This window comes from Hetaerina americana, unplaced genomic scaffold (assembly GCF_022747635.1).
Source record: "Hetaerina americana unplaced genomic scaffold, ioHetAmer1.1.p SCAF_1, whole genome shotgun sequence".
Classification (NCBI taxonomy): domain Eukaryota; kingdom Metazoa; phylum Arthropoda; class Insecta; order Odonata; family Calopterygidae; genus Hetaerina; species Hetaerina americana.
The window spans coordinates 4,714,426-4,816,230 of record NW_027286069.1 but is presented as its reverse complement, the minus strand read 5'-3'; the positions used below and the strand labels follow the sequence as shown (position 1 = coordinate 4,816,230).

General features: G+C 36.4%; 1 protein-coding gene across 3 annotated transcripts; it reads right to left on the bottom strand.

Moving 5' to 3' along the window:
- Window positions 1-42,038: 42,038 nt before the first annotated feature.
- mxt (Eukaryotic translation initiation factor mextil) lies at window positions 42,039-101,476 on the bottom strand. 3 transcript variants are annotated; one of them, XM_071584959.1, is made up of 16 exons: window positions 101,388-101,476; window positions 101,098-101,242; window positions 100,858-100,998; window positions 99,953-100,116; window positions 96,526-96,766; window positions 91,438-91,509; window positions 87,560-87,620; window positions 85,776-85,939; window positions 85,176-85,306; window positions 80,847-80,917; window positions 72,398-72,608; window positions 70,791-70,961; window positions 67,414-67,528; window positions 62,047-62,267; window positions 52,781-52,823; window positions 42,390-42,502 (listed from the first exon to the last, which is right to left on the bottom strand). In XM_071584959.1, exons 1-15 carry the CDS (start codon window positions 101,388-101,390, stop codon window positions 52,797-52,799), a joined length of 1,938 nt encoding a protein of 645 aa, XP_071441060.1. In that variant the 5' UTR covers window positions 101,391-101,476; the 3' UTR covers window positions 42,390-42,502; window positions 52,781-52,796. The 3 variants fall into 3 exon arrangements, with proteins under 3 accessions (XP_071441044.1, XP_071441053.1, XP_071441060.1); XM_071584943.1 differs by lacking the exon at window positions 52,781-52,823 and having other exon boundaries at window positions 42,039-42,502; XM_071584952.1 differs by lacking the exons at window positions 52,781-52,823; window positions 70,791-70,961 and having other exon boundaries at window positions 42,039-42,502; window positions 61,936-62,267.
- Window positions 101,477-101,805: the final 329 nt, after the last annotated feature.

The window sequence follows — 101,805 nt, the reverse complement described above, 5'->3', positions numbered from 1 at the left end:
CACGCCCCCTCCCCCCCCCCCCACTCCGCCCGCCCCAGGCACGCGATGGATGGCCTACCACGTCAGAGCGACGACGCCCTCCCGCCTTCCCCTCCCTCACCCCACCCACACCAAGCTACGCCCCTCCCTCCCTCGCTCACCCACCGCCGCCGCTCGCGAGCTACGACCTTAAGCCGCATCGAAATTACGGGTTTCCCCCAAAATCACCACGACACCGACGAAAAATTGCTCGGTTCATTTTTTTTTCAGTTTGATCCCCCCCTGACATTTTTACGACGGTGAGCTTCTGAGCGAAGCACCCCGGAATATAAAAATAAAAAGTTTTCCGAATGGAACTAGGAATTAAACTGACATTCCACAGATTTTCTGATATCGTCATTTCGGCGGTTGCGAATGTCAAGTGCGCCATGACGCCATTTTGCTTGAAATCCGTCTTATTGAAGAAGTACTAAAGACGTTTGAATCGCAATCGGATTGATGGCTTGTATCGTAATGTCAAATATAAAGAATTTTGAAAGGTGACATTGAAACGGGAACCCTGTTTCCGGATTTTTGAGCGGTTTGAATGGGAAGTGATATTTACATGTGCACCTGTACGTGATCAAGGTATCAAAGGAGTGCCGGTGCCCTGCACAGCACCTCTCCCCAAAACGAGGCGATCAAAGATATAAAGGTCGCAATAATACACACAAAAAGTGACCTTGCGGCCGCGCAGTGACCTTATTCCTCGGTCAAATTGGCTCTCACGTTTTGTATACTTTCACTCGAGGGCATTACGTTGTTCGCACAATTTTTCCTCAGCCTAAAGAGTCCAAACCCTGCAGTTAAAAACGGTCGTGTTCAGAATGGTCAAAAAGTCAAATATTTTGAAAGCCCATGTCCACTTGGTACGCCAGCCAAATTTTACGATTTAAATATGGACAAATAACAAATTATTTAGCAAGAATGAGCAGAGTTACATTTCTTAACATTTCAATGATGCCTCTATAAATTATTAGACTCGAAATCCTATAAGCCAGGTCGTATTCAAATAAAAAATGTTCTGACGTTTTTCGTTCATTCTTATTTCCACGATGAAGAAATCCCACCACCTAACGGCAGGTGTGATTTTCTACGGATAATATCATTACGAAACTTTTTATTTACACGAGCATATTTTGTTTAAGACATTAATTAGTGAAGTTATCATTTAAATTTCCGGAGACCAATTATTTGCCATCCATTGAGAGGGAGAAAAAACAGTAGCACTTCAAATTGAGTAGTGTTATTCCAATTTAGTTGTTTTGCGACCCTACCTTGAATTACGCGTACATTCTTTAAATATTCTTTGGATACGTCTCGGAAGATACACTAAACTATATGTTTTTAATCTTGCAGTGTTCAAAGCGCGCCTATCAGACTTCTGTACTATTCGATGTACACACCAAGTTCTATAGTCATAGACTTTTCTTCAGAATCAGCTGTCCTAAGCGTTCAGCACCGCAACTGCAATAAAAAATATCAGAAAATACACCGAAAAAAAAATCAACTTTGCTACGCTCGCCCTATATCGTTCTTAAATCGTTTCTGCTGATACAGAGGCCAGCCACTTTGAACTAATTTTCCTCTTATTTCCGTTTTCTTACCATTTGAAATACAGAAACAGCCACAATATCACATAGCCATACAGCTAATACTTTCCGTATTCCAGTCTATGACATCACTGGCACTTATGCATAACCCTTAACTGTAGTGTTTCACAGTTCTTTGTTTACCCTATAAATGCCAAAGAAGAAAAGGCATTCCGTTTCCGAAGCGAATTCAAAAATTAAAGTCGTGTATACGACTTTAATTTTTGTGAGCTTTTTGTTCGTAAGAATTACTGACAAATTAATGTTCCTGTAACGTTACTATCGGCAACATTTCACGACAATAGCTGCATACGTAATACTATACTCGGTGGAGGCCCTGAGAATACTCGCATCGCTTTTGTATTCGAACACAAGATGTATTATTACAGGAGTTATTTCCAACATATATTTTTATTTCATACGCACGAATCTATAAAATCTATTCCATTTAAATTGATAACAACACAAGCCGAGTAACTATCGTGTATACGACAGTTCCCCCTTAGATAGGTACCGGGCCCGATCCTCGCTTCGGGAATAGCTGAGGTTTAAACTCGCTGTGGTTCGGCCGCTGGGAAACATGATGTCAAACGAAGGCTTGGCGGAATACGAGAGCTTGACGTTTCGTCAGCAGAGGCTTCCGCACAAAAAACTGTATTTGGCCCATAAAATCTTTCTCGCCCTTCTTCAATGCGCATGGGGTAGTTCGCCAAGAGTGGACGCAGCAATTTCATTACCTAAATTCATAATTTAATTTTTTGACAAGAAGATTTGTTATTCAACCTTCGAATAAACACCAGATAGCCCAAAAGGAAAATAACCGTCCAGTTAAGTGCATGCACGCCCAAATGAAAGCAAAACGGAGTGCTCATGTGCAATGGTGAGGGAACCTCGTGGGATCCATCGATAAGATGATCTGCGACAATCCAGCCTGTTGGGCTGATATAAAAGTGTGGGCTAGAGGAAACTAAGTCAACGAAACGAAAATATCTCATCGCTTCGTCTAAAAAGCAGGGAGTTTACGAAACGATATTATTCAATATTGAATGGCCACATACTGCGATTTTACGCGTTTTAAGTTAATTGAGCACAAATATTTTTTTAACATGGCAAGTAAAAACTTCTGATCATTGCGTTTTTAACACGCCAATGATTATTTCAATGACAAAGATGACCTCTATCTTTGGCTAAGAGTTAACACATGCGCCGCTAATTAAAAAAAGGGCAAGGAAAATATTCAAAAAACACCGCGGGATTGGCGTGACAACACCAGCTGGAACCATTTAAACGGTGGATTTCGGAACAGAGGGGAAATAGATAGCATTTTGCGTGAACCGCAGCGAAAGCGGAAGAGAAAATAATTTCGGTTATATCCCTTCAAACCATCTGCGGGAGGCAGCCCTGACAATTATGGCGTTCGAAACGAAACGGAAACACGGCGGGAGAAGACCATAATACCATGGCAATGGAGTACATTTCAAAATCTCAGAAACTCCTAATCACGAAAACTGTTATCTACTCATTTAACATACAGCCGAAAATATCCTGTAGTTATAACAATATCATAGTTTCAATTACGACGGCCAAAAATACCTGTCACCATCTCCCCGTCATTTCTTTACCATATTTTAACTTTTTTTTAAATTTCAAGTAAATAATTTTGGTGGAGTGAAGGCAAAGAATACGAGCGACTTCAAAACCAAATGATAGAAAGGCGCTTTGAAAACATTAGCTAGTCCCAAAATTAAACAGTTTACGACAATTACACCATTAAAATAAAAACCTTATATATTCAACGGTCAAAGAGCAACGCAAGATATTCGGTCAACCTAATCAATGTCTTAACTAAGCGAAATGAAATCCATTTACTGAGCAATTAAATCTTACATTTACTTTCCAGTCAATTTTTGTCATAAATGTAAGTCTAAAAATATGTTTTCACGTAAATCCCAACGTTATACGATTCGAATTTTATTGCATTGATTCTCTCGAATTTAGATGGGCTATTTTTAGACTGAGGCGGCAACATAAAAATAACGGTGATCGTGCTGCTACCTCGGAATAGAGTGAGTGAGGGGAGGGAATAATGTGAACCTCGACGTGACCACTTTCCAGAGATGACGCTCATGAATTATTCTGAACTAGTGTAAGCGATCGCTAAAACGTGGGGAGTGGGAAGGTCACACACGCGCAAAAGAAAGACTAATTGTATCGCTCTCATCAAATTAAGTACCATACTCAAATGTAAGGCATATTAAACCATCGAATACATGTTCACACATTTCAATATTCCATGTTCATTATTTAAGAGGTCGAAATATTTTTTCCCGATCACGTCACTCACTTTCATTTTCTACTCTAGACCAATAATTTTATAAATATCAGTTAACTATGAAAAAACTGAATTATTATCCGAATTATCGGTATATTCTGGAAACATCTTCATTCAAAGTATACGACTTGATTTAAATATTTATTGACATATTCCTAAAAACATTTATAATTTAATTACATTTAATCATGAGAAATATAGCCATAAAGTTTTAAAACTCTGATGAAAAAGCGTTAAATGTGAATTTCGACAAGTGATTTCGCTAAGTATAAATAAGAAACTTTCATACATATACGCGATATTATCAGAGTGCAAAAGTTATTCGCCCTGAACAGTATGGAAATCGTGTGGACCGAGCGAATGAGCGTTACCCTGTGGGATTTTCGCATTTGTGCGCGCAAAAGCGGGTGACTCCACCTAAGTATTGTTGGGGCATTTCCCAGCTTCTTCAGTATTAATACTATAACTGTCGCATTGTTGTTCCTAACTTTAACTGTCGCATTATTTGTAGTGCATTATAAAATAATAGCATTATCGTTCTAGGCTTTACTTTTAGTTTAATGCTGTAATTCTAATAATTCAACTGGATACACTTATCGTGTATCCTTTTCAATAAAATACTTTGGAAGATTTAATTAGTGAAATTAGTAGAGTTGTAAGCAATAACAAAACAACATTCGCTCGTTTTAAAATAAAATAATATTCAATATAATAATATATATGTGCATAATAAACCACCAAATCAGAATAACTGAATTGGTCGCATAAAATATATACTTAAAGGCATATTGTGGAATTAAAAGGTCCTCCAGTAGAGCAATAAATAAAAAAGCAGCACAAATTACGTGAAAACGGTCGTATTAACCAAATGGGTGAAAGCAATAAGACTCCACATTCGTGTACGCTTTTTAATTTTAAACGTTTTCATTAAGAGGACCTGGAAAAATCACTTTCTCCAATTAAAATGTGCACAATCAATTGCGCATAAGAATTTAGAAAACGCCACTATTTAACAGCGAAGAAATACCAATTAATGAAAGCGAGCCATTGTTGAATTGATCTTCAGTCAGAATGTACTCGATTTCTTCATAAATCATCGCATTTTATCGTAGGCCCCAGAGTTGAAATAAGGTAACATTATTAGAGATACACAAAAATGTCATAGGATTTGCATTTTTTTACTTTTAACGTCTATAATTTAGCGTATTTTTTCTACTTGGCACTATCTGCTCTATGCACCCGATTCAGATGCCTTATACAAGCCGCGAGTATCCATATGTTTCAGTTGTAGTCAACATAAGGCAGAAAGGATATGAATATTGGCCGCTACATTTTGAACAGTGAAAATAAAAGAAGTTAAGAAGAAGGTGCCACCAGAAAGACCTATGATGGAGACGCCTATTCCTAGGAAGAAGCGAGAGGTACTCAACACGTAAGCCAAAATGGCCAAAAAAAAGTATAGCAGCTGTTATAGCAAGGGGCAGCACAACTGTCAATTAAATATTACCACGGAATAAATTTTCAACCAGCATGGATTTTTCTAATTCGAATCCCTTCAATTACGAAAGGAACCATATTGTAGTTATTTTTTTACTATTTGGGTGATAGAAATTGGGAGATACCGTTTAACCATATTAATCGGTTAACTTTCGAAAAAAACCTATAACAAATAAAAATTTAACAATGTTTATGTATATTGGACAAGGTGACGATAAAGGCGAATGATTTTTTGCAGCGAAGATCTCGTCTTTGGGCGTGCATTATTCTGTAAGAGCTCTTCAGTTCCTTCCACGATATTTCCCAAATTTTTCAAGGAATATGTAAAATTAATCTATTAACAATATCCGAGTGTTATCTACTCAATTAAATCATTTTAATGAGACTAATGCCTAAACGGATTAAATGTGGGTTACCAATTGAAGCAATGCTGTTAAATTGCTACCATATCTTTGATAACAGGAATATTCTTAAGGAATCTGTTGATTATAAAATTAACTACATCACATCGCATACAAAGATTTACATAAATTATCCAATTTGCCATCCAATAATATTTTATGGAGTTGTGCTTGTCTTTTTCCTTCGAGAGCTCGGACATGTTTTAGTATGTTATTAGAAGTTATTAGGCGAGTCCACGTTTTAAGTTCATGCTGTGATCCACATTATTTTCCCTTGGAACGGCATGTGCCGTCAATAAAAATCGTAAGTTTAAACGCCTGTGAGTTGCGAACGAGACTAGCATTAACGATCTAACATAAAAAACGAACTGCAGTAATCAACCCGAAGGTTGGTTTCATGGGTGAGGATAGAACTCGGACACGATATGTAACCCAACGGATCGTGAAACTATCACATCATGGAAGGATGGTCAGTTCCTTTGCCTCTGCCTTCTGTGGTCCCACGCCCCGGAAGATCTTGCTGTTATCATTATTATTATTAAAAGTAGTCTACCGGGTTAGGGTTGGTTTCTGGTGGATGATGGCACTACACACAACTGTAATCCTATGCCCTAACTGGCATGACATAAATACTCTTAAACACCATATCTAATATTACAAAAAGTCATTATTTATTTCTGCATGCTTTCTACACCCCTTAGGCCACTCGAAAAATCACACAGCTACGGTGAAGTTTTAGAGTGCCTAGAGGCGTCACCCGGTATTAAACCCTGGTCCTTCACTTCGATTAGAACAGTGCTCTGCTCAATGGACCACCACATCCCTCGACCTAACTAAAGGTACTTAAAAAATTCATATTTTAATGTTTTAGCTACTGAATTATTATTACGGGACCAATGCGTATATGAATTTCAATGATTGACTGCACAATTTCTGCATTTTGAATTCTTCGGGCACAGAATGCACATACGAATACCTTTATGCAGGCGCATATCGCGTGTTGAAATGCATATTAAAATGAATGAAGCCAATGAAACGAGTTTTATCATTAACGCGGGAGTTATACACTGAACTTAAACAAAGCTATCGTGTTTACTAACTCATTAATAATTTTAGCCCACGTCGCCACTAAACTCCACATACAATTCCTTAATTATGCTCTTCGGGAAAATTCAGATCATACATGCACTAAGTAAAGTAGCTTAAGTTAACGAAGAGGTTCTACAAATATAAAGAGATAAGAAAAGTTTGATGAACTAATGAAAAACTTATCGGGTATATTTCGGGACAAGATGGCCTCATTGAGACGGCCGCCGATACAAAGTGAACGACGAGAGGAATGACCAAAAAGAAGAGAGCACGGAAGAAACAATAACAGGCGAAGAAGGCAATTTATGCAGCCACGAAGATGTCTATCAAGAAAAAAAATGAGTGGTGACCTGCGTTCGGAATATCAAACCATTAAATAGCACAAATTTTCCACACGCGGACGGTTCTCACGTGATGTATCTGCATTTAAAGCCCATTTCACCTACAAGATATGTTTTTAAGCAGATGAGTATTGAAGCGTGAGAAAATTTGGATGCAGAAGGAGTAGAGGAACAAGATATGCTACATTATTCTCGCACTCATTGCAGAGAACAGGATACAAAAACTTCAACCTTCAATGACCTGACATGGACATGAATGGAGAAGATGAAAAAAACACAACCCCAGGAGAAATGAGATAAAAAACTAAGAGAATATATATTCGAAGAATAGATGATAACCTGAACGTAAGACCCATAAAAGATAAACGGGGACAAGAGGAAGCGTTTTGCTATTTAGACAGCAGGATTACTCGCGATGGAAAACGCAGAAGCAAATACCTACACTAAGCAGAATAGGAAAGGCGTTCTATAAGAAAAAACAACTACTAACGGTATATAGACCCGGCATAAGCGTTACACGGCCATTAATTAAAAGTTACGTACATGTGGAGCCTAACGCGTGGATGATAAGCGGCAGCAGAGAAATCTAACGCGAACAAAGCTATACTCGTATCTACCGAAATCCAGCGCTATCACAATTATTACTATGACAATGAAATGGATATATAAAGGGGTGTATGAAGAAGTACTTCGACGTGGGTGAAGAGAGAATCTCACAGAGGACAAGAAGAGAGACACCAATTGGACACATCCTGAGGCATGATGGTTCACTGAAGACCATGACTGAAAGAAACAGGGAAGAATTACAAGTTACACGAAGACGGAAATGGAATATGCCCGCGGAAAGAGCTGTGAGGGGATGAAGATATTGGCAAGTAACAGTATGTACAGCATGGAGAGCTGCTATAGAAATCCTGGAATTGATAAGCCATAATGATGAACCACTCAACTAATTAGTGGTATTTCATAATGCTACTTTTACCTGAGAATTATACTCAAGGGGGAGCGGATTTGTTCATCGTAATTACAGTTACTCATTGAAAGATACTATTACAACAGGTACAACAAGTGAAAGGATTTTTCTTAGTACCAAATCTAGCAGTCAAATTGAATAAAGTTTTCTTGCATTTCCTGTACATATCGCTCGATGCTCGACAATTATTACACCACACTGGCGCCAAGTCCAGTGGGGAATATCAATACGGAGACTAACGAGTCCTAAGGAGAACCTCCTCCTAGGAGGCTAAAAGAAAGCAATTCCACAGGGCCCCTCCATCCGGGAAGCCGATACGTTTAACAGAATGAGGCGCCGACGAAAACGATCGCGGCTGCCGTCACGCAATTGTTAGGTGATCACGAAGAGCGCGGTGTTAGAATAGCACGCGGAAGCAAAGGCCAAAATCAAATAAGATAAGTATACGTAGATATACCCTATAATGAAACAGTAATGCCATAAATCTACACGAACTGACCGAAATTGATTAATTAAAACAAGGAATCGACTTGCCGAGTATTTATTTGGGCAATCTGTGTTTTAACTGGGAAAAATGTAAAGAATATTTGATTAACAATGAAAATTGTTTTCTGGTTTTATATTTTTCAAAAGATTGAACGTACAAATTTTACAGAGTTATAAAACAGTACAGAATACAGTATAACTAAAATAGTTTTCGAAGAACAAAAATATGATTTTCAATTGCTCTTAAATTATGTTGATATATTAAACCAACATTAATTTTGCGCCAGAATATGACATGCTACAAAGAAGCGTGCTACAATGAGTTGGTCTTGTTGAGAGAATGGATGGGAGTGGAATCACCGAATAGATGTTACGATGAACGGAGAAGCGCATCAAAACTATTAGACAATCTAGATTGGGATTCACCCTCGGGGCGAAGGTTAAATTACAGATTAAATCTCTTGCATAAATTGTAAGGATGTCCCTTTAGCAGTGATGTCGTAAATGTATTATTACCCCCATCGTAATATGGTAGGTGAGATCATGCCAGTAAAATTAGAGAGCTTAAGAGTAGAACAGATATTTAAGATGTCATTTTTTCCATGATCGATAGGGACATAAGATCGATATAAGAACATTGTCCGATAGCGGTTGGGGTAAAAATATTCAGGTCAAAATTAGTCTGAAGTGTATCTACCCCCTGTCACACACCCTAGCGGTGGCCTACAGGGTAATGCAAATACCCTGTAATATAAATACGAGATAATAATAAAATATACGAGATCAGAGTAACTGGTTCGAGAGGAAGTTCTCGACAAAGACACGACTTAATGTGGTCGATACAGAACAAGGATATTTATACGTATCAGGAATGAGCATGTATGAAACAATATGTGAATATGTAAGGTATAACGTGTACTGAAGCAATTTGCAGAAGGGAGCAAGTTTTCTATGCCAGGCTAAACTGAGGCTTTTCGACTTCGCGTAGACAGTAAGGGACCGGCACAATGGGCCCTATTTATATAATTTCTTACTATTTTCAAAAGTGGAACAGTAAGAGCTCCCCGGAGTATTATTTTCGCATATAGTTTAATCCCGTTATTCACTTGAAATTTTAAATTATATGTATATACGTAAAAGCCTACATTATTCGGCCTCTTCGTCCATCCCGCGGCTATCTCTAGTGAAGTTCCCCGGCACTTTGTAGGACAGGCTAATCACACCTGCCTGGTCCATGTATTCATCTCTCGTGCACATCCATAAGCACACCGAACGGCTACAGTGACAATAAACGCCACTGTTGCTCACGACAATTTAATTCGACTAGTCACTCAAGGTCGTGTTCACTCTTACTCTTTGACTTGCTATTTTCTTAAATTGCTTTCAAAGCATTCGGCAACTTCTAATTAATTCCATTTTCTCTCAAATATAACTCTCCGCGAGCAAGAACAGGCGAGTTAACCTCACCAACCTTAAGCAATGCCCCGTACTACGACACGTTTGTGTCTAGATCGAGTGCATGCCTCCAAAGTCGCCGTCTGGACGCAGTCTCTTAAATCAACTACGCGGTCTACCGACACAGCTCTCACTATCAGTTTCGCTCCAGCTTCCGTGCAGGCACCTAGTACGGCTGGTGAGCTAACTACCCCACCACACACCCTGGCGGCGGCTTGCGGGGTATTATGTAGATCTAATGTCGAGAGCGTTTTCGCTACAGTCGATTTTCAGCTTGTGGGAAACTTTAACTCGAACACTATGGCAACCCGTCTTGGGACGAAGGACGAAACAAAAAAAGCAGATAACGATAAACGAACACCCTGAATTGTGGTATACGTTATCAGAAGATTACAAACATAAAATAAAAACCAATTGCTGCAGCAAAATAAACTTTGCATCAGATTCAGAAATTAATTCTACAGAAGTGTCAAGGGAAATGCGTACGAGATAACAACAATAAATTGTCTTAACTGAGGAAAGGTTCAGGAGTGCATGGCACCGGAAAAACTCTTTTCAACAGCACTCGAGAGTTAATCGATGCATTCCAGTTCATGATTTCTTTCTCAAAACGACAGGAAACCCAGACCAATTACGTTAAATCTGTGGATGCATTAAAAATATACTTCATATTTACGGTTTGACGACAAATTGTCGGTCGACAGAGTCGATAAATTAATGTAAACGCAGAAGCTAAAGGACCCCATGTAGAAACGCATGCTTGCATTGTCATCTTACGCGCATAGTGTCTTCTTAAGTATGGGTTCAAACTGACGATCTAAGCGATTCAGTCTCTTCTCTGTCCACCTGCAGCTAGCCAATGCATCAAGTTCACAATGGTAGTTCCACGAATAAGAAACAATGGCTGCTCTCGACAACTACCATGATGATATTTCAATCTGCGTATCTGTCAAATATACCTGGACGTGTTCATAAACATGGGAATTCTTGGTATGAAGAAAAATATGTAAAGCTCATTATCAGTGGTGAAAGGAGCAGTTTCCTCTGAATTATTCACGACACAGTTCTATAACGTCTTCTCTTTTTTACCAACGTGCAACCGCGATATTCGCAGCCAGCGCACGTCCGCCCCTCACTATTGCTCCACTCCCAATCAGATGAACACACTATCGCGGAGACAATCGGTAGACTGCTCAAGCGACATTCGTCAAAACTAGTGTAGAACACAGATCTAAACATTGAAAAAATGTAGCACGTGTAGATTATAGAGACAAACGTCAACACTCGGTGCCGTCATGTAGATACGGCTACACCTGCCTCACTATTTTCGTCCATCGCACCCGAAAACTACTCAATCACACCATAGTCTTTGAAAAACCTTTAATGACTTTCTTCCTTAACCCCGTCGCACGCCTTCACCATCACAACGAACTTTCTTTGGCCTCTCCAAGTATTTCTGGATTACTCGCAGAAAGGGCCAGTACATCCATTGCATGGCATTAAACTATATTGTACTCCCAGTGACTTATCCGATGTCACCGTACTATTTCAATCCTTCAAACTTCTCATGACTGTTTTAGCTTGGTACACAAAATTCGAATTCCCTGCAGGCATTTGCACCATCGAATGTAATTTTCTTACTTTCGTACTGCACACCTTTGCTAAACAAATCCTCCAAATGCTCTCTCCAACATCTCTCACTTCCAATACTACTATATCATACCATGGAGTCTAACGACACCTATAACTTTTTCAAATGCAACGAAACATCGGAATATCGATTCCCCATTTCTATTTTTCTTCAAGAGGATTTCGATCAGTCTTTTTTTCCGATTGGGCATACGCATTCTTACCGTAGGAACTAGTATGAGGCCAAGCAAACTCCCATGTTACATTTCGATATTACAATACAATAGGTGAGAAATTGGATATGGACGGGGTTTTTAACTTTAATTTTTCGAAAAATAATCTCATAGTTATTCTTTTTCAAACACACACACACACACACACACACACACATATATATATATATATATATATATATATATATATATAACACATATGTATATATATAACACATATGTATATACTACCTTGATCAAAAATTTCCCGGAATTTATTCAGAAAATTAAAAATACAAGTTTATTCATCTAAATCTATATTGTCCCCTTCAAAGTAATCCCCATCGACTGCAACACACTTATGCCAGCGCTTGATCCAATCCTCGAAACATTTTTTATATTCGGTTTTCGGTATGTCCATCAGTGCTTCCTGCGATTTTTCCATTACTTCCTCTCGGCTGCTAAAACGCGTTCCCCGTAATGGTTTTTTAACTCGATTGAACAGAAAGAAGTCACAGGGAGCCAAATCAGGTGAATTCGGTGGCTGTTGGATGGTATTTGTTGCATTTTTCGTCAAAAAATTACGAATAATGATAGCACTGTGCGACGGTGCGTTATCATGGTGCAAAATCCACGAGTTTTCTGCCCACATTTCTGGTCTCTTTCGGCGAATTGCTTCACGCAAACGTCTCATAACGCCCAAATAATACTCTTTGTTTACTGTCTGGCCTTCTGGCAAAAATTCATGATGCACTACACCGTTGTAATCCATGAAAACCGTCAGCATTGCCTTCTTTTTTGACTGAAAACGACGTGGTTTTTTTGGTCTCGGCTCATTTGGTGAACGCCATTCACTTGCCTGATGTCTGGATTGCGTGTCGTACTCATAAACCCACGTCTCGTCTCCAGTAATGATCCTTTTGATGAATGTGGGATCGGATTCAGCCTCGCAAATCATGTCTTTTGCGACGTCAACACGGTCTCTTTTTTGCATGAAATTGAGGTCTTTTGGCACCAACTTTGCTGCTACACGACGGAAACCCAAATCATTAACCACAATGTCTTGGGCGGATCCATAGGCAATGTTCAAGTCCTCCGCTATTTCTCTGATGGTTAATTTGCGGTTATTGACCAACATTTCTTTTACTTTATCAATTTTTTCATCGACTTTCGATGTCGATGGTCTGCCACTGCGTTCATCATCTTCGATTGACTCACGACCACTTCTGAACCGCTCGTGCCACTGGTAAACGACCGTTTTTTTTAGAGAATCGTTGCCGAAACACTTTTCCAACATTTCCAACGTCCGTGCGCCACTAAATCCGTTTTTTACGCAAAATTTAATACAAGTTCGTTGTTGCAAATTTAAATCCATTTCTGAAATTGTAAAAAATCGCCAACACACACAGAGATAGATGTACTCTTGGCTACGTAACTTTTGCAAATGTCAAGTTATGACACTAAGATTTAAAGGGAATATCAACAACAGATGTACCAATTTAACAAAAAAAACAGAACTCAAATCGGAACGATGGGAGCGCCACACGGTGGTTATTCCGGGAACTTTTTGTTCAAGGTAGTATGTACCTTGGATGATGTTTTGTAAACGAACCCCAGGTGCAGTTGAACGTACCAAACAGGGTTCTGGTGGAGAGGGCACTGCCCCTCTCTCTGCGTCAAAGGCTCTTGCTAGTAGTAGCAGTAGTTATGAGGTTAGGCGACCGACAGCCGAGGTCATTTCCACCAGTAGGGATGGACAGGAAAGGATGAAGGGTGGAGAGAAACCCGGCGTCGGGATTATCCTACTCTTTACGAAGGGCGCCAAGGGATCCGCCGCTTAACGTCCCATCGGACAGACGGCGTACTCACTCAAAGTGCCCTTTACAAAACAAACACCTCAGTCAGGGATCGAGATACTACTGGAAAATATTCAACACCGCCGGTATTTGAACCCGGGCCCTCTGGGTGGGAGAGCTCTTGTTTCTATTCGACGTGGATTATAATATGCTTTTAATTATAGTTACTTAATACCGCTTCTTCTAATTTAATCTCCGCTAATGCTTCTTCAATATTTGTTTTATACTTATCTGTTCGATTTTTTTATCGGATGTTGTCCCTAGCCTATTCGTAAGCCAAGCTCCGGGAAGTGTTTACCTTCCGGGCGGTGGGACGAAATATTTCGTTTGGAAGTGGTTTTGGACTGTGGCAAGGGTGTGCGCGATTGGTTTGATACAGCTTAGTGAAACAGTTATTGTTCTGCGAGTTATACTTCCTATTATATTGGGGGAAGAGTAAGGCCGTCGATGCGTGTGAGCGATGGCTCGCGATATTTCACCGTCCGCTTCCTATCCACGGCGCCCTCATTTCAAGGTGGGGCGCCTTTTTAAGGTCAGGCGCCCCCGTTTCTGAGCCCGGGCCCACCCGATTAATGGAATCGGGGGGGAAAGAATGCGTCGACGGGAAATTCCCGCTCCCTTCGCAACCCCTCCCGCCCCCAATCTCCTCTCTCTCCGTGGACTCCCGCGTGGTTTGCTCCCTGTAATTTGGTCGACGCTGCACTAGGATAGTAGGTAGCCAATATTGCTGTGTAGTTCTAGGAAGTGCCTCCGAAAAAATGTTGATAAATTGCTATGAGGAATGTCCGCCGACGCAAATACTGGTCCGAAAATCATTCGACATTTTTTGATGAGGCTGGATGTGTGTCAATTATTGTTCGGCGTCATGTTTTCTGATTGAATGAAAATATGTTCGCTACTTTTCATGTATTGTGCTTTACTAGCGGAAAGAATTCTATATTTAGTAGCGAATGGTTAAATATTTTAAATGGACAGTTTAAATATCCAGCGAAAATTTTAGCTTAAGGCGTTTATTAATGATCCTGCAGTAAAACATTTCTAAGACATTTCATAAAATGAAATAGTCTTCTTATTTAGAGTAAATCAAATGAAATGACTCTTTTCGGTAGTAGGCAATAGACCTATTTATTATCGGGGGTTCGATGTTTGCGCGATGAATTTGAATTGGTGAAATATAAAATTCTAGTGGTGAGAGCATGGTAAAAATTTGGTCGGAAATTACAGGAGAAATGAAGGAGCTAATTGGAAGTCAAGAGGCTGAAATACTGTAGGTTTTCTTTATTTTTTTATTGATGTTCGCCTCTTGTAACCCCGGTTCGAAACACATGCAACTATATGTAAATAGATGAACGGTGCGCAATCCCGATTCGTACATACGAGTAAATTTGGTTAATAACTGTGATAAATTATTATGCGTGTGAATGTGGATAGGTGAAATGGATATGCCATTTCCGATCGAAACCCGCAGCCTTTGTGTTTGTTTACGATTTCGCCATAAATCTTACTCCTGGGTATGCTTATTGAATGGGGCAGTAGTGAAAGATACCATTTTCATTCATTTTGACTCATGCGAAACGAATTGCAAGGTATTTTCGAAGATGAGTGTTGGTCTTTCATGCGTTTCGTGCCCACCTCTTATCCGTAGCTTTCCTTTTCTTTCGATGGATATTTATCTTATTCTGTTCGGCGAAATGAGTATTGAGGAATAAAAAGGATTTGACGAAGTGCGGTGCGGTGAAAGTGAATATGGGTCTTAGTGACGCCCTCCTGAGAATAGCATCGTAGTCGAGTCTTCGTCGTCTTGCAAGTGTGTTATGGTGTTTTCATGTCAGTGCGGCTGCAAGCCGTAGTCTAGTTTACTCAAGATAGCCCCAGTCACCAATCCTCGCTCCTCGCCTGAGTTTCACGCCGCCGCCTTGTTTACTCCGGTGTAGTCATTGCCCTTTCGTGATCTTTGTCATGGCAGCGAGTGATGGTTGCAATTTCCGGTCGGCCCGGGCTTAAAGAGATTTTTGATGGCTTCTAAAAATAGTAGCGTGACATCTTCTATCCAAACACTCAGCATAATGACACTAATAGGCCGTTGCTGGACTTGATCGGGGCGAAAAACGTGCATGTAGTGACGCCAAGTATTTAGCGATGTTGTCTTGTTGTCAACTCTTTCTTTCCCCAGTATCTGCCTCCTCGGTTCATTGCTTTAACCTTTACTTTCCTTCGGTCAGTGACGTAGTTTTGCAGATCTCATAATTGGCTGGCGTTACTCATCTTCCGCCCAACTTCTTAGTTTCAGTTACGGTGATTATACGGAAGGATGTCTTTTACAAATGAATGAATCTACAGTAGAGATAAATATTCTACAAAATAAACCGATAAATTACTGACCAATTCGCCATCACCTGTTACGACCGCTTTTCGGAAGACTATTTTGAGTCATTCAGTGCCTTCAATCTCAATTGTAAATGGGACTGAGGCATGAAAGGAAAACGTTGCATTATGATACCAGCATTTTGTTGACTAAATAATGGCTAATATTAATGTGCAAATTTATTTGAATTTATCATTCTGTCGATAGGTATTGCTAAATTTGTCACCGATGTAACCATCATTCAGTGGTTAATTCAGTACTAATTAGAATGAGCCCAATAAAAAATACTTAACCTAATTCATTCGTTTGAATCGCTTCTGGTTTAGATCTCAATGTTCAGGCCATGAGCTAGGATTTTATCATACAACGTGAGATGCTGTTATTTTTTTTATTAATTACTGTCCGAAACTGTATGAATATAAACCACAGGCTGGCCAGGTCAATTGAATTCCCTCCTCCCTCTGCGTTCGCCCCCCCCCCCCGCCAGAGGACGTCACTTCCGAAAGTGCGGAATGGAGTGAGTAGTGCGATCCGTGAGATTGTGTTAAAAGGAGCGAATTCGTGTGAGATGTTTGTTGGCTTAGTTCCTTTGTCGCTGCGGTTTATTTGTTTGCTACTGACTGAGTGTCCATGACTTGTGACGGCTCTCCAAAGGCCGTCGCATGCTGGAAACATGATGGATTCATTTTTCATAGCAAATTCGTCGCGGGCAGCGCTATGTGAGACGCAGTCAGGAAATTTTGCGTTGCTGTATTTCAATGGAGTATTTTTTCCGAGATTTAAATCTAAAAGCCTCCATGCAATTCGAATTATTCCCCTTTTTTAAGACGACAATTTAAGGTGCTGTAGACAGAATATGGCATGCAGACCGAAAGAAATGATGAGAAACCATTCAGCGTCATGTCCATGCCTTGGGCAATTTGAATGCGTTTTAGATGAAAGATCTTAAGACCTTCAGAAACGAAATATTTTCTGATTCAGAACTGCATTTGTTCGCTTACACATTGATATATTTGAATAGAATAACAAATGCTTCGCTTTATGTCGTTAGGTACATTGTTTTTCAGTTTTACCGCGCCGCAGCGTCTCTCTGGCCACGGATGCTTTGGGAAAATGTGTATTGTCAAAAAAGGGGATCTTTTTCGTATTTCTTATTCGGGTTTTGCTGGTCGATGTTTGAGGAAGTGCTAGAGCTACGCGATCCACTAATTTTTGCAAAAACTGGATATTTACTCTTATCCGCCTGGAACTGAAGGCTTTTGCTACAGTCTGCGAAGCTCATGATAGTTTTACGAGCTTAAGAGACCGTTGGCATAGAGGCACCGTATCTCTAGTCGGTCGTTTTCTCTGCATCGAGCAGCCCTGCATGGGTCTCTTGAAAGCATTCCACTTAAGGGTCACCTCTTGCCCAAATTCACTCAAAGCCACCACGTGAATCATTGGACTCATGTGTATTCACTTGCAGCCAACGTGGGGTACAAATTTCCGTAAAATTGTATTTTTTAATGGAATTTACCCTGTGGGTGATGGTGTGGTCTACAGATTAATCCACACAAGTTCAGAGTTCTCTGAGGAAACCGCTGAGCCCAATAGGCATATAGCCGAATTTGTCGCGTGCAGTTAACTAGCGAATTGACTGTTTTTAATGCGGCACTGCCTCCAATTTGCAATCTACTATATGTTTTCACTTAAGTTTTCAGATTCAACCACCAAAAAAAACAAGATGACTATTTGCGGAACAGCTGCCTGGGTATCCTGAAAATCACCGATAGGTACGTGTCACGGGAAGCATCGTTGGGTTTTAGGTATTGAATTATGAGTTTGATCTTAATATCACATTTTTTGTTGAAGAAATGTGCATTTCAATGCAACAATTTCAGAGTGCAAAAATCATTCTCTTTGACTGGGATTCGAACCCAGATCCCTCAATATCCGGTCGAGTGCTTTAGCCACTTAAGCTACCGAGGCTTTGAAGAAATGTGATGGTGATAGACCGTTTGTGCTGGCAATGGCCTTCTCTTATTACATGTCCAAAATCCGACCAGTATTTTAAAGTTTAATTTGAAATAATTGAGTGAACTTAGGGAACGAACCTCCTTTCTTTATAAAATTTGTTGTCTCAGGCATAACTTTATGGAATTCGCATAAAATATTGAAATGAAACAATTTACTTTTAATTCCACACACTTTATTTAAAAAAAAACACGACCCAGGTTTCGACGTTGAACGTCATCATCAGGTGATGATAGCGTTATCATCACCTGATGATGACGTTCAGCGTCGAAACCTGGGTCGTGTTTTTAAAATGAAGTGTGTGGAATTACAAAGTAAATTATTTCATTTCAATATCTCTTCTTTATGTTTTTATATTTAATTAACTTCTAGAGTTTTATCTTATTTTCTATTAGGATTCTCGACCCTGCCATGAAAGCTTAGAGGTGTCATTCTATAGCAACTGAACCTCCCTGTCGAGTCGTACCAGCAGTCACTAATGAAGCGTTATACGGCCGAATTCCGCGCCTAAATGGAATCTCACTGGAGTGATAACACGGTTCTGTGCTGTAATAACTGTGGCATTTAGTATCTTTTTATGACAAATACACTTGTCAGAATATTATCAGATTTTGAACCAAAATTAAGGGTTGACACCGAGACAAGCGAAGAAGGAGTAGGAATAGAATAGGAATGATGTACGTTATGAAGGGCGGAAGAAAGTGTGCGGAATTGAAGAATGGTTTATTATAGTGCCGGTTGTCAGGTTATACGTATGTGTTGGGAGAGGTAAGGAAATGTGTCGTTGTGCCGTTTTGCCTAGTGCGGCTACATAACTTCCTTTTTTATAAGCAAACCCCCTTTAAAAAGGAAGTTATGTTGCCTCACCCTGTATAATCTGTGTCCATCCAAAACCTACTTTAACCGGTAGAATACCTAAAATAATAATGTTAAAATTAGTTTCACTCAGTCTTGCACCAAAGATAAGTCCATCCTGACGTGAGACGTGCTAATTCCGCCTCCGTTTTTTGCACTCATAAGTATAAAAATATCAAAGCCCTTCTGTTGGTGAACCAATTGAAATAGTCCGCGGTTTAAACGAAATCATTAAAATGTTACCTCACGAGAGCATCCGTTCCTTTCGCGCGACTCGAACCACCGACCTTCTGGTGAATAGGCGAACTTATTGTTCGCCCGTTCTCTTGGCACGGGCGAATATGTAGGGGACGGGAAAAAGGCATCCAATACCTTGATTTTCAAGTTGCGTTGTATTCTTGTCTCATCTCCCCATTAAATAGTCATTCACTTCTGGACGATGCCATTCCTATTCGTGTAGTTATCGAGTTTATTATTAATTCGTGAAAGTAGCGTTGCCGCCGCCGCCGCCGTCGCTCTTCTGTTGCCGCCCACTCGCTTTTCGTCCATTCCATTTCCTCCCCGATCCCCTTCTGCTCCCCCGAAGACGCGCCCTTTCCCCCCTCCCTGGGTGCCCAACTCTGCCGTTCCGAGAGGGGGGCACGATGACGTTGTTGGGCCGACCCTTTAACCCGCCCGTCTTTTCTCCTTCGACATTCAGTTTCCCTTTCCGCAGTTCCGCTTCACAGAATTAACGATAGTCTCTTAATCAGTCATGGACCCTGGCACATCTAATCTTTAATATTCACTTTATATGAGGATTTAGTGTATATCTAGAGAAGTTCCATCAGTGAGTCATTTAATTTGTTTCATCGAATGTATTTGCTCGCACGGATTTTGCGTGTTTCAATGTTTCTAGTTACAATATTTTTAGTTTCAATGTAAGGATTTAGGTGAGGATTTAAAAGTCGCCTTTATAAGTATTTGATAGAATATTTTGAATAAATACTTAATAGTTTAATTCCCTATAATTATATGCGCTACTGTCATAATTTTATATAACGTTCTCAACTTGTACATCTGAGTCGTAACTTTTAGGCACATCAGTGGGTGTATTCAAAATCATCAAAATTGCTTCTGTTAAAAATTCATTGCATGACTATCTATCATGTAATATCTTAAAGAGTTGCCAACCATGTGGAATTAAGAGGTAATCTCTAACTTTCCATCCCCCCAAGTTTAAATATGTCATGGAACACCAACGTGCTCACCCGAATCTTGTGCCCTATTCTGTTTGTTTCTTATGGCACCTTTCTTATGAAACAAAAACAGAAGGACGGCACAATATTAAAGGGGATAGAAAGAATAGAACGTCGTTCTTGCCGTCGTCCCGGAGGTTCAATCCGCAATTGTAGAAAAAGTGGTAGAGGAACAGTATTTGTGAATTTCAATATATTACACTGAATGTCTGAATTTTGGATGGAAAAACTTTGGAGTGTACCAGATAAATCACTTTGGAAATTCCAGCTATCGAGCACTCGGAGGGCAGCGTTTAAATGATTCGGATCAAAGATTTTTATGGAATATTTTTGCATTATATTGTTAATTGATATTTCCTGGTGTCTTACCGTGAAGAATTCATTCGCTTGCTTAAGCGTGTGTTGCTGCGGAGGCGAGAATGCAATTCCACGGTCCGTGTTCTCAGATCATCTCTGCGAGAGTTTTTTTCTTCGACTGGGCGTGTTTCTTTTGAGGACACCGCGCTCTCCGTGTTATTCCGCAACCAGTCAACCGTTGCCTTATTCGGACCCGTGGCGGTGGAAAGCTTTCATTTTTTGATTTACTAGAACCAACTCTGAGAAAACTACGCTCCCGTGTGCCTTTGAGCAGGGAGATTACGTATATTGACAGAATTATATACATTAGCAGTATGCACTTGAGAATGTGAACAAAATCACTCAAAATAATTTGCGGATGATTAATTTGCAATAGAATCAGAAAGGTACCATTTGTCGTTCTTTTTCTAGCTTGTTTTATATGCGAAGCAACATTGAATGATTATTCTGTGTTCACATATAGAAAGCTAGTCCTTCGCTCGACAGGTTAAATCATATTTTGATGAAATATGGGAATGTTACTAAATGATTAAGAAAGAAAAGCTCTTAGTGATTGCCAGAGGAAACTTTTCCATTTTCAGCCCATAAACCAATTTATTTACACCAGGCGGCAATTCACCTCGATTACTAGGAATGAAAAACTAAGCTTGGAGCACAAAGGCGTGGCTTAGAGGTACTACGGTTGACTAAATTTTATTTCGGAATGAAGTTTCAAGCTTCATGAATAAATAACTCCAAAAATATTTCTAACAAATTCTGTGGTAAGTCGAAGGGTTGATGAGGTTCATATTGATGACAACATTGAAGAATAGTCCCGTTTAATCGTTTAATTTCGGGTAATTTTGGCATCGTATTTTTAGGTAACGAGTAATTTTGAACTAAAGTCATTACAGTTGGTCATCGAAAACTTACCGCCAATTGGGATATCGAAAACCCCTCTTGCGTTGTGTGGGCCCGATGAATTCTTTGACTAAACTATTTTTATTGTATTCTGCAGAATGTTTAAATAGGTATTAGAGCAAATTGAATGCATCCACACACTCACGATAATGGGCTGTGTCCCGCATGTAATGTATTAGTCATTCTCAGAAAACGGTTGAAGACCCCATAAGCCATCCATTCACCTGTCTAGCATTGCGTTGGAGAATTTTATCTAAGCAAAAAATGAAGCAGCAGTGTTCAGACTGAGTGCTTTAAGTTTTTCAAATCGGTACGCATTAAGCGTTTGGAGGTATTTTTTTCGCTAACTATAATAAAAAGTCGGCGCCTTCATTGTTCATCCTTTTTAGCAACTCTTACACTACCTGGTCCTCTATTGATTGACTCGTAGGCTAGCATTACGCCGTATTCATAAGCCAGTTAGGTTTCATTGAGCCTAAGGACGCAGGCCCTGCGAGCTTAAAGTATTAAGCTTCGCTTAATATTAGCGATATTTTTTTATTCTATCACATTCAAGCTGTTTTTAATTAGAATATATCCGTATCGATAGCATCTCGTTTTTTATTGTGCGTGATGATGCTATAATTTATGGAGGGATTGATTGTGGATATATGTGTTACGTTGCTATTTTTATTACAATTGGCATTCCATTCCGTGTGTTTTTTATTCCCTGAAAATATCACCTTTGATTTTTGTTACCTTACCGCAGTGCGGCAGCGCAGTTGATGGACATTTTTAATGCGATTTTCATCTCTCTTAGTCGTCCCTTTCCCGCTCTATGAATTAAACATTTGTTGCAGAAATTTAAGTTGGTAGATTATAAATGACAGCCCTGAGTGTATTTTTGCTGATAAATTGTAGTCAATCGTCTAGATGAAATTATCCCGTTGAAATGACGGCATTGAAGCGTTAGTTGGGTTTGATAAATTGGTTTATAGTTTAATGGGTGGGAAGTTAGCACATATTATATTCTGAAAAGATACATGCATTATTTTATATTCTTATGCTATGTTGGTATTATAGAAAGGTATAATGATATCCTATTTGTTAATCCATATTCAGCTTTTCTGTGATTAGTGATTTAACTAGCGGTCATCGCAATATACAAGAGGTGTAATTACGGTAGAATATTAATTCAACCAAAACCAAGATGTACTGCATTTAGAAACATTCGTCAAGTAATCTATGTGTGTGTGTACATATATATATATATATATATATATATATATATTAAATCCTAACACTGCCCGTTTCCCACCCGCACCTGAGCAGTCTGAGACATGTACAGGTTGCGGATTAGCCTCCTTTCCCTCCAATCTATACCAATGTTGGGCAAAAGAGGAAAGGGAAGGAACAGGATAGGGATGTTGGACGGGATGAAGGGAGGAAGAAAGTACTCGGAGATGAAGAGGGACCTGATATAGAGTAGGATGATGGATTTTGTGTTTTTTTAGGAGTAATAAAATATTTGTTTGGTAGTTGTGTCCATCCAAAAACCTACCTTAACCGGTAGATTACCTTAGAAAAAATATATTAAATCTGATGACGACGGTCGAGCCGTCGAAACGTCAAAATTACATTTGTGAGTGTCCTTCCTTTGTTTCTATGTTTTAAAAACCTACACCTGTGTTATATACTACCTTGATCAAAAAGTTCCCGGAATAACCACCGTGTGGCGCTCCCATCGTTCCGATTTGAGTTCTGTTTTTTTTGTTAAATTGGTACATCTGTTGTTGATATTCCCTTTAAATCTTAGTGTCATAACTTGACATTTGCAAAAGTTACGTTGCCAAGAGTACATCTATCTCTGTGTGTGTTGGCGATTTTTTACAATTTCAGAAATGGATTTAAATTTGCAACAACGAACTTGTATTAAATTTTGCGTAAAAAACGGATTTAGTGGCGCACGGACGTTGGAAATGTTGGAAAAGTGTTTCGGCAACGATTCTCTAAAAAAAACGGTCGTTTACCAGTGGCACGAGCGGTTCAGAAGTGGTCGTGAGTCAATCGAAGATGATGAACGCAGTGGCAGACCATCGACATCGAAAGTCGGTGAAAAAATTGATAAAGTAAAAGAAATGTTGGTCAATAACCGCAAATTAACCATCAGAGAAATAGCGGAGGACTTGAACATTGCCTATGGATCCGCCCAAGACATTGTGGTTAATGATTTGGGTTTCCGTCGTGTAGCAGCAAAGTTGGTGCCAAAAGACCTCAATTTCATGCAAAAAAGAGACCGTGTTGACGTCGCAAAAGACATGATTTGCGAGGCTGAATCCGATCCCACATTCATCAAAAGGATCATTACTGGAGACGAGACGTGGGTTTATGAGTACGACACGCAATCCAGACATCAGGCAAGTGAATGGCGTTCACCAAATGAGCCGAGACCAAAAAAACCACGTCGTTTTCAGTCAAAAAAGAAGGCAATGCTGACGGTTTTCATGGATTACAACGGTGTAGTGCATCATGAATTTTTGCCAGAAGGCCAGATAGTAAACAAAGAGTATTATTTGGGCGTTATGAGACGTTTGCGTGAAGCAATTCGCCGAAAGAGACCAGAAATGTGGGCAGAAAACTCGTGGATTTTGCACCATGATAACGCACCGTCGCACAGTGCTATCATTATTCGTAATTTTTTGACGAAAAATGCAACAAACACCATCCAACAGCCACCGAATTCACCTGATTTGGCTCCCTGTGACTTCTTTCTGTTCAATCGAGTTAAAAAACCATTACGGGGAACGCGTTTTAGCAGCCGAGAGGAAGTAATGGAAAAATCGCAGGAAGCACTGATGGACATACCGAAAACCGACCGTAACTTTTGCAAATGTCAAGTTATGACACTAAGATTTAAAGGGAATATCAACAACAGTATCGTAGGTCGCTCCCATTCCAATGCAACCTATCGGCAATACACAAAAATTCAAGAGGAGGTTCAAATTGGAAGGATCGGACTGGTTTTCACGAGAAATGACTTTTGAGAATTATGATGCCCCGACAGTTCTGTTCTCGATATATATCTTCTTTCGATTTTTTTGCTTGAGACTTCGATATTTACTATATTTCTTCTTGGGAATCATTGTAAAATACCGTGTACGAGAATATTTGACGATAATTGCTGTTCGCTATTTTTTTCATAAAGTACCAATTGGAGGTACTTGGCACAAGAGTGAACTTTTTCATTGAAGAGAATAAGAAAATCAAATTAAAATCTAAATTTTTCACTTCTTACTGTCCCATTATTTCATTGCAACTACTCGCCCTTTCAATGAAAATAAAAATCAGACAAATCACAGAGAAAAATTTGTTGTCTATGAATTCAAGCACGTTGAATAGAATTTTAAATTTTAATTTGAATATTTTCTTACACAAAAATGCTTAACTCCAAAGCGAAAAATATAGAAAAATATACTCGACGAGAAGAAATTGACGAAATCAGTATTTAAGATTAATTCCATAACGAGACGATGCAAACTGCAAAAGAGAAATACTTTCATACGTCTCAGAGCTCAGCAAAATTAATACACCGCAGGCGGATATCACTTTGTGTGATGTTCAATACATATAACACTTTCTTGCTCATAATTAGATGCGCGATACATAATTTATAAAATGAATACCAATGCCAAATTTATTTTGTTCAGCATTCCTCCCATTCCAAGTTTCCATTAAAAGAGAAAGAATTGAAGAAAATGAATGGAAAACAAATAAATACACGACAATTACACATAATGCTTCATTTACGGCACGAAACACAGGATAAATTATTCAGTATCGAACAAAATTAAGCGCATAGCCAACCGAAATTTAATATTTTGAGAAAACAGGCGATTTACAGGTCACGAAAGGTTTTCCAAATTTAACGGGGAGGACAAGTCAAAAGAGACTTTTAAGCCGATGATTTCTTATGACTTCCCATCTTAGATTTAGGGTAAATTACAATGTATTTTTTTAAATGAGCACTACCGTAAAGCACTGCCTGATCATACACCTTGTGTTCAATGAGTTCACTTATTCAACTAAGTAAAAGAACCGCACAAAAATTAATGTCAGAAGTAATGACAGACTCTCTGACACCTGATAAAAAAATGTCAGTATTACTACAAGTTCCCCGTTAGTGGAGAGTAGTCAAACGATAGTTAACGAACTCATTTTTGCAATATTTGACTTTGAGTGGCATCTATCACTCACATCAGGCGCTTGGAAAGCACAAGTTTCTTCTACTTTGAAGAGAACCCGAATCCTGCTTGGAGAAAGATAATCAACTACAGAGGTATCTCAGAAGTCAGGGATTACGAGAGATATTTTCTTTACATGAACGGGTTGACCACCAAATTGGTTGGAGACAGGTGCCCCTTCAAAATCACTACACCACCCTAAGAGATGAATCCGCACCTTTTTAGGAGATTAATTGGAGTAGACCAAACATGGGATTCAAAAAAAGGTAACAGCAATGGAAATTAAGGCTTGAAACGATGTCCGTCCTGTAAGTAGTCCTATAAGAAAATTATTAAGATTATATGGAAGGATCAATGCTCTAACGAAAAAAATCCACGAAAGGAGGACAAATTAAAACGGCAAATAATTATAAAAATAAAAACTCATGAGAAAAATTATCCTATTAACTATTCTGTATGAAAGCTTTCCGAAGAAATTGTTGAAAGCAAAATGAACGGGAATACAAGAACAGGGAAAGACTCCACTTATGATGTACGAAACAGGTATTTGAGTACATGAAGACAGAAAAACTTTTCCGTTTGAAACTAAAAAGGATAAAATTTAAAAGCGTATGATTTTGTGAAAAGCTTCATGGAGATTGATTGCCAAAAAGTGGAAACATTCCACTGACCCTTTCACCAGTTGAACTAACGTTATGAATCCCAAGCCCGTTTACTCCTATTACAAATCCTCCCTATTCCCTTTCAACTAACATTCTTTCCTCCTTTCTTTCATCGAAACAGCTTAGAAAATTCTCAATACAGGCACTTATATCGTGTCTTAGTCTTTCTTTCCTTTCTGCCGCTAAAAAAGGCGGCAGCTCCACCGAAAATTTCCATTTGCGTGTGAGAGTTCCTTTTTCGGGTTCAGCGACCATTTCAAAATTAGGAGAGCCTAAAAGAAAACATAGGGCAATAAACTCATACGCTATTTCACATTTTCGGTGGAAATTTTATTTTCAGCGGAAGGGAGAAAAGGACTATATTTACCAGCATATAAGAGTTAGAAACTGGTGCAATTGGACTCATGAATTTCTGAAACCTGACAAGAGTGCGCATTTTTTAATATAATTGTGATTCAGCAAAAAATCTTTTTTTTATTTTGCATAATGCAACATTTTCTTTGTTTGCCGAATAACTTTAGAATATTTGTTTTCAATTGTTTCACTCAATATAAGCGAATTTATATTTAAATCTTAATTGAGTTAACTTCTTAACCATTCGTGAAGAACATAAATTAAAATTCCTCCAAACATTAGGTAAAATTCTTCTGAAAATAGCGAATGTGAGGGTGGTACAGAAATTATCATGAAGCAAAAAAATATTTTTTCCATATTCTTTCCTTGAAAACTAAATATTTTAATCAGGAAACCATAAAAATGTGGTGTTTTTCATTTCTCTCTTTCTTGGATTAGTTTTTTCATATACTTCAAATAACCGCATATAGCCCAAAATGTCATCATCTAAGCGATAATGCACAGCTAGAGGCAGTTCTAAATGAACGGCATAATTTATAATTGTGATTCTCATAGTGATGCCAATATACTATTAGACAAATGAATTCAGGGAACAGACCAGAATTTGAAAATTCCCCCAAGGAAGTGAAACAGATGCTGTTACCAACAAATTCTAAATTTCTAACCTACTGTGAAAGGGGGTTAGAAACATGAAGTCTACGAGCAGGGCATGCTTTGCCCACTTTGCCCACGCTGATACATGCGAGCATGTTACAGAAAAGATATATTTCAAGGCTTATGACAGAATTAGTCGTCTTCGCTTGGGCGCTAATCGCCTCACTCCACCACCATCTCAATGTCTCAAGCACTCTTCAAGGCGACGAAGACCACGAGAGTCGAAGGGCTAGCAAATCACTGAGGACCTAGGGGGACCCCAAGAAGTGGCAGGGGCCCCAGGGTTCCACAGTGCTTTATCATCCACGACCGATCCTATAGAGACCGCTAACAGACGGTGAAATCGAGGCGAGACGACGCTAGCTCTGACCTGAAGCTTCGTGATGAAAAGATAGGGCAGGAATCACTGGGGAGGAGCAGGAAAGTGGAGGAAGGAGTGTAAAGGGCGTTAGTGGGCGAAGGGGGAATAAGACGACGGAGTGGATTATACCTATATATACAAGGAGAAGTGGCTCGCTCACTCAGTCGATCGATTCGATTACGTCCGGAGGAAAGAAGTCGCCGGTGCGGAACAATAAGGGGCCGCAAGGGTCCTCACCACCTCTTCCCCCCGCCACCCACGCCCCGCCCCAAGAAGCGAATACGAAAAATCACGACCCGAGAGGCACGGCCCAAAAGTCGAAAACAGGAGCGTTGGTGTTGGATCAAGGGGCGATGAAGGGGCGGACGTCGGCCCTCCGAGGGAGGAGGATCAGTCTAAATGGTCGGGGTGCACGCGAACTACGGGCAGGGGGAGAGAGGGGAAGGGGTGGAGTTGGAAGGAACGGGGTCGGACGAGGGCTAAAGCTCGGGGAGAGAGGATTAAAAGGAAAATGGGTCGCCGGGAGATCGTGGAACGGCGATACTCCAGTGGACTACGGACGATTAGAGTCATCGCTAGGAAAGGGAAGTTGGAAGCCATTCCGAAAGCAAAAGATTTGCATACCTGCATTAAACTTGCAGGTATTCAAATGGAAAGCCAGTCCGTCCTAATTGACAGTTTCGCAATATCTTTCTGGGTCCCCACCATAGTCCATGGCTATATTTAATCCTTTGGACATTTTTATTAATTGCCCCCCGTCTACAGGAAAAATGTCATCTCTAGAACATCAGTGATCTATCTAAATTAATGATCTGAAGGGCCATCGCATAATCTCGTCTTGAAAACTACATTTGGCGCCCAGTTCCCCTTGCCAAATGAGTTATGTGCTTAAGAGATAGTTCTTTTTAAAATACGTACACCGATCGCATACTCGAGATACTCTTCAAACGAGTTATGAAATTCGCCACTTACAGGGGCCCAGATGTACCACATCAATTTTTCATTCAAAGCTAATGACAGAAAATGACACTTCATTACAAAAGGTCTCAATTTCCATCTCCTATACCATTTGAGATCTATAAATAGGAACTATTTTGGGTGGGAATACTACTAAAAGAAAACTGACAATCACTGCAACAAATATGTAAACATAAATAAAACTGTCTACGAATAAATTACAGGTGCTAAACATTTTTAAATTATGAGCCTCCTTATAATTAATGGTTTCTGGCGTAACTTTATGGAACCGATTCATTATAAATAAATGAAAGGACTAACTTTGTAGTTCCCACTACAAAGTTAGTCCTTTCATTTATTTATAATGAGCCTCCTTTTCAATTGCTTTATTTTCCCATGAAAGTTATTGACTGCTCGAGCAGAAAAAATCCGGACAATGACAGAGTAAATAAATTATTTGGCGGTCTGCCGTTTAAGGTAGATTTTGAATTAACACCAACTTAACATCCCTGCAGTTCTTAGCATCGCCTAACAAGACACAACCTGGTAACCCATAGTTCAATATACTGAGCTTCAATTCCACAAACTTCCTTCCTCACTGCATTCCGCCCAGCATGCCTCCCTACCCTATTTCACTCATCCCTCCACACCCACTTCTTAGAGGTGTCCAATCTACGCCGGTCCTTTTCTATCTACGTTTTCATTAGTCTTTACTTAGGTTAGTAGTCCCTTCCTACCACCTCTTTGTGAACGCTTCTTTGCCTAAAGCAATTATTCATTTATTGTCCTTACTATTCCGCCCACCCTCCTCCAGAGTACATCCTCAACTGTTTTAACTGCTCTTCTCTGCCCCCCCCCCCAACTTTAATGTTTAACTTAGCTTTCCTATTTCTCAAAAATTTCATTATCTCGTATATACAGGCCTGTAGGCCGCGGTAGTCCATGGGTAGAGTGTTGGACGACTGACCGGAGGGCCCGGGTTCGATTCCCTGGCAATTCTCTCAGGGTACCTGCAGCTCCACTGAAATGTGTATGTATCCGCCCTATGTGATTTTTCGGTACCAGATCTTCCGGGGAAATCATACCTGTAGACGGCACAGGGGAAAGAACTGGCCCCCTACCCTGATATGTGAATTTCACACGCCGTCGGGCTTAGGACTGGGAGAACTCCACCATCACTTATCAAACCCCGTTTTAATATTTTTTTAATTAATTATGATACAAATTAATAAATATTACTTACCAGTATAGGCCAGAGGAATTTAATATTAACGTCGGTCTATGTTACTATAACCATTGAGCGGTTCATGCTACATTTTACTGGGTGGCTAAAATCCTAATACTTCCCGCTTCAAGAGGAAGTCCCTAGGATTTGTATGCTAACTAACCGTTAAAAATTTCGCAGAACACCAAGACGTTCAAGGATACTGGCGGGCTCGAGAGATATTTAAAAAGGGAATGCGATTTTTTTATAAAATTGTGGTGTGGGAAGTTGGTCCTCCATATGAGTGAAATAGAATCTAATTTTCATTCTCCCAGGGAGTGAATAGAGGCATTGTTGTCAAATATTGATATTCTGTAAAAACAAACGGTAATTTTCCACTAAATATTGCTCAAGTCTTTAAATTCCAGAGACTCGTGACTTTATACAACGCTGGCTTAAAATATTGTCCCTAAACACGAATGTAATATTTAAGTATGTGGTCGCAAGCCGAGTTGGGAAGACCAACCGACTGTTGGGAAGACTGGGCTTTCACTTCAGGGTCATATCCGTAGACCTATGACTCACCTCCAGTTATGACCTTTTCTTAGAAAACCTGGGTCAACGTTTGCGGCTTGGAGCAAATCCCCAGCAATTGCAGCATGAAATTCTTGACGTTAACGAAATAAAATAGAATGCAAGAAGGCAGCTGAGATCATTTCGAAAGAGGAGATTGCCGATTGTTTTGAAAAGTGGATGAGACGCTGAGATAAGTGTAAGGCCCCAAGGGGATTACTTTGAAGGGGACTAAGGCCTCCTCATTGTTCTAGGTAGGCTATTTTTCCCAAAATATTATTGCACGGCTGGATATTTTACGGATAGACCTCGTATATACCTTATTCTAGGTTTCTCAACAAATGGTTTCCAACGAAAACTTGGGGGGCAAAGGTCATTATCAGCCTTACTTATGAGGTACTTAAACTTGGCCAACTTGAATTCGCGTATAGAAACGCAAAGGCAACCGTATGTTTTAAAGGAGGAATACCTGCCCTGAAATTAAGGCCTCTATCTTTTGGATGAGGCCCACAACTTCAGTGATCTGCAGAGGAATAGGTGCAATTTCACGTACATCTTCGGGTAAATTTTACTTGCAAGTATATCGGATGCAAGTCATTCTCAGAAAATATCCATGGTTTGAAGTACGAAAAGAATTCACATTACCGTATTCCGTAAAACTTCAATGTGAGTATCTCGACATTTCAGCCAATTTAGGGGTTATGCGCAGGGCACATACTTACTATATATACGAGATCCATCCCATTGGCAAATGAGGATTTTATTGATAAAAAAGATTTCCTGAAGGTGCACGAGGCCACGAACAAATATTTCAGCAGCGGCTGCGGAGCTACGGTATAAATTACAATGGAGGACCGACACCCTAGCCTTCGGTCCAAATCACTTCATTCCTCAATGAAATGGCACATCCGTGAGGACAGTATCCTCTGATCCTGCAACCACCGATCCAGCCGCAAGACCGGCATCCAATCGACAACTGGAATGTCGCCTCTGAGTTCGGAGCGTGAAACCCAAGAAGAAAAAGAGCGAAGTCGGATATAATAACGCGGACGAGAGTTAGGAACTGATCGAGCAGCAGAGACTAGGAACACGTGAGCCCGTCTTGCTTCAGCGATCCACGTGCGAAATGAGTACACGAAGGCTACAATACCTGTGTGAATTTTATGCACGGCATTTGCGATCCGAGAACGACTAATTAAGTCTACGAATATATTAGTATGTCCACAGTGCGCAAAGAGATATAAAATAACAACGATAGGTGAACTTTAACCTATGAATAGGGTAAATATCAACTATCAAATATAATTTACCATATCCGATGAGATATATAAAATATTTCAAAATGACCATTTAAAAGCACCGCCCGCCATGGATTTCGATTCAGAAAACGGCAAAAATAGCAAAAAAGGTGCCTTCAATGATCTTTTTTCAAGAACTAATGCACTACTGCATAAGACACGAATTACAGAACATTTTCACTTCCAAAGTTAATTTTTCCCACACCCCAGACTGGCGATAATTTTCTGTCCGGCGCAATGAGGGATGGCTTTCAAACACACTTATACATTTTTCAATCGACAGATTTACACGTATGTACCGTTAGTGAACGCAAAGCTTGAATTTTCCATAGTAGAAGATGGGCGCTTGATTAGTGCCATCAGGATGATGATACCAACTGAGGTGGGGAGTTTAGTTTTGCAATATCGAAATCAGATGTGCAGCTGTCAAATAAGGCCTTGGAGCTAAATAGCATTTCCTCGGAACTACTTAAGGGTTTAGGAAAACGTGGGAGGAAGAGTTTTTATGGATTACTATGGACGTGGTAAACTGTATTAGGGTGGATGTTGGCAGGGAGATTTCGTATGATTAGTGTTAGTTTCCTTGCCGAAAAAGGAAAAATCTATCATATGTGACGACTGTAGAACAATTAGCTTGATTTCGCAAGCAGAGACAGATTTGCGCATGTAAACTGGTTCTCAGGATCATCAATAAGAGGATGGAGAGGAGGGCAAATAATTACTTAGGGGATGATCAGTTTGGCTTCAGGAAGGGGACTGCAAGTTGGAAATACCATATCGTAATGTGGTCCCTATGTGCAAGAAATATAGTGTACCATAAGGATTTATTTGTTTTGTAGATTTAGACAATTAGCAAAATAGAGCAAATTAGGAAGGATTGACGGATTTATTGCAGAAAATGGGAGTAGATGGGGAGAGACGGAAGACATCCGCAACCTGTAAACGTCACAGATTACTCAGGTGTGAATGGCGGGTGGAGAGTCGGGAAGGGCATTAATGGGAAAAGGGGTAAGACTGGGTGGTCTGTTATCAACCGTGATTTTAAACGTAGGAACGTGGAGTAAATGATAAGGTTGGCACGGGAAGCACTGGTGATAGGAATGAGAGTCATTGAGGAATTCGTAGAATCAGATAAGTTCGCGGATGGTTACATTTAAATCAACCAGTCAGCCAATGGGTTACATTCATAGCCGAGTGTTTTGGAAATGCAGTGTGATAGGCATGGGTTGAGAATAAATTTGAGAAAAATAGGGGTTGCGCGGTTTTCAAGAAATAGGATACCTAAGTTACATCTTGATATAGTAGGGACGTTACGTAAGGGGGTTAAGAAAAGACTTGAATCATGGGTATGGAGCGAGGTTTTGCGCGGTTCAGAAACCTGGTCGTTGAAGAAAGATGAAAAGCATAGATTTGGAATCAATTGAGATGTTCGTGCAGAGAATAATGGAAAAAGTTAAATGGACGGAAAGGAAAACAAACGCGGCAAGGTGGAGCGCCAGATGAAGGACACGATTTTCGCCGTGTGTACCATGCTTACCCATCCTAATAATTAATCGGAGAAACTAATTCCCACCCATTCTCAACACAGATAAATGACGCAGTGAAAAAAAGAACCACAAGCCTTCCAAATTGATAAGAGAAAAAGGTAAAGTATTCCTATGACGTCTACAGGTATGTACCTCAAAATTCTAACAATACTGTACCCGCACAATTCCGAACATCGTATAGTGCAAGCTATTTGTGCCTTAATAATTTGAGCGTGAGTTTTACGGTGGTATAAATTAATCTCACCTATTAGATGGAAGATGATAAAAATGAAAATATAAATGACAAGACTTCCATAATTGATGATTCTTATCTAATAATAATTACAATTAAATCAAGCGTGTTTCAACTTAGGTTCGTCACGTGATCAGATACACACGTGTGATTTGATTATTTTTAATTCGATGTATATCAGCAATGTCACAGATTGAATAATTTTGTGCACTTATAAACATTCTCATCTGGCGAACGAGAATTTCTTACCGTGATGGTAGATAGGTTTATACATGTATTTCAAGAAAAGAAATTACTTTTGTGGCAGAAGACGTTTATACCGAAATTGTGATCAATAAATGATAAAAATTTTCGTTGTTCAAAAAAATCAATGGAAGAGATTTCCGTGCCTTCGTACGGCACAAATTTACGGAGATAAAACAAAAAATCTAACTGCGGCATTCAATGCGGACAAACAAAAGGCCTCACCTGCCAGCGACACGAATTCGATGTATTTTTTCCGGAAAATAAAACAAACAAATATTTGAATCGCGCATACTTGACAATTTCGTCGATCATTCACAATTACTCAAAGGTTGTATTTAAAGAAATCACGTTTACATAGCCTGCAATCGAGGACGCTGTAACGTACTAATAACTGATGTTCAGTTACAAGATTATTCAACAGGATATCGTTCGTGCTAATGACATCGGGACAATATGAGCCCTAAGGTCATTGAAGGATAGGATATTAGCTCATAACGAGCCGGTGGGTTCAGTAAATATAAATGGCAACGAAATTCAATGGGATAATCCATCGCTCCTGATCACAATTCTTTCACGCAGCACCTACGCCCACAAGGAAAAAAATACTGAATTATCCATCGCATGAAAGGAAGGCAACTATTAAAGAAATTATGAATAGTTTTAATTTATTACGGGTTAGCTCTAACCGTAGTTATTGCCGTCCCTTTCCCCTCATTGTCGTGAAATATTAAATAGTACGCTGAGGACAGCATTCATCAATTGGAATCTATTTAGAGTGTAAAAATGCAAAATCATTCAAATTCCATTATGTAAAGCTCTTTCATTATGGCTCTCGTATCACAATCTGGATGTAAGTGAACTTGTAAATCCCTATTAGTTACGCACATATGTAGAAGTTACTCAGAAGGACATTTTCACGCGCTAGTGCGATACAAATTCGATTCCTGGCGTACATGTTTGCAATAAAACATTCTGATTTTCAGTAAGATATACTACAAATGACTGTACTCAATTCGATCAGACAATTTTCGACTCAAAGATTAGCATTTATTAAACCTTGCGCCCAGAAGTCCGATCAAAGATTCAAACGGACAGTGATTTGCATTGCTTATGTCAGGTGTAACGAACTAAGTTTCCTCTTGGCTTGCACAGCTCCCTGTGTACCCTACCCATAAGATGTCACACACACTTACTTGGATTACGCCATACGACTGCGGCTTAAAATTACGGCAACTAATGGGAAATCCCATCACAGTTGAAAATAAAGATATTATTCCCAAGGAATAAAGACAATAGATGATTTCTCACTTTAATTGAATATTTTTAGATGAATTTCAAAGGGGTTGAGCAGTTTAATTCAAAACTAACATAGTATCTCTTAGCGAGACGCTACAGGAAGGTTACCCTTATATTTCATTTTTACATTAAATGCACAACATTGATTGAACTTTCGAATAATTCCTAGACAACACATTTCCGCCCAACATCTTTCGCTGTACAAATCGGTAGGTACCTTTAAGTCATATCAACAATTATACAGGCAAATGAAATGAATTTCAAAGATATCCCGGTAAACACCAAGATTAACAACCCACTCTTTCATGCCATCATTCTACCACAACATCACATTTCTGTATTAAAATTACTAAGTTTCATTCCCAATTGAGAATAACATTCCTAACAGTCAGTTAATACGAATATGATGCATACAAACAATATGATGTATTTGAAACTGCCCTCACAGACTGAACGTAATATTGATCAATTTTTCTTCTCGTTCCTTAATCTCTCATAGAATTATAAACAACGGCGATATTTCTAATTAAGTAATCTGTAAGCATTAAACAAGTACGTTTGTTTCAAGAAAACCAAGATGTTTACAAAATGAAATACTCGGAAAATCACGACTGTAAAACACGTCTACAATTACCTTATCCATTCATAAATATGACAGGACACGTAACAAATACATTTTAATGTACTAAATAATAAGATCACACACCCAAATAAATACTTGCCTTATAGTCCGTGAGCAGTGACCCGGCGAGCCGCTTGAATTTGTGCGCCCCATACAGAAAGCGTTGTTCGTAGTCTTTTTGGCACGAAAAGTGATGCACCAAAAGTAAACACGCATAAACTCTCAAATATAACTAATCACAGCATTACTGATATGGTCACCAATACACTCATATATGTAACACAACATCACACGCTATTCATCCGTCCGTACTTTAATATTGAATGAGTGGAATGACATCCGCAGAAGACAATCGAGTTGAAGAGGTCGAGTCGATATATCGCAAAGTTAGTGTTGACCAATAACTCTCGAATTTAAGGCGGGAATTGGTCAGTATCTCACAGCAAATAATCCAAAAAATGTTTTTCCAAAAAGCATAATTTGATATTTGTTCTTCATAAATATAAGTAATATATATGCAAAATTTACGCATGTGTTTGTTACATGAAAATATGTATGCAATGTAACTTTTCTTGACTGAATTCTCTTAAAATGATATAACCAAAAATAGAATTAGGTTTTATTGTAATTACCTTTCAATATTTTCAATAAACGATAACTTCTTCTGTAATCCTGTCAGTGTAAAGCTTTTTACCGCGATACAATTTTTAAGCAATATATATTTCTGCAGAGGTATTTGTGTAATTCTACATATACGACCATCTAGCTCTTAATTTCCAATTCTCAAACAAAAGTGCCAAAGTAACACAACAGGTAGGACTACCCTTACTTTCTGCCATCCAATTACCTTTCATGGGATTGGTGAATTGAAATCACTCCTATCAAACATAACCTGGTATTCTCTGCTCACCTTTGCAAATGGCAATGACAACTTTGCTTGCTTTTTTGAAATTTTTTTGTCCTTCTTCCAACAGTGCTTCCCCAAGAGACTTGTGAATCATTCATATAGTTTCAAAAAGTCCCTGAAATGGTTCACTCCCGAGCTTTCTGAATTACGATTGCATGTAATCCAGCTGCGTCAAAAGTACACTCGCACTGGCAATGATGAGGATAAAAGGACATGGCGACAACTTAAATCCTTTTATTACAATCAAATAATACATTCTAAACGTAGCTTCAACTCCGATCATATAGGTAATGCTACTAACCATTTAAAATCAGCCTGGCAAGTCATAAATAAGGAGATTGGTCATTCGAGGGGTGACCTGGACCTTCCATTTAAGTCTGATGACCTGAATAAGTTTTTCATAGAATCAATTGCTGACCTTGTGTCAAATTTTGATTCAACTCCAAGCACTGCCTTGCCTCTTCTTAATAATTCACCAGCAACATTATCTCCCTTCAAATGGAAATGGATTACGGAAGAGGAAATCCGTCAAATTATCAAAACCTTAAAATACTCTAGATGTACCGATGTCTATGGGCTATTGGTCAACTTAATTAAAGATCTTGTGGGTTTCATAGAAGTACCTCTGGCGCTACTTCTAAATTCTTGCTTTCAATTGGGCATCTTTCCTAATGCTTTGAAAATATCAAAAACGATACCTATTCATAAAAAAGGAGACAAAACTTTACCGTCTAACTATAGGCCTATTTCTTTAATACCAGTATTTGGAAACATTTTTGAAAAGGCTATTAAGGTTCAGGTTTATGAGCACTTTCAAGTTAACAATTTATTCTCTCCTTTGCAATTTGGCTTTCATAAAGGCTACTCCACTACTTCAGCTGTCGAGTCCGCAATTAATCAAATTCTAAATGCTTTTCTAAGTAAATCCTCCATTGTTATAACTGCATGTGACCTTTCTAAAGCATTTGACTGTGTTGCTCATCCAATTCTTCTGGAAAAACTTCATTATTATGGTTTCAATGATCTTGAATGATCTTGAATTACAATTTTTTGAGTCCTATCTCACTGATCGATCCCAATGTGTTTGCACTAATAACAATCTTTCCTTACCCCTGAAATTAATCTATGGAGTTCCTCAAGGTTCAGTCCTTGGCCCTCTTTTATTCCTTATTTTAATTAATGACCTACCGTCAAATGTCTCCTGCAAGTCCATACTCTATGCTGATGATACCACTTTTGTTCACGAGACTAAGAATGTTAATTCTAGTACTACAACTAATTTGTGTTTATCAGAAGCATCAAACTGGTTTTCTGCAAACGGTCTGGTTCTAAATAATGATAAAACTCAGTCCCTGGTCTTCTCACTAAGTACCACATCTAATCCCCCGAGTACCATTAAATTACTTGGTTTCGAACTCGACCAAAAATTGACTTGGGAGCCTCACATACTGGGCACACTTGAAAAATTGTCAAAGGCTGTGTATATGTTACGTAAACTCAAATATATTATTCCAAAAGAGTTCCTTATTCAGGTATACTATGCTTTATTTCATTACCACATTGACTATGGTATTGTACTTTGGGGCCACTCACCTTCCACAAATATGTTATTTAAGATGTAAAAAAAGGCAGTCAGAATTATTTCCTTTTCACCCCCAAGAGAACATTGTAAACCTCTGTTCTGTAATTCGGGCATTATGGCTCTGCATAGTCTGTATATCTATAAATGCCTATGTAATGTTAAGGAAAACCTTAGCTCTTTCGAGAAAAGGTCTAACTTCCATTCTCATAATACAAGGAACAGTGATACACTAGACATTCCCTATTGCAGATTAGCCAAGAACAGCAATTCTTTCAATATTCTAAAAATTCATTTGTTTAATAGATTGCCCTCTGAGGCTAAAGTTGTGAGTGTGCCCAAGTTTAAGAAAGTTATCCGGAACTGGCTGACTAAAAAAGCATTCTACTCAGTAAATGAGTTTTTTGATTCAAAAATTGTGTGGTCCATGATAGACATACAATCATTTGTCTCACCAAATGTATTTTGAGAAATTTGATATTTACCCGTTGTATCTAAATATGTGTTTATGTAACCATAATCTCTAAACTATGTATCTCTATGACGAAGACTATTGCAAAACTATTTTGTTTAATGTCCAATAAAATTATTATTATTATTATTATGAGCTATTGATGGCTGAGAGCCCATCATATATCTACAGGGAGCCCTGGATAGGTTTCGTGAGCAACTGAGAGAATGGAATGGAGAGTAAATAAAGCTATAGGAGTCGTGTTTGATAAGAAGGGATGGCAAAGTGAGTGTAAATGGTGAAATTATTAAACTAGTGGTCGAATTTTTGTAACTAAACAATGTTTGTAAAAGCATTGTCAAGATAAAGAGATTGGAAGGTATGTGGATGAAAGGTTGTCGGTAGTATTTGGAACATAAACAAAAATTAATATTTGTGTAAGGTGATCAAAATTACAGTGTATCTTAGAGTAATTTCCTTCAAATTATTACACATAATTGTAACGGGCAAACATGAGGATAATCATAGCAGTCAAATAAATGCAGTTGGCATGAAGTACTAGAGGAGGAATTGCCATAAGTTCAGGAGAGAGGGGGATAAATGAGCAAGCCATGAAAGAACAGGAACTGGATACCTATCAAACCAGTATGCATGTCTTGTGCCATGCTAGTTCAATGATGTTAGGAGAATAAATGAGAACCTTATCACCATATGAGAGAAAATGAAATGGTCTGAGAGCATGGCAGTGCAATATTCTTATTTTACTGTCGGTAACCACCACAGTAATGAATTTCAAGTTAGATTTAATGGGTGAGGGTAGAACTCTCAAAATTGCAGTCGATGCACATGCATGAAATAGGGAGGTTCAGTTCTTTACCCTATACCCCCGGTGTATTCCCCGGAAGATCTGATACTTGAAAAATCACACGGCTTGGGTGAAGCTCAGGCTGCCTATAAATGTTACATGGAATCAAAGCTGGGTGCTCTGGTCAGTAGTCCAGGCTCTACCTCAAGGACTACAACTGGGCATTGCCAATATGAAATAAATATTGACGCAGGGACATCAACAGGGCTAAATTTTGTCCATTCTGAGTAATATCATCATAATAACAATGTTGCCTATTATCGACGTACTATCAAACAGACTTAACTTGACTAATGAACTTAAAGTAGAGGTTCCTTGAGGTTAGCCACATCAATTGGGTTCATATGAAAAAATGCCAAATGTACTGTGGATACATTTAAAGAGGAAGGGATACACCAAGAAAATTATTGGCAAAGGTGACCGGAGTAGCAATTCAAGGCATTTCAGTATTTAAAAAGGCTTATTTGAATGCAAGGATAGGTTAGTTGGGAGAAATTAGTAAAAGGGTGTAAATTACCTGAAATAACCTAAATTCATATTTTTTGGCTTTGCCAATGGCAAAAGGGGAACATTATGAATTGAATGTTTAGTATTCATGGTAGGGTTCTATAATCTTTAAACCTAACTAACAGATATTGGTAGGTACAGATGTTAATACACAACATGTGTAATAAGTTTGTTTTCCATTTCAATGAGTTGGAAGATTTATATATATAAAGATCAGTCCCAAAAGTAGTACCACTTAATTTTTCCCGGATAGATGGCAGATGGACAGCGGTTTTTCTAGCTGGATTTGAGGGCGGGGAGTCTCAGGAAGGGCTGGAGGTCGGCGGCAGTTGGCCCCCAGCCTTCGCAGAGTGTGGATCGTTCATTTGCAATACCTCTATAATGCGACCTTGCTACACTCTGTCATTAACCAGTTATTGGAACAGTGCTACACCTTCAAATTTTGTGTGAAACTGGGGAAAATGAGAAAAGAGACTCATGACATATTCAAGGCAGCTTATGGTAATAATGCCATGGGTAGAATGGATGTTTTTGAGTGGCATAAGTTGTTCCGGGAGGGTAGAGAAGATGTTGAAGATTTCAAATGTTCAGGATGCCCTTCGACCTTAAAAAGTGAATCTTGCAAGAGTGAAGGCTTTGTTGGACAGGGATAATTGCTTTTTTGGACTAGCTTAAATATTCTAAAATATATCTATTAAATCGTTAAAATTAAATTTTGTTTATCATAAGGTATTATTCTGGGGTGGCTCCAGCCATAGCCAAAAGATTTTTTAAGTGCAGAAACAGGTCACAAGAGCTATCTTAAACTTACCTTTCAGACACTCCTGCAGGCCTCATTTACATGATCTACAAATTATGCCACTGGCTACTCTTTATGTATACAATCTAATTTCATTGGTTAAGAATAATATGCATTTATACGAACAAAACCTAAATATCCATTATCAGGATAGAAGTATTAAACTTGACATACACATTGAGGCAAGATTCTCTAATTTGAGTGGTAAGGGACCATACCACCAAGGTGCCAAATCAATCCAACCATATTCCAAGTCAATGAACAATAGTCACATGAAATCCATACGCTCCAATTTTCTATCCCGATCTTTCAAATCATCACAGCAACACAACCTCTTTTCCCTTCCACAAATTTACAACAATTAACATGTAATAAGCCTTTTAAATTATCCTTCAAGTACATCAAACCTTGCAATCGTTACAGCTAATGAAACAATGAATAACAGAAATGAAGTGCCCTGATAATATCTTTGGCTAACTGTTCCCAAAATCCCGGAAGGAAGTAGTGCAGTGTCCAGTTCACACAGCAGGCTTTCTACCATTACATTTTTTCATCCACATTTTGAATGGAGGAAACATTCAGCTTTATTAGCTGAAAGACAATAGGAAAGAATTAATGGTTTATTTTATAGATATTTAACAATGGAGTTACCCTATTAATTTGATTTCACCTGACAGTAATATTAAATTGGAACATTTTAATGCACATCAGTGGATGAGCCCTTTTAAGTTATTGTAATGGCATCTCCTGCATTTCTTAAAAATTTGTCACATGGCAATATGTTCAAGGGTACAAGTGACAGATCCCCCATCTTAATACATGCTTTCACAAAGCATTGGGCTTAATGTGAGGTAAGTTCTAATTTTACCTATCGGACAAAAAATCTAGTCCTGACTTAGGTTGCCTAAGATAAGTAGCTACAACATACATTTTTATACCATTGGTCTTCGTGCACATCAATATTAGAAAGGCATTCATAAAAATAAATGTACCATACATTCAAGTGAGCATTCATATAACCAGAAGTTCTGGGAAACCTTTCATGTATTTCTTTGGATTTCTTAAATAGTATAAAAAATAACAAAAATTTTTCTTTTTACCTTTTATTATTCCCAAATATTAATAAATCTCTTAGAGAAACAAAAAGTAACATGACCTTGCATTTGCTCAAGGTCCACATGAATACAAGATGAATTGTTGAGACTCATGATAAAATGTACACATGATTGACAAAAATATAGCAAAGATTTTTCTCATTAAAGCCATGACCTTTTAAGTTAAAATAAATAATTCAAAGATATGTGACTAGGATCAGTACACTTGTCAGTTCTTAAGATTTGATGAGTATCCGTGGCATTTTTAAATAAATAGAAAATAAAGTACCCCATCCCACAAAAAGCTCAATAAGCAGGAATTATACAAACTAATGTTAATATAAAACAGCAAGGAGTCTACTCTGGAGTGGGTGGCTCTGATTCAGCAACATTAAGAATAAAGCTCTGAGTATCTACACTCTGGGCCCACCGATTATATTTTCTTGGGTCAAAAACCTCAGGGCTCTGAAAGAGAGAAAAAATATGAAAAATCAGTTTTTCCCAAGAACATTAGATGACTCATAAATAGACCATTGAAGAACACGAAAAACTACTCGAGTAACATCATAGACAGGGTACAATTTGACAACAAAGAATTAGAATTTTGGTGAGCTCTTAACTGGTAATCATTTACTAAAGTAAGCGGAGGCTTAGCATGATGATTTTATCAATTACGGTAGAATTACCTTGTTAAATTCTCAAAAATAAAACTTTGAGAGCAAAACTACCCAACATAGACATCATGAAGACAAATAGAGCCTTACTATCACATCAAGTAAAACCCTATTAGTGCTCTTAGCTCTGTTGCAGGAAGCCTAATTTCCCTTCAAGCCATTCCTACAGGCTGTACGTCGTAATATAATTACAAGTCAGATTAACAGGATAATTTTCACCCTGCCGACTCTGAAAAGGCTTTGCTGCCTAAATTAGTCTGGGCTGGAGTTTGAAACCAGTCATCCAGAGGTTTCCACCTTTCTGCAGAGATTTTTATCATAAATTGATTAAATAATAATGAGTTCCCAATATCCATGAGCATCCATCCATTACCTCATAAGTACATTCACTATGAATTTATTTACAGGCATCTCTGGAAAATCTGGATAAGTAACTTGTGGTTTATCAAACCATTTCCCAAGGGCAACACCACCAGTATGTACATGACACTAATGACTATAATCTTTAGGTTAATAGGCATTTATGCCTCCCACTGGATTAACTTGATCAACATTCAAAATCAAATTGTTTAAGAAAAATGTCTCATGTCATGGACATTGCCATTTTTTAAAATTACAGTCAAATAAGAAATAAACCAAAACTAATGGCTCAACAACATTCTTCTTAATAATGCAACAACACAATTAAATAAACAGGTGTACTACCAATCCTCTGTAAGGCAGGATACACAACAAATGAATAATTGGTCATTGCCTGGATTCATGCATCATACAAAGCCATAAAGTTTGGCTTGGCACACCAAGAGAGGTGCACTTTTCCAATTGAGGATATTAATTCAGATTGCATTTCAGTTGCAGTTTCATAAAGTATCATTTCCGAAAGAAATAAATAAGTGGGGTGCAATAACTTCTCAGCCCATGTATCAGGTAAGCACCACACATGTCAGGAGTTGGTTAATCCATGTCCCACCTAAAAACAAGAATGAACTGAGTTCTAACGGTTCCATTTTTATACTTCCCAGCCTAGTCTCATCAGCAAGTGGCCTTCTTAAGACAGCATAAACTTATTAGTTGGCACGGGGATCAATAAGTTTCCAACACATTTTAATATAGGCCACTATGCTTTATTGTCAAAAACTGGAATTAAAAGGGTAAGATGAATAGGCTAATGAGAAATACAATTAGAATAAATTTTTGTTTTACAAACTTAAGGTAACTATACATGGAAATTCTTAGCAGAAAACTAGTACTATTTTATCATCTATTAATTTTGAATTATTTTATTTGTGAGATGAAATTTGTGATTCTCATATTTTCTATGTTTACGCATGCTAATGCAACAGCCTCTTAGGAGGGCAGATTGCAAGTGGTAGCAAAGGGCACCCTCTTGTCCTCGGGGTAAGAAATCTCTGAAGGCAGAAAAGCCACTGGATAGCCAATGACATAGGATGCAGAAGGCAAGGTAAAAACCCTGTATTGATGGCTGTACCGATAGCCCAAGAAGAGCATGGCATATAGATGATAGAGTGATGGGTCAACTCACTTATCTTGGTTGCCAAGATGGCAAGTGAACATGTCCCTTTTGATGAGTGACTGACAACAATGGAAGCATTTGAGAAGGAAATCAAAATTACAAGATATAGTCCTGAAGAGAAGAAAGGGGGATGCCAGGCAAGGGAGAAGAGAGATGAAAAAAATAGCCCCAGAGTGACCACCAGTCAGTTACTTTTGTCTTTCATTTTTTACACCCCACCAATCTTTTACTGTTGTGGTAATGAACTTTTTGAAAAAAATGAAGACAGGAAAGGATAGGGAATAAATCAGCCCAAAGAAAGGAGAAGTACCCATTAGAGTTGTATAAGTGGGAAAAAGGGCCTCAGAAAGAAATATTAGTGCTAGAGGACAAAAATTGTGCTAGACCACTGCTATATCATTCCAATTGTTGACAATGGAAACTACCGCTCCATCTTACCTCACGCAGACCTATCTTTCTTAAACTACCTCTGTCTTGAGGTTTCCTAATTTGCCTGGCCTATTACCTACTCAGTGTCCCTATTCAAATGATGGCAGTTTTCTTCTGTTTCTTCATTTAAACTGCTGTTAGCTCACTTCTACAGGGATTTCATACAATGATAACTAGAGGCCTTGCTTTCCCTGAACCCTTGAGTGTGGTATTTGGCCCATGGTTCCGAGTCCCTAAGTTGCCAAGATTTACTAACCATTTATTGCTATCCACTCTAGGAAATAATTGAGGTGGTTTCTCATTGTCTTTCTTGGAAGTGGTTTTTAACATGACACCATTACTTAAATGGACAAATCAATGAGTGAGCTCTCTTTTTTCTGACTCCTACACGTTGATCTATCTCGCATGGATGACCCTATCATAAGCAAATTATCATTGCCCCGATACATCAAGACATAAAGAGACAGTCAGAGCATGCAAACCCTTTCATTATGTCAAAGTTATAGTAAATGGCAGAGGAGCAAATTTTGTACCGTTTGGTATAAAGTATCAGCATGGTTTAAGGAATCCTCATAAAAGTAGTTTAATATATATTTTAACACTTGGCCAACATTTAATGTACAATATCAAAGATTCAAGATTTGGGTCACCTTTTTATTGCTGATAAATTTGTTTGGATGTGAGCAAGTCAATAAACTTTGAATGGGGTGTGACAATTTTACTGCGTACCAATCGTTTACCTGAGCATGATATAAAGCTAGTTTCTTCAATTTCCTGTATAAGATAAAGTGATCTGATAGTGCAAGGGAAGGCCCTGCTAGCTACACTGGCTTAAGTATTTGACTGGTATCAAGATATTCAATTCCCATTAAATTTGAATGTTCTATTATGAAATTTTTGCATATGTCTGCAAAGGTGACTGTTAAATTAACTGTTTTGGAATTTCTTAGTATCTTACAGTTTAACTTATATTGTTAAATTCACTTCACAATGCAAATCTTAGAAAAAAATCTCAGCAGAAAGTGCAGTATATATATATATATATATATATATATATATATATATATATATGTATAAATATGTGTTTATATATATATATATATATGAAACTTTTTACACTTTCCCCACCTCCAGTTACTTGTAAATGAGGCTACATGAATCTTTGAGAAGAGATTACATTCAGACATGACCAATCTATAAAAGTTTCAGGTTTAACTTAATGGAATTCCTTCATGTTGAGGGTAAAAAAGAAACATTACACTTCTATCATAAATATTTAATATTTCATGACCATGGTTTTGATGCTGCACGTATGATGCACAGCATCGAAACCATGATCGTGAAATATTAAATCTTTATAGTGGAAGGGTAAAGTTTCTTTTTTATCCTCATCATGACCAATCCACATTTTATCACTCTGCCAAACAGGAGTGGATACATAATTTGTGCAAGGGGAGGTGCATCCTTATGGGGCATCATTCTGCATGTGGTCAATAAATATGTTTTAATAATGGTTGTGGCAGTCCAGGGGGTAGAGCTTTGGATTACTGACCAGTGGGCCCAGGTTCGATTCCTGGGAAAGCCTCTATGAGCAACTGCAGCTCCACCCAAGCTATGTGATTTTTTGGGCACCAAATCTTCCTGAGAAACCATAACCGGCACAGGGAAAGGAACTGGCCCCCTACCCTGATGTGTGAATTTCACATGCCATTGGGCTTAGTATTGGGTGAACTCTATCATCACCTACCAAATAATGTGTTTATAGTTTTTTATTATTGATAATTGAAAGTATATTGCAATTGGTCAACAGGTAGAGTGGCAATGACAAGCAATTTGAGCTCACATAACATCAATAATGGAGAGAAATTTTAAGCTATATATTTTTGTACATATCCTCGACTTTATTCCTTAAATAAATGTTTCCAAATAAAACAAATGAGCGAGGAAGTGAGGAAAATAGAGTTACTGGTAAATGCACTATTTCCAAGGGATAGTTGGGAATTTAGTTATTTTGCTGATCTATTGAAACTTGTCCCAGAGCATGAGCATTTTTTTCTTTTTAAATTTTATATAAACTTTCTGGCCTCAATTGTTCAGGGCAGGGGCACATACACTCCATCTGTACACACCTCTGCTCCAAATCACTTGCATATCCCAGCTTGCTATATTGTTATACTTTACTCAGCATGGGTCAATTGGTAGGGTTGAGCCAACTCTTTAATTTCCATTTAAACACTAAGAAGATGGAATGTATTTTAAGGGAGGGAATGCATTTAAAACCTGTGGTTTTTGTACGGCATTGGGTACAGCAGCATAGAAGGCATAAACACATGCTAAGTAATCAAACTTCCACAACTCCTGCAGTTAGTTTTGGCCATATCATAAAAACTCAAATCCAAATATGTCATGTACTACATGAACCAAGCATATGCATTGAAAACATTTTTCCTCTTTTCAAAGATAGTATTGGAGATAAGTTAAGTTAATTTAAAAAATATTATACCAGACTGGGCTATAACTAACCTTCAAAACACACACAATACAAACACTCAAACTATGAACAACACAAACCGGACACACAGAACATAGGTAATTCATTCTAAACCAACCTTTTTCCAATTTGATCTCAAGTTAACATTGCATTCAGGCTTCCATTTCAACCCACCAAATAGTTGTAGTATACAATCATAAGACTATTCTAGTTGAAGTTATAATGCTGTAAAAATTGCTTGGACATTATTTTTTTGACCATTTTATAATAATTTACCAATATTCATGCATTCAACAGACAAAACAATTCAATACACATTATTATAGGCTTAACACTATTATTTACCTGATTGTTTTAGAAGTGGGAGTTCATGGCAGGGCCCTTAAGTAAAGATGCAAGGAAAAGAACAATGAAAATATGGACCTTAGTTTTATATGGTTCAGAAATTTAGTCAGAAGTAGGAGAATAAGCAAAGATTCAAGGCCTTTGAGATGTCAGCCTGTAGAAGAGTGTAAAAAATAATTGGATGAAAAGGAAAACAGATGATGTTCTAAACATGGTAGGAGAGAAGAGAGTTGGAAAAAGTTGAAGAAGGCTGGATAAGTGGATGCGAGAGATACTGAAAGGCAATGGGATTTTGAAGACAGTAATAGATGGGAGAATGAAGGGAAAGTGAAATGGAGGAAGGAAAAGAAATTTATGATGGATTTGAGGGAAGTAGGAAGTTCATTCAATGTATTCTAATTAAATATAGGTTTGAGAAGGTCCCTCATGATTATTTACTCCTGAGCATTGCAAAAACTTCCTCTTTCTTTGACCTACACTATCTCTTTCTTCAGAACTTTTGCCTGTCCTCATGCTGTATAAAAAGACCCCCTCTCTCCTTCATCTTCTCCACCTACCCCTCCCTTCAATCATGGCCCTTAACATGTAACACTACCTTTCAATATTTCCCCTGCCCACTTTCTCTGGCCTTTCAGGATTTCCTCCAGCACCTTCCTCTCTGCCCCCACCTTACTTAAAGCCTTGGTCTTCCCCTGTGCTCAATGAGCTTCCTCCATTCTCTGCCACACCCACATATCACAAGCCTCAAATCTCCTCTCACCATCCTAAGCTTGGTCCTGCAATGATTTCATGCGATGATAACCAGGAAGGCCTTGCCTCCCATGCTGCCGGGCATGGCATCCCGTAGGCTGAGGGCTGTAATTGTCAGGATTCATTATCTCTTTGTTTCAATCCATATTTTTAATGGGAAAGACAATTGAAGTATTTCCTACTGCCTTCCTCAATAGCATTTATGATGTGACATCATCACTGAATTGGCCACCTCAGTGGGGTCAGTTGCCTACTAAGGAACAGATGCTGCACAGGCCATTAGTCACCTAACTCCAGGCTAATCTGGTATGCGTGACCCTGCCAAGAGCAATCATCATTGCTACCACCAGTGCAGCTCTATAAGTCAACAGAAATCTCAAGACCTTCACCATCAAAGTGGTAGTGAGTGGGAGGGGATGTAAGATGAACACTGAGCTACAGAATAAGTAAATATAATAGAGGACATTATTTAAAATAACTGAAAAACTTTGTTAATTCCTTTTTATGTGGAATTAGCCAAGCTTTTGTGTTCTTTAAAATGACGAAGCAGTAACACAAGGTTATGCCTGAAACAATATCTGATATAAGGATATGTTATATCATGTTAATTACGGCTCATGAGTACAGGGTTGTGTAGTACCAGGGTTCACCAACAATCTACCCTAAGCCGGTAGACTACTAATAATAATGCAGTCACTTTACGGTTGAAACATTTATTGAACAACTTATAATACTGATTTCTATGATTGAAAAAAAGAGTGAAGCCTTTTTTAAAAATGTGGCTACACAGCTACATCAAAATTTGGGCAACTAAAATAAAGAAGTACACCTAAATATACAGATGGATTTCTGCTTTATAATATACTGTCAACTTTATAACCTAAATCGTATTCAGTAGAACCCAGACGATTGCTGAAAGCTTTTCAGTCCCTGGATCTCACCATGACAATCAGTACGACTAGGGTCTTCAGGTAATAAATTAATCAAAACATGATATCAGTGCATATCTGTACGCTTGGTCAATCCAGATAGCCCTGTCACAACTAACTGGATACAATGCAAACTCAATATTGCAAACCGGCTTAATTCAAAATAGTCTAATTCAAAGCTAAGAGAAGTCCTAAATCAATAGCATAGGACTTAGCACACTTTTTAGTAGGGATACTTAAAAATGTCTACAATGAAATTTGAAACCATTATCTGGGTCCATCACTAACAATCATAATGTTGACTTCAAAATCTTACTAGAGATAGACATGATATTAAATATTTGCATTCTGCCAAGTCATGTGTACTCATTTGCTCTCTTCACCATGCATTTATTGATTATCTTAAGTAATACTTTCCCACAGCTCAATACTCATCTAACACAGTCTTCCAGCTAACTTTCTCCCTCATTAGCACTAAGAATGAGCTCATAAAAACTCCTCCTTCCTTGTTTTCTCAACCTCATGAGAAGTTTGGCAGGGATATAATCTATCACCACAGCCTAATTCAAATTCATTTTGGTTAATGCCTTTTCTACCTCAAGAGTATTTCTAGTCATCATCTATATTTTTTGGCATCATATTACCTTTCTATATCCAAAATGTTGGACTTTTATCTTGACCATTTAGTTACTAATTAGCTTACCATTTACCCTCAATATATTCTTTCCACCTTGTCAGAACATCTCCCGCTCCAATTAACACGTCACCCATTGCATCTCTAAAAGATACTTCATTTTTTACATTCTGACAGTCCCCTAGCCTTTCTATAGAGTGAGCTCAGATATATGCAGACATAAGATACCTAAATGAAGACCATAATTGAAGGAAACATAATAGGCAAGTTTCTTGTTAATCCATTCCTGTTACTGAAAATCAGTACTTACTTTGATATAATTGGCCTTAGAAACATTGATATTTGATATAGATTAATTGGTACATACTTCCAATGAAGTATTCCAGATTATTATAGGTAATCTAATGGTTAAGGCAGGTTTTGGATTGACACGACTACCAAATAAATATCCTGTTCCTCCTAACAAAACACAACCAACATTCAGGGCAACTATTGTTGAAATTGCTTTGCAAGGGTTTCGTGAGATGATCGCAAAAACCTTGTCTCTCCTGCTGCCAGACATGACACACTGCCAATTGGGCAGAGTCCCATAGCTGCCAGGACTGATATTCTCTATACTGTCCATCATAAGTCTTGGGGATAATAATTGAGGTGGTTCCCCATAGCTGTCTTCAATACTGTTTTTAACATGATACCATCACTCAATGGCCCAGGGTCACATGACTTTGCAGCCGCCACACTAAGGAATAGACGCTGCATGGACTACCCCCCCTAACCTTCAATCTATCTGACATGGGTGACCCTATCAAGAGCAATTATAATTACTGCCAACAGCTCAGCTCTAGCGGTCATCAGAATGCACAAGCCCTTCCACCATGTCAAGGTTGTATTTCAAGAGAGGGCCATTTAAGATATTTGATCATAAATATAGATTTGTTGGATACTATTTAGCAGATAACAGCACTTAAGAATGTGACGATTAAGAATTGCCATTTATATTGCTGTGAGTGTACAATTAACTAGTTTTGGTCGATGATATATATGTTACCGAGTATCCTATGACTTTTCTTATTAATAGAGCATGTATTTATATTGTTGTGGAGACCAAGAGCTACACCAAAGGTCATGTAGCTAAGGTCAACTTCATCTTTGCTTGCTGTAAATCATGACAAACAAAGGTGAAGGCAACCTTAGATATGCAACTCATGGCACAGGTGTGGGACATTATTATTTTCTGTGGACCCTATGGTGCCTTTCGCTAAAAGTAGGCTAATGCTGAGTTTCTCTCCACCTTTCCCTGATTCCCATTAATTCCTAATGGTGCAAATGACCTCAGCTGTTCTCCCCTAATAACTACTACTTTAAACAATTTGAAATTGATGACAGCTATTCAAAATCAGCCATAAGAAAACTGATTTGCATGAAAAAGAAGATATTTCATTAATAAAAACAAATGCATAATTGTAATTTTTCCAAATGTTTTTAATTTGGGAGCGTAATAATTGATTTCCTGCATGATAAAATGGAAACCTGGGGTAGCACTATATATTCACTTTTTCCTCATGAAAAATCAAAAGGTTCCTCAAAACAGTAAAATGATGCTGCTGCAAGGTTGCTTTATTTTGACATTCCTTCTCTAGGGGCTGCCCAGGACATCAAGTGATGAGGGGCATGGCCAAAATTGGTAAATCCTTACATGATATCTAACCACCTCCAATTTACTTACCACTTTGACCCACCTGTTCCGAGTCATTTTTCCTGGTGTGTCTTGTACCCTTATATATAGGGAGTCATCCTCGAATAGATAGGTTTGCATTGGTTTCTTATTTATTTCCTGATATGCTTTTCAGCAAGGGACTATTTGAATTTTTTATTGGGGAACACTCTTGCTGGTGGAAATCTAGCTAATTAAGTAAAGTACGACCAAAAAATGTTCCCACTGTGCACCATTATTGACAAATCATGTAGCACTGATAGGCTTCTAAGATTATAAAAATATAATAAAATTGAAAGTATATAAATTATAAATGAAATGTAAAAAAATCATGTAGCACTGATAGGCTTCTAAGATTATAAACATATAATAAAATTGAAAGTATATAAATTATAAATGAAATGTAAAAAAATCTGGGGAATCTGCCAATTGATTTTGGGTTCCAACTCCACAAGTGGTGAATTACTACATGTTTTGGGTTCCGTCTTCAACCAAAATAACTCATTTCTTCAAGAGACTATTACAAAACTGGATGCAAATGTTTGAAAGAGGCATAACTGTCTTAGGCCAGGTTCTGTTTACCAAATGAGGAAAATATATGTTTCGACAGAATATTAATGCGTGTTGTACTCAAAGAAATTACTAGTTCTTATTTTAGGTTGTTTCATTAGCATTAGTACCACCATATAGTATAGGTTAGATGGAAGAAGGGACTGTCACAGTCTCAATCTTGCTTGAATAAAGCCGAATAACTATTATAAGATAGATATGCAGGTAGAATCATATAGACATACAGTATTTCAACCTGTGATGACAGACATACAATGATTTCCCCAATAACTTCCCACATGGTACATCATAAATAAAGCCCAGAGCATGTTACATGGTCAAGAAGGTGAATTTCACATTATTTTGTAAAATTTTTACCAAATCAATAACAATATAAGTTTCATAGGTAGCTAATACATAAGTAATCAGAAGAGCTATGACTGTTGCACTGCAACATGATTGATGAAATATATAATTTTATTACTGTGGAACGAAATGTAATAAACTAATTTTTTAACAAATGAAAATAGTGAACAAATACCATCTAATCATGAAAGCAATTAACCATTTACTAATTTAAATCTTTTGAAAAACTAAAAGTCATAATTTGATCAACAAAATCAAATTGATCATGCATGGGAGTAAATATTTCTTTAGATTTTAAATCTAAGGAAAAATATCATAATTGGAATACCTTTCAGGTAATGAAGTCAGTCTCTAGAGCACTGATGAAGGATCTGAAATTCAATTCAATATTTCCTTATAGTTGAAAAAAATTGCCATAAATTAAAATAAGCAAAACAGGTATACACATCAATTTACCTCGTGAGATTTAAAAATGTATACATGCAGACAAATGATTACTACACACATTCTTAGAGGAAGCTTTTTAAAAACAGAAAATGGAAACTAAACATGCACAGTATGTACAAGAGAAAAAATTATTCTCAAAATCTAATGTTTATAACAATTAAATAAGCATTTCATTACAACTCAGCCAGTCTGGTATTTTAAACAAACTGATTACATTGTGTTAACATTTTCAAGAGCAAACAATTTCAAAAATTTATAATATAAAATCAACTAATCACTAATGAAACATATTGCACATGGACAAAAAAGATGAGGGTTTGAAAGGTGTCTTTACGGATATTAAAAAATTTGAGTATCATATTTATTCTCTTAATAATTGTAAATCAGGACTGCAAAAGATAATATGTCAACCAAATTCGCCATATTTAAATTTGAAATAATCCCACAATTACTAATCTTTCATTAAGACTCATTTATATAATTAAATTTTCTAAGAGAAAAAATGACTTCTTCAGTAGAAAGAGCTGCATAAACAAAAAGTACAGGACTGTAACCACAACAATTCATTCACAGTAGGTGCTTGATTTAATAATTTTACTAACCTCTACAACTTTTAAAAATTCCCTTGTTTTTACTGGCCATACACCAACTCACAACCCCAACTTATTCATCCATGGCCTATTATCTTATTTATATTATTTGAAGGAGCAAGACAGTTTTTATTATAAAAAGGTTATCGGACTTATGGAACACCACTGGGAAAAGTGTATAGAGCTAAAAGGTGATTATGTTGAAAAATAAATACATTTTTTCCAAAAATGTTTTTTCTTTGCTGGGTCAGGTACTTCTGAGATTATCCTCATATCGGTTAATGTGAAAATATAAACATGCATAATGCTTGGGAAAGCCATACATTCCCAGACCAAAACTGGGCCAGATGAGGGAATGTGTGACTATGTGTGTGAGAGAGATAATCATTACAAAATTACGATGGTAAGATGAGAATCTTTCCATCACGATCAGGCAATTTAATATGGATCAAAATTCTTCAATCTGGACTGGTATGATTTAAGTCCAGCACAGGGGAGAGAAATGTTAAATGAACAAATGGGTTATCAAAAATAATTATCAATGATGCAACTTAAAGGCAAAAACAGATTTCCACTGCCTTTTAACTTGAGACTAAGGTGTCATAAAAATTGAGAATAAAGGCATTACTAAATTAATTAAAATTATAGAATAACAGATATGTAAAAAAACTCTCTACAAATTTTTTTCACCATGATGGCAAGAATTCAATATTTTATTCTTAAACAGAAAGAATAATGAAGATGACACTCGTACATTCAATAGCATCTAAGATGGCAAAAGCATGACACCTTTCGTTACACAGTAAACTCTCAATTAACCATTCCAATAGGCGCATGATGAAGCACAGATAATCAAAACACAGGGAAAATATAAGCAACTATTTACAGAAACCATTCTTTTTCATTCTGAGAGATTAGCTAAGTATTTTTTAGCAATGGAAAGTACAATTTTTCCATTTTTGAGTAATTTTTTTAAGGTTGGAATTATAGTTTTATAAGAAAACAAAAACTATTATCAAGTGAAGAGCAGAATGTAATTTCAACAGAAAGCTTGATCAATCATAGTGTCAGGAAATAAACAAATAATTGTTAAAGGATGAATATTAAAAAGAATCGCTGACACAATTCATATTTGTCATATGATACCAATTGAAATAATGAAGTGAAATAGTCGATGACTTATTTGCTGCATAGTGAAAACTATGGTTTTGCTCGTCTTCGAGAAGAATATGAAATTCCCAGGACTAATGACTGTGAGGGAAAAAATAATGGGAAAGTACGGAGAGCACACAAACTAAACCATTAAATGCTATTTAAAACTTTTGATTTTGTGAAGTTAAAAACTTTAACGAAAGTAGAGGTATTTCAAGTTCACATTTTTTAAAAACAATATTGAAATTTAACAACAATTATCTTTACCATGTCATTTTATTAACATTTGGAGGTACTCTGAAGAGGATAGCATGGATAATCTGCTGAGCGGATAATCAAGAGTTTACTGTACATTTAATGAAAATCACAATTCTCATTGAAAGTAGTACGGTAAGAATATGAATTACATATATAGTCCTTACCTTTAATAAATTAGATCCTGAATACTGGCATTAAAAGCATAAATTCATGCATTACAAAAACATTTTATCCATTCAAGCATTATTATTTTAAAATTATGATACTTCACCACCATTAAGAAATTACTCAGCATCTTACTTGTGAACAAAGATGTAATTTAGTTTTTATTGGAATTATAACAAGACAATATGTATAATTTCAACTTTAATCATATAAGCTGTCAGTTGCTGTCACAAAGGTGAGTGTCTTCTTCTCAGGTTCCAAATTGTTAGCAATTAGGGAGAAAGATAACTCCTCGGGGATATTTTCTTATGTGATTAAAAATTATATAAAACATACCGATTTTTTTAAGTAAATAATGAAAGCATAATCATGAGTATCTGGACTTCCTCACACTATTTGATACTGGCTTAATGCTGAAGAATAGAAGCAATAAAAATAAAAAAAACAAAGGTTTGAGATGCAGTCCTGGACAAAAGAAATGAGCCACCTTAAACGATACACTTTGCATTGAACAACAAAAACTTGAAGAAATTTGATTAATCTGCATACCTAGCTTTAAGTTTAAATGCTAAAATAGCTCTAAAATATCCATGCTATTTCACCTCTATGGCAAAGTATGATAATGAAATTATTGAAATTTTAGCAAAAGATAAACCCTTGGCAGTTGGAATTTTAGTAGCATTGCATATGCATTGAAAAATGCAGATAATACAGCAGGGGGAAGAGTTCACCTCCTCAGCTTTGAGGTTCTGCATAAAGAAATCTCCTATGTGACCCTTTGCAGAGATCAGGGTCAGCAACTATTAGGCCAAGTTTCAGAATATGAGTGATATTGTTTATTCAGGAAACAGTGAAGGTCAAGGGATAAATAAGGTGAACATTTCCCAAGAGAATTGAGCACAGAATTCACTTCTCCTAGGGTTTATTTTTTACCCTCATGAGTAAAAAATGCAAAATTTCAGTTGCATGAGTGCTTTGAGGTGTAAGGACAATGGAAAATGACAAAAGAAAGAGCATGCATTAGTCAGTTCCCAGATGTAGAATGGATGAAAGAAATCTTGGGGTTGTCTAAAAAGAAGGAACAGTTTTATTATCTTCTGACTTAGCCAAATGACTAGATTACATTGGTAAATGCTATAGTATAAAATGTTCATTCCACAGAATTTTTAATTCTACAAATTTTCGATTTCACAATCTTGAATTTTATTCATATGAAATTTAAAAAGTTTATTTCAGCCATGCTACTTAAAACCATGCCTTACTGAGAAGAGCCATTACACCTAGTAAATTTGGGGAGGGTAAAGTACTCTGGCAGAAAAAGATTCATATGAATTCAAAATACCATGGCAGACTGCATTATTCATTTAACTGGAAATGATTTTCTGGGATTTTCTCTGAAAACAACTTAAAGAGACTGATGTGTAGCGTAATAGGTTAAGTATCACTTGATCCTAAGGTTAGTAAAGCATAAAGTTGTACACATACAAATAATATCTAACTTTGACTCTCAATGATTGCCTTTTCCATTCTCATTTTTTTCTTCTCTTCAAACATTCAGTGAATTCAGCGCCACATAGCAAAAATCGATTGTTCAATTGATGTGGTTCCTTAAACTGCCTATGCATTGCTTGCTTGCTTAAGGAAGCATACTGTTTTTGTCCAGGACTGCATTTAATGAGTTTTGTGACTCTGTCATATTATGGTTGGGCATCTGGTCAATAATATTATCTTAATAAGATAAATTGCTGAAAGTATAGACTTAAAAGAGACTTGCTGGGAAATAAGATTAAAATTAAGAGAGATCTGATGAATGGTACAAGGTAAAACATAATTTTGACAGAAGGCAAATGAAGGTAGATGCTAGTTGAGATTGAGAAGACTAAAGAAAAGTAGTACGAGGCAAATATATAAAAAATTCTTATCAAATAAAGGATGGCACATTTTCTGCTGTAGAAAGCAACAGAAATCAAAAGAGAAGACCCTTAAGGAGAAAAGACTTTCGTAATTTTAATTCAGCTAAATAAGCCTTGCAAGATATACCTCAAATTTAAATATTACATGTTCAAATGAAAATATACAAATCAGTACAATCATAACACAAAAAATTGAACAATTCACAGACATGAATTGTGATAATTATTTCAAGCAATGAGAATATGCCCCCAAATGTAAGTCTACCACCAGTATCAACATAGATAAAGATAGAATGCTCATTCACCACAATATCTCAAGAAAAAGAATATTTTACAACATGCTAACTTTCATAATTTTATTTAATATGCATGAAATCTAAGTAGCTTCCTTCAACTCATTAAATAACATGTCTAAAACTATGATTTCAATGGAAATGTTCCATGAATATGATTTTCACTCATTGCCTAGATTCCAAATTGAGAATTTATCCAAATTTACCTGACGAGTATGCGGTCATTTATTAATTTTTTTCTCTCAACTTTATGAGTGCGATTACATACTTTTGTGGATCATTGCTCCATATGCCATTGGTATTACCGGTTAAATTGATCCTACTATGGTTTTTACTTTTGTCAGAGTCTGCACGCACATTGATACAGGTATATGCCCAAAAACAAACATTGTACAAATAAAAAAAAGTTCAAATCAAGAATTCCCAAAATGAATTTATAATAGAATATTTATAAAAATCATTATTTTCCCCCACAATTCCATAGATTCAACCATGAGAATGACTTGCATTTCATCTAATGCAACAAAACATGACGAATAAAAATTAGATCGGAAGTTATTACTTGATAATTTTTTTTCACTTTATATGACGGAAGTAATTATAAACAAAATAAAATGACCTTAACCTCATACAAAATTGTCATGCTTAAAAAGTAAAACATTGGCCAGAGGAAGCCTCAAGCATAAATTTCAAAATTTATAAATACAGGCATTGCATTAGTATTTCAATGCAACAATTTCAGAGTGTCAAAATCATTCGCCTTGACTGGGATTCGAACCCAGATCCCTCAATATCCAGTCGAGTGCTTTAGCCACTTAAGCTACCATGTTGCATTGAAATGCACATTAGCGGATGACTCCGTTAAAAGTTACTGTTGTGGCATCTCCCGCAGTTTCTTTGGAATTTGTCAAAGTGAAAACACCATAAATGTTTAAAGTTGGCTTTAACCTCGTGGACTGAGGCGCCTCGCGCACGACTACGAATGCCTGTGACATTGTATGTACGGTATTTCGTCACAACATCTTGTTCCTTTAAAAGCCCCAAACTTTCAGAGTTTAAGAGGATGCCTCGGTAGCTTAAGTGGCTAAAGCACTCGACCGGATATTGAGGGATCTGGGTTTGAATCCCAGTCAAGGCGAATGATTTTTACACTCTGAAATTGTTGCATTGAAATGCACATTAGCGGATGACTCCGTTAAAAGTTACTGTTGCGGCATCTCCCGCAGTTTCTTTGGAAATTGCATTAGTAATTAAAACAAAATATTAAAAAGTATAAGACTTTTCAGATGGAAAAGTAAACATTCTCTGCATGAAGGACAGTGTATTCTTGCACCATGCTTACAATACTTAATAGTAAACATTCAATTAAAATTTCATAGGTAAATAGGAGGCCTAATATAAAGTACCCATTTGTAAATGTCAAATATATACACAGGAACAATGCCTGAAATTAAAGGATTAAACAGAAGAACTCTAGCATTACAAATTCATTACTTCACCTTTGTTCTCAGCTAATTATAAGTTATTGAGAAAATCAATATGTTGGTATATATTCTGCTATAATAGGTCATTTTCTTCAACTAAATATGACTTTATAGAACTGCTCAGAAAATCACACACAAAATCATTCATTCTTAGAAATGCATATATATTTTCAAGAAAATGGTACAGATATTTTCTGAAATACTAACAAATATTTCAATTAATAGCCAAACAGTGCCCTAAAAAAGCAAAATTCTCCCATTATCAGTAAAATAAATAATTACTGTATTTAAAAATGCCTATCCAAATGCATAAAAACTCTGATGTATTAAATAAGGCACAAAATTACCAGGTAGGAATAAATATGAATTCACAGTAAGATGAACAAAAAATATCTTCATAGCTATTCTTGTTATACCTTACATTTCACAAAGTCTTTTGCTCAATTAAATGTAAATAAATAGCAAAGGTTCCAAACAGCTTCCGGGGATTTCCATCATGTAGGTTGCCTTTAAGGACAACAGTTTTGACCCCCAGCCCTGGAGGCATCTTTAGGCCAAAGTGATTTGTGACGCAATTGAGCGCTATAAATATTTGGCCAGTGCTGGCTGGCCTGGAGAGCTTTGATTGGCCATGCCAGTGTTTGACTTTCCTCAGGTGCCCTAATCGACTTCCCTTGGTGAAGTTGAATTACCCTTTTCCACATTGAAGTAAGGGTGCATCTGTTCTCACAGTTGAAATCTTTCTGATTCTTCATTATTCCCACAGCTTTTTTGATCAGTTTATGCTGAGAGGCAAATCTTTTTCATTTCTGTCGCTCTTTGGTCGTCCTTAATTGTGCATCTAATGAACCTTGCTGTTTGGCCAATGCGGGGCTCTCCACATGGGCACTTGATATCATATACTCCTTCATGCATGACACCAGGGATCTGGTCCTTATGTTTTGGGGTGAAATCACCACCTGCCTTTGTTGAGCCAAACCTAGTTACCATACTATGCTTCCTTATCTTTCCCACCATTCCATTGATGTATGGGAAGGTGGCATATGCAGCAGGATTTTCTTTTTCAGGCTTCTATTTTTGTCTTTTTCCTTCCGGGCCAGCCAGTGCCTCCCATATATATTGGCTAAATTGCAACACAATTCCCTTCAGCCTGAAGATGCCTCCAGGACTGGGGGCAAAATTGCTGTCCAGAAAGCCAACCAATATTATGGAAATTCCAGAAGCATGATGAATACTTGACCAAACAAAGTCATCGAAGCCATAAGAATAATTTCAAATAAATAGTACTGTATTCTTATATGATGATGGTCACTCAAAACTTTTCCTTTTTTTCTATAAAATATGAGATAGAATACAGGGAGAAGATCTGGTCGCCATATTCTGGTCGCCATGTGTAAAGTTCCCATGCCATCGGGCTTGGTATTATTGGGTGAACTACCATCACCTACTCAACTGACCTTCAGGTTGATTCCCGATTCTGTGTTTCTGATTTTAATGAGTTTGGATAGTAGTACTGTGTCTTAAGAATACTAACCAGAAGAAACTTAAGTAATACCAAACATTTATTATTTATAACTCCTATATACATCCAGGGTTGCTTCAGGTCTAGAATAATGATTTTTATAGATTTATCCGGCTCAGACTTAAATTTTTCCAAATGAAAAGATCAGTAAATTAGTGTAAATTGTACTTCTGCTACTTGTTATTGATATATTAGCATTGAAAATGCAATGATAATAACATGTAATCACATGGTGGATTTTATTTAAATATGTAGTAACATGGTGTAGTATGATTCCGAAGCCACTCCATTTTCATTTTGATTTTGAGGCACTTTAGAACCACAATATCTGAATTCCAAAGTGTTTCATGAATATTTCTGTCTTATAATGTTTTCCAGTCTTGCAGCAACCCTGACATAACAATCCGTAACTACTTGAGTTCCTTTATTTTTCAAAGCCTATGTAATGATTGTGATACGACATAATTAAGCCCTCCAAACAATACCAGATCTTCATCACACCCTACTCCAGACTAGTAATTGACATCTCAGTGTTCATTAAAGAAACATAGAAGAAGGAGTCAGACATATTTATTCATGTAGTGTAAATTTACAGGCAAGAAAACTATACATGCAACATATTAGATAAAGAAAGCCAAGATATACCATTGTTACAAGAGACAAAAGAATAGATATAATTAGATTTTGTTCTACATATTTTCACCAATAAACTGTTAATTTATTGAAAAATTAGATACAGAAACCAGAACATGATAAAAAGCACCACCTTAAGAGGGTTAATTAAACCATTTGGGCATGGCATAGGGCAGCAGTTTACCAAAACCTTGCATTTCACACAGTTAATACCTATGGAATTCATTCATGCGTGAGTCTTGCTAGTTAATAAAAATAACTAGGAAGAAAATGGAAATAAGGGTATTAATAGCAGCATATCACAACAAACCTTCAAGCCAACAAAACTCCAAAAGGTTACCCTTGTTTGACAATAATGATCTGTGACAGAATACAGTGCAAACATGAAGTCTGACACTTCTGGAACATTAACTAGTGCCGTTTATAACCAGTTCAAAAAAAGCCAACCATCATTCAATTTCTTGGATCCTTGAAAACATTATTACAGTAGCAATTCAAAACCACTTGAAAAAGAACATGTACAGACATATACATGAACATGTAGATTCATTCATGCTCAAAAGCTTAGTTGAGATTCAAATAATTTTTTCTCCATTTTAACCTTTAGTTAGTAACACAACAATATACAACATTCAATTGGTTGTTAACACAATCATATCATTAATTGAAAAAAATTCTCACTGGCTTACTCCCACATTTATCGCCTTACCTTAGGGATAATCATTTAAAATTTTGACTACAAAATCTCAACTTTGTAAAATCCCAAAAGAGTATATTTAGGGACCTTTATAATAGAAAAACACAGCCTTTTTCAACTCCCACATTTCCTCCCCTTCTCTCACCATGGAACATTCAACAAATCATTGTTTGTCATGACTAACTACAGCTGCAGTCAAGCTAGCTGGTTAATTCACCAACACCCAAGCAAGGGAAGTCAGGTACATTGAAGTAGAGAAAGCAAGAGAAAATTGACTAAAAGTTAGTTCTCTTCCAATAAAATGGGTTATGAGAAAGTGGAGCACGAACTTGAGCAATAGGGTGCCATGTTGTGTTCCACGCAAGCTTTTGTTGGGGAGGCTGAGGTGGGATGAAATTCGTGCGTGGGGAGGGGATAGGAGATGGAGAGGGCAGCAGTACCTTGCGAACAATACACGGGTATTGATTTGAGATGGTATCCCAATTGGGCGGTGGAATTTGGCTCAATGGTGACATGGCACAATTGAGCAAGAAATCATTGGTGTAGCGGATTTTTGTGGGGCGAGGAGGCACAGGGCGTTCTGGCTGCTTCTTTTGTTCCGCAGGGGCAGAAGTTACATTATATTTTGGTAGTGACTGCTTAAAGGTAACGTCAGATTCACCTGAAGTAATAAAGAGAGAGAAATTGTGTTAAAATTAAAGTTATGATGCAGTGATGGAATAATATGACTTCTTTCTACAATTAGTGAATATCGCTAAGGAGTTTCAAAAAAAATTTTTAATATAGGATAGTAAATATAAGTGCCCTTATCGACCTCTAGAAATAAAAATTTCACTTTTCCATGGTAATTCTCACTGTACTACCATTGCTGAGCCACTTTGGCATAGAATTACCTACATACATAATGTTTCAGTTTCCAACTGAATAAATATATCAAACTATGACATTAATAAGAAAAGCTTTTACAGGAAGTATTTAAAAATTAATCATTGACAAGTAGCCTATAAAACAGGAGGATGAGCCAAAGTGTTAAATCAAAGTTATTTTTAAATGACAGGTAAACCGTCTTTAGATGTAGGGTGCTAATGTAATTCTCAAGCCAACTTTGAGTTCTTCACTTAAATTTTGGTTTTCAATATATTACCAGCTGCAAAATAAACCCTTTGAGTGTCATGTAATGATATATTGTCATTTGTTACTCATACTGAAAGTGTCACCAATGATTAATTGTCATCCTTGCAACAGCCAAAAATAATAGTCTGAAGTGCTACTTATGAAATGCAGGTAGTGGTATCTGCCGATGAATATGCAAAGGGTTTGAAAATGTGGGTTTGGAAGCATAATGCTGTTTATTGTTACCCGTGATCTGTATTTTCATATACTTTAATGATTATAAGCTTAGATAAAGCATATTGTTTGTGCAAGACCAAACTAAATGTCTTATTGATCAGATTGCTCTATAATATAGATGAATTACCTGAATACTAAATAATTTCATCGATCAAAATGCCTAACTCAAAATAATATTTCCTGAGCATGACTATCAGCATTTAGAGCCAACAACTTACTTTTTGAATCATCTATAAACGTCCTTGCTCCATATGTTTCTATTAATGATGGGTCAGTTCGGTCCTCAGCCCCTATTTCCACTTTTTATTGAGACAAAATCCAGAAAGTTTAAATAGTTGAAGTAAGTTAACATTAATGCCTCTTTAATTTTCAATATTAGTCTAGATGCAGTGTCCAGTTCTAATTCATAATTGAGGCAGTGTCCAATTCTAATTCATAATTCCTAAGTTTGATTCTCACCAACTTTTAATGTTTTCTTTTCTTAAAAAAACAGCTTTTTTCCCACTTTCATTTAGCTGTTACATCACAGGTACTGTTAAACATGTCATAATTTTTAATCTGATTTTCCATGTTTTAATTGATTCAATGCATCTTCATCAACATATTCAAGAGTATTTTTCTTCATAGGAAGAAAAATACTCTTGAATACCTATTGATTCTATCTGAAGACATTTTGAGGCACCACTAGGAGAGACTCGATAAATAATTGTTGACCCCGATTGAGGTGGAATAATGTCCTCACCTGCTGACTGAGAGGTTCATTCACTCCTACATCAGTTTTCCTTCACCTAGGGCATGTGCATTTGCAATTGTCCTCGTCACTTCATGCCATTCATCCAAAGTAAAATGCAAAAATCTTGGATTTTTCACATTAGAGATGAATAAATAACATCCTGAGTGCTCCTTGGTACTTTTAGGGTGTTTTACAGCTTTCGTGGCATTAGATTACACTCTATTGCAGAGGCATGAACAAAGGGGCCTTATCTTATTGTACTATGAAAGAGAATTTCCACTTTCCCTTCCCTCATTTAATTGTGGTCCAATAAAAATGGTAAGCATCCTCTTTCTTTGGCCACATCCACTGGAGTAAAAGAGAGAAGAAATGCCTGGGCTACTGCAAAATGATTTCTTCTTGAGATACACCGCAGAAACTCCCTTAAAGAACACTTCTCATAGCAAGTAATTCACATACTGCGCAAAAAATACATTTACAAATTGGCTTCCTTAATGAGAGATTTCTCATAACAAGTGAGGAGGAGATGGGAATTCCCAGAATGCTTATAATGAAAAGGAAAATCATTGAAATGCAAGTATGAGGGGTGAGCGTGGCAGATCTAGTACACACATACAGTCGGTCAACATCAATGATTTGCACTATCCTCAAGACCAAAGACAATTAACGCGAAACACAACGGTTTCAGGTTTAACTTTGTAGAATTCCTTCATGATAAGGGTAATAAAAGAAATCTTGCATTAACTCGTTAGGTGGAAGTGCAAATTTTTCGTTTTACTCTCAGCAATAAAGGAGATTAGATTCTTTGAAGTATGTGACAAGAATTTCTATGCAACAGTTATATATTTCCAATGATGTTAAAAGGTTACTTCTCATATGGATAAACAAAAAAACAGTTGAAAGTCGATGATATTAATGACAAAAACATCAGTGAGAAGGGTAAAGTGATTTTTCCTGATCTCATTAAGAAGACACTAGGATCAATAATAGCTGAAGAATAGGTCATTAAGGGAAGCCATGGGTGATTCGAGAATTTTAAGAGAAGAACCAGGCATCCGCAGCATTGCCAGACATGGTGAAGCAGTTACTTGAAGGCAGAAAGAATTTCATTGGTAATTTTAAGAAGGTTGTAGACTCTGAGAGTTACTTGATACAACAGGTTTTTAATTGTGACAAGACGGGTCTCTTCTGGAAAAAAGATGCCTAAGTGAACCAATATAACAGCAGAAGAGAATGCATTAACTGACCACAATCCAAATTAAGAGTGTCTCAGGCCTGCTTTTTTGTCCAATGCAAGAGGTTATTTGAAAATTAAACCCCTGCTTGTTTACCATTCAGATACTCCACAAGCCTTCAAGAAATGTAAAGTACAGAACAGCAGGCTAAATGTGATGTGGAGGTCATGGTAAAGATGACGAACCGTTGGATCATATATTGAGAAGCATCATCCTAATAAGGCAGTGGCTATGCACGCTAAAAATTAATTTAATGATAATACTGTGTTGTATTTCCACAAACTTTTGAAGCAACAGCAAAAACAGATGCCTCTAGACAGCTTTCTAGTAAAAAAGAATAAGGAATATATGATAAATAATTAACTAGTTATTTAGATTTTTATTAATTATGGAATCGAAGTTCAAATTATTATAACATTCACCATAGTCTCCACATTTGGCCCCAGTGACTTTTTTATTTCAAAACTAGAAAACAATAACTCGGAGAAAAACAATTAAAGTCAAACAAGAAGCAAAACATAGCCTATCCTGCTTGCCTTCCAAAATTCTCTTTCAAAGATGGATCAAAAAAGTTGGAGAAACACTGGGACAAGTGTATCAAACTAAAAGGAAATTATGTTGAAAATAAAAAAAGCTACCCAAATATAATGTTATATTTTTTCCTATGGACTTATTGAACAACCTACAAAATATTGGCTGTACAATACCTAAGGTCCCATTAAAGATTTTCATCAAAATATATCTATAACATGTCTTACTTTATACACACTATGGGCTACCCTGGAGATTTATTCAATATTTTTTTGAAAAACTATAAATTTAATAATTGGGAATAGCAAAAGATGGCCACAGTAAAACAATTCAGAAAAAATGAACTTCTTTTATTTATTCCTTTAGAAGTCTTAATACATGGATATGGTACTTTGTATCGTAGGAAATAAAATGATTATGGAGCCAGTCAATAGAAAACCCGGATAAACCACATATTTATTGAACTCCTATGATATAGAGATAGGCCATCCATAATCATTGTCAGAGTTCAAGGTTGTTGGTATCATTGTACTGCAGCACTTCCACTTGCGGCTAAAATCAGTTTAGCACACAAGAGGGATTGACACTATACTAATTTTCGGTCTAGGAGCTTTGGATTCACTCTCTAAATCTCGAGTATTTTCTATCAAAGCTCTTCAGTACATGACTATTTCATCTGCATAATAGATCTGAGATCAATGCAAATCATAATCAGGAATCACAGTTTTCTAATGTTTCATAAATAGTTCAACAAAGATGCTATCAGCAATTGTGATTCATTGTTTATATAAGTAATATGGCTCCTAAACAGCCATGGCACACCACTACTTACATTGAAATCCTTAACAGGCAAGTTTTTGACAAGTTTTTACCCTATATCTTGTGCATCAGAGCCATGTATTTCTACTCCATTTACACACATGTCACTTGCAGACAGACTTAAGCTGACTCCTGGTGACATTAATTGCCAGACCTACCTTTCCATTTTACGTCAATTTAATTCAAACCTATGAGCAAATATAGAATCTTTTTCAAATTGGATAGCATGTACAGTAAAACCTAACTCCAAACAGAAACATTAACATCCATTTCTCAAAAAACTTCACCTTGTTTAATTACCAAACTCATGTTTTCTTTTATAGCTACTCTTCTTTGGTACCATTACCAAAAGTTACTTCAATTCATCTGCCACAAGATCCCATAATCATTAAATAGCTAGGGGTGCAGAGATTTATGAAATCACATAGAATTAACTAGCCATCCATTTCTCATAACTGGGTTGCATCTATAAAACGTGTGATGTTTAAATGTTCATATGAATTATATTTCATTTAGCAATAGTTTATTCATAATTTTCAATGTACATGTCGAATATAGGTTGGAATATTATAATTACTTTCAACCATATTCATAGAAACTTTTGAGCCAAACATAAACATATTTTGGCTGAGAGCAAAATGCTGCTTTTTGTGACCCTTTCGTAGGCCACCTGCTACTCACAGGCAGACTGTCCATATTGGTGAGGGTTTACTGCACTTAATCATTACCGAGTTGTGTGTAGTTGGAAAAAAAATGACATGAATTTTCTTTTCATTTGATCAGAGAAATTTAAACCATAAAATAAACCCAAGTAAGTCAAAGTTTGTAAACAACTAGTAAGATCTACATTTTTACAATAAAAAACTTCAGTTGGTTATCAATGACAATATTACTACAATTATTAAACACTAAATATGATAACTAATCAATTTCAAGTTCATAAAAAAATTTGTTTTGCATAGCTATGTATTACTACAGGAATCTATTGTATTAGTTTGAGTATGGAGCAGTCGGTTACTGGTAAGTGATTCGGTACAGATATGCATGATACACAAATTACAACATTCCTCAGTCACAAATTATGTTAATGCCAGACGAGTAAACACTCAAGGTTAATGGAAAGGTTAAAATTAACTCACCACCATCTTCAGATGAGGTGTTCTGATCAGCAGACTCATTGTCTTTACTTTGCACCTTTGCAAAACTGGCTCTGCGATTTTTCCCAGGCTCTCCAGCAACATCTTCATTGGCTGCCTGCAAAGAGTAATATGGAGAATTTGGGGAGAAAAACATTATGATGGCAGTTGACATCTCTCCATATTCTGAAAGAGAAATCTATGCCTAAGAATGATCCAATAATAATACATTTATTGACAATTCCATGGAATACAAACATTTTTAATGGTGTAATGAGAATTCAAATTGCTTGGAAATTAGAATGATGAATGACAAAATCCAATAACTTCATGACTCATACGTACAATGTTAGTGACTTTTTATATTCTCATTTTTTGCTTCATTGGACCAAACATCCAAAAGATACGTCAGTGAAGGATGTGGTAAAAGGAGGAAAGATAATTTTGGCACATTATTACCATTATTATTTAGTAGTCTACTGTTTTGCTTATGTTTTGGATGAACACACACAGTACACTCCTACACTTCTTAGCCTTACCAAACAAGAAAAAATCCTGACACCACATGTTACAATATTCTGTTCTTCAATATTACACATACTCCATCTCCCTCAATTCCATCCAACAAGTTTATCCTACCCTTACCTTAATTACCCACTATCTTCCCCTCAATCACTGTCTTCAACATTCCATCACCAATCAAAAAGCTCATTATCCACCTTTCCTGCCTTCTTTGGATTTCTACCGCCTATTCTTCCCCTTATCATGCAATCTTTTCCTTTATTTTTCCATCTATTACAGTGTACACCTATCATTTTGCTTCCATGACCAAGTTTCTGAGCTACACAAAACCAGGCTCCATATCAAATTTTTCATTAGTCTTTACATAACATCCTTAATTACCATATTTGTCAGAAATTCCCTCCTTCCTAAGTAACCTACTTTAACTTATGCAAATCTTCTTCTTATATCCCTATCACAGTGGCCATCTTGGTCAGACACTTCAAATATATGTAAACTGTTCTAACTCCTCAAGTTTTTGCCCTCCAGTTTTAACATTTATTCTCATCCCATACCAATTACACTGGTTTTCCAATGCACTCAGCAAAGTTTGCAAACCCTTGGCTGACTGGCAAATTAAAAGCTTGGCCATCAGCAAAAAACCTAACTGGTTTTATGGATTCCTGATTTTCATTCCAATCTCTAGTTCCCCCAAGCCATGTGAATTTCATATGGGCTTGAGATATAGGAGCCAGGCTTCTCCCAGTGCCTCCCAATGATTTCTTAGGAAGATCTGGGGCCCATAAATGACATCTGGGGCGATCTGCAACAGCTGTTTGTAATAACTTTACTTGGCAATTAAAATAAGAGAATAAAATCATTTCACAACATTAGTACACCTTATATTTTACAAACAACATTCCAATTTTATTCTGATACAAGCCTCTTGAAAATTATAAATATCTCGGTTTTGGGTTCGTAAATATGATAACCCTAACTATGGATGTCCTCAGCAGTGAATTCCTGATTCATTATTATTTATGTTTTTTTGTGTTCATTTAAAGCAGCCAGTCATAGGTAAATTACCAAATGTACACAGATTAGAATATTTATGTAACTAAATTATAAATACAAGAAGTCATATGTAAAAATAGCATACTTGCAGAGTTTAAAGCAAGAAAGCCCATGAGGCACATATTTGTGCTATCCTTTATCCAGGTATAATGCAAAATGATAGAGCAATTTCACAGTAGTTATTTGTCTGTAAGTAATTATTAACAATGATTTCTAGAGGGGTTTTCAATAGCTAATAATGGTAACTGACCAGGTCATCAAAGGATATGACCATCACCGGCCATTGAAAACCTTCCTATATTTCATATTCACATCTGGCCTAATTCAAAGTCTTTTTAACAATTATTAATAATGTCAACACAAATACTTTATTTCCTAAAAAGGATATAAAAGTTGCTTACTTTCTACCTATTTCTAATATGGACAACTAGAAAATCAATGCTGACCATAACTTAAGTTCACAAAAGCAGTTAATGGCATAAAATGGTAGACTGCTTGAAGTGCCCTGGTTACATGTAATGTATCCCCAAAATTAAATATTGCTTAAATTTAGTTTACCCTTTTTTTCACAGAATTTATTATATTTTAAAACTTTTTCTAACTATGATAGAAGTATGCAAATTTCATGCAACCTTACGGAATTTGATAGGGGATGAGAGGGTTATTGCCCCTTTCCGCTATATGTGGGCCAGAATCTTGCTGAACCTTGAACATTCATTATAATAATGGTGTTAATAACAACATTTCAATAAAATTCTCATGTTCAATTTTCATTTAAAATTGGCAGAATATTTTCACATCAACATAAATTTTGTCGCAACGAATTTTTTTTGTTACCAGTAGATTAACTACATCAATATAAGATAATTCTTTAAGAATGAAAAGTTAATAGCATCCTACACTCATTTTATCACCAAAAACACTTCTACTGCTTTCTCTTCGACCTAATCTCTTTTGAATCCCAAAACACACTGGCCCCTTTCCAGCATATGCGGTCGAATTTGCTTTCTTTGGTGCTGAACCTCCAGCTTCCACACACTGCTTCCACTGCTGTTTCATTTCTGGCATATAGTGGTGGACCCATGTCTCATCCATGGTGACAAATCGCCACACAAAATTGGTCGATTTTCTCTTGAATCGGTCCAAAAATTGCTGCAAAAATCATTTGTGCATTGGCTTTTGATCGAGGTTCAGCAAATGCGGCAGCCACCTTGTGCAGAGCTTTCGCATCCCTAATTCTTTGAGCAAGATATTTTGCACCCTTTCTTCCGACATCCCCATGGCTTTAGCTATCTCACTCACCTATCATCCGACGGGACATTGTGCACCTTTTCGATGGTTTCTGGTGTGGTAGCCATTTTTGGCTCTCCTTAACATGGGTCATCTTTGAGAGATGTTCGACCACGTTTGAATTTTATGACCGCACAAAATTCAAGTTTCTCCATTTTAAAGAAAAACACAAAATATGTCTACCACAACAATACATGTAAATAAACTACTTGTGATTGCAAGTTGAAACTTGTCTTACCAACTAATGACATGTGCACCCAGGCAGGAATCGTGAATTTTTGCTGATTGGAACGCCATCTCTGTCAGGAAAAGCACTTTTCACCTAACCCTCATATTAAATCTATTTTACAATTCAACCAAAATGATGAATTAAGTTGACCTCAGAGAGAATGCATATTTAACAAAATAATAAGTAAGTTCATAAATATCATGTGTGAAAATAAAAAGTCCAATCGCAAAAAGTAGCAAATTTAAAATAAAGAAATAAACTATTTGAATTAAAGGAAATTTATAACCTGAAACTCTTCTTCTGATGAACCTGGGAATAGAGGCTGACGCAGTGCTATGACTCTCAATTCTTTATTAACAACTTCCTCCATTCCTTTGAACTCTGCACCTTGCCCATTTTTGTTTTTACTTTCTTCAATTACACTCTTACCACTTTCTACATCTCTGGTTGGTTCATCCTGAAATTCAATTACCAGCTACTGAAATTTATTTCTAATGTTAAAAAAGAAAAAGAAAAGCATCAAAATCTACAAAAAAAGCACACAAAAGGAAATAAGAACACAATGGGGAGACAAGAAAAATTATTAACCATGAGCCAGTTAAAAATATCTCTCTTCAAAAGCTTTTAATGGACTTTTCAGTTATGCAATCCTGAGTAGTAATTTACTCTCAAAATTTTATTCTATCCTAAATATTGTTGGAACAGAAAATCTATACATTTTAGTTTGTTCTCTCACATATAAAACTACATGATCCTTTAAAACAAATAACATCACCATTTAACTTTACATTTGGCTATGTTGTGTCTTTTTATTATGACTTATGAAACCTCAGTTTTGGAAAAAAGTGTTTCCTAAAACATAACTTACAATAGACAAATTAAAGGGTGCACCAGTTTTTCAATTATAAAAAGAGAACATTCAAACAATACTGTGTCTTTAGGGTATATTGTTTAATGAAATGAATTCCAGATAGCCAATTCCTTAATTGCCACTGAAGCAGTAGTTAATTGCTTGCCAGAGAATGCAGATAACAATTTCCATTAACACTGTGGTCCCCACAAGTGGCTAAGTTCTTGCTGTGATTTGATTGGCAAGAGGCTCATCAGCAGCCCTAATTCATCAGGAGTCATGCCTACAATTTATGGCAACTTACAAAACCCCAAAGCGATAACAGAGAAGCACAACATGAACTGGAAATTCATGACATATATACAAATATGTTAGAATTATGTTAGGATTTTTTGTTTATAAAACCAGTAAAAATATATTATTAAATTAGAAAAATGTCCTATTAAGTGTGGTAGCAACATTTGCATGCACAAAAATATTAGCTCTAAAACCAAAATTGAATTTAACATGACGTGGCTCTCTCAAAGCCAAGACATTGGGTTAAATGCACTTCTAGCCCAGGGACAACATAGCCAACATACTTGTATATCAGTCTATGACACTACATGAATTAAGAATAAAAAAAACAATTTTAAAGATATCTCATAAATGTATGTACACACTTTTTTTTAGTTTCTGGTAACAATATTCTTGAAAACAGGTTATTTCAATCTATATATTTTGGTTCAACTGCTATACATCTGCTACACTGAATGTAATGGAATTATGTCATTTGGTAAATTACTAATAAATGCAGGTGCATTCTCGCTGTTCTACCCCCTGAGAATTGTGGTCCCATATATAACACTGGCAATATGATGGACAAGGTGGGTTGGCACCTACTACATGAAATATGCACCATTATAAATACATAATGTCATTATCCAGATTGTACTATTCTGGTGTGGTTTTCAACTAAAATACATCCAAATTTTGCTTTGGACTCGGAAGAAATTTTAAAAATGTGTGCTAAAAGCAGTTCATAGAGTGAGCAAAACACGTACCATTTTTGTAGGGACTGGTGTTTCCACATAAGTGCCCTCACTGCTATCACTCGTTGTAGCACCACTGTCTTCATCTTCTTTCTGTCTATTACTTCCACCAGTGCCTTCTCCTCCACCACCACCACCACCAATTGACAATCGATGAGATATTCCTTCATTTCCACTGCCTTTCCCCAAATCACCAGATATTAAATTGGCATCTTCTTCCAAGCTAAATGAAACCAAATAACTTTTATTGCAAATAGATTATGGAAACCAGACCAAAACAATATTTCTTAAAATTACAATGCTCATCAAATATATTAATTAATTTTAATAACACAAGAAAACACTGTACATTTCACAGTATTTTTTATTGAGTATGACCAGTTTTACTCTTGCAGCACCAATAAGTACAATAAAATTAGGAATCAATTCGGTCAAAGAGTGTACTGGACTAAGTTATCCTAACTGCTGTTTTGTTTGACTGTTGGAATAGTGAACATGCACCATTTTAAAAAGCTGCTTTCATGTGAATTACAAAAAGAAAATATAGAAAGCAGAAGTTTTATTGAAGAAAATTCTTTCATAGATATAGTATTTGTCAAAAACTATTATGATCTCAGTAGTCATCCAGGATCCAGTGGATGATATCACAGTTCAGTTGGTGACAATAGGTAGCATTTCTACATGAATGAGTTTAATTATGCATATTTGGGCAACACTTTGAAAATTTCTCATTATTGAAAAACAACAACTACTGATTTTTTATACAATAAATTATTGTTGGCATTCTACTGGATAAGGTATATTTTGGATGGACACACTAACCAGCAGTTCATTGATACACTTCCTTGCCTCTCCAAACAAAACACAACCTGACAACAAACACTACAATAAGCCCCTTTTTAATTCCTCATACTTCCGTCCTCCCTCTATTCCATCAAACCTGTCTATCCTATCCCTACCCCTTCCTTGCTGGCAAAAATGTTACCTTACCATGGGAAACTGACTGTAAAAGAATTGGAAATGTATTTCAGGGGTGAGAGAGGAAAGAATAGTAGCAGATGGAAGGGGGGGATATGCCTCTTGCTGGGAGCAATGGATAATCAGCTCATTGGATAACTGGGCATTCAAGAATCAGAACACTGAGACAAGGCAGCTGAAAGGCATGTTAGCCCACCTCCGCCTGAGATGATATGAGAATGGAGGGAGCAGAAGATGGATTAAGTATAATTAGGATTTAGTAGTTAGTTGTTTGTGTATTTGAGGGTTTGCAGCTACACAGGGATAGCTGGATTGGTTTAGGAAAAGGAAAGCAATTGTGTACCATATACTAGCAAATAAGCAGTGAATCTCAGGCTGTTCATCACATATTCATTGAGATGTGGGTTAATGGCATGCTTCCCATGAAATAGATAGGATACATGCCCAAAGATACATTCAATGAGAACGAATTGCAGCTTTTTTAAAATCCAATTCCTGATACAAGCATGGTGTTCCATATTGATTTGTGCCACGGAGACATATGCAGCAAAACACAAGTCACTGTTCTTCTATGTCGCAATATAGATGGATCAGAGAAGTTAAAGCCCCATTGTCTGGTTTGAATTATAAGAAAAATGTAGATGGAGGGGTTCGAAGAGTTACATATTTTACAGATCAAAATTACATAAAGAATATTAATTACATTTCATTGCTCTTTTTGCATAGTTTTGGATTCATTTTCATAAATGTAGTTAATAACTAATAGCAGTTGGTGTTTTTTAAAACTAATAAAAAATTGATGATTGATTGAAAAAATTTGTTATATGCAGGATGATTAACATGTGCAAGCATAGGAAAGTCAAAGGGATCGAGAACTCACCTCATTAGAGGTGGGATTTCAATACATGTAGAATCATTATAACTGAGTTTTACAGAATTTCTTTAGAATAAAAGTGAAATAATGGATGATCAAGTCCATCTTTTCAAGTTCGATAGATAATTTACACAAATGATACACACAAAGGTAGGACCTGGATGTTAAAATATGTGAGGATTCAGATATTTACAAACACACACTTGTATAACAAACATAGATATTATATATGTTTATATCAAAGTGGTTTGATACAAACTAGACATTCATAATGCCATTATATTGTTTACATTACTATTTTATGGGCCTTATACTTTCCCAAAAACCCATTCAAAACATGTATTCGTTTTTTAATTGGAAATGAGCAAAGGATGTAATAATAATTTTCAACTGAAACTATAGAAACATTATCCTAAATAAACTTAAAGCCAATAAAAGCCATTGCTGTGTTTAAAGGTTGTTTCCACAATTTATTAGTACTCGAAAAAACTGCTACTTAGTTTGGTAGGAATTGGTCAATGCAGAAGCTTGAACTAATGGGGGAAGATAAACTTGATAGGGAGTAAAGGGTGAGGATGAGGTGAGGGTAAGACTTATGAAAAATACCTGAGAGAACCGAAAAGACATTGAAACTATAGTAAATATGAGAACTTATTGGTCATCAGCAATAAAAACCAAAATGGTCACTCAAAAAAATCAGCAAAAAGCAATTTTGATGCAGGGGATTTACAGTTAAAATAAACTGTTTCAAATCAGAACACAATAAAAAAAATAGAAAGCAAGGGATGCTGCTTTTCACACATGCTGTTATTTACTTTCACTCAGGAGGTAGTCAATCAAAACATTACCAATTGCAAAAATCCTGAAAAATTTGATTAGTATGGATGGTAATTAAAAAATACATTATCATCTTTTTTTACTTTGGGCCTCTCAGTGATTTCCTCTAATCAACAGTTACTAAGCTAAAGAAAACTTGCATAATGAAATGGCAGTGGATGATTCACTTAAATGTAAAATGCAGCTCTTATGTGAAGTGGTACTTGAACATTTGTTAATGTAGGGACTTTACAGGAAGACTCATGTTTCATGGGTGATATGTACCTCAAAACCTACAAAAGACAAAACGAGCAATAGAATTGATGCTATGAGATGCATACATTTTGGTTTCAATTCTAACATAAAATAATTGATGCAATTTTCTGTATTTTTCAGAACTTCAAAATCAATGAATAGTAGATTGAATATTAACAGAAGAGGAAATGAAACTGCAAGAAAAATCTTTACAAAAATGATATATATTTCAAAGTTTCACAGCTAAATTTTGGAAATAGAAATTATGGCTGGCCAAAACTTTGTGAGTTAACACCATGAACTGATAAACATTGAACATCAAATTTTAAAGATTGTTTTCAGAAGAGAATCAAAATGATCAACAAAAAAATGAAATTGTTTCAAAGTATTCAAAATCAATACTAATGAAAAATTTGCAATTATGTGTAGGGATATGCGTTTTTGGTCATTCGGAATGCGCATGGGACTCATAAATGGGTGCAATATTCAGGGAGCATTCTTCCCTCACTGAGCAGAAATGTTATTTTCCTATTCTGAACATTTATGAATTTATAATTCAAATCACCAGGTAGATGGGAACATTCACGTAGCCTAAGATCTTATATAAATTGCAAATGACTGAAGCATGCATTGCAAAGGAAAAATCTAGTTGCAAATGATGTGCTGCAAGAGAGTGAAACGTGCATAAATGGAGGACAAAAAAGACAGCTTTCTACCTTCATTTACATTTCTTACATCCATTTTCATCAAGAAATTGATTATATTTGTGCTCTTTCTAGTACTAAAATCCTGTGATTTATTGCCATTGTTAAACATCAAATTAAGCCAGTAAGATGTATTTTTTATGACAGCAATTTTATATACCCTTCAATTTAAATAGTTTAGTGATTTTATTATTGAGTAGAATAATAATATAAATAGAGCCCACAGACCCTAAAAAGAATCACTTTTGCCCATTATTATCGAAAAGGATTTTTTGTCATTTATTGAATTCTCCCTATGAATTTCAGGATATTATAGCAGCTGGTATTTTATGGTCATTTTTTACTGAAGGGGAGAGAGAGAAGAATGATTGAGAAGGACATCAAATGGGAAAATATTAACAATGATTTGCTGACCATTTTATGACTTCATATGATGTTCATAGCATACGATGTCATAGTTATAATTTGATGAAACATTTTTACAAAGAGATCTCAGTGATCTAGACTAATTTGATACCATGATTACTGGCTAGAGGTTATATATTATGCCTATGAATCATATATAGCCTACAACCCGTAAGAATTTAAAATATAACAATTTTTTAGCTACATTTATGACTTTTAAATACACTTCTGAACATAAAATGCAGCATGGCAAGTGCTGTCATGCTACACTTGCAATCATTTATCAGCAGAAAAATTATCGGCTATCTATATTAGTTAATGGAACAATAATAAAAATAGACATTTTTTTGTTATTACAGAAACAAAGCATAAAACTAACCAATCAATGCAAGCAAATTAGAAACAAGGCCATAGAATTTCATTTGCTCAAGTCTTGTCCATTGCGCTATATTTTCATCAACACTGACATCTGGGCCATATCTACATAATCCTTGAACTGCTGAATGGTATAGCTTAAGATCAACACAAAAATTGAATATGTGGGTTCTTGTTGCAAATATCATCTTATAATGAAAGGTAAACAAAAGGTAAATACAGAATTTTTTTGCCAACATAATAATCTCAACATGCAACACTTTTGGTGGCACATAGTCCAGATATTTTGTCAGTGAAGATACCTAGAAGAAGTCCTCTTTCATCTCCTTAAAATATACTACCTTGATCAAAAATTTCCCGGAATTTATTCAGAAAATTAAAAATACAAGTTTATTCATCTAAATCTATATTGCCCCCTTCAAAGTAATCCCCATCGACTGCAACACACTTATGCCAGCGCTTGATCCAATCCTCGAAACATTTTTTATATTCGGTTTTCGGTATGTCCATCAGTGCTTCCTGCGATTTTTCCATTACTTCCTCTCGGCTGCTAAAACGCGTTCCCCGTAATGGTTTTTTAACTCGATTGAACAGAAAGAAGTCACAGGGAGCCAAATCAGATGAATTCGGTGGCTGTTGGATGGTATTTGTTGCATTTTTCGTCAAAAAATTACGAATAATGATAGCACTGTGCGACGGTGCGTTATCATGGTGCAAAATCCACGAGTTTTCTGCCCACATTTCTGGTCTCTTTCGGCGAATTGCTTCACGCAAACGTCTCATAACGCCCAAATAATACTCTTTGTTTACTGTCTGGCCTTCTGGCAAAAATTCATGATGCACTACACCGTTGTAATCCATGAAAACCGTCAGCATTGCCTTCATTTTTGACTGAAAACGACGTGGTTTTTTTGGTCTCGGCTCATTTGGTGAACGCCATTCACTTGCCTGATGTCTGGATTGCGTGTCGTACTCATAAACCCACGTCTCGTCTCCAGTAATGATCCTTTTGATGAATGTGGCATCGGATTCAGCCTCGCAAATCATGTCTTTTGCGACGTCAACACGGTCTCTTTTTTGCATGAAATTGAGGTCTCTTGGCACCAACTTTGCTGCTACACGACGGAAACCCAAATCATTAACCACAATGTCTTGGGCGGATCCATAGGCAATGTTCAAGTCCTCTGCTATTTCTCTGATGGTTAATTTGCGGTTATTGACCAACATTTCTTTTACTTTATCAATTTTTTCACCGACTTTCGATGTCGATGGTCTGCCACTGCGTTCATCATCTTCGATTGACTCACGACCACTTCTGAACCGCTCGTGCCACTGGTAAACGACCGTTTTTTTTTAGAGAATCGTTGCCGAAACACTTTTCCAACATTTCCAACGTCCGTGCGCCACTAAATCCGTTTTTTACGCAAAATTTAATACAAGTTCGTTGTTACAAATTTAAATCCATTTCTGCAATTGTAAAAAATCGCCAACACACACAGAGATAGATGTACTCTTGGCTACGTAACTTTTGCAAATGTCAAGTTATGACACTAAGATTTAAAGGGAATATCAACAACAGATGTACCAATTTAACAAAAAAAACAGAACTCAAATTGGAACGATGGGAGCGCCACACGGTGGTTATTCCGGGAACTTTTTGATCAAGGTAGTATAATACAGACATTATGTCTACACTTGCACTGATCCAAGATAGTCAGTCATTAGAATATTCTAATGCCATTTTTTTTATTTCTTACTGATGACTAATTTCTTGAATTTTATTTTATGCATTTAGCTGATAATGTACTAATGCTAAGTGCCATATCTAGCTCCTAATTTCTGTTGACAAAATCATTCAAAAAGAACAGATTCTGCTATGTCCATAATTTTGATTAGAACCCCTTCATAAGGAATGACTGTATTACAATCTGAAGAAATAAAATCAATGGAGTGAGATGATGGAAAGTATGCTTACATGGCCATAAAATGTTTTCAATGCAATTTTATAAAAATTTGAATCTCTTATAATATCAAGTTCCAAATACAGTAACAATATTTGGAAAAAAACAAGCCTAAAGTTGATATCATTGGTTACAAAAGAGATATTTTGAGTGAGGATAGGAAAACCAAAAATGAGCAAGAAACATGGTAAAGTGGAAGTGGGTGGTGAGAATATGAGTTACAAACAGGTAAAAGAGGGAAGGAGAATACACCCAAGCTAAGGTCCAGGTTTAGGTCTGGGGTTTAAAGGTTTTGAAAAAGTTGGATACCGAAGGAAAGAGGAAAATTTTTGTTTATTGACTCACTAGTTATTATTTGGAAAATCACATCTCTTTTTGTGGAAGTAAATTATGGGAGTTAAGGATGAAAACCTCAACTCTGTAGAAATCAAATTAGCCAAAATCAAAAGTCTCAAACCTAAGTCTACAAGGTATATTCAAAAAGTATCGTGACTTAAATGTTTTTTCAAAAATTATTTATTTATTCATGAATATCTATTTTGTATCCTTCAAAGTAATCCCCATTACATATTAAACACTTTTTCCAATCCTCGAAGCACTTCAAAAATTCATTTTCTGTGATCTTGTTCAGCTCCTTCTCCAATGCAGTCTTTATCTCATAAATCGTAGCATAGCGTCGTCCTTTCATGAGCCTCTTCAGTTTCGGGAACAAGAAAAAGTCACTGGGGGCCATACCTGAGGAATATGGTGGCTGCGGCATCATTGGTGTGTTGTTTTTGGCCAAAATTTTGTGCACAAGTAACAATGTGTGAGCGTCATGGCACAAAAGCCAATTTTTGTTCTTCCACAAATCCGGGCGTTTGTGGTGGATTGCTTTGTGCAAATTGTGCATTACTTGCTACATTTTGCGCATAAATATTCCTTATTTACCGTTTTACCCTGAGGCAAGAACTCATGATGCACCATGCCCCTGCAATCGAAGAAAACTGTAAGCAAAACTTTCACATTTGACTGAACTTGGTGTGCTTTTTTTGGTCTTGACTCATGCTGTAGATTCCATTGGGATGATTGAGCTTTAGTTTCCATGTCATAACCATAAACCAATGATTCGTCACCAGTTATGGCCCTCTGGAGCAAATTTGGGTCATTATGGACGGAGTCCAACATCTCATTAGCAGTGTTAATGCATTGCTGTTTTTGGCTGAAATTGAGCAATTTTGGTACGAACTTTGCAGCGACCCTTGTCATGCTCAAATCATTGGTAAAAATCGAATGGCATAAGCCAATCGATATGTTAAGTCCTCAGCAACTAGTCTAACGGTGATTCGAAGATTGGCCAATACTATTTTCTTCACTTCATCAATGTTTTCATCTGTTGTTGATGTGCTCAGGCGTCCAACACGCTCTTTGTCGTTCACATCTTCTCGGTCCTCTGAAAACATTTTGTATCACCGATAAGCGTTGCTTCGGTCTAAGTTGCATCTTCATATGCCGCAGTCAACATTCAGAATGCGTCCGCACACTTAATTTCGTTTTTCAAAGAAAATTTGATACAGATTCTTTGATCCATTTTTTAGAACAGGCAAAAACCGAAGAAAGCCAAAACACGTCCAAGCAAAACAGCTGTCAACAATTAACTGAACATTCAAAATGGCCGAACTTTTTGGAATAAGTGTGAGATACAAGTACCAACATAATGTCTAAAAAATATCAAATATCCGTAACCTGCGGAAATTCAAAATTTGCAATACTTTTTGAACAGACCTCGTAGTCACTACTTACAGAGTAATATCTGTTATTCCTATGAAAAGTTCCTTTCAAAGATTTAAGAGAACAGTTTCAACCCTGATATCTTCCTAAGCTATTCGAACTTTGCAACATTATTACTATACTGTGCAAATAAATAGTCCACATGATTTTTAAATAGGTTTATGTTACTTACAGAGAAATTTAATCCGAGGACATTTGATTCTTCATAATTTAAATAAATAGTTCTTCAGGTTAATAACATTTACTGTATATAAACATACAAAATATCACCTATGAGTATCACTGAAAATACACAAGCTCACAACATAGAAAAAAAGACTCACTTTATGAATCCATCTCCACCACCAAGGTACTTTCCTCTGGAAAAAAGGTCATCCAAACTTAGCTTAGCTGCCTATAAAACAAAAGAAAATGAATACTGGGAGTCAGAATCAGAAACAAAAACTAAAAAGACAAACTATACTAGAACAAAAATAAAAAATACAGAAATTACTTAAGTATCAGAAATAATGATGCATATATGAGTACTATTTGATTATACGTGGAAATTATCTGCCCAAGTAAATAGAACTATGAAAAACAGCATTTTGAGAATTTAATCATAATAAATGTCTTCCTTGATGACCCAAAGCTCCTTAGCAGTATCGCTGCCCACCCTTAGCCCCAATTACACCTCCCATCTGATGACCATTGATAATGTAGAGGTCGATCCTGTCATCACTTTTATAATCTCTGGCTCTTGTTAATAATGAACTGGTAGTCTGGCACAACACAGGTGGAACTATTCTTAGAACTCAGGAAGGATTTTGCTAAATTTCCAAATGTCCAATTTGGTGAATATGTTCACGTTATTGACATAAGCACTGACAACAAGATGGCCACCTCCTAGCTAACATATGTCAATGTCATTTTAAGCCATCTAAGCATGGACTTGAATACAAGGAAATACAACTTTTCGAACAGAGGACAACCCTTCCAGATGGTTCTTTGGAAGACAATGGGTGACATGAGGTATGTGGCAACCCTGACAATGCATAATGCCTTATTGCACAATGATTTCAACATCCTAAGGAAAAGGGTATCTTTTCTAAAACCAGGAATAGAAAACAGTGACAGCCAATCAAATGCTTTTTTCTGTTCTCACAATAGAACGGCCACTGCTATCATTATGACGTTAGACCAGATCTTGAATGGTAGAGATGACATCGAAAGTAGTGCAGCTTGGTACGCAGTATGATTGCTCCTCAGACACCATGGAAAAAATGACTCTTGAGAGTCCGTCCAAGAGTTTAGCCACACTGTAATCAGTGTTGGTCAACAACAGTTATCTAAACTCAAGGCTTCCGCAGTTTTGGTCATGAGAACTATGACTGTAGAGGATGCAGATTGAGGAAACTTTGTGTCGGAAGGATTCAGCATCTATACTCTTAAAGAGGATAACCCAGAACTTCACACAGAGTTCTGCACCAATGCAATTGAGACCAAGTGCCAAGAAATTGTGGTAGATGCTGCATCAGTAACTTTTAATAGAGTCATCCACTAATATGCATTTAAATACAACAATTTCAGAGAGTAAAAATTATTCACCTTGACTGGGATTCAAACCCGGATCCCTTGGTGTCCAGTCTAGTGCTTTAGCCGGTTAAGCTATCAAGGCATCCCTTATGCTGAAATTTTGGGGGCCTTACAGGAACAAGATGCTGTGATGAAATATCTTAGATACATAGTTCAATGCCATAGGCCTTCGTAGTCATGCCACAGTCCACAAGGTTAAAGCCAACTTTAAACACTTAGGCAGTTTATACCTTTGAAAAAATTCAAAACCATGGGAGATGCCACAACAGTAACTTTTACCAGAGTCAGCTGCTAAAATGCATTACAATCCAACAATTTCAGAGTATAAAAATCATTTGCCTTGACCATGATTCAAACCCAGATCCCTCGATGTCTGGCTGAGTGCTTTTGCCAGTTAAGCTATCAAGGCATCCTCATTTTGGACATCGAGGGATCAAGGTTTGAATCACGGTCAAAGCGAATGATATTTAGACTCTGAAATTGTTACATTGAGACCAAATGATTTATTTTTATTTAGAAACTTGAAAATTTCCATGGCAGCAATAGCATAGGTTCATACAGGAGCTGTTTGTCTGCATCTGAGATCCAAGAAAAGCCATAGTTTTCTGTGTTATTGGCAGATATAGCTGTGAAATTGTTCCTCATGTGTTGGCAAAGTGCCACCGGGTATGCTATCCGTTAACTATGCACCAACAGTCTGAGGAGTGATTTAGGAGTAGCCTGCTTTGCCCATTAGGTGAAAGAAGTGACATGGGACTTGTAGGTCAAAATCCTATCCTTGCCACAAGTCCACGGCTGCTCTGTACATAGTAACATTCTCAAGAATCTTTAATAACATTTCTTCTTGCCAAGGAAGGGTAGGCATCTTCTCCTTTCTGACATGGTGATTGGATCACCTTTGAATCCCAGTCAGCCCAGCAGGTGAACTAGTTTTCTCATAAGAAAACAATACTCCTCAGAGTGTAAGGGTGTGCTGTCACACCTCCAGTATGGTGACAGTGAGACATGTTGATAGTTCCAATATTTTCCACCATTTCCAGCATATACTAAAAGACATAGATTTGATTTAGTCTTGGCGTGGCATGATGGTCATTATGAGTCACGTATGTGAAACCGTTTCCTCCTTTCTGTTTGCAGGGTCTGCTGATGGGCAGGGGGCCTGCTAAAATAGGTTGATTGCAGCAAGTGCAGGAGAGGAAGGTGGATTAAGCAGAATAATCACAACATCTGTGGCAGGTCTGCTTGCTTTGGAGGTGATGGTGGTAGTGGATATGGGTAGTGAACTCAAGGAAGAGGATTGCATGGTGGAGGCACGGGAGAATTGGTGGGCAAGATGTAGTGCTCTGGTTGATTTTGTGTGTGCAGGGGGCAATTGTTTTCAGGGCCACTTACCTTAGGAAATGGGGGCACTCTTTCAAAGTGTGTCCATCCTGGTGACAACGAAATCATTTTTGATTTTCAAGATTGATGAATACATGCAGACTATTTCTCAATTTATGGCCACGGAACGGTCAGGGCGAATGACGACCTCTCATCTCAAAATGTAGACAGATTCAAAGAAACTGTAGCAGATGCAATAGGAACTTTTAATTGCATCATCCAGAATTGCACATTACAATGCAACAATTTCAAAGTGTTAAAATCATTTGCCTTGCCCAGGATCCCGATCAAGATGAGTGATTTTAATACTTTGAAATTGTTGCATTGCATTACTCTTACAGGACCAAACGAGAGTGAAGCATCTTGCTTTATCCTGGAAGAGATTTTGTAGAAGTTGGTGCAAATTGCTTAGCTAAGCATTTCCAAAAAATCACCATCTGAAGCTTCCAATGCATTGACAATTCCCTTGTATTTAAAGGAGAAATAAGTTCTATTGCTGAATTCCAGACCAAGGAGGCAAAACTCTGCTGGGGCAAAATTGCTTGAGGTGGGAGGTGAAGGATGATGATAGAGAAGACAGGTGGCATGAGGGGGAGGGAGGTGTCGGCCCAAGGAAGGTTGCAGGAAGGTCTGTCTGGAGCTTTCATTTGAATGGCCTGAGTCTGCTCCAAGATCATGTTAAGAATGCTCGCCAATAGAGCAAATTTCACAAGATGTGAGCACAAGCCTGTTTACCATTGACAGTCTGTTGGAAGAGTGGGAAGGGGAAAGAGGAACAGAGGAATGGGATATTTCCACTGTGTAGAAAGCGAGGGAAGAAGGGGTGGGGTAAGGAATTAGAAAAGTATAGGAAGTCAAGGTCAGCATGAGGGATGGCAGCTATAGGAAAGGAGTTTGGGTAAGTCAATGTGGATAACACAGAAAATATTGAGCAAGATATTTTGTCAATTGAAAGTGTTCTTGCTGTCATGAGTAGTGGGACAACTGATTATTAAGGAGGGTATGCTAGAAAATGGAGATACATTGCAATTGGTCACCAGTACACCTCTTCATTCTCCACAGGAGAGTATCTGGCAACATAGCATGATCAATACATGAGTTGTATTGAGAGTACATATTGAATAAACGGGAGATCCAGCAATACCCTTTGGTGAAACTGGAGCACAGAGGCTGGATATTGGTGATGGAGAGGTGCTCAAGGTGAGAGAAATAGTAGCTAAAAGATAAGGTATTTCACAGCTAATTAGAGAGAGAGGCATTGAGGAACCAAGTAGTTTATTTTCACCCACCATATCTAACTTGGCTTTGGCCTTATTGGTAGCTGGTACAGCCAGGGCAGACAAACCTTGGTAAAGGGCAAACACAATTACCTAGGAAACAATTTCCTTCACACAGTAGATGCTTTCACCAAGCGAGATGAAATAAGTGTATGCATACATGGAAACATATGTACAAGTGTGCAAGAAGAAAGTCACACAAAAACATAGAAAGCTTTAGAGCTCAAGGAAAGCATCCAAATGGCACTGAGTCACGTGTAGCTCACACACATGCACGTCCATTTATACACACACACAGCTTTTTCCTATTCTTTGGGTCCATACTGGCAGAATGATGCCTTACAATGTATAATTAACAGATTTCAAATAAATAAATATCATTTCCAATAGAAAAATAAAAGAAACCTAAATAAAACTTACCCAAACAAGATCAAAGTTGGTCCCAATAATTTTAATAGTCTCAGATCCCACAGCAACTGTGTACTTGTACTCTCCAATATTAGCATCATTTGTTGAGTAACTGTGAGCTAAGGCAGCTCGACGTGCAGCACCTATTAGAGGGAAAAACTGCTTCATTTACTGCACACATAAATGTACAACACAGAAATAAACAACAATAAGATTAAATGCCTAATATTATGTCAGTGTGAAGTGTAATGCATAGTAACCAGCCAATTCACCAATTGTTTAATCTCTTTCATGAGTGAAAACAAGATACCCAAGACCATAAATTTATGGTATCGGCTATGCTCATTTTATATTTACATCTTTCAGGAGTATATACAGATTTTACCTCTTGATTCAAAGAGTTAAACTCTCATTTTATAAATATGAAGTCACAATTCCTGAATAATACAAATGTTTAGCGATAATTAAAAAATTTTCTACAAATATTCTTTAAAAAAATGAGAAATAGGACTTAGGAAACACATGGGCAATCATGCATTTAATTAATATAGTCGTGGCATATTTTGGTGATAATATAATAACGTTTTTCAACATTATGTGGGGAAACAGTACCTGAAACATCATGCCGCAATATGTTATCCTCTGATGCACTGCTATTAATACTGGATCCTACGCTCCCTCCAATTACTCCACTGTCTCCTCCATGATCAGGCATTTCAGATCGAGTGGGTGAAGCATTGCGCCGGATGGTCTCTTCAATCAATTGTGTAGCATGACTTGAGGCAATATGAAACAGCAAATATTCACTCACTGATACATTCCATATTCAACAGCAAGTGTGACAGTTAACGCACAATAGTCGCCATTCAATAATGAACAAATTTAGATTGTTGGCTTTTGTATATTGGTAGACTTGTCACCAAAAAACCTGAACCATTAATTAATACACAGTGATAAAATAAACAGTACTTAAAGAGATGCATAGGGGCTCGCAAGTGTTAACAGTGGACCCACTTCAAAGGGGTGGATAAACACCCACAGCATGAATGAAAAAATTAACTCTTCATGCAATGTAATTATGTTACTCTTCTCTGACCTACAAATGTAGGGTGGAACCCATCTTCTCCAATGATTGCATTCAAATCTTCAAGTATAATTATATCTTCTACTCTATTTTTTCAATTGCTTTGGCAATATAATTATACACCACCTCATACACTTAATTGTAGGCACTTTTACTTCACTTTTAGTATTTACTCATGATGATAGAAAAACTTTTTAATTTTTCACAGTTTTATATTGAAATACTATACTGGTTTCAACATTTTCACATTATTACCAATAGTACAAAGTTATCATCAAGAGTTATCATTTAATTAATAGGGAAAAGAGGGAAGCCCCCTTCTCCCCATTAGTGCCCTCTATCTCATCTCTCTGGTATTTAAGTCGGATGCCGCTGGATGTTAACATTGATCTATTGATAATGATGTAAAAACTTAGAAACCATTACATTACTTCAAAAAGTAACAAGTGAAAAATTACAAAATATTTTTGTACCATCATATATACCCACTTCATCATCATCATAGTACATTGCCAGCATGTTAAACTTGTACTACCACTGTACCTGTGGGTTTCATTGGTATCTTCATTATACTGATCCTTTCACTGTATTGTACTCTTCACTCTCATATCAGCACTTTTCCGCAGTATTATGCACATTCCAGAATTTCCATTCATTAAAGCCATTGTGATTAATCTATAGCTGGCACTCCCAAATTCTCTTTGGGCCATTTAATGTTAATAAGGCCCACAATGTCTAACTCTTTTCTATCTTAACCTTTACAATCTCTCAACTAGCATGTCTAGATTAATGCTATATTCCCAGGTACATCTCAGAATCTATTTAGCATTAAACAGCTGGTTTATAATATATATGTATGTAATATATACAGTATTTTATATACATGGTATATAAATGTATAATGGTAAATAAATATCCTGTCTTTCATTCAATATTTTCTTTCTGAACCCTAAATTTTGTTCAATGTGTGGGTAAATATTTTGTACATTAATTACCACAGTTTTTGCCCTGCAATTCATCATGTTTTATATGTATTAAATACTTTTCTTCCAACCCTCTGGTATATTTTCTTCCTTTGGCATACACTAATATTTCTTGGAATTTGTGTACTATTTTAGTACCTCATCGCCTATATACTTCTATATGAATCCCCTTGTTTTCATTCCCATCTTTATTTTTATCTATCCTTCATTTGTCATTCTTACCTCATCTTCTCTTACACCCATTTAATTTTGAAATGGCATGGGCAATACAGTGCAATTTATGCTACCCAGATATGCAGGTAAAAAATTTGGAAGAAGTTGATACTCACATAATCTTATCCTCATTGGGTCCGGTGATTTGAACAAGCCGTTCCTTTGCTCCAGGATGTACTAAAATTTTAAAACAAAACATTAATGAATAAATAATTAAAATAAGTTAAAACAATACCATGGACATTTTTTTGCATATATCCTATGGCGTACACATGCCAATATTTAAATATGGAATAAGGTGAAATTATAAATAAAAACCAGCCCCACCTGAAATGAAGATATGATAAACCTTTTTGATTAAACCTACCAAATTCACTAAAGGAATGCTATTTCTGAAAACCCCATATCTTATTTCAACTTCATTTCTCGTGAAACAACCTTGAAATTCTGTCCAGATTCTGCACTAATTATAATCTGGTTAACTTTGACATGGCTACATTAACTTAAAATATGACTACATTTTTAAATCATTAATTTATTTTTAAATTCAGCCATGCAAGTCCAACTTCTTGGCAGAATATAACCAAATTAACAGTTTCATCACTGTTTTCAGTATCAAACTACAGTTAAAGACCCATCTGAAATTGCATTTTCACACTGAAAATAAACAATCAAGCAAAGCTGTCATTATTTGTTGGTAGCATAACTTTTAATTCATCTATTTCAACAAACATTTTTCACCATCAATATAACTTAAAAGAAGCTCTAACAGCTTCAAAATGACCACAAAAATAGAAACAGAATTATCTTCAATTATTTTAGGTTTTATGGTACCAGATTCTGTCGTACAATTACCTATGAGAATTCAAGTTTTACTTTAATATATAATTCACTTCTCTATACTCAAACTGAAATGTGGTGGACTTGACAATCAGTAAAATTTGTTCACTTCAGTTTACCAAAGTAAAAAATTACCATAAAAGTTATTTCATCACAAAAATATTTCATAAACCTAATATCTCAAAGCAATTTGTTTTTAATCTAGGAAGTATTTGAAACAGTATTCATAAAAAGATCTGAAAATGTGGAAAAATAACCATTTTTATAAATGACATTAAAAAGAATTTATTTGCTCATACACCATACCAAGTAAGGTGATCATTTCTCCAAAGGCAGTTGACCTTTTATTTACTTCTTTACTGTTTCAACTGTTGATTGCTCCATACCTTGACATTCGCCAAAATTGAGAACCAAACTGGCATTGAACCAACCCATCACTACCATACATGTTTTCCTCCATAATGTTATTTAAATCTGTATTGTCTTCAATGTATAATCTTTCCTGTTTACATTTAAAATTTGACACAAAACCTTTAGGCAATGTATTCACCTTCATGTAAATATTGATTTAAAAATATTAATTAATAGATTTGTCACATAACTATGCACAAAAAACTAGTGAACAATGCTTTGAATGATTAGTGATGCACATGCTGAAGATTTAATAAGCATTACTTGTATATTTTAAGTCAAATACCACAGTGACACATTGCAGAGTTTACATATTTTAAATTCACAAAAGAAATACAGTCATGGTATATTTATTTTTGCTATCGTTAGTTTTCAATCACACTAACTACAACATAAAACCATCAATAACACAGCATTCAGGTGATCATTAAAAGTTCAAGGGATCGCATATAATCTGCTGTAGTTTTGCAACTCAAAGAGATTTTTTATTTTTCATTGGACAGTTGATTTCTGGCACAAAAGACCACAATTGAATACTGCTAAAGAGCCAATCAAGGGAAAAAGAGAACGTAGAAGTTTTGTTTCATGCCAAGAAACAAAAATATCAATTTCAACATGATAAAAACTGTAGACATAGAGAGAATGATTATTAAGTAAAAAGTGAAATCAGGGAAACTGATGAAATCTAAGCGGATAAGCAGAATGCAGAATAAAAATTATCGGGAACCTGAGCAATTTATGCAACAAAACCACCCATCAACACCCTAAGAGGCAGACTTTTTCCTCACCTAACACTCCTTACCCCAGAATCTGTCCTCTTTCCCCATATCTCCTGCATTTAGGATGGAAGCACAGTGGATCACAATTAATTCCAATTTCAGAATCCCCAAATAATTTTGGCTATATCCAAGAACACCACCTAATTCTCAGTAACATGATTTGTAGGACTTCTGGAATTAATTCCTATTGGCATTATTAAAAAATAGTAACGTTCTGGTGTATCACCCATATTAGTTGTTGATTTCCTGTTCTTAAATGATGGATTGCCAGGGCATTTCCTATATTTGGCTTAAAATATTCTTTTTAATCCCTATCCCTATAATCATGCACACAAGATTCCAAATACTCCCAAAAACAAATGAAAAATGCTGCAAAATTAAAGTCTATAGACAGTGTATTCTACAGCTTCTTTTCTGAAAAAATATGTTATCTAATTCATATTTCTGAATGGAGCTGAAGTAAAAAAATCAAAAGGAAGTTTTGATAAATAATAAGGAAGTTTTTGTGAACTTCAGACATTTCAAAATTTCAACTAAATAAGACTAATAATACATATTTTTCCATAAACAAAAACTAGATTCCACTGTTTTAGGAATTTAAAACTGTTAATTACAGTAATTTCTGTGGTAACATTACTTTCTTGGACAGGAAGATCCTAAATGAAAAAAATATAAGCAACACCTTAGTCAGCCATGGCTTTTCTTAGATCTGCATGAAAACTTAATCACACCTGTCCAATCACAAAATTCTTGCACCCCTAGCCTGTCAGATAACCTAATATGTACCCTTTCCATCTCATTCAAGGAAAATTCATAGTTATTTGTGTTGTTAGCTCCAAGCAGTACCCCTTTCTTGAGCCAGGAGGAGAATATTTAACTAATACAATTCAGTTTAATCAAAACACATTAAGCACAGACTTATATTAATTTAAACTCAATATCTAATTACAATCCATGTTATATGAGAAATTTAAGCTCCTTAAAACTTAGCACATATTTCTCTTACACAATATTCAACATGGACACATGATTTTTTGGGACTAGTATATTTTGCTACCTATATATATATATATATATATATATATATAGATTTTGCTACCTATCATTCAACTATATGTGTGTGTGAATATATATATATGTGTGTGTGTGTGTGTGATATACTAAAATATAATAATTTTAATAAATAAGGTATATATTCAATAAGATTTGGAGAAATTAAAAATGACATATATCATAAAAAGTTAAGTTCATGTACTATTCTAATTTTGAATTCTACTTACAAGGCCAACCGTTAAGTTTGTATTTCCAAATAAGTGTGCGGTCCTTTAAAAAAAAAACTCATAAAATTCTTGCTGTGAATTTTTAATGCTATTAAATTAATACTGAAAATCAGATGATCATACAAGGTATACCAAAATAACATGGCACAAAAATGCATTTCTCTTATCTTCAATTGAATTAATGCCACAGCATGCAATTGTTATTTTTGGATGCATTTTGCATATGTCAAGTAAAATTACAAAAGCACTTTTAGTGTCTTTGTAAATTCTTCAATCTACCTAAGAGGCACAATTTCATAGAAAGCATTTAAAAAGCATGGAAAAAAGAATTATTGTTGAGCATACATCATTCTACATATAAATTTCCGTGCACATGAATATAATGCCAGAGAACTAGTGCTTTCTTAAGTCCTGTTGCTAAAAACATTTGAATGCCATATCAGCTTCAAATAACAATTGTTATGTATATTCCACCATGAACTCCATGCTTAGAAAATATTATTTTTAAATTGAAGGTTTAAAAACAGAGTTGATTCAACAGACCTGTTGAAAAGAAGGGCTCATGCAGAATTAGGGAATATATTATGTTAAGAGTTTGTATCAGGAAAGTTCAGAAATCTCAGGTTATTCACACAATGCTGAAACACAGAAAATGCTCTTTTTTTCCTTCCCATGGAAGCATACCTCGCTGGAATGAAATGATGGTCTCACTCAGCTCTTCAATCATGTGTACCCTTCTTCCCTTGATTCCCATCACTGTAGCACATAACAAAAAACTTTGTTAAACTTACCAAAGGATGGAAAATCCGTTATTGCAACTAAAACCCAAATTATTGAGTTTAAAAAATGGTATAACAAAACATTACTGAGCAGAAAGATCTAAGAATGACATAAACTTGCAGGTTAAACCTCTTATTATAAATTTTGAAGTAAACACCCCATATCAAAGATTTCAAGGAATATTTCAACCAAAAGCAAGCAACTTTTTTCATAAAATTATATACTGACTGACAATTTCAGAAGCTGAAAATAAAATATTTTGTGATATCAAGGTTTTAGTAATAAACCTCAATGATGTGTTAATATAAAAAGTACCCAATATGAAAAAAATAATATCCATCCAAACACATAAACAGAATAAAATATCTTAGTATTATATAATTATTCATGGTCACACTTGAATATATATTGAACTTTTGAATTATAATGAGGCTAAGGTAGAGGTTTGCATGCCAAGGACTGAATCTATTTCCCATTATGCAGCTTTTGATCTGGAGGCAAATAATTTATGGAAGAAGAAGGTACTGTGGATTAGGATTAAGCGGAAGAGATTCAGAGAAAAAATTCAATTCTGAGAATATGTGGGAATAGATAGTGAACGAGAGCTAAGAGATCATTGGAATGAAGGGCAGAGGTGTTAAGGGATGTGATGCCTATTGCGGCCATGATCATCTGGGAGTCCTGAGGGAGAAAGATTCAGTGGAAAAGGTTGAGGAAGTGGCATGACTCTGAAACATTGGACAGTTAATAGTGGAAAAACACTTGGGAGGTAGTGTTTTGAAATGGTGGAGATTCCCTCTGTTTGGAAGTTGCAGAAAAAACAATAGGGCAGCCTGTATTGTTGATTTGATGTATTTTATAGACTATATGAAAGGGTGGAGTGTGCAGTTGAGATGGGGTTAAGATGGAAATGTGTGGTGGAAACACTATTTAAAGCATGGATTTCTGCTAGAAATCCTTAGTTGAAGTGGTTGGGTATTGACTTGTATGAGACATTGTATGATATTTTAATATATTTAAAGTTTTCATTGGTGCAACAATTTTCTTAAGTGGAAGGAAGCAGAAGACCAGATTTTACTAATACTATATACCACAAATTTCTTAATAAGCTATACTATTTTATTCTGCAAAAAGTACATTATTTGCTAGATAAATCTTTCCAATGATTACGATTTTAATAACTGTTGAAAATAACTAAATTAGGTATATTATACCACAGTGAAAAATGAGGCATCAGAGTGGCCAAGAAAATACAAATATTAGCCTGTATCAAATAACTGAAAAGCTACCCAAGGAGCCTAGAATTAAAAAAGGAAATTAAAACAGAGATCAATGTCCATGTAAAAGAGGATGACAATTACCAAAATAATGTTTGAACAACATCCATTAATCAGCATTACTTTAAAAATTTATCATAAAATTCCAAAGCACGAGAACAATCAATTGGAGACATAATTACATGGAGCTCCATGAGCATTAACCACAATTTAAGTAATCCACATTTGGTAAATAAATGAATGAGTCACAACTTGCACATCATTTGAAAATGAAAATGAATCAGTTCTATCTAAATTTTCATGATCTTGACCCTGAATAGGTTCACTCTAAGCAAGCACACACTTCAGCAACAAAGAATTTTTTCCACTAAAGCAGCCTGTTAATTAAATTTTGAGCGTATTGAGCAACTTAAAGCTCTTTTATCAATGTTGCTAAAATATTTCAGCACTAGAGTATACATCCAACAATTATATCATTAAGCAACTAAAATGCTCAAAGATGATAACATAACACATAAATAAATAACAGAATTTCATTGTGGGTTCACTGCATTGATCTTCATTGCCTAAATTAAAAATTATAACAATGAAACAGTGTTACTAGGCTCATGCTATTTGGCTTTGAGGATTTTTATACAATTGGGTGAATAAAGAGTTTTCTACTGATATAATATTTATTTAACTCAAGTCTCAACTTTGCGAAAAGTAATTGAAAGGTAGTGTAATCATAAACTAAAAGAATAATGGTATTTTTTTAACATAAATAGATTAATGTTGCTGGGTTAATCTAAATAAAAACTGGGTGTTATGTGCTTTTGGGCCAGAATTATTATTTTGATTCAGTTTCTAACTCTTTTAATGTAAATACAATATACTTGGTTAATCATCTTTGTTTTGATGTTGCTTCTGAATTGTCGTACTTGTTCTTTGGTTTTTGACTCATCGTCATAATCTTTCGGAATAAAATATTAAAATATGAAACTTTCATGAACAGTAAATGGCAACTCAGGGCATATTCAGTTAGGCGGCATTTTCTAATTTTGGTTTAGAGTATTTTGCATGAAAAGGATTATATTAGTAAAGGATTGCGAAGATCATTTTTTACCTATAAGTGAAACTTGAAAATGGGGATTCTACTTGAAGGGGGCAATATAAATAAAATTATAGTTTTTCAGCAATATCAGTTGTGTATACCAATATGCTCAAACATAAATACCAGAATAAATTAGTCATTATAACATGGATTCTTTGGGAATTTTAGTCCAAGCTGCACAGCTTTCCTTACAGCTAGATGGTAACTGAACAAGTGAAGAACATCTCAACCAGGGGGTGGTTCCATTATTTTGCAGGAAAACTGAACCTCAATGTGTGAACATCAACTTATTGTAAAATCTCATTTAATAGAACTGAACACCAATATTCATAAATGAAAAAGAAACACTTTGTTCCAATCCACCAATTTATAATAAATGAAAAAGAAACACTTTGTTCCAATCCACCAATTTATTACAGGTACGACTAGTTTCGACGCTACGGCGTCATCCTCAGGTACAAAGTTTAAAGTCACAATCATAGTATATATACTCTCTTCTGGAAAGGGTGGGGGAGTTGTGGGAAGAGGGGGCGGGGAGGGGAGTACGGGGGTAGGTACGAAAGTATGTGGGAGAGGGTAGGAAACACCAGGAAAAGCGTTAGTGAGTGGGGGGGATTGGAAGGTGGGTTAAGAAAGGGGAAATTAGGGGAAAGGGGAGGGGATTAGTAAGCTAGGGATTTCATTGGTCAGTATAATTTGAGTCAATGGCTAATGGGGATAAAGGTACGGGTTAGGAGTCAATGGGAGTTGGGGGGAAGGGGTTATTGGTTCTGTTGCAACTACAAATGGCTACAGTGAAAAAATGGTGGACAAAATGCTCCGCAAGAAACGCTCCATAAGAGCCCAACAGCTACTTTACAATTCAGGGGTAACTATTAAGGAAAAACTTAAGTGGGTAAAATTGCCCTATTATGGTGTCCCGTCCGAAAAAATTAGCAAATTATTCCCGAAAGACAAATTTAGAATTGCTTTCTATAACAAACAAAATCTTAAAATTTTCATAAACAAAACTAAAGATAAAGTTGAGCCACTGGAAAACAGTGGGATATATGAAATGGTTTGCGGGGATTGCAGTGCGAGGTACATCGGGCAGAGTGGTCGAGCGGTGCGGACAAGAGCGGAGGAACACAAGAGGTGCTACAAGAAGTGTAACCTAGCCCAATCCCACTTTGCCAAACACCTGTGGGAGGAAAATCACACCAGCGATTTCATCCCCAAAATACTACATCGGGAAGAAAAAGGGAGGAGGATGGACAAGAAGGAAGAGTTGGAGATCCGGAGAACAATGAAGAAACATCCTTTACTCAATGACATTCTGTTTGAAAACGTATCACCTCTCCTGGAAGCCTCCCTAGCAATAACAGAAAAACAGAACCAATAACCCCTTCCCCCCAACTCCCATTGACTCCTAACCCGTACCTTTATCCCCATTAGCCATTGACTCAAATTATACTGACCAATGAAATCCCTAGCTTACTAATCCCCTCCCCTTTCCCCTAATTTCCCCTTTCTTAACCCACCTTCCAATCCCCCCCACTCACTAACGCTTTTCCTGGTGTTTCCTACCCTCTCCCACATACTTTCGTACCTACCCCCGTACTCCCCTCCCCGCCCCCTCTTCCCACAACTCCCCCACCCTTTCCAGAAGAGAGTATATATACTATGATTGTGACTTTAAACTTTGTACCTGAGGATGACGCTGTAGCGTCGAAACTAGTCGTACCTGTAATAAATTGGTGGATTGGAACAAAGTGTTTCTTTTTCATTTATTATAAATTGGTGGATTGGAACAAAGTGTTTCTTTTTCATTTATTAAAATGAACTTCCACAAAGTTGAGGCTGAAACTATTGAACTAACCAATATTCATAATAAATGGGAAATAAAAATCACAGCTTTAAAAAAAATAGCAAAACAAAGAAAATTATTTGGGTTTAATGTGGATATTTCTGAATAAAACCAGGTAGGAAACTCAATACTGGCACCCAAAAAGACCACCCAAAGAGGTTTTCAGAGTTGTAAAAAATAATTTCATAAATGTCATTCTCAGATCAAAAAGATATGATTTTTACAACAACAAACATTTATTTAATTAACGGTAAACGTTATTGTTTACAATCACTTTAGGCAACTTCAAGTTTCAGTTCAAGCAAATTTTTAAAATTAAGAGAAGAACATCAAAAACAAAGTAACATATTAAATGGAGCATGTGATGAATCCTGGAAGTAAAATGATAATACTAAACTTAGTTATTATACTAAATGTAGTTACTATACTAAACTTAGTTACTATACTAAACTTAGTTACTATACTAAACTTAGTTACTATACTAAACTTAGATACTATGATTTAGTATGCATTTGAGAAAACCTTTCATGAGACATGGAAGAGTTTTTATAGGAATACTTAAGAATACTAAAAGGGAGTTTTTAAAAGGCATTTCAAATTTTATTTCCACCTAGCATTTTTCAAATTTACTGCCACGGCATTGGAGTCACTACAACCTTAGGATTTATTCCCATTTTTTGACAAAATTACAAATATATACACAGGGAGACTATATTCAATAATACTGTATGCTAGATAGACAATAATTTATATTACACTGTGATTATCATAATTACCTTTTCCAGAATCTGAATTACGAATTACCACCTCATCTCTGAAGTAATTTTTATTAGGGATTTTGGTTGGGTTGGAATATTTTCCAGAAGATTTGACCACTTCCCCTTGGCCCAGCATGGATTGGAGAGGGCTGGTTGTATTTGCTGCGCCTACAGATGATGGTGTTGAAGCAGCTGGACTTGGTGTGGTGGGAGTCATGCCACCACTTAAGGTTCCTTGGGTATTTTCATTCTGTCCTGCCTAGATTAATATCAATGCCAAGAAATTGAGTTGAGAATCTATGCATACAAAACCAAAATATGAATTCTAAATGCAGTTATTAGAAGTAGACCACTGTTCAGAAGTAGGTTTTTGATGGACCCAGAGAAACATATGCATAATGTAGTAGTCCTGATAGAGTACACTCTGCAGCAATTTAACCTTAACATAAACAACACTGAACCCAAAAAGAGCATGCATCATAAAAAATTATATGCTGTGAATACACTAACTTTCTGCCTCTACATGCCATCTGAAATGTATACCAATTCCTCTATACATCTGGTCTACTACCTCTTCCATGGTGACCTGACATCCTATCTTCAACCATAATCATCAACATCACACTGTCCTTCAATATATACTGCACTTCCCGGACCATAAGATACTTCGGTGCATTACATGTGCAGCAATTTTTCATGTTATGAAAAAAGTGTTGCGTCAGAACCGAAGAATCAAATTATATTTATATTAACACTTAATATGAAGAAAATGTAATCGTTACATTAAAAAAGTAGCTACTATATTGAAGCTTATTGATTGCAGAATCCCACAAATTCATCATCACTGCTACTAAAATCATATATACAGTTACTTTCACTGTAGTTGTCACTTTAGTCAAACAAAATGTCATCTTCACTTCCATTTAGCACATTGCTATATTCATACTTTTTAAAAGACTTTATGACAGCCTCACTGTTAACTTCATGCCAGGACTTTGTCAACCTCTCACAAGCACTAGAAACTGATGGCTGGTTCATTCTTCCCTTTCTGTATAAATGTCTTCACTTGGTGCCTCTATCCACTTTATACACCCTTGCCCTTCCCTTTAATGGTTTATTGACTTGAACCCCCAGATCCTGCAATTCAGAAGTTAATCCACCAAGAATAACAGCAAGATGTACCTTCTGTCATATGGCAGGGCTTTTCTTTGGCCCCATTTTCTGTGCCTAAACTTATTGCACACTAACAAAGATGATTTCTTCAGAATATTAGCTGGATGCCATATCTTCCGAAACCATAGCTTCATACCCTCTCCATGCATCCACCCTTTGGGATAAATATATATGATGATATGAATCCATGTGGATATGTACATTTAGACAGCATTTTTCATTTAAAATTTAACAGAGAAGAGAGCGTTCAACCATCAGCACAGCAAAAAAGAACAACAGCATAGCATTTCTTCTCATGACAGTAATCTTTATCATGTAATTTTTGTATTATGCATTGAACAACACTATCATACTACTTATGGTTAAGTACCTTAAGACTCAAGAGTTTACCGGGGCTGATAAAATAATTACATTTCATCATTCACAGTTACATGGCGACATCCACGTAAACCAATGCAGTTTCGCAGCAGCATCAACATGTGAAATGAAAGTAAATGCACTCCATTGCATATCCAATGTTTATGATTTAATTGGGATTTTTTAAGGGAGTACAGTCAAGAAAGTATTCAAGCTTTATTCCTTCCTACCGGCTGAAAGCATTTATTATTGACATTGGTAATAGAAACAACCATTTGCTATGCTTAATGAGGAAAAAATACTTAAATGAGAAAATAACAAGGAAATGATTTATCACAAAAGATTTAAATGCAGGATATAATTTCTATCAGTAAGGATGCCATGTTTCCATGATCTACACCAATCATCTTCACATGATGACGAATAAATTGAAGGCCATAAGTTCAAACATGGCCTCACAAAAATTGTAACTAGAGCATTGCATCATAAGTATGGCATCCTTCATGGTGCTCTCACAACTAATTTTGGAATTTATTTGGTACACATAAAAATGATGTTAAACAAGTTTTGAAATAAGCAATAAAAATAATAAGAATACAATACACATTGTTTTAAAGAATTCTTACATGTGATGCATGAGCTGAATATTCTAAAAGTCCCAAAGAATGGTGGAAGTAAGGAAATATTGAAGTTTTTCATCAAAACCCAGGACATATTATACTTCAATCTGTGAATAAATCAATTATTTGTACTTCATCTAGACTTTGAAGAAATTAATAAGTGCATATAGTTTTAATCTTAAGCAACACAGGATATCATTTGGTAACAATAGCTTCTTGAGGAAAATCAAAATCATTAATAAGGCCAAAAAAATAACACTGGTAAAATTTTCATTAATTTATGAGACATGGTATTCATGGAATGAAAAACACAATGCATTTTTCCACTGTTCTTTATTTTGGTACCACTAGTACCAACGCTTAAGGGTCACCATCAGGTACATGATGATGATGCCTAAGCATCGAAACTAGTGGTACCGAAATAAAGAACAGTGGAAAAATACATTGTGTTCTTCATTCCAAGAACATGAACTTCCACAAAGCTGAGCCATAAACTAACGAATAGATATGATATTGCTCAAAACAATAACAGTATCTTGCTGGCATCTTACAGAAGAACAGTCTCTCTTGTACAAATCAACTAACTAGTAGTTACACCTACACCTAGTAGTTACACCTACACCATTTACTGCTCCTTTAATAGGAGAGAAACTCAAATGCATTAAGTTAGTACAAAACTTGAAAACAAAACATTTGAAAGATGCTTTACATGGGAATTAGACAGAATTCAGGAGCCAACCAGAGTTGACAAGTATTATTTTTCTTCAAAATGTTCAACCAAAATACCCTGAATGGACATTATTAAACCAATAATCAAATCACCTAAAGCATTAATGACATTGTTTTCTCGAGGTCTTTATTATTTGCCATATTCATTTAATATTGCCACAATCATAATATCTTTTACTATTTACTTTTTCACTTTCACAAGGGTTACAGACACTCCTGGACATAAGAAACAGTAATGATCTCAAATAACTGTTTTTAAGTTGGACAGTGGTTTCAAAATTGTTTACCTTAGGTTAATTTTGTCTGCATGAACATAAACTGCATTATTATAACTAAGTTTTAACAGACAATATCTTGTTAACATTGACATAACGAGAAAGGTTGCTTGTTACCATAAATAAGAAAAATTATTATCAACAGTGAATGAGCGTATTTATGCACCCAAACAAATCTTGCATCAGTAATGAATAGGAAATCTTAGACATTTATGACAGATGCGCATTATCTGTTAGCAAATACAATGGAATACTAATTGTAAAAATCTCATGCTATAGCACAGAACCTACCTCCAATTGGTAGAGCTTCTGTTTGTAGTACGAGTCTGTATCCTTGTTTTGCCACTGCATTGCTCTCAATTCAATTATTTCCAAAAGGTGAAGTCTTGATAAAACATCCAAATGCTCTTCCCGACAACCGTTGCGAAATGTGACAAATGCACGGTCCAGTTGATCTATAGAATGGAATATCTCACTAAATAGTTGTCAGTTATTAACTTGCCTTATCTTATTTTAAGTTATAAGTAAATGATGCAAATTGATTGAGTGCTAATGAATTTCATCATCTCAAAAACACAAATAAGATGTGCTGCACAGTTAGCGAAGTTAAAACACCGAAACCAACTACCTCTCACTTCCTCGCATAATATCTTTTCAAACTACATTGATAAGATATTATTTGAGGAAAAGCGAGGTAGTTGGTATTAAAGTTGGCAATGTGTATTAAAACAAAATTTATATAAGGCGTTAAGAATGCTTACAACCGTTGCCTTATTCGTAAATTCCTTTCCATTTTAACATTTAGAAATATTTATTAAATATTTTGGAACGTGATCTTAAATATATATATATACAGATGTGCTTGTAGGTCAATAAGGCTATAACATATTGGAATATACTTGTTATTTAGTTTCTGAAATACAGTCCGCAGCCTCATTTGCTCACGACTACAATTCGTCGTAAAAAAAGACACAGAACATTGGAATTACTACGTAATTTCATCCAGAATTATGAGGTTATACAGCCAGGTTGGGCGACAGAGTGTAAATAAAATTATGCTACAGAGTTATGTCAGAAAAAACAACTTGATTTTAATTCGATTTTTGTGAGAACATACCTTAATGTGCCCTAGTGTGTGCCTGACAATGTAACATATTTAAACAAACACAACCATGGAGACGAAACTTTCCGCTTACCTTTATAAATGGTTTCCAGCTGTTGACCGTAGGCTTTTAGGTTGTTGCACATATTCATTACATTACTTTGCATGGTAGAGTCAATATTACCATTTGATATGCTTGCCGCCACAATATCGATAAGATGCATGATTTCTTCAACTGAAAAAAACAATTCAAAGAAAAGCATGTCATTGTCACTCTCCAGACAATTAATGATCATTCTTGAACGCGAAATTCCGTAGTATCTTGTTGACTAACCAGAGTTCAACCTGACAGAAGACCCGTCAAACGTACTATGTCGATTAATATTGCTTAATTTCAGAGGTCTTGGTTTTTCTAGATTTCGGGTCGTTTTCGTCAATCGTGCCATACTTTTGATAGACATGTCGTTCGATGGTTTGATCTAAGACACAAAAGAGGAGTAATTGCTTACCATTTGGCATTTGCACACGTGCAAATAAGCATTATTCCACAACCTGACAAACATCAACAACGAATTCGCTGTCCTCGTAATTCATTAATACTACTGAAACTTTCCAAATTCATACCATCTAGTTAAATATAAATATATACAGGTTTTAACTTCTAAACCTTCTGCCACACAGACAAACTACGAGCTACATTCGCTACTTACGAGACAGTACGTAGATGGCATGAAACTGCTTGTGTACGTGCGTGATGGCGCGATGTTTGGTTGCATTATTTCTCAGATCCACTTCACGCGCAGAAAGATGTGCTTGCTTGGACATTTTCTCATCAGTTAATTTTACTTCAATCAAAAATAAACAAATGCATTAATATTCCTAATACCGCAAATAGTTCACAAAATACTTAAAAATATTGTTTAACCAAAAATATATCCTATATCAGAATTACAAAGCTTCAGATCTAGCATCTATGTTAAATTCTCTAATTGCAAATCCAAAGGGTTGTCTAGAATATGCTATGAATTATATAAAAATACAC

Bases quoted from the DNA above. Each gene is read 5' to 3' on its own strand.
- mxt (XM_071584943.1), bottom strand. The intron at 87,621-91,437 runs GTATGCTTCCAT...TTAAAATTTTAG, and splicing joins CATCATTTCATTCCAGCGAG to TACATCCTGGAGCAAAGGAA. The intron at 62,268-67,413 runs GTGAGTTAATTT...TTATTACTTCAG, and splicing joins CACCTCATCTGAAGATGGTG to GTGAATCTGACGTTACCTTT.